Source organism: Spermophilus citellus (assembly GCF_964194105.1).
Source record: "Spermophilus citellus genome assembly, chromosome: 4".
In the NCBI taxonomy this organism is placed as follows: Eukaryota; Metazoa; Chordata; class Mammalia; order Rodentia; family Sciuridae; genus Spermophilus; species Spermophilus citellus.
In genome coordinates this window covers 99938833-100083011 of record NC_138185.1, presented here as the reverse complement: position 1 = coordinate 100083011, position 144179 = coordinate 99938833, and the positions used below count along the sequence as shown (strand labels likewise).

Sequence of the window (144179 nt, the reverse complement as noted above, 5' to 3'; positions counted from 1 at the left end):
AAATTCAGGATTTCCCCCAGGATATATGTCTACATACTGGTTTTATTAATACCATCTGGAATTTAGAGGGCTCTTTTGGTATGTAGATTCAGGCAAATTTTCTTTTGTGATGTCTTGACATCTTCTGTTGGATTTCACCTGCCTCCTCTCAGAACCATCAAGTATTTCTACACTGATATCTGTTATCTGGCTTTTATTGTTGTCATTTCCTCACTGGTTATTTTTGTCTTTCTGTTACCATCAGGAAATGTTTCCCAAGCTTTTCTTCCACATCATGAATTTAGTTCTCTCTCTTCCGCTCATTGGTCCATCTAATCTCATTTTTACAACCAAGCTTGTATCTTTCATTCTTTTCTTAACTTTACCAGCTCTTTTCACACTGTTGCCTCATCTTGGCTTCCCTCTTGTTTCATAGACTCCTATAGCAGTTAAATGGTATCTAATGCTTGGTTTTCTACAGCAAGATTACAACAGGGAGTGGTAGACACTGTGGTCAGTTGGAGGGCCCATGGCCATCTGAAGGGCAAATCGGGCCAACCAATACCTGCCACAGGAGCCTGGTATCACCTGATCTGCTCCAGAAATACAGGGGTTTTTTAATGTAAATGCTATTTATTTATAATAGCTGACAATATTTACTTTTTCAAGAACTCTCTATGGGCCATTTCTGTGACCCAGATGAAATGCACAGACTACTGGTTTGCAAACTCTAATGTTTGAGATTGTAAAGCTCTAAAGAATTCTAGGCTAGGACTATTAAATTTTAAATTAAATATTAACTTAACTTTGGACGTTTTCAGTTAGAAACAAACTGGTGAAATCTTCTGACCAGCAATCGGAAATATGCGCCTAGAAAATGTATTTGCATTGTTCCAAAAAGCTAAAACACCCCCTGAGGAAATCCAGAGCTAACACCTGATGTCTCTGATGATTTTCAACACTGTTGATATCCTTCCTCCTGATAGCAGCCCTGCATATCTCTGTCAGGGGATTTACATGCATTATCTCATTGAAGCTCATATATTCCAAACTTAGGACTGAAGAACCATTACTATACCTATTTAGGAAGAGTAAAATGAACAATAACAGATATTAGTATGTTCAAAGTCAATTCATATTTTAGAAATGTGTGGAATAAATTGAGGAAATAGGATTATGCCCAATCATGAATTAGAAAGCATACATGCATCCACACATGTGTGCACACGTATGTACACACACACATGCACACATACATTTGCTGGCTTGTTCAAGGACCAACAGCTTATAATATCTGGCATTGTTTTCACAACAGGGCATAGTAGAGTTTCCATAAAGACAAGATAGCGCACCATCTAGAACAGGACAGGCCTCCCACCTTGAGAGGAAACGGGGGTACAGATCTCATGGACATGGATAACAGCACTGTGAGGTTCCCCAGATAAGATGCTAACAGGGGAAACTAAAGATCATAATGAGAAAGAACAAAAGAAGGAGGGAATTGTGATCTTATATATAAATGCCAATCCAATAGGACTTGCTTAGAACTTGTAGGTATCGTGGGTTCATCATGGGTAATAAACAGGTGGGTGCAGAGTCAAGGTGCCTCCCTGTTCATTAAGCGGCATCGTGATAAGAAGAAAAGTTAAGGCAAGAAACAGGAGTTAGAGTTAAGGATTCCTTTGAAGCCTCTGCTCTAAGGTGATTCTGAACAGCTTGTGGTTTGCATTGCTCCCCTGACTCTCAAATTCAACCAGGTATTTGAGATCTATGGTCCAGAAGAGAGGGTCAATAATTATCAGACTAGTACACAGAAGCTCACAGAGGTTATATAACGTATCTAACTGCACAGCTCATTAGCAGAGGCCTGGGATTTTCCCATAATTCCTGACCTCCACTCCTCTACATCCCTTGGTTTCCTGAAGCTGAATGTTCTGGACCTCCATGTACCACCCCTGCCCCATCATCTGACAGGTAGATCTGTTTGACATTTTGGAGTTATGGAAGGAAATCTCATGCAGGAAGTCTCCAGAGTCTGTGCCCTTCAGTGAAATGAATCCATATGGGTTAAGATGGGAAGTGATATGTCCTGAAAGTCAACACACAGGGAGCTCAGAACAAGCACTTGTCAGACTGTCTCCCTGGAGACTTGAAGCCATAAAGGAAGCAGATCCAAGTACCTTCTAGGAAAGGAAGATGTTTAAAGGGCACACACATCCTTTTCTTTCTTTACTTCTTGTCAAACATCATTTGCTAAACTGTGATTTTTAGCAAAGGCTGGTATTTTATACCCAAAGTCTCTTTTCATATTAAATATATCCCTGGTTCATATATTTCTAGTCTGGGATGAATTTGACATGGTATTGAAATTGTCAAGGGAAATCAGTGGAGGAGACAATGTTAGAAACAGATTGTCTGAGCTGATAGCTTGAAAAAGTTATTTTAAAACAAAACAGCAGCAAGAAAGAGGAGATGGACAGCTGTGTGTTTGAGGAAGGGGGAGACAGGGGAGGAGACACGACATTTCCTTGCAGCAGGGTACAAATGCATCACACAGAGGTGTCAGACAGTCCACACTGAAGGATTCTGAGCTTCAGACCATCAGACATCACCAGATTCCACATCAAGTGAGATCATTTGTCTATAAGCCTTTTGAAGGTATAAAGCATTCAGGAGCCATAAGGTCTCATAATTATTACTACTATCGTTACTTAATCGGTTGTGCTCGTTGTCTGTTTTGAGAGGACACTTCCAGACAAGAGGTGAATGAGAAATGTCTGTAATACACAGTTGACCTCTTTCCTGTATATTTGTCATCCCCAGTCCATGAGTCAGACTGAGACGGAGCAAGACTGATTTCTCTATATTAACAATGCACAGTGCTCTATTTTAATAATCACTATCCATCAGGTGTGCACAGTGATTCATGGTTTGCAAAACATTTTCACCCCCATACTTTCACATTGCCCAGGGAGTTGGAGTTGAGACTGATCAGCACCAGGGGCAGCCAATCAAGTACCACACCAAGAGTCTTGGCCTTTCTGCTTCTGCTGCTCCAACCGGAGAACTCTACTCTCTGTGTTGCTTTGAGATGATTCATCTTTAGAAAGCAGAAGACAAAGCACTTTGGAGTGGTCAAGTTCAGACTCTTTGTGCTCCTGGAGGGCCTTTTAGCAATCTGAGAAGAAAGTGTGAGCAGGTGATTTCCTCCTTCTTCCCACTTTGTCATATGCATGGTCATCTTACGTCTTAAAAACAACAAAACGATCCTCCTGTCTGCCCCACCACTCTGTAAGCAGCTTGAAGGAGCCCATTTACTGCAGTTATCATAGTCCCTGGCCTTAAGAAGTAGTTAATAAAATATATTTAGGGAGGTTGGGAGTGATTGAAGGGCCTTTGGCATTCATTAGCTGTTCTACTACTCTTCAGTGGATTCCAGTATGTGGGTCATTGACCTTTTAAATATTCCTACAGAGGGTACTATTTTTGACAGTCCACCTTCTTCCTTCCTAGAAAAGGGAAATTATTTCTGATTTTATTCTGGTATCTCCCTATCCATAATGCTCTGTGCTTGTGTGTCTGTCACCAGAAGACATCTGAGAAATTTCAAAAGGGGACCTCAATTCAGGACAAGCAGGGTCCTTGACAAGTGATGGAATAGAATTTCAGCATGTGCCAGTCAGAGAGAGAGACAGAGGGAAAGAGATTGATTGATTCAGGAAAGCAGATACACATTTAAAGAAAAATGTGGACCATCTCAAGAAAGAGACGCCTTTGGGGGATAAAGCAAGAAACACACACTCAAGGGAGGATGTGGGCATCTCAACAGATGGGTACCTGGGAATAAAGCAAGGAACATGCACTCAAAGGAGAATGCAGGCCATATTCAGCATGACAGACACACTTTGGTGGCTCCTAGCTCCTTTTTTAAAGGAAACTTGTTGAAGGGGGATAGGGAAAACATATGGGGATGACGTCAACCTCATGATCACAAGATGGTTTGTGGTGGTCTAGCCATTCTCAGGATCCTGTTGTGGTCTACATTGTCTGATCATCCAATAATGCTGGAAAGTACCCTAAATTATAGGTTTCTTAAAATTTCAAATCTCTCTTTGCTTATTCTATTTATTAGTGGGATAACTGACAGTTCACAATTAATTTTTGTAAGTAGATAATTTTATGGTAATCCTATGGGAAATCTCTATGACTTAGAGATTTTTCTAGAAATTTTGGAGCCACAGGCCTGGGAGAGGGACTGACTGGGGAAATGACAGGCCTGGAAAAGTCTGAGGAACTTTTGACTCAAATTAGAGTTCCTGTCCTTCTTTTTATCTCCTTTCTACGTTCTTTTTATTTATTCTAGCCTACCTCAGATCAACCTCAGGCCTAATATTTCCCCTTCATCTTCATCCCCTTTATTACCCAGAGCTCATTGAAATGGATAAGCCTAGATTCATCCCTATCAAATCAGGTCCCCTGGTATCCACCTGTGAACCATGCTCTCTGCTCACAGGCCTTTCAACAGAAGGTGTTCAAGGAGTTCCTGGAGATGGGGAGTGTTTTAGTGTTTTAGTCAGCTTTTCATTGCAGTGGTCAAAATACCTGACAAGAGCAACTTAGAGGAGGAAAAGTTTATTTTGACTCATAGATTCCGAGGTCCTATCCATGGTCAGCCAACTCCATAGCTCTGGGTCCAACGTGAGGACTCAGATCATGATGAAAAGGTACGACAGAGGAAAGTAGCTCAGGAGATGGCAACCAGGGAGAAGAAAGAGAGCCCTGCTCACCAGAGACAAAATATAAACCCCGAAGTCATGTCCCCTTGGCCTACTGCCTCCAGCCACATCCTACCTGTCTATGGTCAGCACCCAGTTGATTCATGTCAGTGGTTTACACCACTGATTAGGTTACAACTCTCATAATTTAATCATCTTACCCCTGAAACATTCCTGCATTTTCTTACACATGAGCCTTTGAGGGAATCTCATATCTAACATAACAGGAACCTCACTCAACTCAGGACAGGTTGAAAAAAACTGAATTTTATAAGTTCTACAGGCAATTCTTTTTTAAATTATTTATTTATTCTAATTTGTTATACATGATGGCAGAATGCAATTCATTTCATATTACACGTATAGAGCACGATTTTCAAGTCACTGATTGTATACAAAGTATTTTCACACTTTTCGTGTCTTCATACATGTACTTAGGGTAATGATGTCTAATTCATTCCACCATCATTCCTACCCCTTTCTCCTCCCTTTCCCTCCTTCCCCTTTGCCCTACCTAAAGTTCCTCCAATCCTCCCATTACCGATCCCCGCCTCTGATTGCCATTATGAGTCAGCATCCTCATATCAAAGAAAAGATCTGACCTTTGTTTTGGGGGGATTGGCTAATTTCACTTAGCATTATCTTCTCCAACCTCATTCATTTACCTGCAAATGCCATGATTTTATTCTCTTTTAATGCTGAGTCATGTTCCAATGTGCATATATACCAAAATTTCCCTATCCATTCATCTACTGAAGGGCATCTGGGTTGGTTCCACAATTTAGCTATTGTGAATTGTGCTGCTATAAACATTGAAATAGCTGTGTCCCTGTAGTATGCTGTTTTTAAGTTGCAGGCAGTTCTTATATTTGGGCAACTTTGAGATTCTTGCATTAAGTGATGTATCATCCCCTGAGAAGTTGTTAGTGGTTCAGGGTAACACCCAGCCTTGGCTGATCTCATTACACTGAAAGGAAATCATAGCATTCCAAGGTCCAGGGAGTCAGCTTCACTCAAACTCTCTAGCTAGATGTGACCAAAGAAGAATATATATTTCCTGAATGCTATTGGCCACCATCTTGCAACCATGAGGGGAACCAGCCTGAAGACCAAGCCAACACCTCACGTTGGTGCAGAAGAGAGACAGAGAGCCTGTGTCCTAGATAACACACTAGGACACCAAATGATCCAACCCTGGAGCCTGTCCTAAATTAAACTTCTCATTATGTGAAATAATAAATGCCTTTACTGTGTAAGTCACTGCTGTGAGTCAAGTTTTCTGTTACTTACTAAAAGCATCTGATTAATTCCACTCCTGGCAGCAGCAGCTGTAGCACATCTAGACCTCCACTTAAGCAGCCAAAATCCAAAAAGTAATCAAAACAGTTATCACTTACTGAGTGTTTGCTATGCCAGGCACTGTGCTAAGTGGTTTGTATTGATTATTTCAGTTATTCTCCACAGCCATCCAGCAGGTGGAAACTTATAGGGTGCCCTCATTTATAGATAAGGAAACTGAGGAAAAGAGACTTTAAAACAAATTCTCCAAAGCAAGTGGCAGAGCCAGAATTTGAATCCAGGGGATTTGACTCCATCACTTACCCTATTAACCACTGAGCCCAAACTGAGTCTCTGCCCATTGAAGCCCACTATTGAAGTCCTACAAGAAAGGCAGGGCTGAATGGTGTCAATAGGATTTCACCATCCAGGATGGTTTGCCAAGCTCCACATCTCTAAAGAGGTGTTCATCCATCTGCAGCATCAACCAAGGGAGAATGTGCCAGTTTCCCATTGGAAAAATTATTGGCAGGGCTAGGAACATGAGGTCAGACTTCAAATTAGTGTCAGAGAGTTTAAGTATGTCCAATCTTCAGGCACCCGAGGAGGAGCAATTAGAGATCTTTTCTTTCCAGGTCCTCATTTTAAGTCAGTAAATCCCACCTGCAAATTGATACTTTCCTTTAGATCTTAAGTTCACTTAATGTGGATGCATGAGAGTAGGGAAATCACATAATAAATAAGCTGGCTCTAATCACTGTAGGAGGCTCACTTCTGGCTTGAGGACTAACTTAGAATCAATTTTAAAGGGGAATTCCCTTTAAAAGTTGGACAGAGATGAAATGCTAGTGTTCAAACTTCTACCAATATATCCAAATAAACACCAGTTTCCAGGGTCAAAGTATAAAGCCAATTTAATCAGCTAATGGAAAAGGGAAAAAAGCCAGCCAAGCTGTTTATGTTTTCTATTTTTGTTGTGATTTTTGTAGTCTTCTATTTGTTTGGATGGTTCCTTGTATTTTGTTGTTCTTGTTCTTGTTTTTAAATCCATATAGATCCAGTCTGTTTCTTACTTTTCAGCTATTCTAGTAGCCAAAATGTAATCGTATGTTCTATTAAAAAACAGTAGCTACATATGCTCCTAATATTTTAATGAATGTGTTATAGCTCTCAAAGAGGTTTGAGATTTGACACTGTACTTGATCCTAGACCACTTGTGCTCTGACATCTACTTTATCCTGAGCAACATTAAGCATTCATACTTGATTACCCAGTGTGTGATTCCTGGACCAGCAGCTTCAGCATCCCTTGGGAGTATCACCTGCCAAATCAGACTCTGCATTTAAACCAGACCCTCTGATAATTGCTTTGCACATTATAGTTTGAGATGTAAAAAATAATAATAAAGTGACAAATAAGAGATGGAGCTTTTCCTCTAAGAGGAAGACAGGAACACAAAACTAGGTAAACACAATACACTGGGTTTGATGCTGTAGTGGCATAAAGCTCAGAGGATCCTGGGAGCCCAGAATTGGGGCATGCTGACTCCTGGGAAGTCAAGAAGGTTTCCAGCAAAAAGTAATCGTGTGCTAACCCCAGCAGAGTAGGAGGCCCCCTCCTAGAAGGTGCAGGAGACAATTCACACAGAAGACAGTTTCTTGCTGTGAGAATCTGCATGCCTGGGCAGGTTTTCCATGTCTAAAACTCTATCACTATCAGTGCTCTTTAGGTACACATGGCTTTAACATGCCACAGATTTTGTATCTCAAAATCTGGGAAGCATGGAAGGGTAGCTGAAAAGAAAACGAGGAAATGGGAGATGGGCGAGCAAGAAATGAAAGATGGAGACCAGGCAGAGATACATGCAAGAGTTTATTTGTCAGAGCTGACAAATAAAGGCACATCTCTCCATAGACAGAGAGAGGCAAGACAGGCTTGGATTTGGGGGCTTTTATGATCAGGCTCAGGGACAGAACTGATGGGTCCTAATGCAGTTTAAGGGTGAGGTTAGTATGAAGGAGTGGTGATATGCCCTTGGGCAGGAAAGAATGCGGGAGGTAAAGGGTTGGGTTGGTCTGAGGGAATAGTGAGCCTTTCACAGAAAAATCACTGGGCAGGAAAATGACAGCTGTCACTTAAGATGGTCACCCACATGCTAAGCAAGGACTTTACAGTAGCAAAAGAAAATAAAGCATTTTATATAGCAATAATTATGTGATCCCTATTATATAAATTTCAATGCATTTAAATTTTATTTATTTAATAATGATTTCCCCATGCTTCTTGGATAGTTCATAATAGATTGTAGGGATATATGCTTTGCCTATAGAAGAATCTAACTAAGTTAAAATGCCTCTCTCCTTGCCTGCTTCATGAAGGAGATCACTGACACCAAACTGTTTTAATTTCTGTTACTTTCCAATAAAACATCAAAGCCCAAAGTCAGACCTTCTTGATGGACTCAGCCTAGGATTCCATAGCCTCTGAGGGAACTGTGGAGGTGACACAGCACTAGTTATAATGTAGGAGTTGAGAGAAGGTGAGGTACTACCACAGGGAGGGCCTGCTGAATGCTAAGAGCTATGTGAGACAATTTTCAGAATGATTTTCTTTGATCCCCAAAGTGGCTTCACATCTCTTGATAAATACCAACACAGAGGTGAGAGATACTTCTAGTGGTGAGGTAATCAGAATCCAAATTCTCCTTCTTATTTCACCTCTGATTACTTTTCATACAAGGCACAACCACCACCTCCCAAGAGACTTCTCTTTTCTGTGCCACCCTTTCCATCTCCTTCTCTCCCCTCCTTCTGCCAATCTTCAGCTGCATCATACTCTGTGTTTCAGGCTTTTACTAGCAGCTCTCATCACTGTATGTCCACAGGTTCTGCCAACATCCCATTAGTGTGTGATAGAAAATGCACCAAATCTGCATTTATGCTCCTGATTATTTCCTGCCTTTTAAAAGCATTGATCCTGGACTTCAGCTCTCTTCCATCTTGCAACCCCCATTCTAAGTGATTGATATTAAACTTTCAACTATAATATTCTATATATTATACTCTATCAGTTTTCATGTTCCACCTGTTAAGCATCATGGGAGTTGATATTGTGAGGGCAGTGATGTTGATGTAGGACCAAGGTAGAGGAGAAACAAGCAGAGTGCTCAACAATGTGGCTGAAGGTGGGGGGTCAGGGGGGAAGCCAACAAGAGTTTGAACTCTGGTGAAGGAGGGAGCCAATTGAATGCCTAACATCCGATCCGAAGAGCAATGTTACAACGTAAATAAAACAAGTAGCTTACATTTAGAAGTTGGAAGAATCCTGAATAGAGGCAATGAGTAGCTGAGATAAGACATTCAAGAATCATCCTTTCATGTAACTCTTCATGCAATTTCTCTATGTGGTTTTGGTGACATAAAGGAACCTGCAGATCTAGTCACATGTGGCCTTAAAAGCTCTTTATTCAAGTCCTGAAGGCTGGATGACCTACATGATTAGGCAACTTTGTTTGAAACTTATTTATTTTTTTGTCAAATTCCTTTTTGGGTGGTTTGCTCAAAATAACAAAAGTAGAATTTTGCTCTTCTTCCATGGGTCCAGGTAACTATTTTATGAACTTTCCTTGGGTTTATGTAGTTGATAAAAGGAAACATATTTGAACTTTTGGCTCACAGCAGGATGATCTATTTTTATTTTCAACCACAAACTAAGGAAGAATGCCTGTCTTCCTACACACACACACACACACACACACACACACACACACACACACATGCAATGACACAGATAACTATTGTCAAGTCAAGGACAGGAGTAAGACATTATTTGAAATGGGGCCAGTAAATTTTTATGTAAAGAGCCAGAGAGTAAATATTTTAAGCTTATGGACCACTCAGTCCTTGTCATAGTCACTTAATTCTATTGTTGTAGCACAAAAGCAGTCATGGTACATAAATAGATGAATGTGGCTGTGCTTTAATATAATCTTATTTATAAACTCTAAAACTTGAATTTCATGTAATTTTTTGTGTTACTAAGGACTGAACCCAGGAGTGAGCCACCCCTGAGCCACATCCACAGTTCTTTCTATTTTTTATTTTGAGACAGGATCTCATTGACAGTCTTCCTGCTTTACCCTCCTGAGTAATTGGGATAACAGGGAGTTTCATATAATTTTAATACATCATGAAGTTTTATTCCTTTTTTGCTTTTTTTTGGAACTGAGAATTGAGCCCAGGGGTGTTCAACCACTGAACCACATCCCCACCCCTTTTTTTATTTAGAGACCAGGTCTCACTGAGTTGCTAAGTGCCTCAATATATTGCTGAGGCTGGCTTTGAACTCGCAGTCCTCCTGCCTCAGCCTCCAGAGCTGCTGGGATTACAGGCCTGAGCCACCATGCCTAGCCCTTTTTTGCTTTTTTGAAACCATTTCAAACCATAAAATATCTTCTTAGCTTGTATGTCAACAAAAACAGGCAGATTAACTTGACATATGGTCATGTGAAGTGGAGTTTGACAATCCCTAATTTAGAAGGTCCTTTTATAAGGTGTGATCCTGGGGTGAGAATTAATCTACTTTTTAGAATATTTGATTTTTTTATATATATGGGCATGTTATTTCAGTGTTATCTTTATTTTTATTTATTTATTTTTTTATTAGTTACATGACAGTACAATGATCTTGACATATCATACATTTGAATCAAATGGGGTGTAATTTCTAATTTTTCTGAGTGTACAGATTGCAAAATCACATTGGTTAGAAAGAGAGAAAGATTGAAACCCACGGATGACATCTTAAATAAAGATGGTTGCTATGGTTTGTATAAGCGTATCACAAAGGCCCATGTATTAAAGGCTTGGTCCACAGTCTGTGGTGCTATTGGGAGGTTGTGGCGCCTTTGGAAGGAGCCTCTGGAACCTAGTGGTAGAAAGTTAGGTCATTGACGTAGTGCCCTTGAAAAGAATTATGGTATTATGGTATTCTGGTCTCTTCTTCATGTCTCTTTGCCTTCTGTCCACCATGAGATGAGTGGCTTGCTCAACCACATGTTCTCCACCATGATGTTCTGCCTCTCCAAAGGCCCAAAGGCAAAGGGATCAAGCATCTATCAACAAAAATCACTGAAACTATGAATTACTAAAATCACTAAAATCAACCTTTCCTCCTTTTTAAATGAATTATCTCAAGTAATTGTTACAGTAATAGAAATCTGACTAGCTAATAAAATATTCCTAAGAACCTCAGAATATAGGCAGGTAGGTCCAAACCAACAGCATCAACATGAGTGTGAGTGGTGTGAAAGCAACCCAGGACAAACAAGGACATCTGGTGACTCTGCAAGCTAAGAAATCTAGCAATCACCCCCAAAAGGAGAGGATCTTCTCAGACCTGAGGATCTTTAGCCACAGTGCAAACAATGGTCAAACTGAATGGGGCCTCTCAGGTTCTGACTTGTAGGTGAGCTGTCAGGGTTCATGATGGAAGTTCTCAAAGGATAAGGGTGGTTCAAAATGTTAGAATAAGGACAGACTCTGCAGTGAGGAGAAACTGATAGAAATGGCACACAAATTGATCAAGATAGAAATGCTTGGAGTAAAGGGGAAGAAGGTTCAGCTATAACCAGGCTAAGAGGAACAGAGAAGATAAATCTCAGGAAAAGGAGTTCAGTATCAGGAAACCCATTAATACAATTATCATATTAATAAAGCTAATGAGAAAAATTGTGTCATCTCCATAGATACCAAAGAGAAAGTTCAATATCCATCTTAAAAATAGTCAGCAAAATAAAAATTGGGAGATATTTTTCTGAACAGGATAGAATACACATACCACAGGCCCAAACTGGCAGCTTTCTTAAGGGGAAATCATTAGCAAAAATTTCTTAATTATCTTATGAATCCATTTATTAGATAGGCTAAAAAGCTACATTTTTATTTTCACTAAACTCCAACAGAAATTTAGCTTTTTCCATCAATTATGAATAAATCACAGTAGTAGTAAAAATTATTTATGGCTCTTTCACTAATAGAAATCACAGATACTTTCATATCACATTACAGTTGTCGCAGTTATTTCAAAATGTTGTTTACACTACTCATTTTTTTTAAAATTTGCAAACCCCCAAGGTATTTAATAGACCTGAAACTATATTTGGTATTTGATGAATAATGATATTTCAATACTATTTCAGTACTTGGTTTTCTCTATAATCCCATGTATTTTACTTTATGCCTTTAAAATCTCAATTCAGAGAAGCAGTCTATAATCTTTAGCTGACTGACAGAAGGATCTGGGGCACAAAAAGAGATTATGGACTCTTACATTCATCATTTTCCAATAAAATGAGGAACAGAGATTTCCACTCTCTCCAATTGTGTGAAGTATACTCAGACTAGAAGCTGAGCCAGTCTAAAAATGATAATGAAGTCTATGGCTAACCTGCTATACCTGATCTTTCCTCGTTATGTGCACATAGACACAGTCAATTTTGGTTCTTTACTAAATGAAGAGATAAGGGAAGAAAGATACAAAGTAGGAAAGGAAAACATTAATCCACAGCACAATGCAGCCTGTTTCTAACATTTGCAAACCTCCAAGTCTCTCAACAGAGGTTACAGCATTCTGATTCCCAAGAATAATCCAGACCAGGCCTAACAAGAGGTAGCAGGTCAACTCCAGCAGCAGGAGACACTTTCAAGAAGAATATAGCCCAAGTCCATGCCCAGTGTGTCCAGGGGCTGGGTGTGGGTCCTCAAAAATGGCACCAATGCTTACTCTCACCTCATGGCTCCTTCCAGCTGTTCAGGTTTCCTTGACTTCCTGGACTTACTCTGGTCCCTCCGCAAATATTACAGTCCTGCCTGGACATCTGTCCATTCAGTTGGAGCCCTGATTCCTTATCTGACTTTAACAAAATCTTCCCCCTCAAAGAATGGCAGGAAAGGGAGCTATATGATCCGCCCTGGCTTGCAGCAGCTCATTGGAACTAAAGGAGCCATGATGTTGTGTTTGACCTGGCAATGAAGACCATCATTATTTTGTGAATGTGGCAAATCCAAATTTTTAGACGGCCAAGCAGATATACATCACATATTAGAAATTTAGTATAAAGACAGGAACTAAAGCAGAACAAGCATCTTCACTTAAAGATATTCAAATAATATATTAAAAGACACACATACACAGCTGGGTGTGGTGGCACACGCCTATAATCTCAGCAGCTCGGGAGGCTGAGGCGAGAGGATGGAGAGTTCAAAGCCAGCCTCAGCAACTTAGTGAAGCACTAAGCAACTCAGTGAGACCCTGTCTCTAAATAAAATACAAAATCAGCCTGGGAATGTGGCACAGTGTTTGAGTGCCCTGAGTTCAATCCTCGGTACCCATCCCCACCAAAAAAAAAAAAAAAAAAGAAAAGAAAAGTACATACACACCATGAAGTGAGCCGAACAAAGCAAGTCTGCAGGCTTTCCTCAGCCCCAAAAGTCACCAGTTTGCAACCTCCATCAATCCCTGCCCTCTCTACAAATTACTCAGTCCTGTGGGGAGAGGCTGTACCATAAATTAAGACTACATATATGACATTTCTTTGTACCCCATAATCTGGGCTATTTGTTTCTCCATCCCCTGGGGAAACTTGGAGCTCTCCACTGCCATATCAGATTCCCTGTTTCTTATACTCACCAGTTAAGCTCCTGAGCAGCCAGCATGCCTGGCGTCTGAGTAATGACCCAGGTCAGCACACCCTCCTGTGAGTCCTCACAGACTCTCTTCCTGAATGCATGCACAAAATTGCTCCTAGAACCAAATAGAACAGTTGACTAAAGAAGGAGGCATCGAGAATCTAAATATAGTTATAAGTCAGGTGCAATTTCTTCACTGAGCAGAGAATATATAAACTGAATTATTTTTAACTCTTGGAGTAAAATATATTATTGTGGGCTTCATTCATGAACCAATTATTTTACATAATCCATGCTTATTTTAAAATATCCTTGTCATTTGACAGTCCACAGAAAGGTAGGTTGACTAGAAAATTAGCATTAGCGCTGCTTGGAAATTGCAGGTTTTAATAGCTCTAGTCACAGTCACAGAAATAACCAAGGAAAATCAAATTAAGAAACTAAAGCAATCCAAAAGGCTCAAAGGAAAGGAAGAAATGGAAATTCTAAGATTCGCACAGCAGTCTGCAGCTTATAAAGGGCTTACGTGTATATTATTCACTGAAATCTTCATAAGCCATGTGCAGAGGGGTTATTATCCCTGTTCCATAGAGGAGGAAACTGAAATCCAGAGTGGTTCCCTTAATATTCTAGCTGGAGAGTGCCCGAGCCAGAACTGAAGTTAGTTGTGCTGGCTCCGACCCAGCATTGCCCTACTACATGGATCAGAAAATTTTGTCTGTAAAAGGTCATATAGTAAATATTTTAGGCTTTGAAGTCTGTAGGGTCTCTATTAGAACTACCCAACTCTGCCATGGTAGAACCAGAGCAGACATAGACAATATGTAAACAAATATGGCTGTGTTCCAATAAAATTTTGTTTATAGAAACAGGTAGAGGGCTAGATTTGGTCCACATACTAAATCCAGGGTGAGCAGCCTTTGCTTGTTCTCACTGGGTCACCTTTGCATATTTCCAAAGAACCAGAGATTCAACATGGTAGTAGTCTCCATGTGTTATAGTTTGGATCTAGAATCTTCCTGAAAAGCTCATGTATAGAAAGCATAGTCCCCAATGTAGAAGGGTTCAGAGGTACAATTTTTAGGCAATGATTGTATCACAAAGAATGTGATCTCATAGTGGATTAATCTATTTGATGGTGGAATAATCTATTAATCTACTGATAGCTGAATAAACTACTGGGAGGTTGGACATCATTAGAGAAAGTAGGTCACTGGGGGTGTTCCAGGAAGGGTTTATTTTTCTCCTCAGCCCCTTTCTCTTTCTTCTTCTGTCTCTTGGCTGCCAGGAGGTGAGCAGTTTTCCTCCACCACACCCTTCTGCCATGATGTTCTGCCCCACTTCAGGCCCAGAGCAGTAGAGTCTGCCCCCCACCAACTGAGACCTCTGAAATGGTGAGCCCCAAATAAATTGTTCTTGTCAGGCATTTTTGTGAGGGCAATACAACGCTGACCAACACAACACGATAGTATCTCATGGGAATAACACAAGATACTAGGTTGGGAAGTATTTAAAATGAGGGGCCTGATAAGGAAACTGTGACTGAGATAGATGAGCAACAAGACCACTCAGGCCTCAACTGAGGTGATGGGTGAGGACAGGTAAAGAAAGGGTGGATGTAGGCACAGTCTAAAGAAAAAATGGCAAATCTGAGGTGGAATCAAAGCAGATAGAGAGGTCAATGAGGTTGAGGATATTGAGGGGGACTCAAGATGTCAAGCTGGGTCAGCTCAGAGACCCCGAGACTGAGTCATAACCACAAGATATTAGAACAGGGAGTAGGTTCTGGGGAGAAGGGCTGAACCACAGATGCTGAAGGAACCTTCTCCTCACCGTGAGGGGAGAGCTGGAGGTAAACCCAGGACCCAGCATCTGATACTACACCACACACATCACATGAACAAAGATGAGACACAGCACAAAGTCTGACACCATTGAATGTGACCTTCCCTAGGAGGCGCTGTCTGCTTCTAGGCTGTTTGGGTTAATGTCACCAATGAACATCACCAAAGAGAGACAACTGAATGAGGTTTAATACTGAGGGAATCCAGAACATGCCAGCCCAAAATATGTCACTTTGGCATATTGACTATTTTGAGATAAAGGCACTCTCAAAACAGCCACTACAAAAAGAACACTTGACCTTCCTTCTTTTTTAAAGCAAGAGATGAAATTCCCATGGGAAATCCTTCTTAGACTAGAAGAACAACCTTAGAGTGCCATTCTTACCATCAAGGATGGAAGCTCAGGCCAAGAGAAATCTGTACAGACAAACCTTGCTGAACTCACCCTTAACTTCTCCATCCACAAAACCACCCTGGACAAAGCTCCTTTGCCTCATTACGATTTCATCATTTTCTACTCTTTATCTAGTTCTGTACATAAGTATTCAACTTTAACTGTATTTTGGGGTCTTTGTTTTCTTACGAAGGCTCCTGTGCCACATAAATGTGTATCTCCTGTCTATCTGTCTTATGTTCATTCTCCAGCCCAACCAGAAAATCATAAGAGAGTAGAGGTTAAATGTTGCTCCCACTAAAATACCAACTATAGAGTGACCCCATCCTGTGAGCTGGAACCATGGAATAAAAACTAGTCATTTCTTGGGCCTTTTTTTCTTCCTAAATGCCCCCATCATCCCTTTCTTTGGCATTATTGATGTCTTGGAAATGACTGGGTGTGCCCCTGGGTGTGAAGCTCTTGATAACAAGTGTGCAGAATTCATTCATTGAGTCATCTCCATTGAATTCACCCTTAAAAAGCCTTAGGGGGCCAAGTATAATTAAACAACATTAATTAAAATACTGAAGATCAGAAAAGGGCAACCACAGGAGGGACAATGGAATAGCATCAAAGAGATGGAAAATAACAAAAATAGCAGCAATCACTGTGCATGAAAGCCTGGGAGGTTGACAGCTCAGCTGGAGGGCCTTCAGAGGAAAATTTCACAGACACCCAGCCCGACGAGAAATGAGGGGACAGGGCAGTGGAAAGGAGGAGCCCCAGTGGGTGCACAGAGGGTCTCCTTTCACTCTCCACAGAAGTCCAAGAGGTCCGTGGTCTTTGTAGATCATAATTAAACATTTTGATAGGACTTGCCTTCAGAAATTTCTGACCATGCACAACAGACCCCCGCTTTCTGTGGTCTAATATGCTGCCGCAGAGCCTCAGTGTTGGGTTTTTAATTAAAAGGAGAGAATTCTAGCATCTTGCTAAATTGCAGAGTGATTTTTCTCACACCTATTTCTCTAGCTTAACCTCCATTAGATTTAAAAATAAAGTTCTTATAGCCAGAGTCAGTGGTGGTATGGTTCCAGTTTAAGGAGCTGGAGTACACTGTACGATGAATAACCTCCCCTGCAATCTGGAGGTGTGGGGACTGCATCATCAGAACAAAGTGGTTTGACCCAAGGCAATTTGAACCCAAGTTCCTCTCCCCAAAGGTAACAAGTGCTGTCCGCTTCTCATATGTGCTCCCAGACATAATCTATGCATAAATAAGCACATATATGCCCCAATATATTACTTTTCACACAAATAGTAATATATTATGCACATTGTCTATACAACTTGGTTGCTTTTTTCCCCCCCACTTAAAAATACATCTTAGGGGCTAGGGTTGTGGCTCAGCAGTAGAGCGCTTGCTTAGCACATGTAAGACGCTGGGTTCCATCCTCAGCACCACATAAAAATAAATAAATAAAATAAAGTTATTGTGTCCAACTACAACTAAGAAAAAAAATTTTTGAATACATCTTAGAAAACCTTCCATACCAGATCACACAGAGTTGTTTAATTCTTTCCAATAGCCACAGGAGTGTTCCATTGTGTAAATTTTCCATAGTTTGTTAAGCCAGTCCCCTAGTTCAGCTTCCACACTTTATTCCAATCAGTGCTGGAATGAACAATCTTGTATATGGGCCAGTTTCATATGCACAAATCTATTTATAGGATGAATTCTTATAGATGAATTGCTCGGTCAGAATACGCAAAGTGGAGATAAAAATAGCACCTATTTCTTGAGTCGTTTTGAAGAGTACATGAGCTTTTGCATGTTAAAATCACACTAGAAGGCTCAATAAATAGGTTTTTTTTTTAAGGCAAAGTCCTGAGCACTGGAAGAAGGGGGGCTGTGAGGGGAACACAAATACATCAACAGAGGTGAATTCACAGTCCCTTCCACAAAATATTTCAAGTTTAGTAGCATAGCAAATTAGTAGATGCTATCTTGGGCATAGACACCAAATTCTAATGGTATAGAGAAGAAATAAGTAAATTTCACATGGAAAAGTTCTTTTTAAAAAAATGGAGCTTATGTGCTGGGTTTTGAGCATGGCCATAATCTAAAGAGACAGAGGACAGAGCACATTCCATCAGGCTGGGAATCAGAGGCACAAAGTCCAGACAGGCAGAACCGACCCTTGAAAGCACTGTGGAATACTAGGAAATCACGTTAGTCAAGAAAACCAATATCTCTCTGGATAAACTTACACATGTGCTTCAGGAAAAAAAAAGTCAGATAAGAACTGGCCAGAAGAGACTCAAATGTGGGGAATTTTGGTGCAAAGCCTTGGTTGATTTCTCACCTTGCAAGGGTGCTCTAACAACTTAGGGACTCTGGGAGCTGGGAGGTTCTCCTTAAAGCTTCCAGACAGAACACACACTGCACCATGCCTAGTTCCTTGGGAAATTAGAGCAGAATCCAACCACCAGAATCATTCCAAAATCAAAAGGAATAGCCCTTTAGAATTCATCAATATTTCATCTAAATGTTGCAACCACCACATCTGTTTTTACTGACAGCTGTTTCTTCCTAAGGAATAGAGGAATAGAGACTGACAGCTCACATTTCACAACTTTGCTTTAAAAATGTATGGGCAATGCATGGTTTAGCTAAATCTCAATGGTATTACTGAAAAAGTTTGCCAAAGAAACCTGCAACTTGCAAGTTTCTCTGAATGTCTGATAGGATTGTGAGACCTGCCCCTGATGTTCTGTGAATGTTTTCCAATGACCATTCTGTGGATGTTTTCCATCTCTCTTCATTGGACCTGTGGGGTAGCACTTGGTACAAGACCACATTGCCTGGGCACAGCTATCTAGGACATGCTCCTAGCCTGGTTTCCTATCTGCATGTTAGAAGTAACAAGTTTCAAAAAAGCAAAACTTTGTCCTGCCCTGCCCCAGTGATGCATGTCTGTAATCCTAGCAGCTTGGGAGGCTGAGACAGGAGGATCACAAATTCAAAGCCAGCCTCAGCCAGCCTTAGAACTTAACATGGCTTGAAGCAACTTAGACTCTGTCTCAAAACAAAATAAAAAAGGCTGAAAATGGTCAAAAAATACATGAAAAAAATGTTCAGCACTTCTAGCCATTAGAGAAATGCATATTAAAACTACACTGAGATTTCATCTCACTCCAGTCAGAATGACAATTATCAAGAATACAAGTAACAATAAATGTTGGTGAGGATGTGGGGAAAAAGGTACACTCACACACTGGTGGGACTGTAAATTGGTGCAACCAGTCTGGAAAGCAGTATGGAGATTCCTTGGGAAATTTGGAATGGAATCACCATTTGACCCAGTTATCCCATTCCGAGGTTTACACCCAAAGGACTTAAAATCAGCATACTATGGTAACACAGCCACATTAGTGTTCATAACTCAAAGTAGCTAATTCAGTTCAATTCACAATAGCTAAGCTGTGAAACCAACCTATATGCCCTTCAACAGATGAATGGATTAAGAAAATGTGGTATAAATACACAATGAAATGTTACTCAGCCATAAAGAAGAATGAAATAATGGCATTTGCCTTAAACGGATGCAACTGGAGACTATCATGCTAAGTGATAGAAGCCAATCCCAAAAAACCAAAGGCCAAATGTTCTCTCTGATATGCAGATGCTGACACACAATAAGTGCGGGAGGCAGTAGAGAAGTTCATTGGGTTGGACAAAGGGGAATGAAGGGAAGTGATGGAGATAAGAATAGGAAAGACAGTAGAATGAGTCTGATATAACTTTCCTGTGTACGTATATGAAAGCAGGACCAGAGGCATTTGCTTTATTCCACGTGTAATGAGAAGCTTTTGGATAATGAGAAAGGGAGTGGCATTACCCGGTTCACATCTGGGAAAGACTGCTTTAACTGACATGTGAGAAATTCCATATCATTACAACAGCAAGAATGGGAGCCTAATTAGGATGAGTTATACTCCATGTATGTATAATATGTCAAATTACACTCTAATGTCATGTATACCTAAAAAGAAAAAAAATTAAAAAGGAGGGATGGAGATGTGGTTCAGTGCCCCTGCGTTCAATACCCAGTACCAAAAAAAAAAAAAAAGTGATACTTTTAAGCAAAAGAAAAAAATATTTTAGGAACAAGGAATTCATTCCATGTATAATAACTGTAGGTTTGTTTTATTTCATAAAATCCTTAGGTGAGCCCTGCCGACCTATCATTCAAGTTAGAGCCACTTTTTGATTCCTTCTTCTTTAATGTCTCCCAGTTGCTGCCATACTGAATTAGTCACCAGCCCCAGTCGTTTCTATGTCTCCACTCCTACACATCTTCCATTCTCCCTGCCATGCCCTAAGCTCTGCTCCGCTACATCACTACAGCAGCTCCCAAGCAAGCTTGACCTGCGTCTGGTCTCTCCCTGTCCTGACTTCTCCACGCAGACACCATGGGTATCTTGCAGAAATGCAGAGCTTCCATCATTCTCTTTGGGATATGCTCATAGCCTCCAGAATAAAACCTAAAGTCTTGTTTGACATTTGCTCCCTCCATCTACCCAACTTCCTCTCCTTTTGCTTTCTCCCATTTCCCACACTGTCCAGCCATTATGTGGCGCTCTACAAGCTGGTATAAATTCAGGTTTTCATCTTCACAACTACCCTCGTCTAAAATTTCCTTCTCCCTCTCCTCTCCTCATTCTTCAAAACCCAATTCCTGCTGAAGCTTCCCAACAATGGCCAAGTACAGGCAGTCAACTTCCACACTCTCCAAGAGCACTCCGTCACTCTCAAATGATCTCCCCAGGAGGAGAGCACATCGGAGACAAATACACATCGGATCTATCTATAGTGGGAACAGAGTCCCAAAAGGGAAATTTGAAGTGTTTTTGAAAACACAAGGAGATTCAAATTCACAGAGCTCGAGGAAGTTTTCTTAGTGGGATTTCATGAAAATAGAAGGGAAACAAGTGGAGTGGAAGAAAAGCACAGAGGAGGGAGGAGGGACGATACTGGGGAATTCAATTGACACCAGTTATACTATGTCGTGTACAAACATGTCACAATGAGTCCCACTATTACATATTATTATAATGCACCAGTAAAAAATAAAGGGGCAGAAGGAAAGTTTTTTCCATTTCTTAATGCTCTACTCTATACACTGAATAGCTAAAAAATAGTCACAATTTGCATTACTATAAAATACTGATCTGAGTGAGCGAAGTAATTTCTGATCCTCTTGCATCCTGTGAAATTAAACCATCACTTAACTTTTCTTCTTAAGACTGCAGGTGCTTCTATTAGCTTGTGTCAAGCATAAACCTTTCTTTTTTTAATATCTTGACTTTGCAATATTCTGTCATTAAAACCATGTATGAGGGCTGGGGATGTGGCTCAAGCGGTAGCGCGCTCCCTGGCATGCGTGCGGCCCGGGTTCGATCCTCAGCACCACATACCAACAAAGATGTTGTGTCCGCCGAGAACTAAAAAAATAAATATTAAAAAATTCTCTCTCTCTCTCCTCTCTCTCTCTCTCTCTTTAAAAAAAAATTTAAAAAAAATTTTAAAAAACCATGTATGAGAGGTTTTTTAAAAAAAGAATAATGATGACATCATAATAATATAATTATAAACATTCAAATGATATTTAAAATTATTTGGGGGGGTACTGGGAATTGAGCTCAGGGGCACTTGACCCAGCCCTATTCTGTATTTTATTTAAAGACAGGGTCTCATTGAATTGCTTAGTGCCTCACTTTTGCTGAGGCTGGCTTGAACTCACAATCCTCCTGCCTCAGCCTCAATCCTCCACCAGGATTACAGGCATGCACCACCAAACCTGGCTTAAAATTAATTTTTTAAAAACAAAAAGTAATATCACCCAAATTTAACTCCTCATGTAAATCATCATTCATGTTGGACAAACACCATCACTATAGACACTGTTCTTTACATTGATACAGAAACCAGGATGGTGCCACTTTCATTATTTTAATATAATTAATTTAATATCACTTGTGTGTAACAGAAGAAAGAGCAGTTGACAAGAAACTGAAGAAATTGCTAAAGTTCAGATAAATGTTTCTTTGCCAGAGATATTCATGCCTAAAATTCCCCTCTAAAATTAGAAAAACTTTAATTAAAAATGGAAGATGTAGGACTGGTATTTTTTTAGCTTTACATTTTAATGTTGGCATAATTCTGGAATTCATTTATTCATTCATGAGTAGCTACCATGCACAAGACTCTATACAGAACTAGAAAATCAATAAATATAATATCAGATGGAGATGTGGACTAGGAAGAGAAATAAACCAGAATACAAAGTCAGAGGGGCCAATTATGATCAAAGAGTCACAGAGGGTTTCTCTGGGGATGAGAAAGGATTTGAATAAGATGAAGAAGTGAGGCCTAAATACATGTAGGAAGAGAACATTCCAGGGAGAAAGAATTTCAAATACAGATGCCCCAAGGCTGAACCATTTTGTAATGTTATAGCAACAGCAAAAAGGTCAATGTGACCTTGTAGTGGCACCACCTCCTCCACAGAAATTCTTAATTAAGCTTCTCCAGAGATTCCACCATAACTGTTCTGAGACTGTCAGCAAGAATTTCTGCAACAGAGTTTTCAGGTGGGAAGTGTATTGCGGAAGCAGGATGTGATAAGAAAGACTAACCCAAGGCCTTCTCAGAGGCTTTGGCATTTCCATAGATAATAGTCAGGTCCTATCGAGTTAGCAGGCAGGAGAGAAGAGGAGGAGAGCTCTTCCTGTCCTGGATGCCGGTTCTTGAAGAGAGCATTCTTGATTTTTGTATCCAGGCCTGGGTTCCACTTTTCTGGGAAAAGCTGCTTTTGTGTGGACTCTGCAGATCGTGAGCCTCTGAGCCCCTCCCCTACACACTGGGTATAAAGTTCTGAAACTTTCTAAACTCAGGGTTCAGAGGGATTGATGAACAGAGGCAAAAGCCCCACTTCTGAGCCTGGCTGCAACCAATAAACCTGCTTCCTGCTTATCCTGGGTGTCCAGCCTCCTCTGTCTCACAACAACCTGAGTGATCAACAAAAAAAGGGGGTGGGTAGTGAGGGGGAGCTGTAGCCCAGGCTGCACAGAGCCTTATAAGCCTGGGTAAGGCATTTGCTTTATTCCACATGTAATGAGAAGCTTTTGGATAATGAGAAAGGGAGTGGCTGACCCAGTTCACATCTGGGAAAGACTGCTTTAACTGATGTGTGAGAAATTACCTCTGGTGGGCTTGGGCAAGAGAAGAAGCAGAGACCCTAGTCAATAGGTTATTGCCATCTTTTGGAAGAAGATAAGAAGACTGGCCGGTGAGTGGAAGAGGAGGTGTGTGTTAGTTTCCTAGGGATGTAACCAAGTGCTAGAAGCCAAGTGGCTTAAAACAATAGAATTGTCTTGTCTCACAGTACTGGAGGCTTGATGTCTGGAATTATGGTGTCACCATATGGGCCATGTTCCCTCTGAAACCTGTGGAGGACTCCTTCCTTACCTCTTCCTAACTTCTGGTGCTCTGATGGCAGTCTTGGGCACTCTGTGGCTTGCAACCACATGACTTCCATCTCCGCTTTGTTGTCACATGGCATTCTCTGTGTCCTGTGATCACAAGGTGTCTTCCCATAAGGACTACAGCCACATTGATTAGGAGCCCACCCTACTCTAACATGTCCTTCCCCTAACCAATGACATTTGCTAACCCATATCAAAATATGGTCACATTCTGAAGTGCTGGTAGTTAGGACATCTATGTACTTTTTTTGTGGTTGTGGGTGACAGAAACACAATGACATCCATATCAGGGAGTGAAAGAAAGAAGAGAGCTGAGAATGATATCTCAGGTTTTGACCTAAGCAATGGAGTGAACGGTGGTGCCATTTTTGAAATGAGAGAGAATGGATGGGGAAGTGTGTGATCAGATTCATGAGAGTCAATAAATAAATAGATAGATAAATGAATGCTTTTAAAATGCTATGTTTGAGTTGGCTCAAAGTGGAATTATGGGTATAGGAAAAAAACAACCTTATTTTCTCAACTGTGAAAATCTGAACAGAGGAATGGGACAGAGAGGTAATTTGGAAATGATCAGGGTACAGAAGGTATTAACGGCCAGAGAAGTAAATGACATTACCTAGGAAGTAAATGCAGGCAGAAGAGAACAAAGATGCAACTGCATTTTGGGACACGCCAACATTTAGAGCTGACAAAGAAGAAAGGGATGAAGCCAAGACAGCGACAGAGTTGGCAATGAGGCTGGAGGAAAACCAGAAGCCAGAAGAATCTCAGGAATCAATTAAGTGCTTCAAGAAGGACGGAGTCAACTAGTACATGGGATGCACTGAGGGATCTTGTACATGGACAACACCTATGACTTCCACAAAGGTGGTTTCCGGTGAGTGGTGGTATTAAGATCTGTTTCAGAGAACGTGGGAAGTGAAGGACTTAAAGTAGAAAACACATTAAAGATGCTGTTGTCTTTAGGGGAGCAGATAAATAAGGTGATAATTGAAGAGGATCTGGGGCTCAGGAGATAGGGGAGATATTGTGGTTCATTTCAATGGTGATGAGAATGGCTCAGAAGAGGGGAAAACGGTGGGTGAAGAAGAGAAGATGATTATAGCAGCAAAGAACATGAGAAGGACAGAGGAACTGGGATCAGGACAAAATAAGAAAATTAGCCTTAGGCAGAAGCAGGAAGAATTTGTCCTTTAGAAGAGAGATGAATTCTTCTTTATAAAAGAAGTCAAAGTATGTAAGTATAGATGTTACTAGCCATGCAAGCCTTGTAGAGGAAAATTAGGGTATTCTAGTCTGATGATTTCCATTTTCTTATTTTTTTAAAGGGCCAGATCATCATTTTAGAATGAAAAAGTGCTGGGGTAGGTGGGAGACTGAAGTAGTTATTCGGGAGAATGAGTAAAGAAACTGACTGAAAAAAACGGACAAGACTTGCTGAATAGGACAAGATTTGCTGAAGACTTGCTGAATAGGGTGGTCCCGTCAGTTAGAACAAGACCATTGAGCATGGCTGTATTGTCCTCCAATCACATTTAAGCTTATAGTTACAGGTGAAAAGTAAGCAGAGAACTGCTTTTAAACAGATTGGTGAGTAAGATAGGACAGAGCTGAGTAGTTAAGTGGTTATAATGATGAACCATGGAATTCATAAGAGATGAAAATGGAAGGAAAGGAAAGAAGCAGCCTCAACTTGGTGGCTAGAGGTCCTTACAGGATCCAAGAGTTGGTGAAATTTAAACCTGATAGATAAGGGGTGGTGGTAGAATGGGAAACTTGAGTCAAGATTGGGTGGCATGATTCCCAGTAATTATGCAACAGAGGAAAAATATAGGAAGAGAGATCAAAAAACTGAGAGCTTAGACGTGTGGGTGAGTCGACTAACTGGATGTTGGAAGAATATCCGACATGGATGCTGATGTCACCAAGCATGACAACTAGAGAGATAGACATGGGCTCTAAATCAATTGCTAACACTACAATGAATGAATGATTATAAGGAATGGCCCCAAAGATTGTACATAAATGTTACAAGGAAAATTAATGGGCAGTATAACATTTTCTTAAAAGGCTAGAAAGTTTCAGGGAGAAGGAAAGAAAAATGAAAATGGTCAGGTAGCATCAATGAAAAACCAAGGACATCTACTCCTTAGGACCATGCTTCTCAGGTTAATGGGGAAGGGGGTTTTTCTTTCCGTGCTAGTGCTGCTCTACCCCTCTCCCTCAGCTCACTCATCTTCCTAGCGGACCTGTCCATGGCTAGGCACAGGAAGAAAGGGAATTTAAGGAAAATTCTTACTTGAATGGTTCTTTTGCAAAACCTAGAGACACTTTTATGGGTTTCTTGGAATTTGGGGATCTGGGAAACTCCAATTAAAATTCTCACGAAGCCAGGTGCAGTGGTGCACACCTGTAATCCCAGCAACTCAGGAGGCTGAGGCAGGAGGATCTCAAGTTTAAAGCCAGCCTTAGCAACAGTGAGGCACTACGCAGCAACTCAGACCTGAGACCCTGTTTCTAAATAAAATACATAAAAAGGGGGGTTGTGAATGTGACGGTGATTGAGTGCCCCTGAGTTCAATCCCCAGTGCTCCCCCACCTTTTTTTCCCACAATGTGAGTGATGCCTTTGCTCTGGTCTGGCCTTAAATGAACTCTGACCACTAAAACATGGAATGCAAGAAAGGGCCTTATAAATATTCTTATTGGAGACTCACTGTACTCTTGGTGGCCTCCTTAGACATAGTCTGTTGAGCAGCATCTACATTCCAGTCTGGCTGTCCCACATGGTCCACATCTGCTCTGGAAAACGGGTTTGAGAGCTTGTGCTGCTCTGGGTGGAATGACCGCCTTCCCCAATGCAGGGCTCCTTCTCCCTGTCTTTCTTCGTTGGGCTGAGAAGCTGCTGCAACCTGCCCTTAGAAGTTCCAGGCCCACTCCCAGCCCACCGTGACCCCTCAACCCTGGAACACACAACAAGCTCTAATGAGAAAGACCTTCTCACTAACCATGGGGCAGTCTCAGAGCATGGTCCTTCTCTGTAACCCTCCTTAGTTGACAGAGGGAAAATCGGCAACACTGCAACCACTTCCTCCAAAGACATTTTTTCTTCCTCCTTCAACATTCATCCTTTTTATTATTTCTTATTTGTTCTTTTAAATATACACCCTTATATTCAGGAGAGTGATCGGCTAAGAGACAAAATAAAAAGTCCTGGCTTAGGCCATTCCCTCCAAAAGCCCTGCAAAAGGAGTCCAGCACCAAACTTTTGAAACAGGGCACCTGTGATTTTATTTTTAGCTTTAGAGACCTCTCCCAGTACCAAGACAGAACCAGTCCCATTTTAATTATCTGCTACCCCAGTAATTACTATTCTCAGCCTTCTTCATTCATTTCCAACTCAAACTTCAGGTCTCATTAAAATTATTTTTGCTTTTCCAAGGTTTATAAATCTTATATTTGGTCTGTAGTTATAATTCCCACCATCAAAACATATTTTTAATTCAGCTTTTTCTTTTTCTTTTTTTTTTAAGAGAGAGTGAGAGAGGAGAGAGAGAGAGAGAGAGAGAGAATTTTTAATATTTATTTTTTAGTTCTCGGCGGACACAACATCTTTGTTGGTATGTGGTGCTGAGGATCGAACCCGGGCCGCACACACGCCGGGCGAGCGCGCTACCGCTTGAGCCACATCCCCAGCCCATAATTCAGCTTTTTCATTCCTCAGATTTTTAAAAATTTCTCCTTTGGCTATATTTCATTGCCATTTAGGTTTCTTGTTGAATGTAGACCTTTATCCATGTAGACCTAAGATTTTTGCTAAGGTATTGGAAAGACCACTTTACTACCTTTAACATTCATGCCACATTTTCTTTTGCTCAATGCTGTATCTCTTGTTCTACTGGCTTCCAACCCAAAATGATGCTATAGTCCTTTGATTAAGGTCTCTCCTTTTATAAATTGGTTGCCTTTATTGGTAGCTGAATTGTTTGATTGGTGCTATTTTTTTTTTTCAAGAAAAGCTCATGTGTGCTACAATTCTTACTTGAGAATTTTCCAAACATACTTAAAGAATGATTTGACTGCTATAAATTACTAGGCCAAACCATTTTTTCTTGAACTTTAAGCATTGTTCTATTTGGTTCTGGCATTGAATGCTGCTATGGGAAAGCCTAAGGCAAAGCAGATTTTTTTTGGTTCGATATCTTGCTTTTTCTACCTAGATACCTAAAGAAATCTTCTACCTCTTCATAAACTTTATAAATTGGTGCAAATTCAAACATTCTATATCATTGTATATCAGTTTTCCTGAAATACAATCTGTATATTAGGTTTATATTTATTTCGGAAAAAAACAATTTTATTACAATTTTGTCTATATTTTGTGTCGTTTGTTTCCATGTTATTTATTCTATACAGATGATTTCCCAATTAGCAATAGTTTGACTTGTGCTTTTAAACTTAGTGCAAAAGAAGTACACATTCAGGAGAAACTGTACTTTGAATTTTGGTGTTTTCTGAGGCTGGAAATAAACAGAATGATACGCTCTTCTCTTTTTGATCAGCAGTAGCAAACCATATCTCCCACTTGTCACACAAGCAAGAGCTAACAACCAGTACTTTATACCACTGTCCTGCTAAACTGGGGTGTTTGGAAGTATTTTTTTATTTAAGTCAAGAAGCATCTGTACTTTTCTGATTATAATTTATGTTGGATATTGTTATTGATCATTTATATTAATTAGTCTTTGTTGAACTGCTTTTCTTTTTTGGAGGGGAGGTCCAGGGGACTGAACCAGAGTTGCTTAATGCTGAGCCACATGCCCAGACCCCTTGTGTGTGTGCATGTCAGGTCTCACTAAATAGCTGAGGATGGCTTTGAACTTGTGATCCTCCTGCTTCAACCTCCATACCACTGGTATTACACTGGTATTACATGGTGCACCACCGTGCCTGGCTGCTTTTATCTTTTGATTCTTGCTGCAGTCACTCCATTCTCTGTTCTATGTTGGCAGTTCAATATTCAGCCATGTCTAATCTAACCTTTGATCACTCCAATTTAGTTACTAATTAGATAATGAGATTGTTTTGGTTCTCTACATTCCTCTTTTTCTTCTTATGCTGCTTTTCTTCTAAATCTGCTGGCAAGCACTGTGTGTCTGAATAGTTGCTGGGACATTTCTTTTCATCTTGCTCATGATCTTCGGGAAGTCTCCACCACTCCTTTTCCTTGCCCAGTTTAGTATGGACACCTTCTCTTTGGCACCACGTTTGCATTGATATGACATCTGTCTATACAGCTATGGTTTAGGGCTAAAGGAACATGCCCTGTCATTCTTTCTATAACCGGAGGGTTTGACAAGAGAGGGACAAAGAGAGGGCTATCCTTTCAAAGAATTTTTTTTAATGTCCAGGGTTCATTATTCTTCATTGAAAAGGTTCTCTTAGATTCCCAAATTCAGCAGAGAACTCTGAAAAATGGATGTTCCTGGATTTTTCTCTACATTAAATGCCATCCTGGGATGCTGCAAGACTGAGGACTGGGGCTCATTCTCTTAAGGATTTTCCTTATGATTCCTCCAAGTAGCTCCCTCATCTCCATTATGTATTTCTTTTAAATTTGGGGGTCAGAAGGAAAATTCTCAAGATGTTTTTAACCACTTGATCTTTCCCCAAATCAACTTTGAAATGTTGGGGTAGGGTGCAGGTGGTATTAAGACCATCCAGAATCTTGCCAATATCTTTGATTCTTTGTTGTGATCACATGTTTAAAGTTAGGGCATGACAGGCTGCCACTTGAAATGGTATCACTTTATACTTTCCTTTTTTTTTACTTTATATAATCAGAACTTTCCATAACATTGCTTCATTTTGCCATCTTCACCTAAAGCCTGTTATTTTATGATTTTAAATCACTACGTCTTGTAAACAATGTTTATTTTCCTCCAGAATGGAACATTTCCATTTTATCATGAAAGCCATATAAAGCATAGCATCAAAATACTGAGACTCAATTACAAGAGAGGTCTTATGTTTTGTTTTGTTTTTAATGTATTTATTCCATGGAGTGAATGCCAACTAGAAAAAGCACAATCTTCACAAGCTTCTAGCACTGATTCAGACCTGAAGAACTCTTTTCTTCCTTTCTTTGCAGGTAGTCTATTCATATGGCCAATTTTTTGCAAAAAAAAAAAAAGAGAGAGAGAGAGAGAGAGAGAGAAACATTTATATATTTTAGTCACAATGTAGGTTCTGGACATTGTCTATAATCTGATGCTTTAAATTTTGACTTAAAATTAAATCAATAAAAATAATAAAATCAGGGCTAGAGTTGTAGCTCAGCAGTAGAACACTTGCCTCGTATGTGTGAGACACTGGGTTTGATTCCCAGCACCACATATAAATAAATAAATAAAATAAAGGTCCATCAACAACTAAAAAATTATTTTAAAAAAATAATAAAATCAGACTGAGAAACTTTAACTTGATCAGAAGTATAAATAAATAAATAAATAAATGATAACAACAAACTCTCAAAAAGAAATGCTTCCATTACTTACTTATGTTTTGGATGAGTTTCTTCCTTTGGAAGCCTATTCTATGGAGGAATTTTTAAAATGCATTGAAAGAGTAAATTTTAATGTTTTTCCCTATTGCTAAGTTGAGACTTGATTCATGCTTCTGATTTTGTTCTTTGGGATTAGAGAAGGGGGAACAGAAATGAGGGCTAATTGCAAAAGAACCTCTTCCATAACGCTGTCACAGTGGGAGGGAAAAGCACAGATGCCTTCTGATTCACTTGAAGGAGAGATTTGCTCATTTTCCTTATTTGGCTTGTTTCAGGCTTGTGTCATTTGGCCCCAAGTGGGATGTCTTTCATATTCACTTTGAGTTAGGAAAAATGCAAACCATCAAAAAGTTTAATCTGGTCCTCACATTAATGAAGCTGATAAAGACAGAAAAGGAAAAGCCAGTGTCTTAGTCTGTTCTATGCTGCTATAACAAAATACCAAAGACTAATTTATAAAGAACAGAAATTTATCCTCTCACAGTTCTGGAGGTGGGAAGTCCAAGATTATGATGGCTTTAGAAGTGCCTTCTGACTGCATCATCATGTGGTAGAAGGCAGGACAAGAGAGCATCAAGCCCCTTTATAAAGGCCCCTAATCCCATTCATGAGGGCAGAGCCCTCATGACCTAATCACCTCTTAGAGACTCCACTCTTAATAGGATCATATTGGCAACACCTGGATTTTGAAGGGGACATAGCATCTGGATGTCAGACTCATCCATTCCTCTGGCGTCAACTCTAGTGACTTGTGTTGTTAAGCTTATATCACACTCTGAGTTCCAGTGCCTACCTGACTTCTCATGTAGAGGGCTCCTGAACTCAGCAGGTCACAAACCAACCTCCATTGTTGCCAAGTCCACACTCATGAAACTGCCCAGGCCTCTCCTTTCCTCATGGCTGGCTCTGCTTATGCTGAGAGGACATTGGAAGTCTTCCTTAACTGCTTTCCTCTTTGTGGCTCAAATCCAGATAAGACAAGGTCATCTGAAACACCTCCTGGGGACGTTCTTGTCTATCACTATGGCCACCACCAGGCTTCAGACCTTATCTGTCCTGACTCATCCCTATGGTAGATGGAGCTTAACAACGTAAACTGCACCAATGTCTCCACCCTGACATCTTATACAGTATGACCCCATCACTCCTCCACCAGAGAATGGGGTGTCCCTTCTTGAATCTGGGCTTCCCTGTGACCTGTTTCAACCCAGGAAGGCAACATGGTTGTAACTTGGAAATAATTTCTAACACTGGGACTTAAGAAATCTACAGATTGAGCCTTCGCCAATTGGAATGCTCCTTCCTGGAAGTCTACGTCCATGTTAGAAGGTCAACTACCCTGAAATCGTTTTCCCATAAAGAATCCCAGGAAGCCCCTCCCCACAGGAGAGAGGCCACATAGAGGAGCACTGGGCTGCCAGGCAGCAGAACGAAGCCTTCTCGGACCTTCCAGCCAGCCCACCCCTCAGGACCACAGTCAATACCACATGCAAGAGGGCAGCCTAGCCCTACCCTGCTGGATTCCTGGACCACAGTAAGGGAGGAGTAAAGGAAACACTCCTCTGTTAAGGCACTAGTCTGGGGATAGTTGCTACAGAGCAGCAGATAACTAAGGCACTCCCTCTGCATCTAGTCCCCCCACCATGGACCTTTGCCATTTTGCCGTCAGTGCTTTGTTCTGAAGTCTGGTGGGACCACAACACTGCAGAATCAACACCAAACCCCTTGGTCCCTTGCCAAGTAACCTTCCCTGTCAGCTTCCCACTCACCTGCCCAACTTTAGCTTTTGTCCCACCTTCCTCCACCCCTGTCTCTCCCAGATCCCTCAGACATGCATCCCAGACATACATCTCTTCCTGCATTGTACCCCCATGATCCTATGTCACTGGGATGTTCTTTCTTCATCAAACCATCTCTGGTACAAAACCCAATTGCTCTGTGAGACCTCAGAACACTCAGAGCTCTCACTTACCCAGTGCTACCGTCAGCACTCTTTCACAGGCCTTTTCCCAGATCTGACTGCACATGGAATCATCAGGGCAGATCATTAAAAATATTTTTCAACTTCTCTCTACCCTATGGAATAGGACCTGGGAGTGATGCCTACAAATCTGGATTTTTGAAGCACCCTAGGAGTTACAGACAGAGCCAAGCAGAACCCATATTCAGGACTGAGTTTGAATTGGAATTACTTGCCAAGTTGCCTGCCTTTGCTCTAGGCTGACATCCCCTGGAGGACAAGAATCACCTAGTCATCTCTGTGTCCTTGAGTCTAGCTTCCTCCCACAATGAACATAGGAACAGAGAATGGCTTTCAGGAGATCTGTAAGACAGTAAGAAGGCCAAAAGATTCAAGTCTTTCTTAAAGGAAGAAGGAAGCCAAAGAGCAAGAAACCTCAGCCCTCATGCCTGTCACCTGCTGCTCAGCAGAGAATTTCCCACAATGCAACTCCTTTGTTTCCAGACTTAACTGCCTAATTTAGCTCTATCCTAGGGCCTGGTCTAGTACCTGGAAAACAATAATTACTCATAGAAATTAATGAGATGAATGAATAACTATAAACCAAGAGGAAACAGAACAGTTGTGACTGAGGCCTCTCCAATTGCTTGGTTTTGACCACACTGCTCAGGCCGGGGCTTGGTACTTTTGACCTTAACTGTCCACGGATGTTATCATTGGACATTACCTCTCTCAGCTCTGATAGTGCAGGATGCCAGGTGGGTGTCACCCTGCATTAAAGATCTGTCTATAGCTACCCATGGATTCTTGTTCCATTTACACTCACAAGATGCTGCTTGGCATCTCTGTATCTGAGGATGACGTGTCATTATATTAAATCCCGTGACTGCGCCCAGAAAGGTTATGCTTCTTTCTGCTGCAGGATTCCACGCTGAGTAGGCAACCTTTAGCTAAGTGCCCAAGAGAATAATTACTGATTTATTAAGGGTAGAATGATACAGATAGAAACAATGATAAAAGTGAGCTAAAAGTGTAGTCAAATGATAGCATGTTGCCTAAGATATACTTGTTGGCACTAAATATCCAAGAGACAGTTAAATTAGAATCAATTGTCTATAGCCATTTATTCTTTCAAAGCCGATTTTCTCTACTCTTATTCATCTTTATATATTTTCTCTTAGAAAAAAATGTTTTTCTAAGAAATTTTTTTTCTGAAGAACAATGAGAATAATAGAGCTTTCAGTGAGGCATTATCACCTTCATATTTCAACAAAGCAGATCCAGCTTTTAAATTGGAGTCAGCCCTAGAGAGAGCTAAGTCAACAATCAAAGTAGCCCCTGATGCCTTTAAGGACCCTGGGAACATTTTATGCATTGACCCATGAGCAAAGAGCAGCACCCCTTCTTCTTTAATTGAAAGCTGTTTATTTGCTGGTGTTTGATATTTGTGCTGATAGTAAATGGACAGCCTGCCAGCCTGTACTGCTCATTAACTCAGCACTCCCCCAGGGCCTCCTTCCTGCTGCTCTGTAACCTGGGCTGTCAAGATTTCCTGCCAAATGGGACAGCCTTGTCCTCACATCTGCCTGTACTGCCTGTTCTCCTAGGTGCCTGTTTTCCCCACCTCAAACAACCAGCCTGACTTTAGCACCATGAACCTTGACCACTTAAAGCCTGTATTTTTCTAGAGTCAGAGGCTTAACTCTCAAGGTTAGTGCCTGCATGGAATAGCTTTGCAGAAAAGCAGCTGATGTGAATACCATGCACTAAGTTTCTATCAAATTGCATTTATTTAAAATATATTTTTGAGACCCTGTCACATGCCAGACACCGTTCTAAGTATGGGATGTAGTAAGTAAGCAAGGCAAGCCACATGCTGCCTTCACACAGCTTGCACTCTTCGCAGAGAGAGACCGTATGCAAGTCAACAGAAATAACTTCAGACGGCAAACTCTGCAGTGAAGGTACAACAGGATGAAGTGATGGAGAGAGGAAAGCTTCTCAAAGAGATGTTTTTGATTTCTAACCTGAATGTTGAAAAGAAGCCAGATATTCATGAATTGAGGAAAACTACTCCCTGCAGAGGGCGGGGAAGTGCAAAGATCCTGTGGCCAGAGCAAGCTTGGAGAGTCTAAGTGTTTGGGAAACAAGAAAATTTAAAAAATTTTTAAAATATATGTATGTGTGTGCATATGTATTACATTATATATTATTGTACATATTATAAAATATATTATGTAGACTTACAGCTTATACATATAATAACAGCAGTGCAACATTATGGGGGTGAGAAGTACAGTGGGGGTGTTCACACTGGAGAGGGCAATGAATCATATACTGATTAGCCATTCAACATCGTTATCTTGCCCACCTTTGGAATCTTCAATACATACGTATTACTCAGGGTGCCGAGTATAAGACAGGCATCCTACACTTATTCAGGCATTTGACATTTATTAAACTTCCTTTTGCCAAAGAGTAGGCTAGAGCAGGGATGAACACACTTTTTCCATGGATTTCAGTGAATGTGTGGCTTGCAGGCCACATACAGTCTCTCTCTCATACTGTTTTGCTGGGCTTTTTACCACCCTAAAAATGTAGAGACCCCTCAACATGAGGGCTGCCACAGGTAGACCACAGGTTAGATTGAACCTGTGGGCTACAGTATGCCTGGACTTAAGTGAACAAGACACACATCCCTGCCTCAAAAAGACAAGAAATCCTAGTACAGAGTGACAGGGATGACTTCCCAGCAGATGAGGAGACTTAGGAAGGGCCGTTAGCCCCAGGCAGGAAAACCAAGCCATGCCTTCGAAAAACTCTCTGTTAATCCTAGAATCAAGGACTGTGGCTGCAATTGTAGACAGAGGCCAGCGAGGGACCCGGAGCCAAGCAGGCTGTGGAAGGAGCTGAGCATGACACCTCTTGGTGTCAGTGTCAGGGTGCAGCAGGGGTCAGGGCACACAGGCCTGGTTAATGGGGCAGCTGGCACTTAGCTCCAATGTGGGCAAATGTGATTTTTGTTTTCAAAAGACAGATTTTTAAAAATATTTTATTTGTTCTTTTAGTTACACATGACAGTAGAATCATTTTGACACATCATATATACACGGAGTATAACTTCCTATTTTTGTGATATGGAGTTACACTGGCCATGTATTCATACGTGAACATAGGAAAAGTTATGTCCAGTTCGTTTTATTGTCTTTCCTAGTCCCATCTACAATCCCCCCTCTTCATTCCCCTTTGTCTAATCCAGTGAACTTCTATTCTTCCTCCCCACCAACCCCCCACCCCACAACTTATTGTGAGTTAGCATCCATATATCAGAGAGAACATTCAGCCATTGGTTTGGGGGGATTGGCTGATTTCATTTAGGATCACAGCCTCTAGTTCCATCCATTTACCAGCAAATGCCATCATTTCATTCTTCTTTATGGCTGAGTAACATTCCATTGTATATATGTACCACATTTTTAATCCATTCATTGAAGGGCACCTACGTTGGTTCCATAGCTTAGCTATTGTGAATTGAGCTGCTATGAACATTGATGTGGCCACGTCACTACACTGTGCTGATTTTAAGTCCTTTGGGCATATGCTGAGAAGTGGGATAAGTGAGTCAAATGGTGGTTCCATTCCAAGTTTTCTGAGGACTCCCCATCCTGAAAAGACAGAAGGTTTGATCTGTATTTTCAAAGACTGTTGAGGTGGCTTTAATAATTTTAAAGACTGTGAGGGTAAATATTTTGTGAGTCTAGTACGACATATCTACAGGACAACTTTGGCACCCTGGCCTCAGTTTCTTAGACATTGGGATGCATCATAAACGGACAGAGATGGGACTAAAGAAGCCAGTCAAGGCCATGTATACTGACTGATTAAAAAATAATAACCATGTGGAACAGGAGATGAGAGAAGAAAGACAAGAAGAAGGAAAAAGGAAACCCGGTCCCTTAGAGCCCAGGTATAATTTGTTGCTATGAAGCCCTGTGCCTTTTTTTTTTTTTAAAGAGATCATGTGGGTCAGTTCCAGCCTTGAAAGGCAAGTTGGTTTCTCTGTCTAATGAGCCTGCTCATTCATTCATTTGACAAATATTTAAACACCTACCATGTGCCAGGCTCCCTTCTAGGCCTTTGGTACGTGTCCGTGAATATCACAGGTGGTTACTCTTGCCCCCAAATATCTTACATTCTGAGGAGTGAGAAGTGGTAAAGAAACAAAAACTTTAAATGTAATAAATATGTAAATATGTAAACTCGATAGTGTTTCAGGAGATGATAAGTTCTACAGGGAAAAACAAGGCAGAACTGAGGCTGGACAGGAGTTAAAGAAGAAATAGTTGGACTTTGAAATAGGACCCTGAAACCAGGCCTCTGGAGAAGAGGCTTGAAGGAAAGGAGAGGCATCTGAGAAGCATTCCAGCAGAGGGGTACTCAGTGCAAAGGCCCTGGGGCCTGAGTGTACCTAGTGTGTGGAAGACAGGGCAAGGAGGACCTGCGGCCACAGCAGGGTGACCGGTGTAGGGGAGTTGTATTAGCAGCAGTTCGAGTTGAAGGTCAAAAGGATCAAATTAATCAGTTTCTGTGACTCTGTTCTCAGATCAGTGTAGAGAAAATTCCTCCATCCCCAGAAAAATCCACATGCAAGCAGCTATCTCTGGCAACAATTCTAAGCAGAGTACCAGCTTCCAGGCTGAGAGCCCTGGGGACTCAGTCTGAGTGTGACACCTCAGCATCTTAGATTTCCAGACCAGTCAGTGGCTTCAAGGCAAGGAAGGCACATGACTAGGGCTACGTGGAATTGTCTAAGAGGCACCCAGACATGGATGAATTAAGGGAATTATGATCCAGGGGCTCAAGCTCCGCGTGCTTCATCCTGAAGTTGATCTGCCACAGACCATCCTCTGCTCACCCAGTCTGCAACCACTAGACAAAAGAAAAGCAAAAGTCCCCCATTCTGTTCCATTATCTCTGTGTGGCATTGTGCGGGGGGCGGGGGGGCAGGAAGGTTGGTGTGAAAATCTCAAAGCACCCTCAAGGGGAAGCCCCTTCGGTGAGTCATTGGGCACTCAGATCCCGAGGGTCCCGGCTTCTCTTGCTTCCTTCTCCTGCTGGGGGCCTGTGTCAAATGCTCTGAATTAGATATGGAGAGAGGAGTCGTGGGAGTAATAACAGTTTTTGTTTAACAACCTGGCCTCCTCCATCCCCCACCTAATACAAAAGAACGCCTTGCTCTTAAGGGAGAGTCACATAAGAGCAAAGCAGACAACAGACTGCAGGCCAGAAGCTGCCTCTTGCATGGATTTAAACACAGGCAACTGCTGGCGAGGTGGAGGCTTGGTGGCTACAACTCCAGCTGCCAGGAGCCACATTCTGGGTGAACTCCACAGTGTCATGTGGCAGGGATGAGGAATAGGCTTTTGTGGCCATGCTGTTAGGAGAAGAAAGGCACTGGTCCCCATGCTTCCTCTCCTCTTTCTTGGCACATCAGGTTTTGTAAGATTTCCCCTTCTCTAACAAATTCTTAAGCCCCCAGTAAGGGGCACTGTGGAATTTGTTCAAGTTCCTGTGCCTAAGAGATGGTGAGCCCTAAAGGACCCAACAGTCTTTTCAGGTAAACAATACAGAGAGAACTTTTGCTTGATGAGTTTGTAGCCCTTGGGGGACATAAAGGGTCAAATGGACTACCCTGGGCATGAGTCAAGCTACCTGGAGAGCCAGCAGCCATGCTTTGTTGGGCCACTCTAAGCAGAGTAGGTCACTGGGAGAAGACTGATCAAGTGGCTTTAGTGACTGAAAGTCAACACAGTCCCAGAGAGGCTGTGTACTCTGTCTGAAGGCACTAGCTCCTCCCACCCTACTGAAGTTCTTGGGTCACTAGCAACGTCCTCTGAGATTGCTGACTGGGTTGAAGCAACCCAAAAACCATAGAAACCACTCAGGGATCTGGTGAGGTCTGATGTGTGGGAGGACATGACAACACCTTAAAGAACAGGGTTTCTTGTCCCTCTACCACACTAGCACTCCAGGAGGAATTGCTGGACCCAGACATAAGTTTACATCAGTTAGGCTGAGAATCCACAGCAGGCAGGCAGAAGGAAGGGTTAATCCAGCCTGCCCCAGAGCACGTAGCTGGACTGATCCCAGGAGGTGGGGAGGGAACACTCTTGCCTTCTAGAGATGAGTGTCCAGTGGCAGAGAGGCCTCCAAGACTAACCCCTCTGAAGGACAGCCTGCTGGGTGAGCTGATTCCTCCCTGGCATGTAGGCTGGAAGGGAGAAGAATGGGCTCTGGGCTCTAGGCCAAGTTCACAGGAAGTTGGCCAGCCACTGAGGCTGCAGGGTGCATAGAAAAACCCAGACTGATTCACAAAGCCCAGTGGGAGGTGAGCAGGGTTAAATGAGGGCAGGAAAATTAGCACAACTGTTAATAACAGAAAATATTCAGAAGATAATCAAGAAGGAAGGGGAAAGGCAGAGAATTGAATGAGTTTGGGTTTGGGGAGGAGCCCCTTTCATTAGGGATGTCATCTCCCAGGCCTTCAACTGGGAAGCTCTGCAGTCCTCTCCCTGGTTGAGTCCATTCAGACCATGAGGCCCCAGGCCTGGGTTCCAGGCATCCCCACCCAAGGAAGGTACCACGTCAGCCACCGGGGACTGCAGATATTCAAATGTCTAGTATTTCCCAGCTCTTATTAACATAAAGAAAACTTTTCCATCCCTTCCTGACACATGAGTCTTTACCGGTTGGATAGCTTTCTTTTTCACTGATCACATAAGGAAAGTTTAATCATGCTGTGTCATGAAATTAATGGAGTTGTTTCTCATCTTTATATTTGACTCATTTAATTATTCTCCAAAACAGAAAGCCAATGTTTGATACATGCATGCATCACATTTACCAGATTTGTTTTATAAATGTCCTTTGACATACATATAACCTTGCCCAATTACAAATTCAGTAAAGAGAAACTGCATAGTGATTTATGACCTTATTTTTATAACATTATAAAATGGATAAATTACATTAGTGATGCATCATTTTAATCCTAACTGGACTGATTTTATTATCTATCCAACAAAATGGGCCCCATAATTTTTTTTTTCCAGTGGCATTTATAAGAGTGTTAGAAATGCTTATTAACGTGTTTGGTTGAATTGAAAAAAACAAGGTTAGTTTTTTTATGTTTGTTTTGTTTTGATTTTTTTTTTATCAGGAAGTAAGAATGATTTGGCTAATTGATTTTAAAGAGAGGACTAACTTTGCCAATTAGATTTTATAGTAGGTGTTTTACAAACTCATATTCCAAGGTTTTGATGAAAATATATTCAAAGCACATGATTTTAAAAAAAAACTATTGTATAAAAAATGTCTCAGCAAGCCTACTGTGGTGGTGCATGCCTGTAAGAAAGACTGAGGCAGGAGGATCACAAATCAAAGGCAGCCTCAGCAACTTAGGGAGGCCATAAGCAATTCAGTGAGACCTTGTTTCTAAATAAAATATTAAAAAAGGGCTTGGGACATTAAAAGAGAATAAAATTATGGAATTTGCAGGTAAATGGATGGAGTTAGAGAATATCATGCTAAGTGAAGTAGGCCAACCCCCCAAAACCAAAGGTCAAATGTTCTCATAATGGGGGGGGGAGGGTATGGAAAGAATGGAGGAACTTTGGATTAGGCAAAGGAGAGGGGGTAGGAAAGGGGTATGGGGGCCAGAAAGATGGTGGAATGAGATGGACATCATTACCCTAGGTACATGTATGACTGCACAAATGGTGCCATTCTACATCAGAGAAGTGCAAAGTTGGGCTCCTTTGTGTACAATGAAATGAAACGCATTCTATCTCATGTATAACTAATTAGAAAAAAATGTTAATATAAAAAAAAGAATGTCATTGACTGGTAAATGGATGAAAATGAGAACATCATACTGAATTAAACAGCCAGATGCAGAAAGTCAAGGGTTGAATGTTTTATACGCAGAAGCTAGAGAGAAATGAGGAAGTTTTGAGGTGTTTTCTTTTTTAAAGATGGGGGTGGATCTCATGAAAATAAAGAGGAGAACAGTGGAATAGAGGAAGGGAGAGAAAGAAAAGATGGGGAAGGGGAGGAACAGCAGAATGAAATTAACCAAACTATGTCACAAGCATGCACGAACATATCACAATGAATTTCACTTTTGTAGTATAACTGTAATGCACCAACTAAGAAAATAAATCAAACATAAAAAATCAAGTAAGGAAAAACCAATTTTAAATGTATAAATATAAAAGTAAATTAAATGTAAATTAAAATCCAATCAATTGAAGAAAAAAATAAAGGGCTGGGTGTGTTGATCAGTGATTAAGCATCCCTGGTACCAAAAAAAAAAAAAAAAAGTATCAGCAAAAGTTTTAGGAAATACCATTATGCAATTTTCCCAAATTTTAAAAAAATATGTCTGGCTAAACAAGGTGCCTCTAAGTGAAAGAATACCTGGGATTACGAATAGGTAGTTGATAATATTACAAAAGCCTCTCCAATAAACTTCCCGGTAATTGGAAAGTTGAATGACCCTCTAACAGTGGATAACACATCCTTTTCCAAGTGGTATATTTTTCAATTCCCTGCTTTTAACAAAATTAAAAATTATTTTAATGATAAATCATTGTGTGAGTTTTGGCAAATAACTTGAAAGGCATTCAAATATACAAGTGACAGTGACATAGCAAAGTTCCATTTCTTGCACTTGTTTATATGAACACATTTTTTTCAGTGTTTATGTCTCTAAAAAGAAAAATAGCATGAAAAAAGGTCCTTGATTCTGTGTCATTGAATAATAGTCATATCATAGAGAAATGAATTAATTAGAAAAAAGCCTCACTCATTAGTGTATTTCCAATAAAAATACTTGTCTTTATTATAATTAAAATTTAATATAATTGCTATTTTGAATGCTTATGTACTACTAATCATTTTAATTATAACTTAGCATATAATTGTTTAAACACTTAGAGCTTTATAGTCAAAAAGAAAGTAAATTTTAAAATTTAAGTTTAGAAGACATAATCTTAATGAGATAAATATGACAGGAGGACCAATGAAAAACTTTCAAGCATGAAATAGAGATATATTAATTAAAAAAATTCTAGGCAAATCACATAAAACAAACATTAAAAAGATAGTGCATCACGATCAAGTGGGGTTCATCCCAGGGATGTAAGGTTGGTTCAACATCCAGAAATCAATAAACATAACTCATCACATGAATAGACTTAAAGACAAGAATTATATGATCATCTCAATAGCATTTGACAATATACAGCACCACTTCATGTTCAAAACACTAGAAAAACTAGGTATAGTAGGAACATACCTCAACATTGTAAAAGCTATCTATGCTAAACACAAGGCCAACATCATTCTAAATGGAGGAAAATTGAAAGCATTCCCTCTAAAAACTGGAACAAGACAAAGATGCCCTTTTTGACATTTCTATTCAACATAATCCTTGAAACTCTAGCCATAGCAATTAGAGAGGAGAAAGAAATTAAAGAAATATGAATAGGAAAAGAAGAACTAAACTAGTTCTAAACTATTTACCAATGGGATGATTCTATGTTTAAAAGATCCAAAAAATTCCACTAGAAAATTTCTAAAAACTCATAAGTGAATTCAGCAAAATAGCATAACATAAAATCAGCACCCATAAATCAAATGCATTTCTATACATCAGTGATGAATCCTCTGAAAGAGAAATTAGGAAAACTACCCCATTCACAGTAACCTCAAAAAATAAAATAAAATACTTGGGGCTCAATCTAACAAAAGAGGTAAAAGACCTCTTTTATAAGTGACAGAACATGAAAGAAAGAAATTGAAGAAGTCCTTAGAAGATAGAAAGATCTCCCATGATCTTGGATAGGCAGAATTAATATTGTCAAAATGGCCATACTACCAAAAGCACTGTACAGATTTAATGCAATTTCTATTAAAATCCCAATGACATTCTTCATAGAAATTTTAAAAAGCAATCATGAAATTCATTTGGAAAAAATAAGAGATGTAGAATAGCCAAAGCAATCCTTAGCAAGAAGAGTGAATCACGAGGCATCACACAATACCAGACCTTAAACTATACTACAGAGCCATAATAACAAAAACAGCATGATATTGGCACCTAAACAGACACACAGACCAATGGTACATGATAGAAGATAAAGAGACAAACCCACATAAATATAGTTATCTCATACAAGACAAAGGTGCCAAAAACATTCACTGGAGAAAAGATAGCCTATTCAACAAATGGTGCTGGGAAAAATGGAAATCCATATATAACAAAATGAAATTAAACCCCGATCATTCACCCTGCATAAAATTCAACTCAAGTAGATGAAAGACTTAGGCACTAGAACAGAGACCCTGCCCCTAATAGAAGCCCAAATCTCCACCATGTTGGCTTAGGACTTGACTTGCTTAACAAGATTGCTAAAGTGCAAGAGGTAAAATCAAGAATCAATAAGTGGGATGGAATCAAACTAAAAAAGCTGCTTCACAGCAAAGGAAACAATCAATACTGTGAAGAGAGAACCTATAGAATGGGAAAAAATCTTTACCACATGCACCTCAGATACAGCATTAATCTACAGGATATATAAAGAACTCAAAAAACTTAACACCAAAAAAAAAATAATAACCCAATCAATAAATGGGCTAAGGAACTGAATAGACATTTCACAAACAAAGAAATAAATTTGATCAACAAATATATGAAAAAATATTCAACATCTCCAGCAATTAGAGAAATGCAAATCAAAACTTCTCTAAGATATCATCTCACTCTAATCAGAATAGCAATCATCAAGAATATAAGCACCAATAAATGTTGGCAAGGATGTGGGGGAAAAGGTACACTTATGCATTGTTGGTGGGACTGTAAATTGTTGCAACCATTATAGAAAGCAGTATGGAGATTCCTCAGAAAACATGGAATGGAACCACCATTGAACTCAGCTATCTCACTTCTCAGTTTATCCCCAAAGGACTTAAATCAGCACAGCCACATCAATGTTTATAACAGCTCAACTTACAACAGTTAAACTATGGGACCAACCTAGGTGTCTTTGTGTCTTTCAACAGATAAATGGCTAAATAAATTGTGGAATATATATATATATATATATATATACACGCACACACATATACATACATACATACATACACATACACACACACACACACACACACACACACACACACATACACACACACAATGGAATATTACTCAGCCTTAAAAAAGAATGAAATCATGGCATTTGCCAGTATATTGATGGAACTGGAGAATATTATGCTAAGTGAAATAAACCAGTTCCAAAACACCAAAGGCTGAATATTTTCTCTGATATGCAAATGTTAATTCACAATAAGTGGGGGGGGGTTTGGTAGGGAAGAACAGAGTTACTTTGGATTAGACAGAGGGGAATGAAGGGAAGGGAGGGGTATGGGCATAGGAAAGATAGTAGAATGAATTGGACATTATTACCCTTTGTGCATATTTGACTACATGACCAATGTGATTCTACATCATGTATAACCAGAAGAATGAGAAGTTATACTCCATTTATGTGTGATGTGTCAAAAGTGCATTCTACTGTCATGTATAACTAATTACAACAAATAAAATAAAATATTTTTAAATTCTAGGAGAAATGGATGGAAAGGAAATATAAAACTTCAAAGTGTTGAAAAACAGTTTGTTTATACATTTATTTAAGTGAAGGAAGGGGTCTCATATCATCGTGACATTTAGATTCCATTGGCCACATCTTTAAATATTTAAATTTTCTTTTCAAAACTGTCAATTTTTACAGCATATTGAAACTCACATCCTTTCCAACTCTTTAGGGAGAAGATGAGATATTTTAGACACCAGCTTTATAATGTGCATAGATTTTTTCCACAAAGGTGTCTGGAGGCACATGAGGAAAACTGTCAGAACACTGTGCTAGACCAGGAGAGCCGGAAAGACCGTAAGGATCAACTAATCCAGCCCCTCCACACTAGCTCCTGCACCACTTTACAGAACAGAAAACTGAGCCCAGAGAGAAACAGTGAGCCTCTGGCTCCCTAAACCTTTGGCTATGGCCCTGGGCACAAAGTCAGAGTCAGTGCCACTGGAAAAGACCCCCCCCATGCTCAACGGTGGTGCTCACCTCTTGTACCAGTGGTCAGTGTGTTGACATCAAGTAAATGTCACACTTGCCAAGCTGCACTGCCCCCACCCTCTTCTTAATTTCCTCAGCATTTCGTTCATCTCCCCATCCAACTGTCCCCAAGGATTTGACAACTTTCTGCTGTTGCTAACATTATCGAAATCACAGGGTTCACTGTGACAGAAATGACAGCCAGGAGCCTAGACAGACAATAGAGACCCACAGGGAGGAAAGCAAGCCACTATAGAAGGGGCACCAAGTGAACAGACAACCAAACAGGAACCAAGAGGAAGACGTTGACTACACGTGCCCCACACCTGTCGCAGCCAGGGCTGGATCACAGCACAGCCAAGCATGGGACTGGAGGCTCCTGGCCTCTCCTTAGTTTTTCAGTCTCTTTCACACTTGATACTAGTTATTTGGGCTTAAGAATAGCCAGGGATTAACCAAGAATCAACAAATAGGATGGATTTAAACTAAAAAGTTTTTTTCTCAGCAAAAGAAACAATCTGTGAGGTGAACAGAGAGCCTACATCCTGGGAACAAATTTTTACCCCTCACACATCAGATAGAGCTCTAATCTCTAGGGTATATAAAGAGCTGAACAAGATAAGCACCAAAAAAAAGATAATAATCCAATCAATAGTTGGGCCAAGGACCTGAACAGACACTTCTCAGAAAATATACAACAAATATACGAAAAATGCTCATCATCTCTAGCAATCAGAGAGATGCAAATGCAAAACTACTCTAAGATACCATCTCACTCCAGTAAGAATGGCAGCCATTATGAAGACAAACAACAATAAGTGTTGGCAAGGATGTGGGGAAAAGGTACACTCATACACTGCTGGTGGGACTGCAAATTGGTACAGCCAATTTGGAAAGCAGTATGGAGATTCCTTGGAAAGCTGGGAATGGAACCACCATTTGACCCAGATATTCCTCTTCTTGGACTATACCCAAAGGACCTAAAAACAGCATACTACAGGAACACAGTCACATCAATGTTTATAGCAGCACAATTCACAATAGCTAAACTGTGGAGCCAACCTAGATGTCTTTCAGAGGATGAATGGATTAAAAAAGTGGCATTTGTACACAAAGGAATATTACTCAGCAATAAAAAGAATAAGATCATGGCATTTGCAGGGAAATGGATGGCATTACAGAAGATTATGCTAAGTGAAGCTAGCCAATCCCCCCAAAATAAATGCCAAATGTCTTCTCTAAGGACGGAGACTCAAAATGGGGTTGGGAGGGAGAGCAAGGGAGAAAGATTACCTCTAGATAGGGAATAGGGGTGGGAGGGAAAGGGAGGGAGAAGGGGAATAGTATGGATGGTGAAAGGAGACTCTCATCACTATACAAAATACATGTATGAAGATGTGAATTTGGTGTCAACATACCTTATATACAAACAGAGATATGATAAATGGTGGTATAAAGGTGTATTAAGAATTGTAATGCAAAAATAATAAGAGAGCTCATGTATAATGGCATAATTTGGCATGAACATACTTTATATAAAGTTATGAAAAATTGTGCTGTGAATGGATAATTATTAATGTAATTCATTCCACTATTGTCATGTATATAAGAAATAAAATAAATAAATAAAAATAAATTTTTTAAAAAAGAATAGCCAGGGAACCAACCGTTAGATTATCATGACACTTGGATCTACAAATACAGTAAGGCAGGCAGAAGATTTACAAGTCCGAATAACTAAAGTTGAATACTTTCAAACTTGCAAAGGACCCTAAATGGCATGCATCGACTGCCAAGTTTTTGTGGTTCTGTCATTTCTGAACTTGATTTTGAAATCCCAGGTAAAAGACTAAGCTGGCTTGTGACTATGAAAGGTATGCTACCCTCAGATGCTAATAACATGCTACATCTTACTTTGAATTTGAAGGCTTAAAGTCTTAAGTTGATAAGGAGATTAATTCACTTGGAATTTTTTTAAGTCAAAAACAATATAAAGTTTTTCATTCAAAACTTTTTTAACTCAAGTTAAAAAGAACATGATATTTTGAAATAATATTTTGCTATTATTTCATTTAAAACATTTACATTCATCAAAGAGGAATACAAAGAAGCAAAAATGGCATTAACCAAGTAAATTTTGCTGGCATTTGAAACATAAAAGTAATATAGATAAGAGAATAAAAAGACAAGGTAGAAACTAGAAGGGATTTGCAAATAATACATCTGATATGAGACTTCTACCCAGAGTACATTTAAAAATCTTGTCAAGAGTTTTACAAAACCTTTAAAGAGGAACTAATACCAATACTTTTCAAGCTATTTCAGGAAATAGAAAAAGAGGGAGAACTTCCAAATTCATTCTACGAGGCCAACATCACCCTGATTCCTAAACCAGACAAAGACACTTCAAAGAAAGAAAACTACAGACCAATATCTCTAATGAACCTAGATGCAAAAATCCTCAATAAAATTCTGGCGAATCGGATTCAAAAATATATCAAAAAAATTGTGCATCATGATCAAGTAGGATTCATCCCTGGGATGCAAGGCTGGTTCAATATACGGAAATCAATAAATGTTATTCACCACATCAATAGACTTAAAATTAAGAACCATATGATCATCTCGATAGATGCGGAAAAAGCATTCGACAAAGTACAGCATCCCTTTATGTTCAAAACTCTAGAAAAACTAGGGATAACAGGAACATACCTCAACATTGTAAAAGCAATCTATGCTAAGCCTCAGGCTAGCATCATTCTGAATGGAGAAAAATTGAAGGCATTCCCTCTAAAATCTGGAACAAGACAGGGATGCCTCCTATCACCACTTCTATTCAATATAGTTCTCGAAACACTGGCCAGAGCAATTAGACAGACGAAAGAAATTAAAGGCATAAAAATAGGAAAAGAAGAACTTAAATTATCACTATTTGCAGATGACATGATTCTATACCTAACAGACCCAAAAGGGTCTACAAAGAAACTATTAGAGCTAATAAATGAATTTAGCAAAGTGGCAGGATATAAAATCAACACGCATAAATCAAAGGCATTCCTGTATATCAGCAACAAACCCTCTGAAATGGAAATGAGGAAAAACACTCCATTCACAATATCCTCAAAAATAATAAAATACTTGGGAATCAACCTAACAAAAGAGGTGAAAGACTTATACAATGAAAACTACAGAACCCTAAAGAGAGAAATAGAAGAAGATCTTAGAAGATGGAAAAATATACCCTGTTCATGGATAGGCAGAACTAACATCATCAAAATGGCGATATTACCAAAAGTTCTCTATAGGTTTAATGCAATGCCAATCAAAATCCCAATGGCATTTCTTGTAGAAATAGATAAAGCAATCATGAAATTCATATGGAAAAACAAAAGACCCAGAATAGCAAAAACAATGCTAAGCAGGAAGTGTGAATCAGGCGGTATAGCAATACCAGACTTCAAACTATACTACAGAGCAATAGTAACAAAAACAGCATGGTACTGGTACCAAAACAGGCAGGTGGACCAATGGTACAAAATAGAGGACACAGAAACCAATCCACAAAACTACAACTATCTTATATTTGATAAAGGGGCTAAAAGCATGCAATGGAGGAAGGATAGCATCTTCAACAAATGTTGCTGGGAAAACTGGAAATCCATATGCATCAAAATGAAACTGAATCCCTTTCTCTCGCCATGCACAAAAGTTAACTCAAAATGGATCAAGGAGCTTGATATCAAATCAGAGACACAGCGTCTGATAGAAGAAAAAGTTGGCTACGATCTATATACTGTGGGGTTGGGCCCCAAATTCCTCAATAGGACACCCATAGCACAAGAGATAATAACTAGAATCAACAAATGGGACTTACTCAAACTACAAAGTTTTTTCTCAGCAAAAGAAACAATAAGAGAGGTAAATAGGGAGCCTACATCCTGGGAACAAATCTTTACTCCTCACACTTCAGATAGAGCCCTAATATCCAGAGTATACAAAGAACTCAAAAAATTAGACAATAAGATAACAAATAACCCAATCAACAAATGGGCCAAGGACCTGAACAGACACTTCTCAGAGGAGGACATACTATCAATCAACAAGCACATGAAAAAATGCTCAGCATCGCTAGCAGTCAGAGAAATGCAAATCAAAACCACCCTAAGATACCATCTCACTCCAGTAAGATTGGCAGCCATTAGGAAGTCAAACAACAACAAGTGCTGGCGAGGATGTGGGGAAAAGGGTACACTTGCTCATTGTTGGTGGGACTGCAAATTGGTGCAGCCAATTTGGAAAGCAGAATGGAGATTTCTTGGAAAGCTGGGAATGGAACCACCATTTGACCCAGCTATTCCCCTTCTCAGTTTATTCCCTAAAGACCTAAAAACAGCATGCTACAGGGACACTGCTACATCGATGTTCATAGCAGCACAATTCATAATAGCAAGACTGTGGAACCAACCTAGATGCCCTTCAATAGATGAATGGATAAAAAAAAATGTGGCATCTATACACAATGGAGTATTACTCTGCATTAAAAAATGATAAAATCATAGAATTTGGAGGGAAATGGATGGCATTAGAGCAGATTATGCTAAGTGAAGCCAGCCAATCCCTAAAAAACAAATGCCAAATGTCTTCTTTGATATAAGGAGAGTAACTAAGAACAGAGTAAGGATGAAGAGCATGAGAAGAAGATTAACATTAAACAGGGATGAGAGGTGGGAGGGAAAGCGAGAGGGAAGGGAAATTGCATGGAAATGGAAGGAGACCCTCAGGGTTATACAAAATTACATACAAGAGGAAGTGAGGGGAAAGGGAAAAATAATACAAGGGGGAGAAATGAATTACAGTAGAGGGGGTAGAGAGAGAAGAGGGGAGGGGAGAGGAGGGGAGGGGGATAGTAGAGGATAGGAAAGGCAGCAGAATACAACAGACACTAGTATGGCAATATGTAAATCAATGGAAGTGTAACTGATGTGATTCTGCAATCTGTATACGGGGTAAAAATGGGAGTTCATAACCCACTTGAATCAAAATGTGAAATATGATATGTCAAGAACTATGTAATGTTTTGAACAACCAACAATAAAAAAAAATAAATAAAGGGCAAAAAAAATCCTGTCAAAACTCATCATTAAGAAATCTATACAAAGTCTGGAGTTTTGTTAATCATAATGTGCTAAAGCAGATTTCCTAAATTTTGATTTATATACTATATGATAAAACATGTCAACTCTAGGAGAAAATGGTAACAGTTACACAGCAACCCTACCATTTCTATAACTTTTCTGTAAATTTAAAGCTGTTCCAAGCAGGGCAAAGTGGCACATGCCTGTAATCCCAGCGACTAAGGAGGATGAGGCAAGGGGATCGTAAATTCAAAGCCAGCCTCAGCAACTTGGTGAGGCCTTAAGCTACTTAGTGAAACCTTATTTCTAAATTTAAAATAAAAATTTTAAAGGGCTAGTGATGTGGCTCAGTGGTTAAGCAACGCTGGATTCAATTCCTAGTCCCCCCATTCCCCCACCCCCCCAAAAAAAACTGTTCCAAAACAAGGTTCATTGAAAAAAAAAACTTGACAAAAAAGAAAATAAAACAACCATATTCAAAAATAGACAAAATACGTGAATCAACACTTCACAAAGAGGATATGTGGATGGCAAGCACATGGAAAGATGTGACAGTGCTCAGTGACGATGGCAGGGTAAGGACCTCTGACAATTCTCTTCTCCATAAAAGCCACAGGGCACTGGCAGAAATTGCCTACATTGTTTTCTGCTTATTAACTAAAGGCTTTCAGCAATCTGAAGAGCATTCATTAAAAAAAATAAAAGGCAGGATCTCATAAGAACAGTGAGCCCCTATATACAACCTCCACTTCTATCCAATTTCCACCTCCCGCCTAGGTCCACAGTACCCTGAAAACCAATAGCCTGCAACCAACCACAGCTTTGGGGATTAAACAACACACTCCTAAATAAAACATGAGTCAAAGAAGCAGTCTCAAGAGAAATTTTAAAATATTTTGAGCAAAATTAAAATGCAACTGCAACCAGCCAAACTTTTCTGATAAAGTGAAAGTGGTGCTTGAGGGACATTGAGAGCACTTAATGCAGATACTAGAAAAGAACCATCTAAATTCAGTAACATGAATATCTATCTACCTTAGTTTACTGAGGGGAAACCTAATAAACCCTCTAGCTTCACTGTATCTTGGTGGAGTTACAAATCACTAATCTTGGAGGTCACACAACTGGGCAGTACCTATTAGTCTCCCACTAGTTTTGCTTAGATAACACCTCTGATGTGTGTGACTCATGCTGATAACAGTTGCCTAGGTTACTTTTCAGGGACCTGAAGGCCACTTTTGTCAAAAAATGACTCTTCACTTTGGCCTGCAGATGTCCCATGGGTGACTGAAACAGAAGTAAAAGGCTTGGCATATTTGCCTTCATATTGTGTCTGTCCCCTTTGCTGCCTTAACCTTTGGGTCAGAGTCTATGCAGCTCTGTGCATAGACATGTTGATTGATTTGAGAAAGTGTTGTTCAGAACTAGAACACAGGGTTAACCTGACCTAGACTCGCCTAGTCACTCTCTCTGCCCTCAAGCCTAAAGACCCTTACCAGCCACCATATCTGGAAACACCAGACTATAAAAGGAGGGAAAAGAGGAGGCACCTGAGTTTCTGGAAGATTTCTGCCTCTTTCCAGAAAGAACACAAATATCCTTCCTGTTTACTAGACTGAGTCTCTCCCTCATTATTCCTGTTCTATATCTGCAACCCCTCAACTCCCTGGAATTGAGAAGCTGATTTGTGAGCAAAGCTCCTACTTCTCCATTCTTTGACCACTGATACATCTCGTTCTTCTGTCACTCTGTCCCGGCCTTATCAAGCAGCAGCAGAATTGACCTTTTCCCAATTACATTAGGACTAGAGGAAGAAGAGCAATATGAGATTACAGCAAGCAGAAGAAAAACAAATAGTAACAGAGCAGGAATCAATGAAATTAAATACTGGAAATCAATTAAAAATTAATGAAAATAAGATCTAGTTTTTCAAAAGATTAATAAAATTGATAAAATTCTAGCTAAGCTAACCAACATAGAAAGAGAGAACTTACAAATTTTAATATCAGAACTGAAAGAGAGGTCATCACTTGTGATACCATGGATATTAACAGCATAATAAAGGAATATTATGAACAACTCTGTACCCATAAATTTAATAGCATGGAAGAAATTGAACAATTCCTTAAAGTAGAAAAACTACCAAAACTCACACACAAGGAAAATAAGTGATTCTAATAGTCTGACATATATTTTTAAAATGTAAGTCATAATTAACCTTTCAAAATAGGAAGTTCCAGGCCCAGACGGTTTCTGGTAAAACCTACTACATATTTAAAGAAGAATATTACTATTTCTCTATAATCACTTCTAAAAAATAGAAGCAGAAGGAACACTTCCTAAATTTTTTATGACACCACTTTACTATAATATCAAAACCAAACCAAGATATTACGAGAAAGAAAAAAACTACAATCTGATCTCCCTTATGAACGTAAATGCAAAACTCCTCAACCAAATATTAGCAAGTCAAATTTGTGATATGTAAGGAATCATTCACCATGACCAAATAGGATCTATTTGAGGTATGCAGAGCAGTTTCAACCATTCAAAAATCAATATAATCCATCACATCAGCAGACATAAGAAGGAAATTTATATGATCAAATCAATAAATGCAGACAAAGAATCTGACAAAATCCAACACCCATTCATGATTAAAAGAGAAAAAAACTCTCAGTACACTAGGAATTCCTCAACTTGATAAGAACATCCATGGAAAACCTACAGCTAACGTACTTAATGATGAGACACCAGACGTTTTCATCCAAAGTTCAGGAAGAAGACAAGCATGTCTTCTCTTGCCACTCCCATCCAAGATCACATTGGAAGGCCCAACTAATAAAATAAGACCCAAAAAGCCACAAAATATATACTGATTGGAAAATTCGTGTATGGCAATGATTGTGTAAAAAATATCAAATATATAAGAGAAGAAAAAACCCTCCTGATACTAGTAAGCAATGATCACATGGTTACAGAATATAAAGTACATTAGGAAAAAAAATTCAGTTGCTTTCCAGTTGCTAATAACAAAACTACTGGAGTCTGAAATTAAAAACACAATACCACTTACATTAGGACACACGTATGTGTGCACGCACACACACACCCACAACCCTGGGTATAAAGAGCATTCACAAAAATTCCAGAGCTAACTTCATACTTAATAGTAAAAGAATAGATGTTTTCCTGACTAAGATCAGGAAAAAGACATGGATATGTGCTCATACCTCTTCATTTTGCCATAGTACAAGAGTTTTTAGTGAGGGCAAATAAGTAAGAAAAAGAAACAATTTCCCTTTTTTGTTTTCTAGATTGAAAATTAGAAAAAATTACTTCTACTTGCATATGATATTATATAGAAAATCTTAAGGAATGTACATATGCACACCTACTAGAGCTTTAGTTATTAGGTTTAATTTTTAATAATAAATGAGTTGCAGGATGAAAGATCAATATACAAAGTGTTTTTCTATACACTTGCAACAAACAATGAAAATGAAATGATTTTTGCAGTGAACTATGCAAAAACAGTTAAGAAAACAACCCTATTTAAAAATAGCTTCAAAAAGAATAAAATAGAGACTGGGATTGTGGCTCAGCGGTAGAGCCTCACCTAGCTTGGGCGGGGCCTGGATTCGATCCTCAGCACCACATAAAAATAAAGGTATTGTGTTGTGTCCATCTACACCTAAAAAATAAATATTAAAAAAAAGAATACATGCTACTGGGACATGTATTTTTTAAAAAAGAATAAAAGAGGAATAAATTTAACAAAAAGAAGTAAAAAATTAATACTCTAAAACTAGAGAACATCATTGAAAGAAGTTAAAAAAGGTTTAAAGAAATGGAAAGATGTCCCATATAACACTGTTAAAACTGATCTGCAGATTCAAAGAAATCCCTCTCAGAATCCCTGCTATCTTTTTTGTAGAGATTACAAGCTCATTTCTTATGGAATTAGAAAGTCACCCAGAAATAACCATAACAATTTTGAAAAGGAAGAACAATATAGGAAGACTCATACTTCCCAACTTCAAAACTTACTACAAAGAACAATGACCAAGAGAATGCAGTTCTGGGACATGGATAGACATACAGGACAGAAGAATAGGATTGTCACACATTCTATTGTCAACTAACACTTGACCAGGTTTCCAGGAGCAATCATCAGAGAAACTTCGGTCTTTCCAAATTTGTGTGTCAGAAGGAGAAGGGGCCGTGCCCACATAGTGGCTCTTTTGCTTTTATGCTATGAAACCCATCCTGACAATTGAGAATGTTAGACATTTTTCTTCCTTCTCTCTTCTCCTATTTTTTTTTCTGCTTAACAGTGTATAACTTCATTCCCTTTATGAGAAAATGAAGCAATGCAAAATCACAGAGCATAAAATATAAATATCCCTTTCCAAACACTCCTACTGCCCTTAGAGATAACAAGCATTCGGAGATTCGGAATTGGGTAGATTGTCCTATTGCCCAATCTTTTTCTGTTTTCATACATTCATATTAAACATGAACATGTTTTATTAAAATGCAGTTGTGCTCTACCCATTGTCCTGAAACCTGTTTTCTTAATAACATGCCTGAGACTGTACTGAATCACCGCACATTAACCTACCTGGTTCTGTCCTAAGTGCTACATTATGGCGATATCTAATACTTACAAAGAGGCGACTGTGTTAAGAATCTATTCAAAGCACTTCAGACTCCTAATTCACTTAACCTCACCATAACCCTATCAGAGAAATTAAATCATTACATCTAGAGATCAGGAAATTGAGGAAGTTAGCTGATTTTTCCAAAGTGATGGGGAAGAAACCAAACCCCAGGTAGTCTCAGCAGCAGCAGGCAAGCTTTTTAACTCCTAGGCTTCATTACTCCTTGGTGATGTAAAGGCCAGGTAATGTATCTGAACGGTTCCCTATCGAAGAAGCTTTAGTTTCTAATTTTTCACCATTATAAACAGGCTGTAATTAGCGTCCTTGTGCCTGTAATCAAATCTATCAATCTTTTCCTTTACAGCTTGTGCGTTTCAATCTTGTGTGGGAAGGCCTCTCTACCCCTAAGTTATAAATAATCTTTCTTCATTTTCTTCTATAACTTTTATGGTTTGGTTTTATTCATTTAGCACTTGCGTCCCTCTGGAATTTACTTTGATGTATGGCATTATTTAGATGTCTAATTGGATTGTCTTCCATATGGATAGCCAATTGTTCCAATGTCATTTCTGAATAGTCTCTGTCTTTTTTCTTGGTTGCAGAAATATTTCCCAAGAAAATCTTGTAAGACTGAAAAACAGCTTACATCATCACATTAAAATCTACCCATGCTTAATCAACTGTTGAGAAATATAAACACAAAGTGGTTTGTTAAACATACAGGAAAAATCCAGTGTGCAGAATAGGGAAAACAAGGAGAGAAAACAGGAATTTTTTCCCCATATCAAATGCACTGAATAAATATTTCTAATGGGAATATTTTGGACTTAGTTCAGATCCTGGCTCTGCCCCTTAACCATAATTTGTCTTGAATAAATCCCCTAACTTGTGTGTCTCTGTTTCCTCATCTGTAAGAAGGGGACAGTAGTAATAGAGGTCTTAGGAAGTTGCTGTAAGGCTTAGAGCACCTGGCACACAGTAGGTGTATCGCTCAGTACAGAAGGACCGACTTCCCATTTTTTTCTGAGAGAACTAAAGTATCTCCATAGACAGCTCAGTTCTTATACCCACGAGTCTCTAGATGACATAATGGTGCTTACTATTAAGAACATTTGCTTTTGTAGAACATTGTGCAATGTTCTCAATTGGACCTTGGCTTCCAGGAACAGATTTCCAGAAGTAGATGTAAAGGTTATTGGTGATTTCTTGGAAAAAAAATGAAGAGAATTCAATTTCTTTGATATGTTTTATGGGCTCAAAAATACCAGGGATAAAAAATAGAGAAATAGTTGAAAAACAAATAATGTCTCCCTTTTTGTCTTATCTTCTTTCCCACAACACTTATTCCAAATCTTATTCTTTCTTGGTCTTTCTACTCGGTCACTTCATTTGACAACTCATCTCACTTCACTTCCTACATCAGAGAAAATAAAGCCCCTCACCCCTCAAATTCCTGCTGCCAAACTCACTGGTGCCCACAGCTGTGTTCACCCATTCTCCTTCCCACCAGCCTCTCCCTCTCCATGTTGCCTTCCTTTTATCAAGTCTGTAGCACTCTGAATCCTAACAACCGCCACCACTGCATATCCTCCCTCAGCCCCACATGGCCCCCCAGCTATTGCTCTCTTCCCTTTACATTCAAATTCTTTTATAAGAAGGTACCCTCTTGCTATGTTAGCTTCCTCTCTTCCCTCAAAATCTCATTCTACTGTAATATGGCTGTTGCCCCCACCTCCAAATCTGCCTCACCAAGATCAATAAGAACATCTTTGTGCTAATTACAGTGGTCACTCCTCAGTCCCCATCCAGAGTGCCCTCTGAGCAGCCTGGTCCCCTTGACTATTTCCTCCTTCTTAAAATAGCCTCTTGTCTTGGATTTCATGATACTGTAATTTTTCATTTTTCTCCAACCACTGTTCAATTCTTGCTAGTCTTGCTCCTGACCCTCTCATTCTCTGCTCATATCTTACATGTTGGCTTCTTTGGAATTCTGGTCTAGGCCCTCTTCTATTTTTCTTTATATATATTCCCTGAGTGCTCTAATTGACATTCATATGATCTTGGCTTCCAAAACCATAAATCCACCCTTGGCCAGCAGACCCATAACCCAGCTTCCTCATAGACAGCACCGTTTGACTGCCCCCTTTAAGTTCCTTAAGCACAATATAATCCAGCTAAAGGGTCACATCTCTTCCATTCCCATCTTTATCATCTATAAAGAGGACCAGGGTCCAAAGTCACCTCTCTCTCCTTCTTCTCCCTTGTGCCAAGTGCTGTCCATCCTGCCCCTGAACAGCTCTTGAAACAAACTACTTCTCTCCAACTGCACAGGCACCATCCAGGTTCAGTCACCATCCCCTCTCAACTGGATTTCCATGTCTACCTCCCAACTGGTCTACCTTCCTCCATCCTGTCCAGTGTGACACTGCAGTTGGGATCATTTTTATATGTCAAATCTGATCTTTTTATTTCTTAACCCCATCCAGTATCTTCTTTCTCTTATGATAAACTTCAGAGTTTTTTATATGGCTTACAATCCCATATATCTTACCCCCTCACCTCTCTTCAGCATTATCTCCTACTGTCCATACTTCTTTCTACACACACACATGAACGTACACGTGCACATGCACATACACACACACACACACACACACACACACACACGTATCTTATACCGAATATGTTTTACTTCCCCCAAATACACTTTTTGACTTGTACACTGTTATTCCCTCTTCCTGGAACAGGAGCTCCAACATGACCCCAATCACTTTCTACCCAACTGATACTTCAGAGTATAATTCACTTCTGCTGGGAAGGTCCCTCTGAATTCTCTCTCATGAGCAGCTCCTGTAGCCTTGTAGGCCACTCTTTATCAGACTAACTCCATTGTAGTAAGTTACAAGTTCTGCTCATCTGCAGGGATCCCTCATGGTAGGTGAGCACAAGGATTTCCTATTTCTGGGTTATTTTTCACCACCTAACACAGTGCTGGAGCAGAACAGACACTCAGGGCACTTCTGAATGAATGAGTAAGACCTGCTGTGGTACTTGCTACTTTATCAAGAAACATTATGCTTACAACCATAGAATCCCAACCAGTTTAGTCAAAGTGAAGAGAAACATAACTAAAATGGTTTCTTTGATTTGGAAAAAAAAATCATTAATGGCATTTACCAAAATAAGTTCTGTTTAAAGTTACAATAGATGAAATGTTATTTGTAGCAATTTTTATCTTTAAAAAAAATCTCTAGCACTTGGAAAAGCATTTCAACTTCTACTACGTCACAGATGAGCATTTCCAGTCTAATTTCACCTAGGTCTCTTGCTATACCTATCATCCTCACTCACAGAGCCCAAGAGCCTAATCACGTCCTTACCCAATGTGGGCCATTCTGCTTCAATGATTAGGCCAACGGCATCAGGATAACTAGAAAAGGGACCTCTTCAAGCCTTGAATCCTCTGTTTTTCAGCTACAACATTGGACATCCCATTTATTTATGCACTGGCAATTTTCTTTGACATACTAAAGAGCAAAATCATATTTTCCTAATGGGATTCACTGGGCTGAGACTAAAGGTTAAATGACAAGCATCTGTACGGCGGTTCCTTTCCGTACCCATCAGGGACAATCCACCATTCATCACAGTGACTTTCAATGCTTCCTCCTACCTAGAAGCAGCCTAAAGAGTTACTTTACAGTGAGATGATGAGTACATTTATCTTTCCATTGTCCCCTCAAAAATCTCTGGAAATGTACAATTTCCACATCCAACTTGTATGTATCAAGCACCAAAAAAGGCATCATTGTGAAGAGAACAAGGAACTGCAGTTGTATAGCCCTAGCTTTGGTCTTTTGACAATTAGTCTTTCTGGGATTTGGTTTTCTTATCTGAAAAAATAGGAACAGTTTATCAACTTCATATGAGGATTAAATGAGGCTAGGTGTGAGCACCTGGTCATCAATAAGTATCAGCACCAGCCTTACTTTCCATCATATACTCAGCATTCAGTCAGGCCAGGTTCCAAGAGAGGAACTCAAACTCAAGTGCAAATTAACAGGAGATGCCTCCTGATTAAAAAGTCTCAAAGTCTTTACAACAACTGTGAGAAAATTCATTTTTACAGCAATTGAACAACATAGGGGCCTTGGATAAGGTCAGAATTCCAAATGGGCATAAACCAAAAACTGAATTTCAAAGCTAGAGTCATGGCAGTATCATTCTTATCTAGAAGACCCAAAACAGGTTATGATGATCCACCAGCAAGACAAACAACTCCTCCTAGTTCCCTGGGACTCTGAGTTTTGGTTCTAAAAATCCCATATCCCGGGATGCCTCTCAGTCCTGGGAAAACCAAGATAGTTGGTCACCCTACTACACAAGACAGTGAAATGCCTGGTTGGCATGTATCCAAGGACAGTTTCTATTATAAGAAAGCAATGGTGAGGATGTGAAGGAAAGGGAACTTTGCACACTGTTGTAGGAATGTAAATTACATCTGGAATGGATAACAATATCAAGCTTCCTCAAAAAATTAAAAATAGAAGAATCATATGATCCAACAATCCCACTTCTGAGTATATACCCAAAGGAGGTGAAATCCATGTGTTGAAGAGACATCTGTACTCCCATCTTCATTGCTGCCCTTTCATGATAGCCAAAGTATAGAATCAAACTAAGGATCCATCCACAAATTAAGAGATTTTACATATATACACAATGAATATTATTTGGCCTTAAAAAAAGAAGGAATCCTGTCATTTGTGATGATATAAATAAGCTAAAGAACACTTTATTAAGTAAAATAAGCCATACACAGAGAGACAAATGCTGTGTAATCACACTTATATATACAATCTAAAAAGTTGGAACTCTTAGAAGCAGAGTAGAATGGTGGTGACCACCACTGGGGTTGGGGGGCGGTTAGGGAGGGGTGTTATGGAGAGGTTGGTTATACAGAATATAAAATTTCACCAGATAGAAGAAACAAATTAAAGAGTTCTGTCAAACAATATAATTAGTTAATAACATGATATTGTGTTCTTGAAAATTACTAAGAGAGTAGACTCAAGGGTTCTCACTACAAATAAATGATGGTATGTGAAGTAATGCATATGTTAATTAGCTCAATTTACCTATTCCACAATGTATTTCAAAACAGCATGGTAAAGCTTCATGACAGAGTTTATGCTTAGTATGTGCAAGGACCTGGGTTCAATCTCCAGCAAAGAAAGAGGGAGGGATGGAGGGAATAGAAAAGAAAAGGAAAGAGAGAAAAAGAAAAGAAAGAGAAAGGAAGGAGAGGGAGGGAGAGAGAAACAGGTAGAAAAGAAGAAAGGAAAGAAGAAAATAAAATGACTGTTTACACAATAAATATATATTTTTTTGATTTTTCGATTTTAAAAAATTGACTATTTACTATTTATCAAAAAAGAAAAAAGCAATGAGACAACCAGGTTTTCATGGCTTTTGAATTATTCCCTCTAAGGCCTAGAAGAGATAACCTCAGTTTTTATAAAGGTTTTATACTTCAGTGGTTCACATCCTTGGGTGCCATTGGAATCACCTGGGGAACCACCATCAGAAATTCTGACTTAATTGTTCTGGGGTGGGAATCAGACAGATATTTTTAAAACATCTCTCTTGGTGATTTTAATGCATAACTAGGGTTGAGAACCACTGTATAAGTTCTCAGAAGCATTGTCTCTGTGTTCACCCTTCAAAAACTTTAAAATGGCTTTTGAATATTAAAAGGAGATTTAAGAATATAAAGCAATCTTTTTCACATGTGTAAGCAAAACTGGAATATATGCTTAGGAATGAAAATGTTAGTATTCATAGTAAAACTGTCCAATAATTGAGTTAAGAATACATACACAGAAAAGAGCTTTTGAGGAAAACCTTGTCTTCAACAAAGATCCCAGGAGTTATACATCTGAATTATTATGTCCCTTAAAAGTTGTTACTACATGAAAATAAGCTATAAACTTATTTTAATGATGCTGCCACTGTGGAAAAATAAATTTATTAGAGAGAAATTGCCTTTTGAGGCTGAGATAGATTCATTAAAATGTCTTGAATTGTGGAAAATTTTGATCCTTGGTTATGGTTTAACCTCTGGAAGAAATAAGTTATCACCCAGACCCAGGTATGTGAGTTGACAGTTAATCCCGCTGGGTGATCTCATGGTACCATCAGGCCCAAGGTCTCTGACGGGGTCTTGTTTAATACCATAGCCCTCAGGAAGTAACATTTTTCCTAGCATGACGCACAAGCTCGGTGATTGAACTTAAATGAAACAATAGGACAGGCTACCATTCTTGGCCTTGAGGGTCATTTCCAAAGAAGAGATGAGAAATGTTTGGAGCAATAATGCCTAACTGAAGTAAGGGCAGACTTTCCCAGGTGTGCCGCGTTCTCACAGTATATTTGTGACAAAGACCACTTTAGTACTTCCTAAAGATATTTGAATCAAAAAAGGAAGTGACCCATGAAAAAGTCATGATGGTTCCAAAAGAAGATGGTGGCTGTGTCTGGAAATTTCACTAGTGGACATCCATTACTGTACATGACCCAAAAGGTAGGTCTGCCCCATGGATGTGCAGGTCAAATCCATAATTACCAGCACACAGAGAATGGGTCTGACGTTCAAAGCTGGAGTCTCACTGGACTCAGAATGATGGACAACACTGGAATTCCAATTAGTTACATTACAAAGATAAGTAGAATAGGAGCTGTAGGAGCCAGAGGCCTCTGGAAATTATGACAGGAACACTTTCTCCCAGAAAAGCACATCCAAGGGGGGAGTTGAGTCACCATCAGTAGGCTGTTTGGTGGACAGAAACTCAAGATCAGGTGACTAAATTAAAGCCTCAGCAGCATTCAGTCAGGAGATCCCGAAGACTATTTCTCACAACAGTTGAGCCCTTCAGTGGGAATACAGCACTCAAGTTCAATGGTGGGGATGGCTCTGCCCCTGTTTCAGCCTGCCTACCTGTATTTTAATTTTTGTGTCCATAACTGACCAATTCTTTTCCAATTGGTGTATTCTTTCCTTGTCTAGGTTAATGGAACTGATTTAAAGAATGTGAATGCTGAAGCTCTGCATGTCTTCACCAAGGAAGGAGAACTGGAATATATGGAAGTGTTTGTTATCATGTTACATTGTCTTTCAAGCCTTTAAACCAGTCTTTCTGGAGTACAATAGAGGAAGGGGATCGAGGGGTAGGGCAGAGAATTGGGTAAGGGGAGCAACTGCAGAATTTAATTTACAAAATTATGCTCTGAGCATGAATGAATACCTCAAATCAATTCCATTTTTATGTATATGAATAATGTACCAATATAAAAAGCAATATGAAGACCAGTAGATAGAAGAAAGGGATGGGGAGAGCAGAGAAAGGAGAGAAAGGGAAAGTTCTGGGAAATGAGAATAAGCAAACTATGCTATATGCATTGATGATAATGTCAAAGAACATTAAACAATAATTCTAAAAGACAAAAAAGGCTTTATTTTTAAAGACAATTTTGTGCTTCTTGCTCTGGTTAATTATGAATTGACTTTAATGCTTAACTCTTATTTCTCTGTTTTCTAAGTTTATGAACTTCTGGAAATGTACCTAGCCCATTATGTACAACACTTTGTGGTAGCAACAGAATCCCCATATTTTTTAAAAAATCATAATAAAAATCCATCCATTTATTTCCACTCATTCAACAAATATTGATTGTTCCAGATACTTTTCCCAATGCTGGCAACTCAGTGGTAAACAAAACAAAGTCCCAGTCTTTATGGGCCTTACATTTCTGTTGAAGGACAGAAACTAAATGAGGAAAAAAATACCTATATCAAATAAGTTCATAGAGCTACAAAGAGAAAAGAAGTAACATTTAAAAAGTTCACTTCCGAATAAGAGAAAAATTATCACCTCAGGGAAATTTTAAACCATATCATATGTGGCCCCAAAATGACTAAAAGTATCATTGTCAATGTAGAGAAAATGACAAGGAAGGTCCCACTCAAAAGAAGACAGAGAAATCTGAGACCAGGGGCTGGAAATCCACATATCCATGACAATGGGCCTAGGACCTGTGTGGTTCTGCAGTCCCAGGAATCTATGCCAGTGAATTTTCTACCTTCCAGTGCTGCTTGTATTTTTGACAGTTTCCTCAGGATCTATGGCCTTAAATGATGCATGGAGAAAGGGAAAATGAAATTACTTTTTTGTGCCTACCTGAATTTAATGTCTAGCAGCAATGCCCCAGATTCTTACTTTGGGCCTTGCAAAAGAAATATCTCACCATCAGGCATGGGCAAGAATGGAGGCAAGAAGTGTCTAAGTACCTGAAAAAAGACCCTCATGTTAGCCTAAAAATAGGGAAGCAGGAGCCACAGTAATTATGATCATTATAGCATATATCATTTATTGAGTACCACTATGGCTTATGTTCTAAAGAGACATTTTGCATATTCTACCCAAATAAATTCTTAGACCCCTTGTGACCTGATCTCCAGGCAAAGTTATATGCAAAGAAATACAATCCACTAGTAAAAAAACTAATAATTTTTTAAATAATTCTGGTTTTATTACTTGCATTTATAAATAAAGGCTGTAAGACCCTCTTTCTTCTCCTTTCTATTCTCACATACCTTTGGCAGTTCTAGAACCTTTCACCTGCTCCCCACCCTCTATTTCTACCCAGGATGCACGGAAAACTGGCCACCACCATTGAAAAGGACCCTGGTCTCTTCTTTTGCTTCCCCCTTTCCTCCCATTTTTCTCATCCTCTTTTTCTCTAACTATTCTTCTAATTCTAAATCTCAAACAGCCAGAGAGTGAGGCAAGCAAACCAGAAGTCATCTGTTGAGATGGGGGATGGAAACAGTTCGAAAGACAAAAACAATATTATCTTTACAGGTTTGGAACAAAAGGAGCAGGAAAGAGAAAGGCTGAGAACATGTTGTTAACAGGCATGAGAGATGATTGTAACAATGGCCCCAAGAAATCCCCTTCCCTGTTTCCAGCCTTTTTGAAATAGGACATGCCTGACCTTGAGTCTGGACTGGCCTTTGTGTTCTGTTTGGAACAAAGATTGCAGCAGAGGTAAAATTCTACAGTTGTGTTCTGGAACCTTGTCTTGAGGAAACTTTGAAGCATCTGTTTTTGCTCTTTGAACCCTGAGATCATCATGCTGCAAACAAACCCAGTTCAGCCTGCTGGAGGATGAGAGACCATGTGGAAGACCAACACACCTCAACCATCCCTATGATTGACATGTGAGCGAGGCCATCTGGGATTCTCTGGCACCAGCTGAGACACTGGTGGATGCTGCATCAGATGACACGGTCACATGAGGGATTCCAGACAAGAACTAAAGAGCTGAGCAGATCACCAAACCACAAAATTATAAAGGAATAATAAATGATTGGGGGTGGATCATAACAGAACAAAGCTCTCCCATATATAAATCATAAGCTCATGTAATTCTTGCAATACAAAGTAGGTTGTCTTTATTATATCTGTAAATGCGAAACTAAAGTTTCATAAAACCAACTATCTTGTTTAAGGTCACATAACTTTCAAGTGGTAAAACCAGTATTAACATCCTGGTCTAATTTCAAACCTCATTTATACATGATTTGTTGGCTCCACCTCTTTGAAATCTGAGTAATGTCTACTGAGAATCATTCCTCTGTTAACCTCATAGAAACTATTCATTCAAAGCAACCTCATCCTTCACATCTCCACTTACCAACAGATTTAGGATTCATGCATGCACCTCCTTACTATTGGAAGCATGTTTAATTTGTGTTCTAGTGAGTGTCTCCATGGCATTTCATACATAGTTAAGGACATTGTTTAACTTGAACTTTAAAGGCATTTTATTGGTAGTTTTGTTTGTTCTTTCATTTATTTTCATTTATCAACTGTGATGATCACTATAAATTGTTGAATACTTACTGTGGTTCAGGCTCTCTACTCAGCACTTTATATGCATTATCTCATTTAATCCTCATGAAAATGTAATTGTGTTGCTATCTTCATTTTGCCATGAGAAGACTGAGGCTCAAAGAATGATATAGCTATTAATGATAAAGCTGAAATGAAAACCCAGGCCTGTCTGATAATAAAGCCTGTGCCCTTAACTAGTAGATTGTATTCGTGCTGTTCTAGTAAGAGAATACAAATACCTCTCTAAGGGGGGCGGGGGGGAGCCATGATTTGTAGACCTTGCTGATTGCCATGGTGTAAATAATCTTCAGTATCAAGTTAACAAAGTGAATTTGAGGTAGAATAGAAAAAAATAAGGACAGTTGGGAGAAAAGAGGAAAAGAGGAACTGTACTTTTAAATCTAAAAACTCCAAGAACAACCGCACCTTAACCCCCAGGCCTGTTTTTCTCCAGAAGGAAACCTCCTTGGACCCCATCCAGTGACAACATCACTAAAGGTAGAGTTGGGAAAAGATGCACACAGTTGATTTTGGGATCCTGTAGACCTGACCCTGGCACACCACTGGTTCTACTGCCCTATTCTCTGAGCTAGGGCCTGAGCTAAGCTCTGAGAATACAGAGTCAAATGTCCCCATGTGGAAGAGCTTAGAGAAGAGGAACCACGAGGCTTTAACCTCCTTGTGGTCTGTTGTGTGTGCTCTGAGGCCAAGATGAGGCAGGACATCATGGCAGAAGAGCATGGCTGAGGAAAGCTCTCCACTCACTGTAGTTAGGAAGCAGGAAGAGAGAGGAAAGTGCAAGAAAGACACCCCCAATAACCTACTGCCTCCAATAGGCCCCACATCCCAGTAGTTCATTCAGCCATCAATAGATTGATTTATCCACTTAGGAGATCAGATCAGAGTCCCCACCATCCAATCACTTCCCCAAAGTTCCCCCTCTGAACACATGAGACTTTGGGAGACATTCCAGACCCAAACCATATAGAATTGTTGTAAGAGACCTCGTCCGTCCCCTTGTGCATCACACTGCCCTAACAAGGAGCCATTCTTCCACGTACTTGTACTACCTGGCACATTTTCATACTCCCTGCCACTCTTCTGAATGCTCATAAGAATCCACAGACCATGCTTAACTTTGCATGGGCTCTGCTTGGAAGCTCTGGTTCAAAGAGGCAGGGCTGATTTACAGGTGTTCAAGGAAAACATACTCTACCACAGAAAAGAGGTCCTGGGGACACCATCCCTTATAAGAACAGAGGACACAGGGTACATTGTGGAAAAAGAAAATCTTATAAAGCGCCTACCACACTTGCATCTGTTCCATGAACCAGATGTAGCCTATGACATAGGAGGTCCAGAGACTTGGCTGACAGCACAAATTGCTGCCCACCATCTTGGGGCAAGTTCAGGATGCACTTCTCAAACCAGAAGATTGAACTGATATTAGATGTCCCAAAAGATGTTCCCACCTTCCTATGATGTCCTGGTTATTCACTAGCCACTGTTATGGCAGCCCACCTTCCAAGGAGGCATCACAAATTGCCTCATCCTGGAGAGACCTCAGGGGGTCTCCAGTTCAATTTCCTTTTCTAAATAAGCCTTTCTCCTCATCGCCAGCAGAGGGCGACCTGAACAGAATATTGGCCTTGGGTGTTTCAAAGGAGCTCCAATTAGGATACAGATTTCTATCTGGGTCAGAAGTGTCAGGGACATCCAGGAAGGGCAAGTCAGATAAGAACAAGAAACACGTGGCCCATGGATAAGGATGTGGACTGTAGAATCAGATACACTTGGAAATGATCCCAGACCCATCCAATACTAGACATGGACCTTGGACATTTTACTTAACCACTCCATGCCTCCATTTCTTCTTCTGCAGAATAGAGATAGTAATAATATCCTCTCAAAGTTAGAAGTAATGCATACTCTCATGTATGTAAAGGCTGGCACCCAAAAAAATTGTGCAATAAACTCTTAGCATTCATTATTAGTTACTACACTCAGGAAATCCGGAAGTCTGGACAGAAAGATGAAATATGAATCCTGACACTAAACAGCAAGAGAATAATGGGGTGTCAGGATAGTGAAATCTATAATAGATTTCCAGCGAAGAACTGATTTCAGCTTTGTAGCAAGATATAAGAGTAGACTAACCCAGAAAAATGGAGACCCACCAAACCCAACTGAGCAGTCATGAAGGCTTGCAGCAAGAGTAGAGACAGCAGGAGAGCTTAGAAAGGAATGCAAGAGATGGGTGAGCCTGGGGATGTTAACAGGAGGGAGGTGAGGATGAAGGAATTCCAGACTGAGACTGTGGGATGCTCAGGAGGGATGAGGTGAGTCTGTCCAGGACCATTCTGGATATTGAAGGTGTAGATACACAGCAGGAAGTTGGGAAGGTGTGTAGAGCACTGGAGGCAGTATGAGGATGGGGGGGGTTCAACCTATAACCAACCACCTGTGTTGCCTCCTCCAGGAGCCAAAGCTCCACCAACATCGATCTAACTGGGCAGAAGAGTTTGACAGAGCAAATAAGGAGGTGACAAACAGCAGCTGCTGGAAAGATAACAGCTTTATGCAGCAGCAAATGGAATCTTGCAGAAATTAAAAAGCAGGGAAGTATTTTAGAACCACAGCAGGACTTCTCAAGATAGCAACACTTATAATAGACAGTCAAAGAAATTAGAAAACCAAGATTCCATTTTAGGATGAAAGATTTTTTTTTTGGCCTGTAAAATAAATTAGTTTTCTATTATTGCTTATATGAGATTTTGAAAATGAATGAAAAATGGGAAAACGGAAAAAATTATAAAGCATGGCTTCATAGAAACACTATAGTTATTAGTATTTTAGACTTTTTTCTTCTAGTCTATATTTACTCTATGTGTATATATGCTTTGTACTTTGCTCTTCCATTTAATATTATTTAAAAAAAGAATTTTTGCAAGATCATACAATATAACCCACTCTACAGAAAAACTGGACTATTTCATAGAGTACCAATTATCAAATTACAAAAGAAGTATTTTAAAAACAATGAGGGGCTGGGGATATAGCTCAGTTGATAGAGTGCTTGCTTCAAATGCACAAGGCCCTGGGTTCAATCCCCAGCACCAAAAAACACACAAACAAACAAAAAACAATGAGAAAAGGAGGTTTATCAATAAGTGGTATTGGCATCAATGTTTATAGCAGCACAATTCACAATAGTCAAGTTATGGAACCAGCCCAGGTGCCTGTCAACAGATGAATGAATTTTTATAAATGTGGTATATATACACAGTTTTACTCAGCTATGAAGAAAAATGAAATTATGGCATTTGCCAGTTAATGGATGGAACTGGAGAACATCACACTAAGTGAAATAAGTCAAGCTCAGAAAATCAAGAGTCAAATGTTTTCTCTCATATGTGGAAGTTAGAGCAAAATAAGGGGGGGAAAGGGAAAGGGGGTCAAATCTCACAAAAATAGAGGAAAAATCAGTGCAGTGGACAAAGGAGATTGGGAGAGGGAATGCAGAATGAATTTGACAAAAATTACACTATGCACATGTATAAATACACCACAGTGAGTTCCACCTTTATGTATATCTATAAAGCACCAATTTTTTAAAAAATAAAATAAATAAATAGAAGGAACACTGGTAGATGGAGGAAGGAGAGGGAAAGAGGAAGCACTGGGGACTGAGAATGTAGTAAATTAAATTCCATGCATGTATGATTATGTCAAAACAAACCCAACTATTATGTATAACTATAATGCACTAATAAAAGCATTTTAAAATCTAATGTTATGTAAGAGGGTGCTAATTATATGTGGCCTCGAGCATTTCTCCCTTGTGAATCTCAGAAATCATTTCTTGCTTATTTCCAACAAAGGAGAGAAAATGTATGATTATGTATGATTATGGGATGCAAGTAGCAAATAAAAGATATGTATGCATCTAAAAACAAAACAAAACAACAAAAAAAGTGGTGTTGGTTCGAATTGGTTAGCAATTTGAAAACACAGTATTCATTTGAAAACACAGTATTCATTTTCCTTTGGAGTAAAACAAATTCCTGTTGGGTTAAAACATTTCTTAAAAAAAATAAAACATGAAAGCTAAAGAGGATATAATTAAATATTTATTAAATTTCTGGAGGGAAAGGACTATTTGTCTCCTTTCTAAGCTAAGATGTGGTAAAATAAATCAAATATAAACTACAAAAAGACTAACATTCTTTCTCCTTTAAGAACTGAATCAGGGCTGGAGATGTAGATCATCAGTAGCTCCATGGTAGAGTGTTTGCCTGGCATGCACAAGACCCTGGGTTCTGTCCCCAACACCACCAAACAAACAAACAAACAACAACAAAAAACACTGAATCAAATCAATACAAAAATCACTAATGAAAAAATGGCAAAGGACACAAACAGACAAAAGAGAAATATGAGAAAAATAACCAGTCAACAAATAAAAACTGTGTGATATGTGACTCCAGTAATAATTAAAGAAATATAAACTCAAAACAATGTTACTTTGAGTTTGTTGTTGTTATCTGTTAAACTAGTGAGCTTTCCGCATCATCCTCAGTTAAGCAATCAGGAGAGCCAGGTCATGCAATGATAACAATCAAGCACAAAGATCCAGTGGCAGAAAACATAAGTGGACAAACTTTCTGTAAAGGGACAAATAAGAATATTTTAGTCTTTGTAAGCCCTGTTGCAGCTACTCAACTCTGCCACTGTAGCAAAAAGGCAACAATGGATAAATTATAAAGGAATGGAAATTTTATGTGAAAACAGGAGGTGGGCTGGCTTGGCCTGCAGGTCACAGCTTGTGAACCCCTGGCTTAAAGTAAGTTTTATTTTTCTCTCATGGTCCATGTCCTTTGCAGGACAGCAGGAGCATTCTGATCACTATAGACACTTAGGGATCCATGCTAATGGAGTCTCCATATTGACTTTTGCTTCTATAGCTACCTTAGCATGGGAATTTTATAAAATCTCACAAAGGCAGTTCAATGCCCCAACCACTCACTTCCGTGCATGTCATTGACCAGTCACATGACTGTGTCCCACCATAGGGGACAGGAAATTCAGTTTTCCCTGTTCTCAAACCAGATTTCCATGAATAGCACTGATCTGAAAACCACACTTGGTACAAGTGAAGAGGAGGAATATAGGCATTCTTGCTTGCAGCTGACTTTTGATGTTCATGCATATATGGTTGGACTGATAAATACAGAAAATGAAAATACAAGGCAGCCCATAAAATCTGAATTTCAAATAAACCACAAATAAGGTTTTGGTGTAAGTATGTCCCAATCACTCCTGCCTGCCAGTCCGCATTGTGTGCCCTTGTGTTACCCTGGTTGTGACCATGAGTTGGCAGGTCATCATGCCATCCAGGTCTTTAAAGCTATTTATACTGAGTACATCATGTCTGAGACAAATTGTTGTCATTTTACAGATAACTGAAGCTAAAAGAGTTTAGGTAACTTATCCAACATCAAAAAAATGTGGCAAATGGCGAAGCAGGGATTGGAGATGCTGTGCTGCCCCTATTGTGCTATGAAAGGGACAGTCAGAAAGATGCAGCATCCTCCTCCCTCAGTTTCCCATCAGTACAATGAAAGGGTTGGTCCAGAAGGCCTCTGAGGACCCCTGGTTCTGGGACTCTCTGAATCAAGAATGCTCTGAAATTAGTCTTTTTTCTTTTTCTTTTTTCTTTTTCTTTTTTTTTTTTTTTTTTTAGCATTGCAAGACTAGGGACATACATTTGAGAACTGCTCCAGTTTTATCAATATCATCAGCGGGTATGATTATTTCGTATGATCAACAGTGCCAAACCCGTGACCTATTCCAAGGAATGTGCCTGCTAGGTGGATAAGGTGAAGAATTTCAACTTGGAAGCCTAAAGAAAAAGCTCAGGTCCATAACTTGGGAACCAGAATACCTGGGGCTGAAGTGAATTCAACCCCTTACTAATCATGAACACTCAAACAAGTTACTTTTCCCTTCTGTGTCTCAATTTCCTTATCAGCAAAATGGAGGTAATAATAAACAAAGACCCTTGAGCCTTTCATAAGGAGTAAATGAGATAATGCACTTAAAACATTGCCTGGCACACAGATAACTATCAACAAGAACTAAATGCTATGTTTTATTATTATCTTCCTCCTAATTTCAGTTTCTGTTCATTCTTTTCAGCATTTGGCCCCAAAATGATCTGGTAGATTTGAACATCATACTTGCCTTGCTGAGATTTTTGGCATCTATTGTTGAATTACTTCCATCTTGATCCTGGTCCCATCTCCATCCCTCCTGTTAGTATAAGACATAAAGCAGACTTACAAGGGTCGCCCCAAAACCTGACTTTGGCTTCATACCTCTATCCTGGTCCCAATATACCATATATACTTCCCTTCCCTAAGGTACTTCACATCTTGATCTTGTAAATGAAGATCCCTGTCCTTCCAAAAATTATTTTCATTTATTTACTCATTTACTCATTTGACAAATATTTATCAATGGCCTCCCCTGAGGCAGGGAGTGGAGATCACATCAGTGAGCACAACAAACCAAACTCCTATCCCAGACAGAAAACAATGCAGCACAGGAGACAGACCAACAAAATAATGCATGCCAGGGGACCCTGAGGGCAGATGACTGTGCCATTCGGACACTGTGGTCAGGGTTGGCTGAGATATTTCATGTTGGTCTATGAAGAAATTGAGGAGGCAGCTCTTGGCTGTGACTTTGAAGAAGACAGCTGCCTGGGGCACACAGGGGAGGACAAGGAACATTCTATGTTACTGGAAGGCTTTCAAGGAAGTCACTGGCCAAATGGGAGCCACTTGGCTTTTCCAGTGGGGATTCCTGGCCCAGGGCGGTTCCAGCTCTCCTCAGTATCAGGGTTCAAATTCTAATAAAAGTCTAACTGCTGCTAAAGCTGCAGGTTTCCATGGGTCCAGGTGTCTCTGGTTCCTGGGTCAACCATCTGTGACTCTAAGGTCATATCACAAGAAAGAGCCCAGGTATCTAGGCCTAAGAAGGGACCTCAAGGTTCTGAGGCCATCTCCCCATGCAACATGGGCCTCATCTTCCCAGCCTTGGAGAATCTGAGCAGCACCCTCTGGATTATCAGAGGACTTTTGCAGGGAGTTCCTGTGACACAAACCACAGGGAGGATGCTTCCCTTCCTCTAGTGTACCTCCAGTAAATTCTTTGGATCTCCTTAGGTCAGGGTGAGAAGCTTCCAGAGTTTCCTTACAGGAGAGTTTCATAGATAAGACCCGAGTTTTATAAATCTCACTCTTCCTCCCCCCTCCTCTTCTCTGCAGGTCTTCACCTTCCCCACGCACTCAGAGAACCCGAGAGGCAGAACACTCAGGGAAAAGAAGCCTGGTCTCCAAGAACCTTGGGGGAAAGGATAATTTCTGATGACCTACTGGGAGCTCTTCACCTTCCCTGAGAGAAATTACCAGGCATCACCTCCAGTCTCAGCCCATTGGCCCCCACCCACCAGACTACGGAAGGTGATACCTGCTCCCTGAGGAGAGGCCGGGGGATAGTCCTCCTGGAGGATCCTTGTCCATAAAGCCCAAGAACTTCCACCTTAACAGCTCCCATGGCTTTTCTCTAACTCACATGGACCCATTTTCTTCAAGACCAACTATATAAGAAGCATCTTATTATGCCTCATCTTATTCTAAGCAAAGTGCTTTCCTTTTGGCTTATTTAAAAAAAAAAACAGATTTGTGGGGGAAAGTCAGGCACAGCTGAGGTTACATAAGATGCCAAGGGCTTACTCTCATGGGCTTGGCAATGATTTCAGAACAAGGTATGAGAAGTCACACATTTAAAATAGATGAAAATGCATTTCATTCATAACCAAATTAAAAATCTTCAAGCTCTATGAGTAATCTTGGGCTGGTCTCTTTTTTTATTCTCAGTCGCCTAATATAACCATCTGGAATTCTTTTTAAAGTGCCATCCTATTCAGCATTTAGAAATAAAGGACTTGACTTTAAATGGAAAATCTACATCTCATTGTAAGGGGGAAACTCAACACTCATGGCCCATTCTGCACAAATCACAAATACATATGCTTAGCGGATGGGAAAAGATAGTTCCAGAAAATTCATTTCACACATGACAGGAGACATGAAAATGTATGAATGGACTGAAACTCATGAGTAGGCAAACCTAAAAAGTGCACCCCTGTCCTGTGTCTCCAGGATCCCGTGATATGTTTTCTAAGTATCTGGAATGCTGTGGAATATATGCTCACATCATATCTAGGCACAGAATAGTGTGTGGCATGCATTGTAATCCTCATCTAATTTGAAATTATGGACTGCCAACATAGTTCAAAATCAGCCTTGATTACTTGATCTCTAAAATGGGACTGAAAACCAACTTCACACTGATTTACAACATTCAAAATTGTAAATAAAAGAATGTGTGTCAGTTCTTGAGAAATCCTAAAACATTATATAAGTGTTAATTTACAAATAAGAGGAACTGTAGGGTATAAGAGCTGACAGATCCCAAAGGATTGTGATGGTGGGATAGGGTTAGGGTTAGGTCCTTACTGTCAGCCCAGCTGTCATTTGGCAAGAGCAAAACCTGAGGAGTCCAGTGTAGCATTCCTCCAATAAATAGTTTGGATCTCCTTAGGTCAGGGTGAGAAGTTTCCAGAGGTTTCCATACAGCTTCATAGATAAGACCCGAGTTTTATAAATCTCACTCTTACAAGCGTTAGTTCGGAGAGAGATGGGGAGCAGAAGAACATGCTTGAGGATGCTGTAATATGCAGGAAGAGAGAATGTCAAAGAGGCCTAATCTGGAGCAGAGGCAGAAGAAATAAACTGAGGGAAAAAACTCAGGTGTATTGAGAAGGTTCTACTGATAGTTGGCCAGAGTGGGGTGGGATGAAAAAGAGGAAGGAACCTGGAATGACAAAATGAAATGGAAGGTGCTACTATTGATTGAAATCATAAATCCACAAGAAAGTCAGGATTTTCAGGGATTAACAATACAGTCCATCTTGGGAAGGTTATGTGTGAGGTGCCTGAAGATGGCCAGGTGGGCCCAGATAGTCAACAGGCAACTGGATACGAAGGTCCTGAGTTCAAGACAAAGGAGTCCAATTTTGGAATTATGGGCACGTGTTGCTAATAACTGAAGTCGTAAATCCATATGAGACCGTCAGGGGTGCTGGACATTTTGCTTTACCTTCTATGGGGGTCTCACATGCAGCCTGTTGGAATGTGCATCATAAAGCCTCCCTACAGCACCCGGGCCAGGATGGCCAGTCACAGCACTCCAGGGCCCTGCAGTCACTAGTCCAGGGACAGGCACTTGACCCAGGAAGACCAATTCAAAATCTCCTCTGGGACTGTCACCTAGAGCTGGGGAGACTGTGCAGAATGAAGCCCTTACAGGGAAGGCGAGAGAACAAGAGATGGAAAAAAATGACAGAGTCCAAACAATGACATTTGAACCCTTATTTAGCAAGGCTCAAAACTTGATTCCACCCCCTTGATTTGTCAACTCTGAACCAATTAATTTCCTCTTATTATAATTGTTGTTAATGTTGATTTAATTTGAGTTTCTTGCAAACCACTAGTCCTCACGAACACAGAAATTGGTACCAGAAGTAAGGTGCTACTAATAAAGCAACCTGAAGGACAGAACTGGCTGAATCAAGGAAAAACAACAGAAATCCCTCCACTTTCTGACCCAATAGTTGGCAATGCATATTGTGTGGTAACAGTGCAACTGGCTGGACCCTTGTCGACCTCAGGACTCAGATCATGTACCTTCCAAGCCTTTAAGAAGTTGACTTAACTTCAAGATACATAAAGAACTCAAAAACTTAACACCAAAAGAACAAATAACCCAATCAATAAATGGGCTAAGGAACTGAACAGATACTTTACAGAAGAAGAAATACATTCGATCAAAAAGTATGTGAAAAATGTTCAACCTCTCTGCAATTAGAAAAAACCACACTTATATTCATCTCACTCCAGTCAGAATGGCAATTATCAAGAATACAAGTAACAATAAATGTTGGTGAGGAGGTGAGGAAAAAGGTACACTGATATATTGCTGGTGGGACTGTAAACTGGTGCAACCACTATGGAAAGCAATATGGAGATTTCTCAGAAAACATGGAATGGAACCACCATTTGACCCAGTTATCTGACTCTTTGGCATACACCCAAAGAACTTGAAATCAGCATGCTACAGTGATGCAGCCACATTAATATATATAGAAGCTCAATTTACAATAGCTAGGCTATGGAACCAACCTAGGTGTCCTTCAATAGATAAATGGATAAAAAAAATATGGTATATATACTCAATGGAATATTACTCAGCCTTAAAGAAGAATGAACTTATGGCATTTGCAGGTAAAAGAACGGAAGCTGGAGAATATTATGCTAAGTGGAAGAAGCCAGTCCCAAAAAACCAAAGACCAAATGTTTTCTCTGATGTGGACACTAATTCACAATAAGGGTGGAGGGAAGAACAGAGGTACTTTAGATACCTATCTAGAGGGCAGTGAAAAGAGGGGTGGGGATATGGGAGTAGGAAGGATAGTAGAATTAATTGGACATTATTACCCTATGTGCATATATAATTACATGACCTGTGTAACTCTACATCATGTACAACCAGAAGAATGAGAAGTTAAATTCCATTTACGCATGATGTGTCAAGATGCATCAACTGTCATGTATAACTAATAAGAACAAATAAAAATTTTTAAAAAAGAAGTTGACTTAAATCCATGCAGGAGAAGGGCTGTGGGCAGTGGAACTCATCTATTGCAGGTGCCATTTGCAACAGGGCCAGATCTGGGAGACTGGCTACATGAAAGAGATTGAATAAATAAGCAATTATATTTCAGGTGATTGGAGTCGGATTGCTCACTGTCAGAGAAGAAAGGTAAAGTAAGGAAAGTGAAAAAGACTAGAAGAGCTAGGAAATATGTGCATGTAATGTATATACAAACCTGCAGACATTCATATGTATTTATATCTATTTCTTTGTTTCTCTATTTAAAAACCATGAACTCACACTGACATCTCTAATTCTAATCCATCACCCAGGGACTTAGTCTTGTACTTTCTCTACGTAGATGTAGAAACTGTGACCTCCCAGAAACACACAAGGTCTTCCAGATCTAGGCTATTCCATACCATTCTTCACTAAAAAGAGCAGGACTCCATGAAGAAATGGCAGATGTAGAGAAAGGACAAGATGATTCTGGAATATTTTGATATGCAATAAAATAAGGAAGCACTCAAGGAATAATGGAAGCCTATCAAAAGGACACTGAAGCCAGCAGGCAAGGCCTCCTACTGGCCAAAAACAGAAATATTTGGGCATCAAGAATGTTTTCTCTGATATAAGGGGATTGGGAGGGGGAGCATGGGAGGAATAGATGAATTCTAGATAGGGCAGAGGGGAGGGAGGGGAAGGGAGGGGGCAGGGGATTAGCAAGGATGGTGGAATGTGATGGACATCATTATACAAAGTACATGCATGAAGACACGAATTGGGTGTCAGCATACTTTATATACAGAGATATGAAAAATTGTGGTATACATGTGTAACAAGAATTGTAATGCAAAAAAACTATATGGATAAAGACGTGAATTGGCATGAACATACTTTATATATAAAGATATGAAAAACTGTGCTCTATATGTGTAATAAGAATTGTAATGCATTCCGCTGTCATGTATTTAAAAAAATAAAATCAATTAAAAAAGAAAGAAAAAAAGAAATATTTGGGCATCAAAATGATAATAGTGAGTTATAATCCATTGAAAAAATAAGAATCTATGAATCTATATTAATATAAATAAATAAATGTATGCAATTCAATAAATAAATACATTATACTGTGTAGTAGAATGCTAATTAATAAATGTGGAAGAAATGGTGGAATTAGAAAAATCACTAATTGATCGACATGGCAGTAAGAATAGATTCAAGCAAGAATCCTTGGTAGATATAAAAACCAGTGAATGAAGTTTTGATGAGGAAGAAGATAATTACAAATTCTCAAGAGTCTCCACATTTTAATCACCAAGCACAAAGTGCTTATTCATTACCATTACAATGAATACACTGGTAGATGCCATCCTAACCAGTGATAAAAGTTAACACTTAAGTTATGAAATAAATTGACATGTGCCTCCTTGTATGAAGAACTGAGAACACAGGATCCTATATGTTGTTTCTGCAAAAACAAAAAACACACAACCCAAATATAATCATGAGAAAGCCTCAAACAAATCAAATTGAGACTATCATTCAAAGTTACAAGCCTAAACCTTCTAAAATATCAGGGTTGTAAAGACAAATCATTTACACACACACACAAAAAAAGATATCTACATATGTACACAGATAGTCATATATGGGGCAAGTCATTTAGAGAGAGAATAAGACAAATGTGGTAAGAGATTAATAATGGGAGAATATGGGCCAAGGGGGTTTATGAATATTCTTCCTTCTATTCTTGCAACACTTCTGTTAATTAAAAACTTAAAATAAGTTAATTTAACAAAATGAATTCTCATTCTCTCTCTCTCTCTCTCTCTCTCTCTCTCTCTCTCTCTCTCTCACACACACACACACACACACACTCTCTCTCACACACACACACACACACACACACACACTGCTTGGAATGGTATATTGTCATGTACTGGCCCCTTCACCTCTTCAAGAAAAGGTCAAGTTTCAATTCCTGCTGCTTTGTCTGAAAGTGGAATAAGAAAGACTCATCTTTTTCCAGAAAGATCATTTTGCCTGGGGTCATTAATAAGACACCATCAGTTATCAGATAATAACTTGTCTTTGGAAGCAAAAAGGCCAAATTCCCCACTTCAAGATAAATGTAGCAGGGCCTCCTGGGAGGAAAGCAAGGAGCCTGATGGAGAATGAGACCAAGATGCAGGTGGAGCCATAGAAATGAGAATCCTCTCCAGCGCCTCCTGCTGGCACATGTAGGTGGGTGCACCATCCATGGTTGTGCTGCCCGGGTGAAGGCTTACATCTAGGTCTGTTGCTTTTTCAAAGACAGCCATATCTGGGGGGGAAAAAAGCAAAATCTGTTGTTAAGACAAAGTGAAACCTAGATTTAATATTTTTCTTGTGTGATAAGAAGGCTGGAGATAGGTAGTCACTGATATTGATCCAGTAGATTTAAGAGGTTAGGGCTGAAATCTCTTGAGATTTACTTAGCCTTTCCTTCATAGTCTCCCACTGTAAAAAAAAAAAAAAAAAAAAAAAAAAAAAAAAAAAAAAAATCTGCTACAATTACACTTGCATTCTGGGCAAAAATGAAAAGGACTGATGAATCACTCCACTGACAGAGCGGGGGACTGCTGCTTTCCCCACACAGCAGGACCAGGGACCGCAGCATTTTGTTTCTCCTTCTCTCTTTTGGAGGGGAGGTTTCATTGTGGTAATCCAGCATAACAACTATCATGTATTTCTTGTAAGGGGCAACGTATAACAGAGGCTTAAGCACCAAAGACATGTAATTATCATATATTGCAAGACGTCTGGAAGAAGTGAGGCCTGGTTTGGGCAAGTAGTTCAAGCATATCACCAAGAACAAAGCTCTCTCTATCTGCTTCTCTGATATTCTCAGTAGGTTAGCTTCTTGGTGATATAGGACTGACATACAGTTTTAGGAGTAATAGTCTCCATCTATGCTGGAAATCCCCATAGATGGAGAATCTGAGGCCTGCATAAGTCCATTTCTCCTTCATATGCAAAGATTATTTCTGCAGAATAAGTCAGCATGCAGAGGAAAGAGTTGAGGCTCCAAAAGAGAAACATACCGTGACAGCACCATCCGAGGTCCTGGGTACAACTGACCTGACTTCCACCTCCACATTTCCCAGTTACTGTGTCCACAGCACTCCTTTTTTTATTCTTCCTGCTTCTCTTCCTCTTCTTTTTTGGTTTAAAAATCAGGTGGTCCAGCGATTTCACTTCTGATTATGTATCCAAAGAATTGAAAGCAGGATCTCAAAGAGTTATTGGTATGCATACTCATGTTCATAGCAGTGTCATTCACAGTAGCCAAAAGATGGAAGCAAGTTTCCAATGACAGATGAACAGATAAACAAAATGTAGTGTGTGTGTGTGTGTGTGTGTGTGTGTGTGTGTGTGTGAGTGAAGATGAAGAAGAGAGCACTGGAGAACCCCAACATGGAAAGGGGAGCTGGAAAAAGAGCAGCCAGTGAACATGACTGGGATGAAGCTCCCCAGCAGCACAGGCAATGAGCCATGAGAAAATGATTTCAAGGAAGCCAGCACAGAAGTGACAAACTCCAGCGGGCTCCAGGAGGTCAAATGGTGTAAATATTGAAAAGTGCCTATTAGATTTAACAAGTAGAAAGCTTTTCCCGTGCTGAATCATTAGAACCAAAAGAGAAATTACAGTGGGCTAAAGGATTAATGAGAAGAGAGAGAGAAAAGAGAAAGAAAACAAAAACTGACTTTTAACGACCTTAGAAGACTATCACTTCAGATTAATTCCAGAATTTACAAGCCATAGTGATAGGAAAGAGCAGGAAGGCCCATCTCTGGGCCATCCAGTAGCCGGTCTAGTGGCCTTTCTGCTGGCAGCCTGCTCTGGAAACAGACAGGCCTGCTCCCTAACTTAGTCTCTCTCCTCCCTTAGAAAGGTCTGTGGACCCCAGTCCTTGGCTCATGCTCTGCCATGGCACCACCCTGAGTCTGACCTTGGGCAAGAAGGATCCCAGAAAAATGTGCTTCCCACATGACACTAAAATCCAAACCTCTCAGCTGGTGAATTGACACTGCCCTGGGGCCTGTTTCTTTTTACTATGGAATTATCTCTTCATTCTCAAGAACAGTGGTCCCCTCATATGCCAGTCTGGTCTTGAGGGTTTGGCCTTGCTCCTTCTGTTTCCTCTAAGTTCACCTGTCCCCTCTCCAACGGGTATCAAGAGACGTGCCCCATTCTCAGCAGTCCCTATATTTCCTATACTCCTTCCCTGTAGCTAGGCCCCTCAAACCACAGTGACAACCTATAGGGCAGAACCATCTTTGGCACATAAGAAGTCATTTAATACAAAATCCAGTAATGATTGAACTAGGGTGTAAACTCATGCCCAGAGACACTAACTAAACCAGTCTAGGTTAAACAGCTATTACTGAGCTGTCCCAGAAATCAAACCCAAGTCCATCTGACTCCAGAGCCTGGGTTCTTTCCACACCACATCAGTCCCCCTAACAGAATCCCATTCAGGCAAACCACACTGGGTGTCTCTAGCTAAATGTCATCTGCCTCTTCCCCCTGCTGCTATTCTCCACCACCTGTGCAAACACCCCTATCACCCCTTTTACTCTCTGACAACTGTTTTTGTTTTGGGGGGTTTTTTTTGCCTGAATGCGTCCATATCTACAGCCACACTTTGAACATAGTATTTCCTCACTATCCAGAATACAGTCCATTAACCAATAGCAACAGACGTCATGTGGGAACTTGTCAGAAATACAGAATTTTGAGCCTTGCCCTAGATCTACAGAATCAAAAACCATGTTGTAACAAGATCCCCAGGTACACTCACACTGACAAGGGAAGGGCGGCTGTGTTTCACGTGCTAACACTATTCCTCCACTGCCTGTGGCTGGGTAGACCCTCCACCCTCCCTGCCATCACCTAATGCAGGCTGTTCCCCTCCCAGGTCCAAGTTCCTATAGAGGCTCTGTCCACACAGCAGGGTGGCCATGCCTGGAAAGATCCAGAAATACAACAGATTTCATCCATGACTCCCATGAATGAGACACATTTTAAGTCCTTTAGGAAGAATCTCCTCCATAAACTGGATTGTTCTGCTTCCTTCCTTGGGTTCTTTAGTAGGAGTGTGAACATTTGCATCTGGAAGGGATTTTCATTTTTAGTCCTCTATAAATAAGTCGACACATGACGTCCTTTGTCACATTCTGCCCTCCACTCATTCATCAGCCCCCACAGCTGGAACAGCTCAACGCTGCCCCCATCCTCCCCAGCTTGCAGAGTCAATGTCAATGTGTCTGCCTAAACCACCACCTGAGGACCCTGTGGCGTCACCAGCCCTGCCTGCCTTACCTGGACGCAATGCCATCCCTTGTCGGTGGCCTCTGCTTGGATTCTCAACCCCACCTGCGTGTCTTGAATTGTCCTTGTGGCTTGAGGCTTTGTCTCTGAGTTTTAGTTTTGTCACCTGCCCATATCCTAGCCTCCTCTGAAACCCTACCCTTTACTTAACAGGCTCTTCTCACTACAGTGCCTGGGTCTGTAGATCTAGAGCGAGGCTCAACGTCCGCCTTTATCCTCCTGCCAGAACATGCACTGATTCATCTTGTCAGTTGTTTACCAGGATCATCCAGAATCTGCCATAACCTTGGAAACTTGCACTGATTTTCAGTCTCACATTGATAGATGCTAGAAGAGAGGGCATTCTTGGCCAGGGATCTGGGAGGAACTTCAAGTGGACATGGCTAGTTAATTTTTCTTTAGATGAACAGAATGGATTTTATGTCACTGTAGTTTTCACATGAATTCCTTACACACTACAAATTGTCCTGCCTAATTTTACTTTCTTTACAATGCTGTCTGGGTGCCCGAGAGAGTAGACTGTTCAGGTTTCTGGCTAGGGATGGCATCCCTAGGACAGGGAAAGGGTCAAAACAGGAAGGGGTTCACCCTGAACTGGGGCATGGTGTAAATTTGGGTTAAAAGAGTACCAAGATCCAGAATCCCAGTCCCCAAAATTCTGATGGAAAAGGGAGGCAGGCAAAGAAGGAAAAGTCAAGTCCAAGTAAAGGATCTACTATTCATGTCAGTCAGACAGGACGAGAGCAGAAGGTGGAGTCTAGAGAGAGTCTGGGGGTACAGGGACTGGGAGAATGAGAGAGGACTGGGAGCTCATAAATTTGGTGTAGGTGTGGAGAGAGAGAATGAAACTGGTTCAGACAAAATAAATCAGACACGGAGAGGATAATGATATAACAGGACATAAGCCCTGTCCTAACTAAATCACCTTACTAGAAAAAAGTGAATTCAAATCATTCTGTCAATGTGACATAGCAGAGAAATATCCAGGTCACAACACAGCCAACAGACACATGAAAAATGCTCACCATCATTAGTCATTTGGGAAAATGCAAAGTAAAACTAGAATGAGATGCTACTACCTGCCTATTAGAATGGCTAAAATTTTTTGAATCAACAATACCAAGTGTTGATGAGTATGTGAAGTAACTGGAACTCTCATAAACTGCTGAGGCTGTAAATGGTACAACCACTTTGGAAAACCTTCACTCCTAGGAATTTATCCAAGGTTAATAAAAGCATGTGTCTACACAAAAACTTACACCCAAAAGTTCTTATCAGCTTTATTTGTGATAACCAAAAACTAGAAGCAAACCAAATTTCCATCTGCAAATGAATCAAAACATAATTGTGGAATAGCCACATGATGGAATACTATACGGCAATAAAAAGGAAGGGACCATCAATACACACACAACAAGGTGATTCTCTAAATCATTATGCTAAATAAAGAAGCCAATAGAAAAAAGAGTTACTGCTATATGCTTTCATATGTTAAAAATTCTAGAACATGCAAAATAACCTAAAGTAGTAGTAAGCAAGTCAATGGTAGCCTGAAGACAGGGTTGGAGGAAGGCATGGAATGCCAAGGGGATCAGGGAAGTTTTTTGGGGTGTTGGAAATCTTCATCTTCTTAATTGTGGTGATAATGTCAAATTTGTATGCACATGTCAAAATGCGTCAAATTTTACACTTTGAATAGATGCAGTTTATGATGCTTCAATTATAACCAAATGAAGATAAATTAAAAAAAGACAAAATAAAGCAAATAACTTCAGCATTCAATTCATCATGTTCCCTTTCTTCCTCCTGATATGATGACCAGTGACAGATAGATGGTAAGGTCCCTATCAACCTCCATTTCTGAAGGAGAGATGAAAAAAATTTCCCAACCAAGCTGGGATGAACATGTAGCACAAGGAAAAAAATAAACCTTGAATTTTTTAAGCAAGTGAGATGCACATGTTATTTATTACTGCAGCATAACCTTACCCAACCTGACTGACATAATTCCCAAACTCAGTGTATTATCCCAAAATCTCATTGGGGAAAAAAAAAGTTAAAAGTCCAAATCATAACAAAATGTGAAACACAATGGCAGGTAAAATCTACCCCCAAGGAATTTGTGAAACACAAATTAGATTTCTATTTGTTCAAGTGACAGAACCATCGTGGCCTTTGTTTTGAGATACAAACACTTGAAGAGATTGATCCTGCCCATCTCAACATATGAGGTAATGATTAAGGCTAGACTATTACAAAGGAGCAATGGGAAGACTGGATATGCCACAAGCCATCCCATCTCACACCAAGGTATCATCTACAGCAGACTGAAGAACACAGAATACATCCCGAAGAAAGAAAAAGTAATATGAAGATGATCACTTTAGTGAGATAAACTGAACTATCGATCTGTTCTTTCAGGGGGAAAAAATGAGGTTACACAGAATCTATTTGAGGATGGCACCAGCCATACTGGATCATTTGGACAAATCTTTCTCAATTAATATAAGAGTTCCTTGGGATGTCAGCAGACCCAGAAAGAAGATCTGGATTTATACTAATTAAGTTGAGTTGAAGTAATGCTAAGGAATGCAAATTCCTTTTTCAGTCTTTGGGGTAAAATTGGGTTTTTTAAATTTTTTTAGTTATAGATAGACACAATACATTTATTTATTCATTTATCTATCTATCTATTTATTTAATGTGGTTCTGAGGCTTGGATTCAGTGCCTCACCTGTGCTAGGTGAGCACTCTGCCACTGTGCCACAACCCCAGTCCCCAGGGAAAAAAATTATTGAAATGATCAAGTATTAAATATTGGGCTTTTCAAGAAGAATTTCAGTGTCATCATCACTAGAGAGGTGAGACCAGAATGTAGGTCCAAGCCAGGACCTGTTAGGTGAAACACTAGGATAGGTCCTCATTCTTAAAGGAACGTCATCTCCAGATGAGGTGAAGAAGAGTCACCAGTTTTGCTGCCAGGACTGAGAGAAGATGTCTTCGTGGTGGAATGTTAGAACATCATGGAACCCACGGAGAATGTGAATCAATTCTTCAAAATAGATTTGTGATTGGATACTTTTGTGCTGTATTTGTTTATAAAACATAGACTAAAACTTCACAACCCTACTTTAGTTTTCTTTCCTTTTTTTTATTTAAAAAATGGTTATCAGAAAAAAAGAATGTCAGGCTGGGGTTGTGGCCCAGCGGTAGAACACTCACCTAGCATGTGCAAGGCCCTGGGTTCCATCCTCAGCACCACATAAAAATAAATAAATAAAATAAAGGTATTGCATCAACTACAACTAAAAAATAAATATGTAAAAAAAAAATGAGAATGTCCTGGATCTTGCAGTCACTGAGAAACTCCAGTTAAAGCATTCACACTCACATCCAATCCTGCCAACCCACAAGGCCAGAGAGGATTGCACTCACTTCAGAGTCAAGAAAATCTTAGACCAAGGCTAAATATGAGGTGATGGACACAAGAAGGCACATGGCCCTAGGGAAGGAAAGCAATGTACTCTGGAGGAAAACTCAGCCATCAGATGATGAAGCACTTGCCATTGGGAGTTGCAGGAGAAACAAGAAGGCGAGGATGTACAATTAATAAAATAAGGAAGTGGTAACTATGTAGGACACTCTCTGAAGTTCTCAGTCATCAGGTTTAATCCTTCTCTTAATCCCACGAATGGTTCAAGGAGATGAGTTGTCCATAGAAACCTACTAATGTGGTGCTACTGTAAGATGCTCACTGGACACTTTTGTAAAATGAATTATCTAAACACCCTCCAGAACTCAGTGGGCCTCCAGTCTATGGAAAAGCCAGATAAGCCTAACAGGTGCCCCTCTCAGTATCCTCACAGCAAGAGTCTCTGAATGGCTCTGGTCACATGGCTAACCATTGGCAAAGCTGGAATGCACTTGATTTCTAGCTCCATGTACTTTTCACAATGCCAGAGAAGATAAATAGATTTCATGTCTGTGTTAGTTTTCTGTTGCCATAACAAACACCTAAGAAGTCAGCTTATCAAGACAAAAGGGTTATTTGGGGCATATAGTTTTAGAGGTTTCAGTCCACAGTTGGTTGGTCCCATTGATTTTGGGCCTGTGGCAAGGCAACACATCATGGCAGAGAGCACATCGTAGAGCAACGCTGCTCACCTCATAATGAGTGGGAAGCAAAAAAGAGAGGAAAGAAGAGACAGAGGGTCCCACAATTCCCTTCCAGGGCATGACCCAAAACCTCCCACTAACTCCCACCTCTTACAGGTTTCCACCACCTTCCAATAGGACAAACTAGGAACTACTCCTTTAATACACAGAACTTTCGGTGATATTCCAGATCCAAACTATAGCAACGCCACATGTTAACTATGATTGATTTTTAGTGGGCACCTGAAGACAGTGTTAAGAAAGAGTCTGAGGTTGTACCTAAGCTTCGTACCCAGCATCTGTTATTCCTTCACTTCTTTAGCCTGAGTCTGGACTCAGTTCTATATTAGGACAAATTCTTAATTAGAATTTTCACTACCTCTATCTCTAACCCACACAACTCTTTCAGGAAGTTCGCAGGATGTAACTCTTAAATAATAGGATCAAAAAAATATACATGTGCAATTAAAATAGTAAGATTATTAAGGAAAAAATTCTTGCAGAAGTAGGAGGTATTCCCCTAGAGACATGTAATCCATGCCCCCATTGGGAGAACAAATCTCCCTTCACCTGGAAGCAGTACTCTTTCTGCAAAAATGAAACCGAAGGGAGGAAAAATTAACCCCAGACTAATTCTAAATCTGGGTGTGTTACAGGGGTGAGTAAGGAAGTAGCTGTATCAAAGACAGTCACTGATTCTCATTTTCAGAAATCAATTATGACCCCACAGCCATTAAAAAGTAAAATTATAACTATTTCACAAGAAGCACAGAATGTGCCAATACAAATGATGACTGTCCTATGATTAAATTTTGTATGCACAAAGGTAAGAGCTTGAACAAAGCATGAATAAATATGAACAGCTTGATTTGTGGCACCGGTCAGAGCATGGGTTAATTTCTTTCAGTTTGGTTTCCATTAATGTTGTTCGTACAACAAATAATTTGTAAAAAGCCATTAAGGTGCCTCGGTGACAATTGGAAAACCAATTATAAATTCCTGCATCTCTAAAATGAGACTGAACCAATGGTGCAGAGCCACAGCATGGAGAAACAAAGCCTCTGCACTCTTTTTTTTTTTTTCCTGAATAGAAGGAAGTCTTCACTTAAAGAGAAAAGGTACTTTTATCTGAGTGTCATTTATCTGTTTCACTCTAAGAATATAGCCTCTTTATAAAGACTGTTCAAATCATATCTGAGATTCATCCCATATATTCACTGCCACAGGGATTCGTTGGAGACGCTGGCCTACTGCCACCCTGCCCTATGTTTCAGCATTAGTCAGTACCCAGGGGCAAGCCATGCCTCTCAACAAGGCCCTTTGCATATACTACTCTGATACCTGAAGAAGTCACACAACATAAATGTTCCATTCTTAGTGTCGTAGCAAATTTGGATCAATTACTTGTCCATGGGCAAAGACCTAAGTTTCCTGAGATGAGAGGACAAGACTTAAAGCCCAAGTGGACTTTCTAGGCATCTCCACCCCTACCCTGACATAGCAGCTTAGAGGTGCATCCTGATTGGTTAAAACATTCATGGTGCTCTCATTCCCCCTACCAAGGAATAGGTTAAGTTTCCAAGATGACATTGATAAAATCAGGTTTTCCTATGGCCTCAGGATTGACCCAGCTGAGGCTAATGAGATTCAGGGGGTTCTTTGATTGGATGTTGCTATATCCACATTAGGTCCAAATTTTGGGCACTTCTCTGTTGTCACCCTGAGAAAAACTGAGCCAAGAGAATTGCTGGAAAATACAAAGTGTGCCACTGGATTAAGTCGATCTCAAGCTCACTCTACTTCTGATTTCTAGCCATAAGGCCTTTATCATTTATGCAAATTTGAGTTTCATGGTCCATTAGATACCAATTGATGCTAGACTACATCTCTGACATCCCTATCAATCAAGATGGAGGAATCCATATGACACTATAAGGTGAGGTAGATACAATTTCCAGAATTATCTAGCCCTCTTGATCCCCACCCATCTTCACTGCCATTTCCTACAAATTCACATGCATTTGCCTGAAATTGTACATTCAAATGACAATAGAAGCAAAATGGAGCATGCTTGAGAGGTTATTCTAGAAATTCTTTTAAAGGAGATCATCTTCTTTAAACTGCTCACAATACTCGTGAGGAAATTGAGATCTTTGGAGGAAACTGTACTTCTCAAATGCAATTCAGAGAGACAGAATTTAGTAACCAGCTAAAATATCAACTTTTTAGCACATTTTTCCCCAAGAATAACCTCCCCCAACATTGCCCAAAGCAAATTGGTTATCCCTTTTTCAGTGCCACCAATATATTTTGTAACCACCTCTATTATAAACAGCCCCCTTAACATTGCATAATCACTGGCCACACTAGACTATGTACTTCTTGAAAGCAGGGACCACTATATTCAGTGTCTGATACTGTAGGTACTTGATTGTTAAACAAATGGACCAATATCTTTGATTCCGTAGAAATACATTATGTCTAATTGATTAATTTCAACTTTGTTCACATAGAATTTGTGATATTTCTGAATGAGGTTATAGTAGGAAGAAGTTCTAAAATAACCTCCAAAACACATTCCAGCCTAGTCCTCTGGAATCCATAAACATGATGAAATACCACTACCATGATTATGTTATATTATATGGCACATGGACCCCAGAAAAGGGAGTTGACCAGATGCCATAATATAATGGTACGTGTACACTTAGCAGTAGAGAACCTTCTGTGACTGAGTGCAGAAGTGGAGGGCAGAAAATATTTGAAGTCAGAAATATTTGAAGCATGAGAAACATTTGATACACTATTGCAGGCTTTGAAGATAGAGGAAGCCATGAGCCAGGGAATTCAGGAATACTTTAATGGCTGAGAAAACCCTTGGATGACAGTCCACAGGGAAACAGAAATTTCAGACTTACAGACACACACAACTGAATTCTACCAACAGACTGAAGGAGTTTAAAATCAAATTTGGTCCCAGAGCCAGGCCAACAGACACCTTGTTTCCAGCCTAATAAAAGTCTGAACACCCAGCCAAGACTACCTTTTGTTCCAACATACAAAACTACAGAATAGTGGACAGGAACATTGAAGGGAGAGTAAATATTGTTTTAAGCTGATAAATTTTGGATAATTTGTTATGCAGAAAAGAAAACTAATACAGAGGGTTATTTGTGGTTGAAGTGAGGGGAAGATAAGATAACATAGTTAATAAGAAGCAGAACTAGGAATCCAAGCCTCCTAGGACCCAAATCTAGTTTTCTTTACACTAGGCAGAGTTTACTAACCTCAGTGGAGTTAAAATATTGATTCCATTCTAATTCACACTTCAAGACTCTCCAGGCCCTGGCAGCATCACAGGGCTTACATCATGAGCACGGAAGTCTGTCTGAGGACACATGGCCAGGCCCACCCTGAGGAGTCTCCAATCCTGTGACCTACCCTCTTTGCTCAAAGCTGGCCAGTAGAAGGAGGCCATTCCTTCCTTCTCCTCTCCTTCTCTTCCCCCAAGAAGGTGGAAGCAATCCACAACCCAAGGATACAGTTAGAAGGGTGAGAACTAGGAGACCCTGAAACATCAGGTCACCAAAAGGAAATTAGAGCTACAAAGCAGAAGTCAATGGGGGAAACATAGAGGAAGCAATCAAACTGCAGACTGCATGAACTCCCCAGGCCACCATGTTTGTTGCTCCATGTACCTTGGCAGGCCCCACCTGAGCAAATGAAAGCTCTTTCTGGGCTCTACTCAGGGCTAGGCACAGACCATTTCTTACTCAGTCAGTTGTCTGATATTGGGTTTCTTCTGGAAATTCTGTGAGTGTAACTGAGCAAACTCAACAGCAGCCCCTGCGAAGATCTGTCCAAATTCTTAGTCTCTTTCCAAGTACAGGTTTCTGAACATTGATTCCAGACCCATCTGTCAGCTCTAGGAGCCTGCTGCCTCTTCTTGGCTTCTTTGGGCTCTGCCTGATGGACTTCTGATCATCACTGTCCCAGGGTGAGCCCAACTTATCCACTAGGAAAGGAAATCAGCAGGGAACACTCACCTCATGATGCATAGAGAATGAACTGCTTGCTGGAAATGCAAATTCTGAAGGATGAAAATCTCACTTCTGAATATATAAGGGTCCCTAATTAGCTCACAAGTAATTAGAGCAATTACCAGGGGCCAGCACACACTTGGAGGTTGTGTACCTAAGTTTTCTGTCTCTAGGGAACATATAGCCAAATGGTTAAAATTCCTTTTCAACAAAGATGATATTTTTCCATACATTATCATTGAACCAACTTTGATTGTATAAATGTAGTCATAAATGTTCCTATTTACAGCCTTTTCTATGAGTCACTGCCAACATGACCTTAGCTTCACCCTCAGCTGGGTAATGAGGGGGCCTGTCTGCCTCAAAGTCATACAGATAGTCTCCTATGAGAGGAGCTAAAGGGGAGGGGTGCATAGATTTGAAATTTGTTCTAATGTTCTCAAAGCCATAGAACTATTATGCTTTTTACCTCAGTAATCTCACAGTAGGAACCGTTTTAGACACAGTAAATCACTCTAAATAATGAAAAAATTGCACTGTTTTAGCCTGGTTTGCCCAGAAATCTGACTTGAAATTACAAACACGTGCTACAACTTTAGTAGAGAATTTAATATCAGGGAAATGGGATCAAGGAGGAAAGAGGGCAATGAAGCAGAAAAGAAGGAAGAACCAACATAAGGGGGTCTTTTCCTGAGCTGACCATTGTTTGATATTAAGAGAGACTGATTGCTTGATCTCTTCCAGGCCATGACTGCCATGATTAAAGCACAGAGTCCAGCAGGGGGTCAGGAAGAAGGGCAAAAAATCTATCCTGTGGCTTTCATCTCCCATTGGTCAAAGTTTTGTCCCAGGAGATATTAATTCCCTCATACCTCCAAAGTGTGTGGATGCTGAGAGGGTCCCTGGTGTCTCACACCTCATTCTCAACAGGGAAACCCAGAGTGTGAGGTGCAGTGGGTAGGATGTACCTACGTGGAGTTGACAGACTGGCTCCAGAGATGGCTGTCAAGGTGGCAGTTGAGGAATGTAAGTCACCACACCTTTAAGATGGGGAAGCTGAGAGTCTCTAAAGAAGTTTTAAATGTGCAGAATGTCCATCTCAGTGTGGTTTCCGATGAAAAGCCCAAGTTAGATAGTTAAATCATCTTCTATATGTATCCTGACTCTGCCACTTACTAGCTGTAGGTCATAGGTCAAACTAATTTTTCTGCACCTAGATTTCCACATTCGTTAAATGAGAATAATACCTACCCCACAGAATGTGTGAATGGGAACATCTATGTAGCATATGTGACCCAGAACATGAGCTTAACAAAGCTAAATTCCCTTTTCAAATAATAACAATAATTTGAAACAACATAAATATCCAATAATAGAGGAATAGTAAATAAACCACTATGCAACCAGTTAACAAATTCCTGTGTCTCCTTTAAGAGTGATGGTAACTGGACAAGGTGGCATATGCATTATCGTCCCAGCTACTCAGGACAGAGTGAGGGAGGATGGCTTGAGCCCAGGAATTCAGGGCCCAACCCTGGCAACATAGCAAGACCTTACTCTTAGGAAAAATAATTGATGATAAGTGGCAAAATGGAAAATTGTTTATGATATCTTTAAAAGCACAACACCAAAAGGAGGTGTCATGGACAACACAAATACTATATGCAAATGCTTGACATGAGCATTCATGGCATTTGGGGAGGAAAGAGTGAAAAACACTAGTAATTGCTACTCAGTGCTATTCTTCTTTCTTGTTAGCACAACTACAAATTTGTTTATGGTAGCAATGCACTCTTCCCCAAGTGACAAGTCTTAATGTGTCTCAAACAATCTGGAAAAATCTTTTTCCCCAAAAGCAAACCCCCTGGCAATTGGAGAAGACCATGAAATAAACCTCTGTACAGAATGATCTAATGAGAAGTTTCCTAGTTTCCTTCCAAGATCTAGGAGAGCTTTGCTTTCCTGATAGCAGGCACCATCCCTTTTCCTTTCTTTCCACCTTGCATGTGGATGTGAAGTAGGGGACTGCAGTAGCCATCTGTGACCACAAGGTGAGCAGCATGAGGGAAAGTTCAAGAAATTCAGCCCTGTCATTTTTGAGTCACTGAATCAACATCAAAAACTACTTAAAATCTCTTATTATACACTTACTTGTTTAAGCCTCTATAGTCAGGTTTTCTGTTACTTATAAATAAATACCCACAACTGGTAAAGGATGGTATACTGATCAGTTTTGGTTTTTTATAAAAATTTTTTATTTATTTATTATTATGTTTTATGTATTAGTTTTACTCAATTATACATGACAGTAGAAAGCTCTTCAATTAATTGTACACAAATGGAGCAGAATTTTTTACTTCTCTGGTTGCACGTGAAGTAGAGTCACACCATTCGTATAATCATACATGTACCTAGGGTAATGGGGTCCATCTCATTCCACCATCTTTCCTGAGTAGTTTGTAGTTCTTAACTCATTGGATTTTTACAGTAGTTGTTTAAAGAATATGTCACAATTCCCATTTTACAAATAACTGAGAACCTAAGTGACTTACCCAAGGTCACCTCACTATCAAGGCTCTGAAGCAGAGTTATACCCAATCTTTAGTCTTTCTACCATTTTTATAGCACATAGTTCAGAACATAATGCAAGAGACTGGGAGGCAGAGAACAGAGGCTGATGAGAAGAGACTGTGAGGCTGATGAGAAGAACTAAGTCCAGGCTATGAATGGTGTTGTATGCCATGCTAAGGGGCTCTGACTCTTCTGAATTGGGGTAGGGAGCAGCAATGTGCTAAAGACCTGCACTTCATCACACATTGCTGCCATGTTCCCAAGGCCTCATGCATGACAGGGCTCAATAAACACAGTGTAAAGGCATGAATGAATGAATGAATGAATGAACCGAGAAACGATTAGATAAAATTCCCTAGGTGTATATGGATAATGAATCAAAGCAATCAAGATTAGAGGCAAGGAGATCATTCAGGAGACTATTGCATGAGATCTTTGAAAGTATGAATCATGGCAGTATTTATAGAATTAGAAAGGAGGGAACAAATTCAAGAGCAGTTCAGAAAACCAAACTGACAGAGTCATGGTCTTTGCATGCTGCCAGCTTAACCTCCTAAAAGGGCATTTTTTATTAGGCCATTTGGCTAATCTGAAACCCTCACTGGTTTCTCACTGCTTGTAGACTGCATCTTAAAATTTACCACCTGGCATTTATGGTACTTCCTTGCTTCCAGCTCTAGATCTGTCCCACTGACTATTCATCAAATGCCATTGAATATATATGCAAATAAGTAATTCATTAATTTGCATAACACTTAATCATTAACAAATGTCTCCATCTACATTATTTATTCACTTGGATCTTCCTTCATTGGCTATTTATTGTTTCTCAACAACCACGAGTTAAGCAGGATGGCATGTGAGCAGTAACAAGTAGCAGTCTTATTGATGAAGAAACCAAGAGTCAGAAAGACCAATTGTTAAATTGACCCCCTGATCAGACCCTCCCCATCTGCTGCCCCCAGAACTCACAGCTCATTCTGCCCTGCAAGTTGCTGGCTCTCTCCTTGCCCCAGGCTCATACTTACCTCTTTCAGCTTCTGGCCCCAGAATTATGGGCATGCTTGGTATCCGTCCTATTCTATCTAAACCTCAGATGAACCCTCCATCAAATCCCACACCCAGACAGCTCTGTTAGCAAGAAAATTGAAGTCATCACTCTTAACCCAGAAATTGGTTTACAGATCTTTGTCCCACACAGATGGATCATAAACTGCTCTGTTGAACACTATTAAATATGAAACTTCTGAAAGCTTTTTAATGGACAAAGATGATTCTAAATCTTTCACAAAACTTCTCATAATAAATGACTCTTGCAAATAGTTCCCCCCTGGCTAGAATGTGTGTCAATATCTGGAGTTTCTAGTCAACTATAATTCATCCTTCAAAACCCCACATTAAGTCTACCTCCTCCAGGAAGTCCTCTGGCACAGAGTTGGCCACCAAAGATCCATGCTCCCTTTCTCATAGGTTAGAGCTGGGTTTGGAGAAAACATGCCTAACCAGGGGTTTCATTCCAACCATTTAAAGCCAAGATAGGGCCATGTGACTTGTTCTACTTAATAAAATGTGAGGGAAAGGGATATAATGTCAATTCTGGACCAATATGATTAAAATCTAGATGTGTCTTCCCTAATTGCTCTTCTCCCAGCACCTGGCCAGAGTTCAGAAACCATAGCATGTTGGAGACGTAGGGTCTCCATCAGGGTGTATCTCTAGGCACATGAAGCAGAACTTCTCAATCTCCCTGAGCCCTCACCCCAATCCTGATCCCACCAACCAGTAACACCTGCAATCCACTATTAGATAATACCAAGACACTGAAATCTTGGATTTTTTTATTGTTGTTGCTATAGCTAATGTTAGCATAACAGATATACCCTTCACATCCCTCCAATATAGTTTAACATTCCTTTTTTCAAATTCTGTACTAAATTTGTCAAACAGTTATACTAGAAGAATCCATGGCTGTTCTCGTTGCATTATAATATACCACAGTCAACTTATTTGTCCATCTTCCCTACCAGCTTGTGTCTGATAGAAAGAAATATTGGGTGCTGGGGTTGTGGCTCAGTGGTACAGTGCTTGCCTAGACGTGTGAGACACTGGGTTCCATCCTCAGCACCACATAAAAATAAATAAAATAAAGATATTGTGTCAATCTACAACTAAAAAAAAAAAAAAAGAGGAAGGTTCTGGGTGTTCTCTAACTCTACATTTCCAGCTACTGGAACACAGTGGTTAGCTATTATTGTGTGCTGAATCAATTTTTGAAAAAATAAATGAAATTCTGAAAAACTTACCAGTTTACAACATTCTTTATACTGGCCCATTAGGGAACTGGCTCTTTGTGGCCAAATATGTGCAAACAGAAAACAGCTTTGAATAGGAAGTGTAAGGGCAGTTCTTGAAATATACACTTAATACACATATTTGATTTCAGTTTTGATCCTCGCTCAATTCAGGATATATTTACTAAAATTGTTATGTTCTCTGAGTGGGGAGACCATGGTGATAAATTCCTATCATCCCAGTATTGCCAAAGGAAACCGTGAGACTCTCATAGTTTCAGTTGTTAAGGTGACATGCTGAGTACGTGATGGGTACTATGTGGCCAGTAATAATATGTCAACTGATTCTCACTTAGATATGTGTTCAGGGTGTTCTAGTTAATAAATTGTCTCCAAAAACTGTAATGTTTTCTGCTTTCATCCTAAGACCTGCCTCAGCACAGTGTGGGCAGACAACTTCACAGAAACCTGGTTTGCCATAAAATATACAGAAATACTGTGTCAATTCTAGAGGGAATAGCCAGTGAGCTGGCATCTAACGTCATGCCTGCTGGGTTTAGTGTAGTTTGCTTTATCCTGGAATCTGCAATGGGTTTTAGTCCAGAAAACTGAAATGCAATACTAGATGCCCAAGGTCTGCAACCATGCACTGGACCTTCGCCTATAGCAGACCACTGGTTGACTATCAAATGAGCATTTGCCTCTTCTTCCTGGCTAACAAAACCTCATTTTGTCCAAAGAATGCAACCTCCCCACAAAGTCAAGGGATCTTGCATTAGGGTTGGGCATGTGATGGTCAATGAGGAGTCTGACAGGGACCTTCTGTGAGAGACAAAAAGACGTGGGAAAAAGTGATCCTTCTTCTTCAAGTGCATGGAACTAGGTTTGAATGATGTCTAGAACTGATGCAGCTGACTCAAAGATAAAAGTTGGACTCTAAGAAGGGCAAGGTGACACCCAGGAAGGACAGCTGGAACCCTGAAGGACATCTGGAGCCCTGAAGCACCATACTCCCAGTCTGTCCTAATAACAGGCTTCTTGTTGTATGAAATGAGAAATTCTCTGGTCCATTAAGCCATTTTGACTTTACTTACCTTTGAATGTATCCTACAATAAGCTACCATTTTGGTTAGTAATTGAATCTGGATTAATATAACAGAAAATTCAATTAAGAGAAGACTAAGATAGGCTATTATTTCTGTCCCATAATGGTAAGCCTAGAAATAGGTTTTGTTGGTTGGGACTGGGGGTGTAGCTCAACAGCAGAGTAGTTGCCTAACATGTTCATGGCCCTAAGTTTAATCCCAAACACCACACACGCACACACAAAAAAGTCAGGGTCAAGACCTTTAAAATTCTCCTGGCTTTTCCTTAATATTTTTAAGGTGGATTCTTTGGTTCCAGCCATCAGATCTGAGTTCCAAGAATGAGAAAGGTCCACAGGGAGTAAGGCACAGTGTCTATATGGGAAACAAAACATCCTAGGTAATCCCCAGGTTTTTACTTATAATTACTAGCTTCAAGGATAGTCGAGAAGAATAGTTTTTCATCTGAGAACAATGTCATCCTCAACAAAATTGGGGGTTTTTTTAAAAGGAAAAAAGGACAATAGTCAGTGAGTAGGAAAAAAATTAGTTTCTACCAAATCAGTCTGTAATGTATAGACCTAAAAATCCACTGAAATCAGAGTCAATAAAAATTGCTTACTGGAATATCTAGAACACAGTCAAAGCAGGGAGGAAGAAGTTAAAAACTACCAAGCATGCATGCTTTCTTACACCATGAAATGCCCAAGAAAGGAGAAATTTTGCAGCCAAAGGAGACATAAGCAAGGTATCTGGACAACAAAGCAGAAAGTTTAAACAATGGTCTGAGCATGTACCACAAGACATTTCCTTATGACAAGGAAATAGTGCTTTGCCACTACCCAGGACCTGTCTGGACACAATCCAGGGGCAAGCATAGTTATCCAAGGTTTGCTAAGATGGCAAGTAGAAACCCTGTCTGGTATGGAAGGAGGGTGCAAAAAGGCAGCCCCACAAATCCTATCTAGTATCACTCTCCTATACAAGACCTTGACTGGCCCGTTCCCAGATGGAATGGAACGCAAACACTCATCTTCTCACTCTCTTCTAATATCATCAAAAAATAGGAAAGTTTGTACCAGTGCAATGGAGAGTGACATAAAAGTCTAGAAATTTTGTAAAATATTTGTAGAATGGAATTGGTTGGGGAAATTTCTAATCATATCCTAACTGAGAGCATCTAAGAAAGTTCATCCAGAAAGCAAAAGGGCAGTACCCATAATGGAACCACAAAGCACACCTAACTGGCCATGGTACCATTAGAGAGAAGTGGGAGTGAACAGAGGCAAAACTTGTTTCTATAAATTACTTAAGGACATGCCCCTGTGTTTGACACCATGTGGTTGGCTCTGTTTCTCACCTCCAGCCTTCATATGGAATTAATTGCATATTTTAAAAAGTGAAGGTATAGCTACAGGGGACACCATTTTCAGCATTGGTGAACAAGTAGTGTGCAGCTAAATGCACATGTACATATGCACACTTTCCCAACCAACACAGAAAAGAAATCATTTTGTCCAGGTCTTCTCTATGGCATAGTCAATGCCGTCTCACTCTCCTTAGTAGCTACCAGCAGCTGGAACTCTAGCTTGACAAACCATCTCCTAAACTGCAGCAGCAGTTTCCTCCTTTTCTGGGGCTAAAAAGATGTGAAAGGGATCTATACAATTTTTAATAGAAGATTCATAATGGAAGTCTGTATTCCCCCCTGCCCAAATGAGAAAACAAACAAATCCTTGAACATATGAAAAGATTAAGATATTAAGAAAAATGGAATCATTTCAGAAATCAGAGAAATGAAGTATAATTAATCCAAATACATATGAAAATAACATTGTTTTATGCAAAGATAAAATTCTGTAATCATAAAATGTTTCATTCTAGTGGAAAACATTATTATCACTTATTAAAGTATTACAACAAGAATACTACTAATTAAAAATAACAGAAGGTTCTATGATTGAGCCCTCACTACATGCCAAGCACTATTCTAAGTTAGGTATGTATATAAACTCATTCATTTCTCACAACACACTGTAGGATAGGTGCTGTCAATTTACCCATTTTAAAGATAATGATACTAAGAGTTAAATAACATGTCATGGTTACACATCTGTAACAGAAGAAGTAACAACCAACAGGACTCTGTGAAACATTGAATCCAATAATTAGAAAAAGAAATTCTCTCAGACTCAAAATAAAATAGAAAAAAAATATTTTAATTTAAAGCTCAGAAAAGTGGAGGCAATAGTTTCTTTTCATTTGCAAAACTATTGATTTTTAAGAAGATCAGTTTATCTTTTTTTTCTTGTTGGGCCATAATTTTCATATTATCTCTAATATATCTTAGCCTAAGTCAAAGATTTTTCTCCTTTGCTTTATTATAAAAGTTTACTGTTTTTGCTCTTACATTTAACTTTCTAATTTATTTTGATTTAGTTTTTGCATATGACAGGAGATTACAGTCTAACTTCATCTTTTAGCATGTGGATATCCAATTGTCCCTGCTCCATTTTTTGAATACACTATACCTTCCACCAAAGAAGTGTCTGGGCACCTTTGTTAAAATAAATTTAATTTATCTATAAAAATTTATCTCTAGATTCTTAGATCTGTTTCCTTGATCTTCATGTCTATCTCTATACCAGTACCACTGACCTGATAACTGTGACTTTATTGTAATCAGGAAATAAAAGTTTTACAACTTTGTTCTTTTTCAAAATTGTTTTGACTATGTAAGTATTTTGCCTTTCCATATAAACTTTAGAATATGTCAATTTCTGCAAAAAAAAAAAAGTGTGCTATTATTTTGATGAAGATTGCATTGGATCTATGATCAATTTAGGGAAAATTTACACCTTAACAATATTGAATCTTCCAGTCCATGAACATGGAATGTCTCTCCCTTTCTTAGATCTTCAATCTCACTTAGCAAAGCTTTGCTATTTTCAGTGTACAAGACTTGCACTTCTTTTGTTAAATTCATTCCAAAATTACATCATTTTTAATTTTAAAAGATATAATTTATATAATTATGTAAATTATATGTTCCTAAATTATTAATTTATTTCTAAATTTATTCTTTGGGGATGTTATTATAAATAGAAATTTACTCTTAAATATTTTTATGATCCTATCATACTGGTTAAAATTGACAGTGTTTTGTGATAGTATGGAAGAGATCATTTTGAATTGGAGGTATACCATGGCTATGACTTATGCAGCTTGATCTCAGAAGTGGGACTGGTGCAAGACACAGGATCAGTTCTGCTGCCTTATATGAAGACATAGGGAGATAACTCTGGCAACTCTCTAGATGTGGAATATATACTACCTATTTTCCTCAATGTAGGATTTAGCAGCAATTCTAGACCAACATGAAAAGCCTTGGCTAATATTCTATTTGAGCAATCTTCCCCCTCTCTAGTACAGCATTGACACCTAAAGAGAGAATCCATAACCAATAATGGTGAGTGGTTATCTGTCGGTAGCTCCCCATCACTATAAGGGCAATGTTAAAACCCTTAATAAAGGAACACACATAAGGGAAAGGCAAAGAGCTGACATTTGCTAAGTCTACTATAAAGTTGTTGGCACTTAGTTTTATTTAAATCTTAAAAGCCTCTTGAAAATAAGTATTATTATTCTAATTTTTCAATGAGGAAACTTAAACACAGAAAGATTAAGAAATTCACCCATGGTACATAAATATCTGCATATACCTGGGTTTTGAACCTAATTCGAAATCTAAAATTTAAACCCAATCTTTAGCTTCCAAGGCCCGTTGGGTCCCACAATTACCCCATGCTATCTTCCTTCAGGATGTGAACTCTCTGTCATCAGGCTGGGGGGAGGCAGGGGCAAGGTCCTAACCTGACTGCACACTGGAAGCGCCTGGGAGGTTGTTTGCAAATATTAATAGGGGGCGGGTATAGAGAAGGGATCTTTTTGAGACCCAGGGGTTTCAATGTGCGACCAAGGCTAAGAATCCCTACCCTAAAGCTCACTCCCTCTTTTCCCCAGGCCCTTTGTGCTAACCTTGCTACAGTGCTTGGGGTCTCTCCCACGGGGGCACCTGTGCTCCCAGCTCTGGGTCTTTGCACTTATTCTTCTCCCTGAATATCAATTCTCCCACATGATTTCTCTGTCTACCCACTCTATAAGATTTAGTCCCAGTGTCACCTTCTCTGGGAATCTTTTCCCAGAGCCCTGGGTGCAGTTTGTTTCTCCTTCTCCCATAAGGCACAGTATAGGTAAATCTACTGTTGCCATTTATGCCCAGTTATATTAATTGCTACTGACAAATAATTCTTTCCTTTTAGAATCTGAGCTCTTTGAAGCCACAGATAAGCAGTCCCTCCTATATCTCTGTCTCATAAGATAATCCATGACTGATAACAGGCCCTCAAAATATTTGTTAAGTTAATGAATTTGGCAAGGAAGGCTCCACTCATTCTCTAATTCTGGTATTTTCACCTATTGTCAGCATGACCTTGAAACCACATGGGTTGAGGCTTCGCTTACCGGGTGACCGACCGCCATCTAGATTTTAGTCTCAACATACAAAGATGGATAAAGTAGCCTTGGGAGAAAGCTGGCTCTGCAAACTCAGCCCCTTAAAGTGACAGATTAGGCAGCAGCTGGTGTTCTGCTTCCCTGGCCAAGCCTGGCTCTCAGCTGGGCCCTCCCCGCTTACCTGCTGTCCTGTTCCCTGGGCTCTGTCTGCAGGGCAAGATAATTCGTGTTGTCCTTTTCCTTCACTCCAAGGAATATCTGATTATGGATTTAGCCTGGAGCTCCAAATTCCAGAAAAACTCAGATTTAAAACTGTGGGTAACTACTCTCAGGAGTGGGAGCAAGGCTGACATTTAGCACATCCCTTCAGAACCTGTGAGCTGCTCTCCTACACACCGGCTCTCTGAAGATCCAAACTACTCTTTAAGATAGACATTATTTTACAGATAAGGAAAACAAAGAGGGAATAAGAACATGCCCCATCAGCTCATCAGAGACAGAGCTGGAATCCCATGCCAGGTATCCAACTTTGGAGCTCCCCCACTCAGGGCTGTCTGACCTCACTGGGGACACTTCCCAGGAGCTAAAGCAGGTACTATTCACCTCAGTACATTTGGGGCCAGATAATTCTGTTGTAGGAGGGCAGTGGCATCTGTGGCCTCTATCCTTAGATACCAGCAGCACTTTCAAGTTTTAAAAAACAAAACTCTAGAAATTACCAAATAACTCCTGGAGGCAAAATCATCCCCCAGTTGTTGCAAGTTAAAGGATCCCATTGTATTCTTAGATCTTGCTTGTGAACAACTGAAATTGATTAAAGGGAATAAAAAGATTGTATTGGAATGGTATTCAATGACTCACATACGTCTATAAGGAAACTGTAGAATAAGATTTGGGGTGGGAGGGAACAGGGGCAGATAGGCTACCAAAATCAACCCATGGAAAGATTTCACTCATTCTTCCAGCAAATACTTAATCTAACAAGTATTGCTTGAGTACTTTCTATGTGCCAGTACTTGGGATACAATAGCAAACAAAGTCCCCACCTCCATGGAGCTTGTATTCTATCAGGGAAAAGCATAAGGAATAAACTAAAAAATAAGTAAATGACATGTTAGAAGATGGAAAATGCAATCGTTTTTAAAAACTGAAGATAAGGGGTTAAGAGTGCTGGGTACAGGTGGTGACAAGTCTTATGACACAAAGAGTTAACTTAAACATCTCTGGCATATGTAGATCACTCCTCCAGGCCCTATGCCCTGGAGACTACTAGGATTACTGCTCCCCCATGATGGTAGGTGTCATTTGTTAGAAGAACAAATTCTTTATTCCCTGCTTCTTTGCTAAGTAGCACCAGCTGCATGAATGAACCAGCCTAGATCACCTGAGTGCATCCCAGCTCCAAGGACAAGGGACAGCAAGAGTCTGGTCATTTTGGCATCTGGGGTAGGAAACAGGCTTCCTCAACCACATAAGAGGCCAGGTGAAAAAATAAAAAATAAAAGAATGCACAACAGTTTGGACATGAACCCAGAAATTAGGCCAGCAGGCAGAGCAGATGAAAGGAACGAGGTAAAGATATCAGAGCACATTAGCAGAGGGTTTATGAGATGAGACCAACATAAAGGATTCCGGTTTCAGAGACCCGCTCAGTTGAGCCCATTATGTGTCTTCTTATAAACAGGTTCTTTTTTTAAAAAGCCAACAAACTGTAAATAATTCTGTACAAACTAGATTTCCACTCCAATGAATCCGTGTTAAACAAAGTCTGATGAAGAAAAATTGAGGCATTTAAATTGCTGTTTCCATAACCAGTGTTGAGTGTCAAATTTAAATTTGTAGGAATGGTGATTAGGGCACTGGGGGTCATCATATCAAATGCAGCATCTTTCTCCTGTGTTGTATTAAACTGCTCTTCTGGCTGTTTGCCTGAAAATGGGGCCTTGACTCATCCTCTAATTGTTGTCAAGATGTAGCTCAGTCATGAAGGTTAAAAAAAAATGTCTAAATCGGCAGAGAAATGAACACTGGCACTCCTTCCCTTTTAGTTAATCTGCTTACACCCATTTTGCTTTTATTGTTTACGAGATTCTCATACTGGTTGGTGGATTTGCAGCTCATGTTCACAGTATGCATTGCCATGGCCAAGCGCTAACAAGATTAGCAGGTAGCCATGCCATACCAGACATTAAAGATTTTAACACCTCTCCAGTGGAGCCTGAGGGGCAACTGGTGGGTCTTTTATGTAAGTCATGAAAGAGCTATAAGTGATCTTACAGGTCATGGGATTCACCCTCATTTCCCAGTGAAAAATAGAGACCAAACAAAGGCAAGAATTTTTTCAAATATACACAGTCAGCCCATGCCTTCCTTGCTCCCTCTCTAGTCCATAATGGGAAGAGATACAGAGAATTAAGATAAGCAGCACCTAGATCAGCTCTGGCCAATGGAACATCACGCCAGCCACAATGAAAGCCTCATATGACAATCTAAATTTTCTAGTAGTCACATATTCAAGAAGTTAAAAAAAAAAAGGGAAGGGAAGATAGTCCGATATGATTGGTGTCCTTATGAGAAGAATGAACTTTAGACACTGAATCAGGAAGAATACCATGTGACGGCAGAAGCAGAGAGGCATCTTCTGGGATCACTAGGCAATGCTGAGCTGACGTGGATCTGGGGCGAACAGTCTGGGCCTCTCAGAACACACACTGAGCCCTGATCGGCTGAATTCAAGCTCCCGTTCACCTGTTTCCCGCAGACAAACAGCTGTGACTCAGCACTAATCCATCCGGCTGAAACAACTGGTCGGCCCTTCTGTTCCTACTGAGGTAAATGCCAACCGAGCCTTCATAGGTAGTGGCCACAGGTTTGAAACGGGGCTTGGGAGAGACAGTAAGGACCCACCCGTTGCATTGGTCGCCCGGCAAAGGGAAACGAACTGTCGCCATTTGCAAGAGATACCACCATGGCAGAGAACTGACGTCATCAGACTGCGGCGGAGGAGATAACTTCATTGAAACCTGCGGCTACAGGTGTGTAATTCCCTAGCCTTCCCTCTCCACACATTGGGGAAACCTTAAGGGCCCCTCCCAGCTCTCCCGTAAGGGCCCCTCCCAGCTGTCCCGTGAGCGATAGCCAGCCCGAGGGAATCAGACATGGCGCGGAACTACCGCTCCCACCAGTGCTGACAGCTGAGGTCTCTTGCACCAGCTACTGGGGGCATGGCTACCGGAGGGCAAGTAAAATTCGCTGAGGATTCTCAGCCCCAAGCTCTACAAACTTAGGGTCTGAGGGAATGGCAAACTGGAAGAGTGTGCCCAGTCGTTCATGAAAACAGGGCTCCCGGGAGCAGCAGACCTGGCGTGTAGCCAGTATTGTGGTGAGAGGGGCCTGGCTAGAGGAAAAGTGGGAAGTGACTAGACACAAGAGGAGGCCCTAGGCACTCAGGATTGGAGACTCGCCCAGTCTGGGAGGAGCTGCTGCACAGTGATTGGTTCCCGCATATTGACAGGAGAAATTTGGCCTGGTGGCACAGCGCCACCTACTGGAAGAGAAGTTAATCAAACACTAAGACTGCATTTATTAGTTTTTTTTTTCTTTTTTTCTTTTCTCTTTTTTTTTGATGTGGGGTTTTCTTTCATTTTCAGTTTTCTTTCTTGTTGTTTTTTTAAATTTTTTTTTACAATTTTTTTAAATTTTTTTTCTTCTAATTTTAATTTTATTTTTTTTATTATTTTTTGAAATTTTTTCTTTTTTTATTTCCTATTTTTTTATTCTTTTGTCTTTTCATTTCTTTTCAATTATCTTATCCCCCCTTCCTTGAATTCTACCTGCTTACTCTCATTCTCTTTAGTGACTTCTTCCCTTCCCTTCAAATACCTTTCCTCCCAAGCATCTAATAAATTTATAGGAGTAAACAGTAACTCATCAGTCAAACAGAACAAGAAGTAACATGAGCAGCTTCAAAAAGTAAGGAAGAAAAGGGGTACAAACAATGCAGGACAGCCTAAATATTCAGGAGGACCTAGAATCATCAGAAAAATGGTCATATAAAGAACTCAAGGAACACCTTAGACAGATGGAATGGAACCTTAAAGAGGATACAAGACAGCAAATTCAAGCAGCGAAAGAACACATTGAGAATGAATTACATAAACAGGTAAAAGAAGAAGTTAAGCATATTTATCAGGATAGAGATTATAAAAAATAATCAAACAATAATTCTAGAAATGAAGGAAACGATAAGCCAAATTAAAAACTCAATTGAGAGTATCACTAACAGAGTGGAGCAAGTAGAAGCCAGAATGTCAGATAATGAAGACAAAATATAACATCTTGAAAAGAGTCTAGCCAACTCAGAAAGGCTGGTAAAAAATCACGAGAAAAACATCCAAGAGTTATGGGATAACATAAAAAAACCAAACGTACGAGTCATCGGGATAGAAGAAGGTACAGAGATTCAAACCAAGGGAATGAGTAACCTGCTGAATGAAATAATTACAGAAAACTTTCCAGAAATAAAAAAGGAAACAGATATACAAATTGAAGATGCATACAGGACACCGAGCACACAAAATCACACTAGACCAACGCCAAGACACATTGTTATGAAGATATCCAATATACAGAACAAAGAGAAAATATTAAAAGCTACAAGAGAAAGGAGACAGATTACATTCAGGGGTAAACCAATAGGGTTAACAACGGATTTTTCATCACAGACACTGAAAGCAACAAGGTCATGGAACAATGTATTTCAAACACTGAAAGACAATGGATGCCAACCAAGAATTCTGTATCCAGCAAAATTAAGCTTCAGGTATGACAACGAAATAAAAATCTTTCATGATAAACAAAAGTTAAAAGAATTTGCAGCCAGAAAACCATCATTGCAAAGCATTTTGAGCAAAACACTACACGAGGAAGAAATGAAAAACAATAACCAAAACCATCAGTAGGAAGTGCCTCAGTAAAGACAGAGGGCGAGGGGAAAGATAATCATGGAGAAACAAACTAAATTTTTTTAAAAAGGATAAATAATCAAACATGGCAGGAAGTACAAACCATATATCAATAGTAACTCTGAATGTTAATGGCTTAAACTCTCCAATAAAGCGACATAGGCTGGTATCATGGATTAAAAAAACAAATCCAACAATATGCTGCCTCCAGGAGACACATCTGATTGGAAAAGACATACACAGGCTGAAGGTGAAAGGATGGGAAAAAATATACCACGCACACGGTCCTCGTAAGCAAGCAGGGGTGGCCATCCTCATATCGAATAAAATCGACTTCAAGACTAAGTTAATCAAAAGGGATAAAGAAGGACATTATATACTGTTAAAAGGAACTATTCACCAACAAGACATAACAATTATCAATTTTTATGCACCAAATAATGGTGCTACGACATTCATAAAACAAATTCTCCTCAAGTTCAAGAATCAAATAGACCACAACACAATAATTATGGGTGACTTCAACACACCTCTCTCACCATTGGACAGATCCTCCAAACAAAAGTTGAATAAAGAAACTATAGAACTCAATATCACAATCAATAACCTAGACTTAACTGACATATATAGAATATATCAACCATCATCAAATGGATATACTTTTTTCTCAGCAGCACATGGATCCTTCTCAAAAATAGACCATATATTATGCCATAGGGCAACCCTCAGTAAATATAAAGGGGTGGAGATAATACCTTGCATTTTATCTGATCATAATGAAATGAAACTGGAAATCAATGATAAAAGAAGGAAGGAAAAATCCTACATCACATGGAAAATGAACAATATGTTACTGAATGATCAATGGGTTACAGAAGACATAAAGGAGGAAATCAAAAAATTCTTAGAGATAAATGAAAATACAGACACAACATATCGGAATCTATGGGACACAATGAAAGCAGTTTTAAGAGGAAAATTCATCGCCTGGTGGTCATTCCTCAAAAAAGGAAAAAACCAACAAATAAATGAGCTCACACTTCATCTCAAAGCCCTAGAAAAGGAAGAGCAAAACAACAGCAAATGTAGCAGAAGGCAAGAAATAATTAAAATCAGAGCGGAAATCAATGAAATTGAAACAAAAGAAACTATTGAAAAAATTAACAAAACTAAAAGTTGGTTCTTCGAAAAAATAAATAAGATCGACAGACCTTTAGCCATGCTAACGAAGAGAAGAAGAGAGAGAACTCAAATTACTAACATACGGGATGAAAAAGGCAATATCACAACAGATGCTACAGAAATACAGAAGACAATTAGAAATTATTTTGAAAACCTATATTCCAATAAAATAGAAGATAGTGAAGACATCGATAAATTTCTTAAGTCATATGATTTGCCCAGACTGAGTCAGGAGGATACACACAATTTGAACAGACCAATATCAATGGATGAAATTGAAGAAGCCATCAAAAGACTACCAACCAAGAAAAGCCCAGGACCGGATGGGTATACAGCGGAGTTTTACAAAACCTTTAAAGAAGAATTAATACCAATACTTTTCAAGTTATTTCAGGAAATAGAAAAAGAGAGAGCTCTTCCAAATTCATTCTATGAGGCCAACATCACCCTGATTCCAAAACCAGACAAAGACACCTCAAAGAAAGAAAACTACAGACCAATATCTCTAATGAACCTAGATGCAAAAATCCTCAATAAAATTCTGGCGAATCGGATTCAAAAACATATCAAAAAAATTGTGCACCATGATCAAGTAGGATTCATCCCTGGGATGCAAGAATGGTTCAATATATGGAAATCAATAAATGTTATTCACCACATCAATAGACTTAAAGATAAGAACCATATGATCATCTCGATAGACGCAGAGAAAGCATTCGACAAAGTACAGCATCCCTTTATGTTCAAAACATTAGAAAAACTAGGGATAACAGGAACTTACCTTGACATTGTAAAAGCTATCTATGCTAAGCCTCAGGCTAGCATCATTCTGAATGGACAAAAGTTAAAGGAATTCCCTCTAAAATCTGGAACAAGACAGGGATGCCCTCTATCACCACTTCTATTCAATATAGTTCTCGAAACACTGGCCAGAGCAATTAGACAGACGAAAGAAATTAAAGGCATAAAAATTGGAAAAGAAGAACTTAAATTATTACTATTTGCAGATGACATGATTCTATACCTAGAAGACCCAAAAGGGTCTACAAAGAAACTACTAGAACTAATAAATGAATTCAGCAAAGTGGCAGGATATAAAATCAACATGCATAAATCAAAGGCATTTCTGTATATCAGCGACAAAACTTCTGAAACAGAAATGAGGAAAAACACTCCATTCACAATATCCTCAAAAAAAATAAAATACTTGGGAATCAACCTAACAAAAGAGGTGAAAGATTTATACAATGAAAACTACAGAACCCTAAAGAGAGAAGTAGAAGAAGATCTTCGAAGATGGAAAAATGTACCCTGTTCATGGATAGGCAGAACTAACATCATCAAAATGGTGATATTACCAAAAGTTCTCTATAGGTTTAATGCAATGCCAATCAAAATCCCAATGGCATTTCTTGTAGAAATAGATAAAGCAATCATGAAATTCATATGGAAAAATAAAAGACCCAGAATAGCAAAAGCAATTCTAAACAGGAAGTGTGAATCAGGCGGTATAGCGATACCAGATTTCAAACTATATTACAGAGCAATAGTGACAAAAACAGCATGGTACTGGTACCAAAACAGGCGGGTGGACCAATGGTATAGAATAGAGGACACAGAGACTAATCCACAAAGTTACAACTATCTTATATTTGATAAAGGGGCTAAAAGCATGCAATGGAGGAAGGATAGCATCTTCAACAAATGGTGTTGGGAAAACTGGAAATCCATATGCAACAAAATGAAACTGAATCCCTTTCTCTCTCCATGCACAAAAGTTAACTCAAAATGGATCAAGGAGCTTGATATCAAATCAGAGACTCTGCGTCTGATAGAAGAAAAAGTTGGCTCCGATCTACATATTGTGGGGTCGGGCTCCAAATTCCTTAATAGGACACCCATAGCACAAGAGTTAATAACAAGAATCAACAAATGGGACTTACTTAAACTAAAAAGTTTTTTCTCAGCAAGAGAAACAATAAGAGAGGTAAATAGGGAGCCTACATCCTGGGAACAAATTTTTACTCCTCACACTTCAGATAGAGCCCTAATATCCAGAGTATACAAAGAACTCAAAAAATTAGACAATAAGATAACAAATAACCCAATCAACAAATGGGCCAAGGACCTGAACAGACACTTCTCAGAGGAGGATATACAATCAATCAACAAGTACATGAAAAAATGCTCACCATCTCTAGCAGTCAGAGAAATGCAAATCAAAACCACACTAAGATACCATCTCACCCCAGTAAGATTGGCAGCCACTATGAAGTCAAACAACAACAAGTGCTGGCGAGGATGTGGAGAAAAGGGTACACTTGTACATTGCTGGTGGGACTGCAAATTGGTGCGGCCAATTTGGAAAGCAGTTTGGTGATTCCTGGGAAAGATGGGAATGGAACCACCATTTGACCCTGCTATTGCCCTTCTCGGACTATTCCCTGAAGACCTTAAAAGAGCATGCTACAGGGATACTGCCATATCGATGTTCATAGCAGCACAATTCACAATAGCTAGACTTTGGAACCAACCCAGATGCCCTTCAATAGATGAATGGATAAAAAAAATGTGGCATCTATACACAATGGAGTACTATGCAGCAATAAAAAATGACAAAATCATAGAATTTGCAGGGAAATGGATGGCACTAGAGCAGATTATGCTTAGTGAAGCTAGCCAATCCCTAAAAAACAAATACCAAATGTCTTCTTTGATATAATGAGAGCAACTATGAACAGAGCAGGGAGGAAGAGTAGGAAGAAAAGATTAACATTAAACAGAGACATGAGATGGGAGGGAAAGGGAGAGAAAAGGGAAATTGCATGGAAATGAAGGGGGACCCTCATTGCTATACAAAATTACATATAAGAGGTTGGGAGGGGAATGGAAAAATAAACAAGGAGAGAAATGAATTACAGTAGATGGGGTAGAGAGAGAAGATGGGAGGGGAGGGGAGGGGGGATAGTAGGGGATAGGAAAGGTAGCAGAATACAACAATTACTAATAGGGCATTATGTAAAATTGTGGATGTGTAACCGACGTGATTCTGCAATCTGCATTTGGGGTAAAATTGGGGGTTCATAACCCACTTCAATGTTATGTATGAAATATATGGTATGTCAAGAGCTTTGTAATGTTGTGAAGAACCAATAAAAAAAATAAAATTTAAAAAAAAAAGAAAAAAAAACAGGTAAGAGAAGCAGAATAATATACATTATTTTACTCAGTATACCTAAAGTCATATCACTTCAACATATAATCAACAGAAGAAAAATTATTAATGAGATGTTTTACATTCTTTATACTAAGTCTTCAAACTCCCATGTGCTTTTTATGTTTACTATGTAACTCCATCAGCAGCAGCTATATGCAGCTAGTGGCCCAGCACTAGACAGTACTAGAGCTCATTTTATGTTTGCATCTGGGAAGTTCCTTCTCTAATTAGCCAATCAGTTCTCAAAAAATCTTGAAGAGTTGGCAGAATGTGAAAAAAAGAAAATCAAATCATTAGAAATTTCAAGTTAGGCATTTGGAAGAATTTCAGTGCCTTGTAATGCATTTCCAGGGAAGATGAAGTACATTTCCCTGTCTGGCAATTTTAAAGAAAAATGCAAGTTTAAGAACAGTCGTTGAATGCCAACCATGAGCCAGGCGCTATGTGAGGCTCTGCAGATGCCCCATCAACAAGTTAGACCTCCTACCCTCAAAGCTCCTGGCCCTCTGCTAGGAGAAGGATGCCAGAGGCTGTGGAGGGGTGAGCACCACACCTGCAGCCATGTGGCCCTAGCACCACCCGAAGAGAACAGAATGAAGTGTTGGAACATAGAGTGCAACTAGGGCATTCCTCTTCTTCCCAGGGTTTTGATCAACTGAAAGATGCCACAGAATTCAGATGGGGGTCAATGAGTCAGCTTGATAGCTGCTAGATAGAGCAAGGATAGAACAGGCATCTTTCTTCTTCCCTGCAAACTAAATGTCCTCCTCATTATAGATTCAACAGTTGGATACCTGCTTCTTTCTCCACCAAGGGGTCCAGCTTGCCCCGTGCAAGCAGGCTGAAGCCTGCCTGAAAAAGAGAGCCAATGAGGGTAGAAACTGGGTTCTGCAAAGTCATGTCCTTGCCTGTCTCACCATCACTCAGGTCATCCCACCTTGGAGGTTCCTAGGGACAAGCTGGTCAGAGGAACCTGTTGGTTCCTCTCACAGGCAGGGCCTTCTGTACTGTGGCTTTTACATTGAAGCCCATGGTCAACCAGGGGCACTAGCATCCCCAGTGAAGGGAGGCAAGAGAGGGGCAGGCTTTCATCAGCACTGGCCTCTTCTTTCTCCTGTGCAGACGCCATGCTTTCCTTCAGGACCAGTGGTGGGCTGTTCAGCTCCTGCCCACAAAAGGACCCTGGAATGGATCCAAGCAACATATCATCTAAAGGACTCACTAAACTCTAGGACAAAGAGGCACTCATTAATTTTTTCCTAATTTTGAATTGTGCACAGCTCCACGTTCTAGAACAGCCCACTCACAGAATAGGCAACAAGTATAGATGATAACCCAAAATGTCTCCAACAATTGTAACACCAGCCACACAAATAATCAATGCTCTTGTTCGGAACCTAAATATTCTGAATCTCCTCCCATTCCTAATATCCCAAGAAAAAAACAAAGGCCCCAAAATAAAAGTTCCCTTCCCTTATAACTTAAAGTTCATGCAAATTCTCATGTTTTTTCTCTCTTTCTGATTCCCCAATCTTTCACTTCAAGCCATAGAGGTTCCACCTGGAGTGTGGGTGGAGAGAAGCTTCTTTTGGCAGCTCACAGTCTAGGAAGGCTTTTTCTGGAGTGGTTGAAGTTCTTCCTGGCTCTTTGTGTCCACAGCACACAGAAAGTCACCACAGCACCAGCCTCAACCACAGTCATCCTTAGATCCTAGAGCAGTTATCCCAGGAACAGTTTGCAGGATGCAGTGCCCAGAAACACCCAGACCTACATTGCTATTGTTAGCAAAGTCTAGTAGAGAGTTAGTGGCCTCTTGAATAAATAGAAAAATCTCAAGAGAGAAGAGAAATGCTCCTTTGTCTTGCAGGATGCTGGCTGTCTATGTGGGTCATCTTCGGTTCTTGACCAATGAGCTTCCACTCAAGTGGAAGAAACTCTTCATCAAGTGTGCAATTGTGCTCCTGAGTCCTCCTCCACCCAGTCCAGGCAGAAGGCCAGTGTGCTGTCAGCCTGGGCTTCCCTTAGATGCTGAATACAGGCAAGGTCCTCTGCCTTGTGCTTTTCCCTGGAATCTTGCCTTTTCAGCTTTTAATTTTCCCATGCTTTAGTTAACCTTCTCAGCTTCAATTGGGAATATAAAAATCCCTTTCCCCCCCACTCTTTTCCTGCTTCAGCAGGATTTAACGTTGCAGAGCTAAGAAAGGGGAAGAAGGCAGGGCAAAAGTTAAAAAAAAAAAAAAAGTATTTGCCTTTTAACCCCAGTGCTCAGCAGTGCACAAACTGTAAATGTTAAAAATCAGCAAGTGTGCACTTGAACCTCGTGGCTCAGGAACTGGAAAACACCAAGAAGCATCTTTACACATCTTATACAATCTAAGAGGAAGTGAAGGCCTTGCCCTCTCCATGTGAGACTCTGAAGTTCCCAAGGAGCAAAGTGCATCTTTGGGGCCAGTTCCCTGTGAAAGATCTCCCTAAGACCCAGAGGGGAAATTCACTCATACTAAAGAAGTCTGTTCATTCAGCACCTATTTAAGCCAAGAACCCACCTACGACAAACATCGATCATGATACAAACCATTGCAGACCACAAGCACTAACTGGTCTAATTAAACTTCCCAAAGCTTCTGCCAGTCAAGTCTTGCTATGTAGAATTTGGGCCACCACATCATTGACTGCTTCTCATTAGGGTTTCCCAGTTGGCACAACATATGTTGAAGATTCAAAATGATAGTTAGTTGTCCCCCCTCTCCATTTCATAATGTAAGAAACACAAATCTCATGGTGATTAAAATATCTACTACTGATAAGCTAGAACAATTTAGAAAATAAAATTCGAACCCAAAGGCAAAGTGCTTTTTCTTCACCCAGTTGAAAGCAGAGGATCTGGACAGTTGTAGGCTTCCCCCTGGGACTTCCCCATGCCCACCTCCACCATGCTCCTGTGAGCACAGAGCTTGCCCCAGCTTGTCCATCATGTGCAGAAGGCAAAGAAGAGGAGAGAAGGCAGTGACAGCAAGATTCCAAGACAGAGCCATGGAGAACAGTGACATACCTGTGTGATGGCCCTCTTCCCAACCTCACCCATGAAAGAGGTCATCACAGCCCATGAGAGGAGCAAAGAAAAGGTAAAAGGAAAAGCAGAAACCATTCCCCAGTGCTCTCAGGGTACAAACTCTCATTTTTCTGGCTGGCGATAATGTGTGGAAAGGAAAGATTGTTCCCCCTGCAAAAATATGTGAAGAATTAATTTTGATAAAAATTATTCAATAGCTAGTGGAAAGTTAGTCCTAGAAAGGATCATAAGACCATAAGAGAAGCTGACTTGCTCAAGGAAATACAACAATGCCAATCTGAAATCCCAGACCTCTCAATGCCCCAGCATGTGTTCTCTTCTGAGACCACCTATGTGTATTTACTCATTTATTTTTAAGTTAACAATTAGTGAGCACTTGCCATACACAAAGCAAGCAGTGTCACACTTAATCTACATTAGATTTTATGAAGAGAGGACTACCATTACGCCCATATTATTGATAAAGAAAGGCTTAAGTGATTGTTAAAAACTTATCCAAAGTCATACAGCTAGTAAAATAAATAGAAGTGGGCTTCAAACTCAGAGAGTCTGGCTCCTGAGTGTATATACTAGTTACACAGCCTATAATTAGGTAGCCATCTACTCCCGAAATCTAGGCCCTTTGTCTCAATTACTACTCTTTCTTGGCTTGTGAGAGATCCCCATTCAGGGATAATATAGGTCTAGCAGGATTGTGTGGGAACTCTCTCCCACCTGCCCAGGAAGAAATTGATGTTCTTGTCAACTTCTACATTCATAAAGACACTGCCAGACAGTTCCTTGGTTTATAGCAAGACATTGTCCCTGACCTATGGGATCCACAGTCCTCTCTTTACTTCACTGAAAAGTAAATAAATCACCGCAAAAAATAAATAAAACGTGAGCTGGGAATGGTGGCACATGCCTGTAATCACAGGACTTGGGAGGCTGAGGCAAGTCAGCCTAAGCAAAAGTGAGACCCTGTTTCTAAACAAAATACAAAATAGGGCTGGGGATGTGGCTCAGTGGTTGAGTGCCCCTGAGTTCAATCCCTGATACACCCCCTCAACAAAAAATGTGATATGCACTGAGGCAGGGATACAGAGATGTGTACAAGATGTTATATGGGGATGGATTCATTCTCATATCAGGCAGAGTCCTGCGTCATTTGAAGAGAGACTCATAAAGGAACTATCTACAAAGGCGAAAGTAGGGATTAGGTGCAAAAACTTGGATTTGCAACATTCAGAAGCCATCACCACCCAGGTCTGTGAGGCAGTCCTCCACGTATATCTCCCCTTTCCAGATTCCAGATTCTAGTAACTTCCTGAGTGGATCTTAAGAACTACTCATGTGGGTTACTAACAGATTCTTGTTAATACCCACTAAGAGAAGCACCCTGGCAATCTTCTCAGTGCTCTTGTTGCTGGATGTATTTTGCTGCATGAAACATTGACTTACCCTGGTCTGCTTGGAGCTCCAGCTCTTATGTGGGTTACATGTTTACAGAGGTTCATAAAATCATGTACTCAGTAGGAAGCATGGTGGAGGAAGAAGATATAGAGAATGGAGCTTGCTGAAAATGTAGTTCAGAGCCAGGTTGAAAGTGCTCTTACAATCCATGAAATGCCTACTAGAGAAATCCAGAGAGAAAGAGAGAGGAGGGAGGGCGAGAGACAGAGACAGTCCTAGGTCAATCCAACAAATGAGAGCTGGACCAGGAAGGGAAGGAAGAAAACAAAATCCTCACTGAGGAGAAATGCAGGAAGGTCAGTTGATCAGCCCAAGCACAACTACAAGGACTGCGGTGCTCGAAAGCTGGTGGTCCGAGTGAAGGCTGCATCAGGAGAGTGGAATCAAAGGAAGGAGTATGCTGCTGATTTACCTTACTGACCTGGTATCACCTCTGAGAGGAGAGCCCCTAACTGGCATGTGTTTCCATGCTACTCCTGCAGTTAAGGACCCGTCACAATCCTGAGCAAGCTAGAAGTCAAATAACCAACGTGCTGGCTGATGGCAAGCCATTAGAGTTTGACTTGGAAGGCTGTGTTTCTTTCCATTTGGAGGCGTCCTTTCCTGGAGTGGAAGAGAGTTATCAAAGGCAGCAGCAGTGGAAAGAATAGAGATTACATCAACAACAGCAGGGGTCCACTGTTTGGATCTTTCTTTGCAGGCCAAGGAAATAAGATATAAAGCAGACAACCAACTGCCCAAGAAGTCAATGGCAAATCCAACAAAGTAGGAAATCTCAGGAGGGTCTTATGGGAGAATAAACATGTGGCCCTATTTATTCTCCATCCCAAACCTTCTTCATGCACATATCTGTACATTTGTGCAAAGGGCATGAGTGGATCTGGAGACCCATCTCTTGGCTGGATGGGCACTCAGGGTCAAATGTTAATATATTAGTCACCCTTGCCACAGATAATCTGTATATTTGGATCTGGCCAGACTTGTGAAGAGAAAGTCAAATATGAACATTTGAGGTTGAAATGGATATATTTTTGACTAAACCAAGTACCTGAGTATGAAGCATTGGAAAGGTGGCTGGGCTGACTGGAGGGTTTTTTGTCCATCCAGAATTTCCTGAGCCCTGTCTGAAATAACATCACTGAGAATTCTTCTTTCCCCAGGGTGAGCAGCTGCACTTTGAGTACACCTCACTTAGAGATTAGCACAGTGCGTTGAGAATAATTGAACATCCTTACTGTCCCACATGATGAGAAAAATAACCTTATACATAATTGTCCAGACATCTAAAACCAGTGAATTCCCAGTCTAAAAGGGAGATGGATGATGGACTTAGAGAGGGTGTTATATTGGTTTTGTTTTCCTATACAGATTTGCTTTGAAGCCCCATGGTGGTGGTTTTCACAGTTGTAGTGTTTTGTTTTCAACTAAGAATAGAAAGTTTACCTGTTGACCAGAGATATCCATAGTCCCTCTTTAATATTCTCATCTGTCTTATTGCAAAGTCAATGTTTATTGGTACCAACTAAGACTCTTGTTGAAGCCCTAAGAACCCAGATAGTCAGTACTCCTGGCCTTCATCACTCAAAAAACACACACATACACACACACACTCATGCACATACACACACAACAGACACACTCTAAGGGATAGAGCAAGGAAGCACTATTTACATTATAAACTAGATAAGTCTTTGTTGGGAGAGCTATCCTGTGCATTGTGGGGTATTTAGCAGCATGCCTGGCTTCTATACCCTGGATGTCAATAATACCCTTCCCCTGTAGTAACAATGTATTTCATACATTACCAAATGGCCCCTGTGAGTCAATGTGGCCCCTGGTTGAACCCTAGACAACGAAAGTTTACATGGAAGCCCTTTCTCTTTTTCCAGGTAAATGTGGTGTCCAGGTACTAGACCCAAGAGAATTTCTTGCAGGCATTTTCCCTGATCTCTGCAATGACCCCCCCACACACACACTCTGGATGGCAGCTAACAACCTAAGCAACTGGCACAAGGAAATTGCTGAGCTGGTTTCAAAGCTACCTTGCTTTGTTCCATTGTGACTGAACTGTTCAGAGAAAGTCTGGCCCCAATACAAGATGTCCAACAGAAAGCCAGATGTAAAACAGCTAAAGAAAGCAAATAATTCTTCAACATAAAGCAGTCATTGATTTTTTAAAGTGAGAACTTAAAATAATTAGTAGCTTTACTGAAGGTTCGTCGATTGGTTGATAGTGATATACATCCCTGTCTGATTCCCAAAAGTTTTGGAGACCACTAATGTGGTTCTTTTGAGACATTTCCTGACTCAGGAGAAACACAGCAAGTCTGTCCAGGAAAAGAGCAATTTGAGTTCTTTCTCTCTGTTCTCTTCTCCCTCTCTGTTTTTTTGGTGGGGAAGAGAAAAATGAATGAAGAGTGAGGTACCCCATAGCACTTTAAGGGCTTTTCCCGGTAGAGAGAAGGGGGGAAGGAGAAGGAACACTTGCTTGTGCCTGCTCTATGCTGAGAATTCCACCTGCATGTGTAACCCTGTTCCAGAGTATGAGGCAGGCTCGCTGTGCACTGCTCATCAATTTGCCTAAGTTTAGTGAGACGGAAACACTTAGAGCAATGAGTTGCTTTAAGTGGATTGATTACTTACAGAGAGGCAGCAAGAAACAGCAGAAGTCTACAAGTCATTTTGAGCCAGACCCACCAGGGCTCAGGAAAGCTGCCCCAATAAATGGTGTCTCATCTTCATGGGCCTCACTTGTGCCACAGCTAGAAACCCCATAAAGCAGCCCATCCTGGACTGGACAGCTCAGGGTTACGAGACCCACTGGGCTAACATGTTGAGGAACATCCTATCTAGGAGCCCGGGCTGATCAGCCAACTTCCCTGTGACTCACAACATCACACTGCACGTGAGTTCTACAGTTAGTCTCCAGAACTATGAGTGAGAAAGGGGAAAACCAGGTTCCCTAGAGCACTGTCCTATGAAGGTTACTTTGACCTTGGAGTTAGAGAAAATTGGTTCACTCCCTCTTTGGGGCCCTAAGGGGACTCTAACCCTTCTTTAGGATTTCTGTGGATTCCTTCAGTCTCAGCATCCCAAGGGTCGTCTTTACTAAAATGTCCTGCTCCTGTGTCTCTGTCTTACTCACATCTCATTCCATTTACTTTTCCCTCAACTATGGAACATATTCTCTTTCTTTGACTTTCCAAAAATGAATTAATTTCTCTTTCTTTGACTTTCCAAATGAATTAATTTCTTTTTATTTGACTTTCCAAAAATAAATTGATTTCTCTTTCTTTCTCCTTCCTTTCTTAATCTCTTTCTTCATTCCTTCTTTTCTTTTCAGTTATCTGTTTTGAATATTTTTTGGCCATTTATCATGCTCTGGACACTTGAGCTATGTACTGGGGATAAACCAATGAGTAAAATCAGACATACTGTCATTAGGCCTAAAGTAAGGAAAGTGGACAAGAATCAAATAATGATTCAAAAATGTGTTATTTTTATGGTTTTATATTGTCTATGAAGCTTGAGAACATCTTATAGCCTAGAGAGTCACAGAAGACTTCCTGGGTCAATGACATCCCTGCTTCTGATGGAAGGATAGAAACTGACTCAGAAAAGAAGTGGAAGAAGGGAATACCAAGCAGAGGGAATAGCATATTCTAAGGCCCTGTGGCAGGAGGGACCAAGGAAACAAAAGGATGCCATGTGAACATTATACAGAAAGATAGGGTAAATGTAATGAGATGGGAAGGAGATGTAGATCATCCAGGACAGACAGGATGGGTCTCTAACCTAATAGAACAGAGAAGGCATTAGTGGAAAGGAGAGCCTGGTGTGGTATTGGGGAGTGCTGAAAGGTATGGACTTCTTTTAATGCTTCTTTATACTCACACAAATAAATGCACGTACAGACACATGAGTATTTTAAATGTAACACCTGTATAACCCACACTGAAATAAGATATGCAACAGTTCACATCCCCAGAAAATCCCCTCTGAATCCTTTCCAAACAACCTCTAGCACCTCATGCACAAATACTATTGTTCTGATACCCCTCACCACAAACTATTTTTGTTCATTCTTAGACTTCAAATGGAATCACATGGTATAGACTCTTTTCTTGTATATGTGGCTGTGAGGTAAACAGCAGACTGCAGAGAAATAATAGGGGATGTGAGAAGACATGATGAGAGATAAAGACAACAATCCAGTGATGGTGAGATGGGGAGCAAGTGGACAGACTGAAGAGGGAACTAGTTTTTTTTTTCATGTTAAAAATCTCAGTTTTATTTTATTTATTTATGAATTAAAAATAAAACTTAACGATATATATTCTGCTTGACAATCTCACCACAACTTCACCTCTTCTCATTTTTCTTTATTATATTCCCTCTGCCCTGATTCCTGTCATCATTTCTTTTTCTTAAATATTATTGGGTATGATATGTCAAGATCATTGTATTGTCATGTGCAACTAATAAAAAAATGTAAAAAAATGTTATTGGTTCTTTTTAGTTATACATGACAGTAGAATCCATTTTGATATAATTATACAAGCATGAAATATATCTTATTCTAATTCAGACCCCAATACCTCTCTTTCCCCTTCCTTTTTTCCACCCCTATTCCCTTCCCTATATTGATCTTTCTGCCATTTACCCATAATTATTTTTTAATTGATTTCTTATGGATGTATATGATGATGAGATTCACTGTGGTATATTTAAATATATACATAAGAAAATTACATCAGAATCATTTCACTGTCTTTCCTTTTCCCTTCCTCCCTCCATTCCCCTTTGTCTAATCCACTGAACTATTCCTCCCCACCACTTACTGTGGGTTAGCTTCCACATATGAGAAAACATTCAACCTTTGGTTTGGGGGGATTTACTTATTTCACCAACATGATAGTCTCCAGATCCAACCATTTACCTGAAAATGTCATAAATTCATTCTTCTTATGACTGAGTAATACTCAACTGTGCATATATACCACATTTTCTTTATCCATTCATCTGTTAAAGGGCACCTAGGTTGGTTCTATAGCTTAGCTATTGTAAATTAAGCTACTATAAATATTGATGTGACTCTGTCACTGTAGTATGCTGATTTTAAATTCTTTGGATATATATACCCAGGAATGCAATAACTGGGTCAAATGGTGGTTCCATTCCTAGGTTTTTGAGGAATCTCCATACTGCTTTCCAGAGTGGTTGCACCAGTTTGCAGGCCCACCAACAATGTGAGTACACCCTTTTCCCCACACAGAGGGAGCTATTTCTAAGGGAAACAGAACAGTGAAGGATTGGATATGGAGGTTAAGACAGAGAAAGAAAGAGATGTTATGGATGACATAGGCATTAGAGTGTTTAAAGGTTTCAAGTCTTGGAAAATGTAAGAACCAACAACTTAAATGTTGCATGTAAGTATGGTTATTCTTCAAAATATTAAACATAGAATTACTCTATCATTCAGCAACTTCACTTCTGGATACATCCCTGAAAGTATTGAAAGCAAGGGCTTGAGCAGATTTTGTACACAAATGTTCACAGTAGCATTATTCAGTGTAACCACAAGTTGGAAACAATCCAAATGTTCATTGACAGACGACAGATGAATGGATAAATAAAATGTTGCATATACACTCAATGGAATATCATTTAGCCTTAAAAAAAAAAAGGAAGGAAACCCTGACACATGCTACAACATGAATGAAACTCAAGAACATCATGCTAAGTGAAATAAGCCAGATGCAAAAAGAAAAATATTGGATGATTGCACTTATATCTCAAAACCTAGAATAGCCACATTCATAGAGATGGAAAGTACAACCATAGCTACCTGAGGTGGCAGGTGGGGAATGAGGAATTACTGCTTAGCAAGTACAGAGATTCAGTTTGGAGTGATGAAGTGATGAAAAAGTTCTGAGATGGATGGTGGTGAAGTTTGAACAACAGTGTAAGTTGCTAAATGTCACTGAACCGTACACTTAAAATGACTAACATGATAAATTTTATGTCATGTATATTTTGTCACAATAAAAATCTATTTTTAAAAGTGCAAGGAGAAATTAATTGATTTTTCTCTGTTAATTAGAAGATTACTTACAACAGACACTAGTATGGCAGTATGTATAAATACGGATGTGTAACCAATGTGATCCTGCAATCTGTACACGTGGTAAAAATGGGAGTACATAACCCACTTGAATCAAATGTATGAAATATGTCAAGAGCATTGTAATGTTTTGAGCAACCAATAAAAAAAGAAAAAGAAATTGCACAAGAAACAGCCTTCTTAAAACTTCCTAGGCATTTCTTAATAGTTTTAAAGCTCTCATGACAGTTTTCCACAAGTGCCCACACTCCCACAATGAGTCCCAACTGCTCTCTGAGCAATCCCTCCACCATTTCTTCTCCCCAGCCCTCCCCAAGTCTCTGTAATCTACTTTTTTCAATCTACTGCCCTGGTTTTTAGTTCTACCTTACATTCCATGAGCTCTCCCAGTGATCCTCCAAAAGTCCTACATTTTTTGCTTAAGCTGATCTGTATTAGTTTTTGATAGTTGGAAGCCAAAGAGTAAAGGACTATATGTGTTTATAGTAAGTGTAACATAAAACAATATGACAACTGAAATCAAAATTATCACTAATATCAATAAATATAAATAGACCAAATGCATCCATTCAAAAATATATTTTAGATTGTCAATAAATACAACTCTCATGTTTTCTTGGGAAACATACGAAAAACCAAAAATCAGAAAATTTGAAATAAAAAGAAAAATGAAAATGAAAAAAAGACAAATATAGAATGAAAACAAGTGTCATGATTCTGATGTCAAATATTCTACAATTGGGGGCTAAAAACATTGAACAACACATAGAAAGAGACTTTATGATGCTAAAGGCCATAATGCATCATGGTGATGGTATTATTGCTTTTAATTTCTGTCCCTAAAACAATATGGCAGCAACTTTCACAAAACAGAACTATGAAGACAAAAGGAAAAATAGACAAAAATCATACTGATAATAAGAAAATTTAAAACACTTCCTCAGATCTAGACAAATTAAGGGGAAAATAATTATCAAGGATATAGAAAATATAAATAAGCAATCAAAGAATGAATATTAAAGCTATATATCCAAGCCTATGCTCTGATACTATAAACAGTCATTCTTTAAAAAAGCAATATATATCAATTATAAAAACAGACCCCATTTTAAGTCACAAGAAAAATCTAAATTAATTTCAAAAATAGAAATAACATTGAAAACATCCTGACCAGAATACAGTAAAGCTGTAAATTTCTGTCTCAAAATACCTGAGGGAATTAACTCATAAAGAGAAAATGGTTATTTCACTCATGGTTTTGGAGTTTCCAGTTCATGATTGAGTGGCCATTGCTTTAGGGTCATGGTAAAGCAGTATATCATGGCAGGAGTGTATGGCAAAGCAAACCACACACCTCATAAGCCTGAAAGCAAGAGTCCCACATCTCCATCTGAGGCATGCCCACATGACCTAAGGACCTTTCACAAGGTCCCACCCTGTAAAAGTCCACAGCATTCCTACAGGTGCCACTACGAGAACCATGCCTCTATCACCTGGGCCTTTGGGGGTAACTCATGAAAATCATCCAAACCATAGAAATTCCTCCCAAATTTTTTAACATATGCCATTTCACCTGGCAAATGTTTTAAAAATCATTGTTAAAAAAAACTCTCAGGTCAGAGGATATGCAAAATAAAATCATAAGGTTTCTAGAAAGTATCCATAATGAAAGCACCTCTGGAAATACAACAAAAGTAACTCTCATGGGAAAAACATAGATATCCTTAAATAACCTTATCAATAAGGATAAAAATGAAAATAAATTGCCTAATATCCAACTCAACCAATTTGAAAAAAAAAAACATAAGGAAGAAATGTTAAAAAGGTAACAGCAGAAAATAATTACTAAGGAAAAAACTGTAGAAGTAATGTCTAATGTTTTTTATTCAGCAGTTGAAAGAGAGGAGAGGAAAATGTGAATACACAAAATAAGAAATGTTGGGCTGGGGATGTGGCTCAAGTGGTAGCGCACTCGGCATGCGTGCGGCCCGGGTTCGATCCTCAGCACCACATACAAACAAAGATGTTGTGTCTGCCGAAAACTAAAAAATAAATATTAAAAAATTCTCTCTCTCTCTCTCTCTCTCTCTCTCTCTCTCTCTCTCTCTCTCTTCTCTCTCTCTCTCTCTCTTTAAAAAAAAAGAAATGTCAAACAGAACATATTGACAGTGGAAATTCTGAAATCATCAGATGTTACTTCTTAAATAAATAAAAAAATTTTCTTCACGGTGGGGGACCAGGGATTGAACCTAGGGGCGCTTGACCACTGAGCCACATCCTCAACCCTTTTTTTATATTTTATTTAAAGACAGCGGCTTACTGAGTTGCTTAGGGGCTTGCTAAGTTGCTGAGGCTGACTTTGAACTCATGATCTTCCTGTCTCAGTCTTCTGAGCTGCTGGGATTACAGGTATGCACCCCTGCACCTGGCTACAAATACTTTTTAAAAGCTAAAATTAACAACTTCCTGGGAAAATATAATTTACCAAAACCTACTACAGTGAAGACATTAAGTCCAGGAGCTGGTGTGTAGCTCAGTGATGGAGAGCTTGCCTAGCAGACAGGAGCCCTGGAATCTCTCCAGCATGGCAAAAGAAAAAGAAAGGAAAAAAAAAAGATACAAGACCAAAAAGGACACATTCCTGAAGGGAAAAAAAAGTTACCTATATGCACTCTCCTGACTCTTAAAATGATCACTAACTGCAAATGGTTTCACAGGGAAGTTCTATCCAAAGTTCTAAAAATAAGACTATTTGCAAATGATAGTATTCAAAAGCATAGATAAAGGATAAAAACTTTTTCATACCAATAACTGACACATATTTCACAAAAAGAAAAAGACAACCCAATCTCACTTAACAACAACAAGGCAAAATGGAACAAGTCCAGAGCTCTAAGGTACAACATCAGAACTACAGGTAATAAAAGCATATTAAAAGGGGATTCATGCTAAATGGGAAAATCTTAGCTACTCTTGCCACCAAAATATATTTATACACACACACATACACACACACATACATATCTTTGAAGTAATGAATATGTTAATTTGCTTCACTGTACTAACCTTTTTATTATTTATATGCATCCTATACCATCACATTTTATACCTTAAATATTCATTGTAAAATTTATTTTTAAAAATATCAGCAAATAGGATTCAACATCACCAGCAAAGACACATCATGACTAAGTGTGACTCATTTGGGAATGCAAGAATGACTCCATATTAAGTCGTCCTGTTATTATAAGTCCCCATGCTGATAGTGTTGGGGAAAATCATATAACCATTTTCATAAATGCTAAGTTAAAAGAGTATTGGGGACCTCTGGAATTTCTCTTCTGATTGTCCTTCATTTCTCAGTAAAACTGAATTAAGTATATCTGCTGAGAGTGAGAATTGGAAAACAAGGGAAAATATAAAATGTAAAATTGTCATGTAGGAAATTGCTTACCTTAATCAAATTGAATAAAACTGTGTCACCATAGATTATTTCTGCAATGTTCCTGTGGGAAAGGTTATTGTGGTTCTAACTTCATGCTAGCCAAATCAATTTCCTTTTCTCCAATTCAAAGCATCATTTCTGTTCTGTCACCTACAGGACGTGAAGTCTTCTGCCCCCCAAAATGACAGCCTGGGGTGGAACTATTTAGGTCTGTCCCTTCTCCTAGGCAACCTCCAATTTCCCTCCCTGCTCCCATTGTTACCTTCCTCCAGTTCATCTTTCACATCAGACATCCAGTATAAACTTACTCATCTTCCAGATAACATAGATGTCATCACCTCAATTCCTCTTCCAAGAATTTACTCTAAAAATATGTTGGCCCATATATTTAATGGTATGTGTACATGCATGCTCATTGCAGAATTATCTGTATAGAAATCAGCTAAGACAACCACCAACAAAGGACTGAGGAAACTGTGTTACTCCATTACAATAGAAAACAATGCAGCCCTTAAAAAGTAAATGCAGACTGAATTGGGAGGTATTGAGCATGGGGTGGAAGTCCAGTGTCAGAGAAAAAGCTGCCAGTAGTCTTGGTCTCCTAGAGGAGGATAAGTTCAAGCAGTTCCCTGGCCGAAACTGACTGGTTTTGATAAAAATGAAGATGCATCTGTCTTGGAGGATCACTGAAATGATGACAATGTGGAGGATGACTTTGCTGATCAGTCACAAGATGGACATGAGAAATACAGTTATAACATGGAGACTTCACAGCATCCAGGAAAGATGCTGAAGTGCCCAACCTTAACTGTATGCTAAATCTAGGACAGACTCAGTAGCAGATACTTTAAAAATATGTTTATTTCATTATCTGCTTGAATTTATATTTGTTTCTGTAACAAAAAATAAATGTTCTGTGTTGGTTTTTTTTAAGGAAATTTAGTAGATCTCTATAGGACACTCTACATCCCCCAGCCATTGTTTTTTTCAGTCTGGCTAAATTGCTGAGGTTGAACTTGAAATTCTCCTGTCTCAGCCTCCCAAGTAGCTGGGATTATAGGCATGTGCCACTGTGCCAGACTATAGATTTATTCTATATACATTGATTTTGAAAACTTTCCAGGATACATTATGAAGTGATGGGTTGGGGAAAGTCTTAGAAGCAATATTAATACAATCTCATCTCTTTCTAAAATTGCATACACACATAGGAATTCATCATTATCTGTGAAGTGAACAAATCAGTCGACTGGTTATGGAGAAGTCAGAAATCCTTTTTATTAAAAAAAAATATATTAACAATGAACTAATTACCTCTAAAATTAGTCCCCAAACATGTGCCACCGGCTCCACTGGAATCAATTTCCACCAGCCTGATTAGCCTATTCTTTGGGTGGCCTCTGGTCCACAGGAAACTCTAGGAGAGGTACTCACTATCTTCGCACAATTTGCAGAAGCACTGGGTTTTTCTGATGCTCCTGTGCCACAATCTACAGGAGCAATCACTAGGGAATCTTAAAAAGCCTCAGGAAATTGGGTCTCTTACTTGCCAAGTGACTCATTAAAGGTCTGTTAATGGCAAAGTTAAATCTTGAACATGCTTTTGTTCCCATGGTTTTGCCACTATTTAAATCATTCAACTGTCTCATCTAATCCATACTCATGAAGTGTTCCAGGATTCCTTTAGCAGGACACAATGCCCCCTTTCTCTGAACCCCAGCAACACAGAACATGAATCACCCCTGTGGACTTTGTTGATGTCTGTTTTGGCTGGAGCTGCTGATATATGGAGTTATCTGCCCACTCCTCCATGATCTCCTTGAGGGAAATTCATTCATGCATTGGGTTTGCAAATACCCAGAGTCAGGATTGGGGTGAGGCAAGTGAAGGACCTAGGGTGCAAAATTAAACACAGCACTCACTCTCAGTCTTGCAATCACAGGGTCACTAGTCTCAGCTCTGGCAAAAATTGATAGAAATAAAGGTCTACCATATCCTGAGACTATGTTGCCACACACAGCTTTAGATGGACGGGTGAACCATCCAAAGTCAGAGTAATGGTTGATGGCTCAGAAATTCCAGTGTTCCTAGCCTTCCAACTTTGAAGATTATTCAAAGGCCAAACCCATCATATTGGGTTCCAGGGAAAACTAGAAGGAGAGGAGTTTGCAAAGATGAGTGAGACATGGTGCCACCTCCTGATGCTCACATACAAGAAGGAGCCCAGGGTAGCTACTCTCAGGTTCCAAGGTAGATTATATATGAAGGCAAGATCTCTTTGCCAAATTGCATTTTCTGTCATTTACAAAACAATGATTTATTAATAAAATGTGCATTCTCTATGAAATAATTTGAAATTAGATGAAAAACTAAAAAGAAATTGGATAAATTAAATGAGCCTATTTATCATTTTCTTTGTCCTAGGGTCTAAAGCACTTCCTTTCATTTTTATTCAAAATTTCTAGGCTGAGCTGGCCAGCAGATGAATGAGGCCAGTCAGACAGCTCCCATCAGATCCTCTGGGCTATATAGAGGGGCCCGGTGCTCTGGCTTCATTCCAACCACCTGCCAAATCACTCCTCAGAGAGAACAGCGGGAATTGAGCTTGACATCTATTTGCTGTATTGAGAAAAAAACCTGAGGGTCCCATTGAGATGGCTGAATGGTTGTCCAACTTTGAAGAAGCTTCTGAGTCCAGGATAATTCCCTGGGCCCCAGGTGAATGCAGGATCTGAAAGTAATCTCCCTTGACTTGGTATTTCTTAAAACAGCAACCAAACCGGTTAGGTCAGTAACCGAACAGCATCCAGGGATGACGCCTATATCTATTCTACCAAGACAGGTCATGTCAGGTCAGCTTGATTGCTGACAGATTCCTGGCCTTTCTTCTCTGTACCTAGGACATCCTTCAGTCAATGGGCAGGAAGTGTTTGGAGGAGTGGCACATTCCAATTGAAGTGGCTTCTCTGCCTTCCAGCAGGGAGCTTCCCTCATCCTTCAGATGTTTTGGTTAGTCGAGGGATATCTTGGGGACAAGCACACTGTAGACAAGTGGAGAGTCCATATGTGAGATGGTTCTGCCAGCATTTATCCATTTCCCTTTCCCATAGTTATCTGCTCCCAGATGAACACCATCTTTCAGAATCACTGAATCCATCCCAACTGCCCCTGACAGAACTCAGTCTGGGATCTTTCCATCTTCTAAGGTCTTCTTTGATTTCTTTCTTTAGGGTTCTGTAGTTTTCATTGTACAGATCTTTCACCTCTTTTGTTAAGTTGATGGAAAGTTCTACCTTGCTCTTGGATAAGCAGAATTAATATTACCAAAATGACCTTACTCCCAAAAGCACTATGCAGATTTAATGCAATTATGATCAAAATCCCAATGACATTCCTCATAGAAATAGAAAAAGCAATCATGAAATTCATCTGGAAAAACAAGAGACCCAGAATAGCTGAAGTAATCCTTAGCAGGAAGAGTGAAGCAGGTGGCATCACTATACCAGAACTTAAACTATACTACAGAACAATAGTAACAAAAACAGCATGGATTTGGCACCAAAACAGACTGGTAGACCAATGGTACAGAATAGAGGACACAGAGACTAACCTGCAAAATTACAATTATCTTATATTAGACAAAGGTGCCAAAAATATGCTTTGGAGAAAAGATAGCCTCTTCAACAAATGGTGCTGGGAAAACTGGAAATCCATATACAACAAAATGAAATTAAACCCCTATCTCTCACCATGAACAAAACTCAACTCAAGTGGATCAAGGACCTAGGAATTAAACCAGAGACTCTGCATCCAACAGAAGAAAAAGTAGGCCCTAATATTCATCATGTGGGATTAGACCCCCACTTCCTTAATAAGACTCCTATAGTGCAAGAATTAAAACCAAGAATCAGTAAATGGGATGGAATCAAACTAAAAAGTTTCTCCTCAGCAAAAGAAACAATCTGCAAGGTGAACAGAGAGCCTACATCCTGGGAGCAAATTTTTTACTCCTCACACATCAGATAGAGCACTATCTCTAGGGTATATAAAGAACTCAAAAAGCTAAGCACCAAAAAAACCAAATAACCCAATCAACAAATGGACCAAGGACCTGAACAGACACGTCTCAGAAGAGGATATACAGTCAATCAACAAATATATGAAAAAATGTTCATCATCACTAGCAATTAGAGAAATGCAAATCAAAACTACTCTAAGATATCATTTCATTTCAGTCAGAATGGCAGTTATTATGAAGACAAACAACAATAAGTATTGGCGAGGATGTGGGGGGGGGGGAAGGCACACTCATATGTTGCTGGTGGGACTGTAAATTGGTATAGCCAATATGGAAAGGAGTATGCAGATTCCTTTGAAAACTGGGAATGGAACCACCATTTGACCCAGCTGTCCCACTCTTTGGTATACCCAAAAGACTTAAAAACAGCATACTACAGGGACACAGCCACATCAATGTTTATAGCAGCACAATTCACAATAGCTAAACTGTGGAGTCAACCTAGATGCCCTTCAGTGAATGAATGGATTAAAAAATGTGGCATATATACACAATGGAATTTTACTCAACAATAAAAGAGAATAAAATCATGGCGTTTGCAGGTAAATGGATGGCACTGGAGAAGATAATGCTAAGTGAAGTTAGCCAATCCCAAAAAAAACAAATGCTGAATGTTTTCTTTGATATAAGGAGGCTGACTCATAGTGGGGTAGGGAGGGGGAGCATGAGAGGAATAGATGAACTCTAGATAGGGCAGAGGGGTGGGAGGGAAAGGAAGGGGGCAGGGGGTTAGCAAGGAGGTGGAATGTGATAGACATCATTATCCAAAGTACATGTATGAAGACATGAATTGGTGTCAACATACTTTATATACAACCAGAGATATGGAAAATTGTGCTGTATATGTGTAATAAGAATTGTAATGCATTCCGCTGTCATTTATTTTTTTAAAAAATCAACTAAATTTTTTTTTAAATTAAAAATAAAAGAATTCAGTCTGGGAAACCAAACTGTCCAGACGGAAGAACAAGGACCATCTCAAGTCCATTCCTGAAATGTCAACTCTGACCAACCGGTCAAAAACACATCTCCAAATTTACACCAGATCTTCAGTAGTTCTCGATCTTTTCCCCTCAAGAGCAGTCAGGGCATGCTTCCCAAGCGGACTGCCTACATTCCTAGGAATAAAAACGTCTGACCAAAAGAGTCAGAGAAGGTTTTGATCACAGCCTAATAATTATATTTATATAACATAAACCAGACTTGATACCATTTATACTGTTATTTCTGACAGAAGAGATGACGTGGAGGCGGGGAATAAATGCAAGGAGCTTTTGCTGTCTATTTTTTTCAATGTTTGTCAACAGTTTTATTAAGATAATAATTTGCATACTGTTTTAGTCAGATATTTCATCACTGTGATCAAAGACCTGACAAGAACAATGTAGTTAAGGGAAAGTTTATTTTGACTCACAAGTTTCAGAAGTTCAGTCCACAGTTGGCCAACTCCGGGTCCAAGATGAGGCAGGATATCAGGGCAGAGGGCAGGGCCAGGAGATAGGATGCGGCAGCAGAAAGCAAGCAGAGGGAGCTTTGCTCACCAGCACAACATATAGACCTCAAAGATTCACCCCTAGGGATCTACATCATCCAGCCTAACCTACCAGCCTGCAGTTACCACCCAGTTAATCCTTATCAGTGGATTAATTCACTGATTTGGCTAAAGATATCATTATCTAATTATTTCACCTCTGAAAAATTCTTGCATTGCCTCACACAAGAGTTTTTGGGGGACACCTCATCTAAACTATAACATGAACCACATAATTAATTAGTTAATTTAAAGTAAGTGTACAATTATTAGTTTATTCACAGATTTGTGCAACCATCACCACAGCAATTTTAGAACATGTTTACCACTCTAAAAAGAAATACCACATCCATTAACAGTCATTCTTCTTTCTTTTCAATGAGCCAACCCTAAACAGCCTCTGTAGATGTATCTATTCTGAACCTCTCCTATAAATTAAATCATGTAATGCATTATGATCTTTTGTGTCTGGCTTCTTTCACTTAGGTTCACCCAAGCTGTAGCACTTTTCATGGCTGACTAATTGTCCTTTGTATGGATATACAATATTTTGTTTATCCACAGACATTGATGGATATAAGGATTGTTTCCAAATTTGGGCTATTCACATTTACATATTTGGCTATGTATATTCATAGACAAATTTTTGTGTAGATGTATATTTTCATATCTTTTATTTGCTGGGTCAAAGGATAATTCTTTGTTAACATTTTGAAGAACTGCCAATTACTTTTGCAAAGTTGCTATATTTTACACCACCTCTACCAGTATAGGAGAGTTACAATTTCTGTACCTCTTCAACATTTATTGTCTTTTTTTTTTTTAATTTAGTCATGCTAGTGATTATGAAGTGGCATCATCTCATTGTCATGGATCTGCATTTCCCTGATGATTGATGGGTAGAACATCTTTTCTTATGCCTATTGGCCAATTGTATATGTGTTATTTGAAGAAATGTTTATTCAGATTCTTGGCCCATTTTAATTAGGTTATTTATCTATACTACTGAGTTGTTAGAATTCTGAATTCTAGTCCCTAATCAGATAAATGACCTGCAAATATTTTTCTTCATCACATAATTTATCTTTTCACGTTCTTAGTGATATCCTCTGAAACGCAAATTTAGTTTCAATAAAATTCAATATGCATATTGGACTTTTATTTCTTTTGTCACATTTGCTTTTGATTTAATATCTAAGAAACCATTGCCTAACACAAGGTCAGGAAGATCTAATCCTGTTTTATTCTAAGAGTTTTGTCATTTTAGCCCCTTTAGGAATTTTATTTTTTTTAAGTAAATTTTTGCATATGCTATGAGGTAGGAGTCCAACCTCACTCTTTTGCATATGGATATACAATTGTCCCAGCACAGTGCTAAAAGATAATTCTTTCTACATTTAATTGTCTTTGCATCCTTATCAAAAATCAATTGACTATAAATATAAGGCTTCATTTTTGAAGTTTATAGTATGTTTTAAAGTTAGAAAGTAGAAATTTTCCAATCTGTTAGAAAATAAAAATTTTCAAATCTATCTATCTCTCTCTCTCTCTCTCTCTCTCTCTCTCTCATTTTATTCTTTATTGTTTACATTTCTATGCAAACTTTAGAATCAGTTTATCATTTATCAATTTCTGAAAAAACGGTGGTTGGAATTTTGAAAAGAATCACCTTTTTTTCCCCTACTTTTTATACATCCTTGTTTTTCTTTATTTGGGTTTTTTTTCCTTCACCCATTTATTTATTTGTTCTCTTTTTTAATACATGACAGTAGAATGGCATTTTGACATATTACACATATATGGAATACAACTTCTAGTTGTACATGATGTGCAATTACACTGGTTGTGCATTCACTGTATGAATATAGAAAATTAATATCTGATTCATTGTACTAACTCTCCTACTCCCAATCCCTTCCCTTCCCTTCATTCCCCTTTGTCTAATACAAATTACTTCTATTTTTCCCTATCCCCCTTATTGATTTCAGTGATGGGATTTGGATTTATGAGCACCTCTATCCAAATGTACTCCATTTAACTGAAGACATTGTGTTGTTTGCTCCTGCAAAGCCAATAGATGCCCTGAAATCCATAAAGTGCTGGATTGCCCAAGCCAGTGTGATTCCTGTGTCACCCCATGAGCTCACAAGCTACCACTACTAAGGAGCAGAAGGCCTGGAAGCAGACACAAAAATCATCTCCTGACTCCCACTCCAAATAGTCTTAGAAACGAGAAACCCTATCTGAGTATTGCAATCAATATTCTGGGGCCAGACACAGACATAAATCAGCCCTGTCACTAAGTTATAAACTTTGGATATGTTTCTTCTCTCTCTCTCTCTTCCCCCTCCCTCCCCCCGCCCACTCAACACACAAGACATCTTCCAAATTGCCTTGCAAAGAATTTAAACTTCTTGATAAGCCCAATCATGTATTTTTTTTTAAGTATCTTTTCCTTCTTTTGATAATAGTTTTCATGAGGAGCCTGGCAAAAAAAAAAAATGAATGCTCAGCTGTAGGCTTCTTTTAAATGCAAAGATTGGCTTCTGATTGTACAGAAACTATTATGAACTAGGAATACATACTATATAGGCAAGATTTGCATATGCAAATTAGACTATCATCCCTTAACTTCTTTCCCCCCAGCAAATACATGATAGAGTATGCCTAATCTGATTAAATTTAAACACAAAAATCTCAGCTGTTTCTTGGTGAATTAATAGACAGTATATTCAAATGCATCGGATAGAAAACTATTCTCCCATCAGTGTCCTAATAATGGAATAACTTTACCTTAAATAAACTTATTTTTCCTTTCTGATGAACTTCCCATGGAAGTTGTCTCTATGAATAGTCAAAATCCAGGTTCAACCATGAAAATAAATGTAATCTTTATGGATTCATCCTTCAGGGACTAGATCTAAGCTTTGCATATTCCATACATAGTAATCAAGTAAAATTAAGAACGTAGTGCTGAGTTTGCAGACTCTTATCTCTACAGGTTCATTTGTGGTGCTGCAAGTAAGAAAGAAAGTAAATGAAATAAGGTAATTTACATAAATGATGCTTTGTAAGCTGTCATAGAAAGAAAATGCTAGTTACTACTATAATAGTGATGATGATGATGATGATGATGATGATGATGATTATTATTATTATTATTAGAGTTGGAATTGGGAGGCCTTTATTCTATTTTCTGTTTTTGTTAGTTTCCTGATACTTTGTGGGTCTTTGGCCAGATGGGACTGGGAACAACCTTTTGCTTTGTGGTACCAAACAGGCAGAGCAGGATCTCTATCCCACAAGAGAGAAATGAAAAAGGCTCTCTTCTGAGTTAAATAAAGTAGGACCTTGAACTTGGGGCTAACCTTTGGAACTCAATTCCAAGCTCTCAGTATCTCCATCCCTTCAACCCCTTTCCCTCCCACCCCTACCACACTCCATGGTTTTCTTTCCTGTACAATCTGCATGCCTCTGACCATTCACATTCAAAAAAAAAAAAAGTGACAGAGAATAAAGAATAGAAAGGGGACATGTTTAATGTGGAGGGGATCTATTTTTAAAAAATACAGCTTGACAGAAACATCAGCTGAAGAGCTGTCTATAGATGACGTTGACTGTCATAGGAGCAGGGAGGTCCCTGTCACTGGAGCATTGAGTCAGGGGATTAAAGCTTCTCCACAGAGATTTGCATCACATGATATGCAGGTGGTACTGAACTTGGTAACCTGTAAAATCTAGGATTCTAGAAGTCATTCATTTCAACACAAACACAGGCCTGGACACTTCAATATCTTAGAGTTAGAACAATACTGAGTCCTGCCTCTAAAATGTCCATTTTAATTCTATGAAAATGGTGAGTGTATCTCAACTGTTACTTGGATTCCTCCTATTCTAGACCTTGAAAGATGCCCTGGGTGACCAGCTAGACCCCAGTTCTGTCCTTTCCAGGGGTATTGGCTGTGGAACTGGACACTGGCCATCTTTATGAGATAACACTAGTGCTGAGCTGCCTTCAGAGCCCTTGGTTTCCCATGCTCCCCAAGTGCATCTGTGCTCAAGACTAAGGCTGCTGTTCCTAGCACCAGCAGAGTGTTGTCACAGTGCTAGAAAAGGGGGCACAGGGCAGTATGGAGGTTTGGGACACACAAAATACTGGGGATGCCACAAAAGCTGGCACCCCATATCCCCTGGGAATTCAGAAGAGTCACTGGTTTGACACTGAGGGGAACAGCAAGTAGGAAAGGAGGCGATCTGTGCTCAGAGTGAAAGCCCATCCCTGTGTCCTACGGAGCTTGCTCTTGGCCTTTCATCAGCATCTGGTGGTACCAGCCACTCCATCCACTCTCCTTCTTTGCCTTCTCTCAAGTCTTCTTTTGTTTTTAATCCTTTTGCATCCTTTCTTCAATCAATATTTGTTGACCTACCCTGTCCCAGGCAGGCACTGACTGAAGCACTGGGGATACAGTGGTGAGCAGAGCAGGCCCATTTCCAGTCCTGATGGAAGCTGCTATCTATTGGGAAAGTCACATGTTCTCCAAATAGTCATCAACTCTCAGCTGTACATACCTGATTCACTGGAGAGGGATGTGGCACAGCCAAAGAAGTCTGTCTGAAGGAATTTGACACAGTTAAGGAAGTCAAGGAAGCCGGCCCTGGGGAAGCAGTGGTTGCTGTGATGGGTGGATATTCACCTGATGGTCAGTATGAAGAAGAGAAGTGTGATTTCAGGAAGAAGGAAGAGCAAAGGTGTCTTAGGTCCCTCCCCAGACACAGAGCCTGAGATAGGGATTCCAGTACATGTGATTTATTGAGAGAATGCTTTCAGAAGAAGGGGGTTAGAGAAAAGCTAAATCACTTTGTAGTCTCAGCTGGAGGCTCGCTTCAACCTGACCCTGTGGCCAGCTTGGGAAGGCAATTACACCAGAGTTGGTGCCCCTTGAAATGGGAGCATTGGCCTTTTGTACTGGCTCCTACATAAGCCAGTCATTGGCTGTGGATTAAGGGACACATAACTGCCAAGGAAAGTACTTCATATTGACAAAGGGCAGCTCTCCAGAGAGGGGGCAGCTATGACCCCTTAGCAAACGACACTCCCAACTGCTGAAGTATGGGCACACCAGCCCTGTAAGGAGATCTGAGCAAGACACCAAAAGCCCCTATTCCAGGAGCCAACATGGTGTGAATCCTGAGTGAATGGAAACTGGATTCTAGACCCTCAGCTAAATGCCTTCCCCTCCCTCTCAACCTGAGTTTTCTTTCCTGTACAATCTTTGCATGCCTCTGATCATTCACATTCCATGATTCTGTTTCCATCTTTTGGCTTCCAGGCTGTGTTCACTTTAGGATACAACTCCCATCTGCCCAGATGAAGAGCTTAGGGACTGGGTATCAGCATCATCTCCAGCCCTCCAACAAAGAACTACAGAAGAAGCCAAATTTGGAGAATATAGTACATGTGAGAGCTCACGCAAGAGATTTCTGAGCTAAGAGGTCAGAATAAGGTTGGTGACCCAGGCAGGTGGTAAGTCAGGCTCCACAGAAGTGAGTAACAGAAGTGAGAACACTAAGGCAAAGGGAAGGCCCAGGAAGAGAGTAGACCTAGTCTAGGCACGAGCAGGACAGAGGAGCCTGGCACATTACAGAGTATGGCTAAGGAAGGAACACACATGGACGCTGGATTCCCCTGGGGAGCCATCAAGCTCCCCATGGTGGCTCCCATTACACCAGGCTTGTAGGTTGCAGCTGGGCAAGTGGTAGCTTTAAATCTTCCCTTATGACTTTTCACAGTAACTTCTATTGAGCTAACACTCAGATTCTGCATAACAGGTTAAAACCAAAAGCAGCAAATGGATCAGGCATCAGAAGAGCAGGGGAACAAAGAAGTGTTAAGATGAGAATACTGAATTTCAGAGGTCACCAAGCTGGCACATCCAGAATCTGAATATAAACTCATATCTTTCTTCTGACCACAAAAAACACTATGTATACACATTTGTGGTATGATAAATTTTACCATTCTGCATATGGTAATCCATGCACTAAAACATAGAGCTTTAACAACTCAACTCCATTCCCAGTTCCATGTGACTTTCACAAACCAATTTCAGATCTCTGTATATAGAGAACAAAATAAGTATATCAATCCTTTATTGAACAACTGTGCTAAGCTTTGCATACTTTATTTACATAATGCTAGGTTTTACATAAATCATCTTTTTAATCCTTTCAACAATCCCTAGAAATGTATTATTATCTCCATTCTACAGATGAGAATACTGAATTTCAGAGAGGTCACCAAGCTAGCATATGCAGAATCTGAATATAAACTCAGATCTTTCTTCTAACCACAAAAGTACATTTACAACAGAAATATCAGATCTGACCTATGCAAGTGAGTTTGCTCCACTCAAATATGCCCCCTAGAGACCACCTTAGAAAGTTTGCTAACCTCAAGCACAATTGTCTGAACATTCTCGTTGCAGTCAAGGCTTTGCCCTCAAAGGATGGAATTGATTTGGAGCAGTCATTTGGAGCAAAAGCTTGTTAGGCCTGGGGACCAGGGATGGGTAGAGAGCACATCTGTCTTCTTGAAGTTTAGTCATCCTTCTCTGTAGAGGAACATATTCTCCACATCCCTACCATGTGCACCTCTTCCAATTCCTGAGTTCAGGTGGACATTCTTGCTACCTTATCCTCCTGCCTGTGTATTTGGCCCCAGAAGTGGACATATAGCCAAAGTAAGGCAAATCAGAAAATCTCTATAGAATCTAGGGTGAGAAAATAGTATAAACAATATAAACACTACAATCCCCATCTAAATACCAATGATTTTCTTCACAGAACTAGAAAAACACAGTCTTAAAATTCATATGGAAGAACATAAGAATCAGAATAGCCAAAGCCATCCTGAGCAAAAAGAGCAAGTCCAGAGCTATCACAATACCTGATCTCAAATTTACTATAGAGCTATAGTAACGAACAACATGGTGTTGATATCAAAACAGACATGAAGACCAATGGAATAGAAGACCCAGGGACAAATCCACATAGATACAGTCATCTGATCCTTGAAAAAGGAGCCAAAAACATATGTTGGAGAAAAGAGAGTCTTTTAAACAAATGGTGCTGGGAAATCTGGACATCCACATGTATAAGAATGAAACTAGATCCCTGCTTCTCTAACCCTGCCCAAAAATCAACTCAAAGTAAATCAAAGACCTAGGAATGAGAATAGAAACAGTGAAACTACTAGAAGAAAACATAGGGGCAATACTCCAACATATTGGTACAAGCACCAACCTCCTCAATGTTTCCTAAAGCCCAAGAAATAAAACCAAGAATCAATAAGTGGGATGGTATCAAATTAAAAAACTTTGCACAAATTAAGGAAATTAAATCAAAACTACACAGAGATTTCATCTCACTCTAGTTAGAATGTCAACCATCAAGAACACAAACAATAATAAATGCTGAAAAGGATATGAGGGGAAAGGAACACTTTGACACTGTTGGTTGGATTGTAAATTAGTATGACCACTATGGAAATCAGTATGGAAGTTCCTCGAAAAACTAAGAATTGAACTGCCACAAGCCTCAGCTGTACCACTCCTCAGTATTTATCTTAAAGACTTAAAGTCAGCATACTCCTGTTATACACGCATAATTCTATCAATAGCAGCCCAAATCACAAAAGCCAAATTATGGAATCAGCCTAGGTGTATGTCAGTAGATAAACTGATAAAGAAAATGTAGTATGGATACACAATAATACACAATGGAATTTTATTCAGCTGTAAAGAAGAGTGAAATTATGTCATTTACAGGAAAATGGTTGGAACTTGAGAGCATGACATTAAAATGAAATAAACCAAATGCAGAAAGTCAAAGGTCACACTTTTCCCTCTCACATGTGGAAGTTACAGAGAAAAAAAAGGGGGTTGGGAGTGGGTTAGCTCTCATGAACATAGAATGGAGACCAGTAGAATAGAGTAAAGGGACAAGGGGGATGGAGAAGGAGAGGAAAAGAGGAAATACTGGGGGAAAATATCAACCAAATTACACTGTTATATTGTGTGCACATACAAATATGTAACAATGAATCCCACCATTATATATGGTTATAAAATGGAACAATAAAAGTATGGGGAGAATAAATTGGCTTCTTCACACCAAAGGAAACAAGAATGTGAGAAAAATCTTGGCCAGCTACTCTTGTAACAGGGGATTAATATCCAGAACATATAAAGAACTCAAAAAGCTTGACACCAAAATAATAATAATAATAAACCAATCAATAAATGAACAAATGAGATAGCAGACATTTCTCAAAAGAAGTACAAATGGCCAACAAATTTATGAAGAAATGGTCAGCATTCTTAACAATCAGGAAAATGCAAAACTACACTGAGATTTCATCTTACTCCAGTTAGAAGGACAATCATCAAGACTACAAATACTAATAATTTATGGCAAGGATATGGGGAAAAGTTACACTTAATGCATTGTTGGTGGACCTGCAAATTATTACAATCACTTTGGAAAGCAGTATGGAGATTCCTTAAAAGACCAGGAATAGAACCACCACATAACCCAGCTATCCCCCTGCCCCACTGCTTGGTATTTATCCAAAAGAACTAAAATCATCATACCAATGTCTCCATGAGCATGAGCACAATCCACAAGTTCTGGAATCAGTCTACATACCCATCAATAGACAAATGGATAAAGAAAATGTGATGTGTGTGTGTGTGTGTAATATATAATGGAGTTTTACTCACTCATAAAGGAGAATGAAATTGTGCCATTTGCTAGTAAGTGAATGGAAGAGGAGAACATCATGCTTAATGAAATAAGTGGGACTCAGAAAGCCAAGGGTTATGTTTTCTTTCATATGTGGAAGCTAGAAAGTGAATAAAAAGGAATCTCATGAAAATAGAAGGAAAACCAATAGAATAGAGAAGAAGGATTGAGAGGGAAGGTGAAGGGGAAAGCATGGGAAAGTACTAGGGAATGAAATCTATCAAGTTATGCTGTGTTCTTGTAGGAATATATCACAATGAATCATAGATGTAGCATAACATGAAAGATAAAACTCGATAGCTATATGATTAAAATGTACTAATTAAAATAATAATAATAATAGAGGGAAGATCAGTAGAATAGAGTGGGCAGAGCAGGGAGGGAGAAAGAGAGAGAAAGGGAAGTACTGGGGAATGAAATTGCTCAAATTATAGTGTGTGCATGTATGAATATCGCAAAATGAATCCTACTACTATGTACAATTACAACACAAAAATAAAATTTTTTAAATACCTCTCTGAAATTCAGGTAAGTGCAGACTAGAAGAAAATATTTTCAAAACATTTATCTGGTAAAGGATTTATATTCAAAAGTATTCAAATAACTCATGTCTAAATAATAAGTTAACCCTAATTTTTTAATGCAAAAATAATTTGAATAATCACCTCACCAAAGATAAATTTGTAAGTACGTGAAGATTCTCAATACCTTTAGTGATCCTGGAAATGTAAATTAAAATGACATTGAAATGTCCCTGCACACTCACTAGAATGACTAAAATTAAAGACTGTTAATACCAAATGTTGGTAAGTATAGGAAACAACTGAAACTCTCAAACATTGCTAAGGCAAAATGGCACATCCTCTTTAGGAAAGTTCAATAGTTCCTTATAGAATTAGACATGCATTTACTCTCTGATCCAGCAATGCTGCTCCTAGGTATTTACTCATGACATTTTTTTCAAGTTTTATATATATAAATGTGTGTGTGTGTATATTAGTTGTCAATGGACCTTTATTTTATTTATATGAAGTGCTAAGAATCAAACCCAATGCCTCACACATTCTAAGCAAGCACTCTACCCCTGAGCCACAACCCCAGCCCCTACTCTTGAGATATTGAAACATAATTTCACACAAGGCTTGTACTTTATTCAGAAATAGAGCCCCAATATCTATAAAGTGGTAAATAAATAAATAAATTGTGTCATTTCTATAGAATTGAATACTACTCAGCAATAAAAAGGAGATCTACTGATGTTTGGAAGAACATGGCTAGCTCCTGAAAGCATCATGCTATGTGAAGGAAACCAGACACCAACAGATGGACAGTGTAGAATCCATTGACATGAAATCTACACAAGCAAAACAATGACAAAAAGCAGATCAGTGACACCCAAAGCCCAACGAGGGAAGGAGACTGCTGGTAAAGGGGCATAAGGGTGTTATGGGGGGGGGTGACAGAAGTGTTCTGTACCATGGTTGTGATGGGGGTTACAGGAATGTATACTTTTTTATTTTATTTTATTTTTTACTTTTTGTAGTTGTAGTGGACACAATGCCTTTATTTTATTTGTTTATTTTTATGTGGTGCTGAGGATGGAATCCAGTGCCTCATGCATGCTAGGCAAGCGCTCTGCCACTAAGCTACAGTCCCAGCCCAGGAATGTATATTTTTTCAAAGCTCATTAGGTTGTACTTTTTGTCTTGTTTTGTTTTGTGTGTGTGTGCTCTGGGGGATTGAGCCCAGGGGTGCTCTTCCACTGAGCTACATTCTCAGCCCTTTTATTCTATTTTGAGACAGGGTCTCCCTAAATTGCCCAGGTTTCAATTTACAATCCCACTGCCTCAGTCTTCTAAGTAGCTAGGATTACAGGCATGCCTCAGGCTAAACTGTACTTTTCATTTTGATAAAATTTATCAAATGTAAATAACCAGATAAAATTATTTTAAAAAAAAAAAAATCCTCTTTTCCACTAGTGCAAAGGATATACCAGGCCTCCAAAATAGAGGAGATCTGTAGCTATAATGCACTAATAAAAATATGGAAAAAAATAAAATGGATGATATAACCTTTTGCTAGCTCTGTGAAACAAGAAAACAATTAATTTCTCTACCAGCTCATCCTGCCTCACTTAGAAAACATTGCCTTTACCTTAGTAGGTTCACCTTGATTTCTCATACCTGCAACCAAAAGAGCTCTGATGAAGATATTTTTGATTTAAGAAAAATTAAATTTCTCAAGTAACTTAGGAAGCCCAAACTACCTAGAATCATAATGTCATAAAATCTAATACTGTATTCAGATGGCCTTATCCCTTCTGGAATGCTAACTTTCATCTTGCCATCCTCTTAATATCACTGCATGCATAATGAGCACAAATCATCACCTCACTTCCACCAAGTCCATTCAAGGACTGAACTCATCTTTCTGTAATGATCCCCCAAATTAAGATGTTCCTGGCAGAATGGTCTCAACATTCATTCTTTTTACAGATAGCACAATTTAAAGTTCAATTTTCTGTGATTACTGCACAGAAAGAGCAAGTCATCCCTGAGCTGCCCTTGCTTGGACTGTAGCATCCTGACAGGTCTGTATGTTTCCAGCTAAGGAGGAGCAGCTGAGTCCCAGGAACCACCCCACTCCCAGGACTCCTGAGCCGGTGGCTCCTACCTTCTAGTAGGACAAGCTCCATGGAGGACACCACCCTTTCCAATTTCCAGGCCATGTTGTATGTGCTGAGCAGATCAGCACAGCTTGGCAGCCAGCACTGCAGAGGGGTTCCACTGGCCACGGAATAATGGCTTGTCGTGGCTTCACAATTCCATCCAACTCTGGGAGTCTCATCCAAGAAAACCAGCAGCCAAAAGTTTAAGTGCTTGTATCATGACAAACATAATTATGAGACAGAAAGAGCCTATTAGTTTTACCATGTAATTTTAAACTTCAAACTATTAAAATAAATAAATAAATAAATAAAAACTCCTCTTCTTTTCATTTTGAGAAGACTGTCATTATTCAAGGTCCACAATAGCTCACTTGTTAAGTGGCCATTTCTAGCTGGCAAGGCTTCCTTCTGTACTGGTCCAGGTGTCTGAATGGTTCAGATGCAAGAGACTAAGCCAGACAACCTGATGAAGTCCCGGTTCTCTAAGCTTGAGAATGTGATGCTGGAATAGAACACGCCTTATTTATTATTTGTTTTTAAATAGGATATTGAAAATGCCACTAACAGGTGTACGTGTTTCTGTATATGTAGGTCTGAGTGTGCACACACTGTCACTGTGGGTCTGCACAAGTCTTGGAGACATTCCTATGTATGTGCTCCACCATCTGGATGCTTTTCTGTAAGTGTAGATGATCTCGAGGCTTGAGCACAGACTTTCACTCTCAAATTGTCTGTCTGGTATAAACAGTCTTGTGGGTCCTGGCAATGTAAAGTGTCCTGGACCAAAAACTGATTAGCTGTTCTGTTTAGGCAAATTGTTTTATCTCACTATCTCCACTTCCTTCTCTGTAAAAATGAAGTTAAGAACATCTAATTCACAGGGCTCATAGAAGGATTTGATGAGCAAACATGTGCGTAGGCCTTTTGTGAGTTTGTTATATAACAATAATATTCATGGAATGGTGTAGTATAGTCACATGTCTCTTAAAGAGGGGCATATGTTCTGAGGAATGTGTCATTAGGCTATTTCACCACTGCATGAACTTAACTATAGGGCACTTGCACAGACCTTGATGGTAGAGCCTACTACACTCCTAGGCTACCCAGTGTATCTATATGGCATTATCTTAGTGCCATGTTGAATAAAACAATATGAGATTAAATCAAGCACAGGGAAAAAATATGCAATCAGGAGACATGGTAAACACAAGATGTATGAGGCTGCTGTTAGCATTACATGGCATACTGTTGTACAGTAAATTTTTTTAATAAGTAGTATAATGATAAAGAGTATAGCATAGCAAATACATAAACCAGTAACAGTCATTTATTGCCATTATCAAGCATTATGTACAGTACATAATCATATGTGCTATACCTTTTTGGGTTTTTGTTGTTGTTGTTGTTGTTGTTGTTTTGTTTTTACTGAGGATTAAACCAGGGAAACTCTACCACTGAACTATAACCCCAGCCCTTTCTACTTTTTATTTTTAGACAGGATCTCACTAAGTTACCAAGGCTGGTCTCAAACTTGCAATCCCCCCTGCCTCAGCCCTTCAAGTTGCTGTGATTACAGGTATGCACCATCATGCCCAGCCTATGCTATACTTTTATATGATGGTAGCAAAGTAAGTTTGTTTATACCAGCATCGCCACAAACAAGAGAGTAATGTTTCACACTACAACATCACTAGGTGGCAGGAATTTCTCAGCTCCGTTGCAATCTTAGGGAACCACCGTACTATATATGGTCCACTGTTCAGCACATGACTATATTATGTAGCAGTGGTGCTTGTATACGTTTGCATTCCCCCAGTAGTAGACTCTGACAAAAATTTGGGGTGTGAAGAAGAATGGGAAAGAAGACAAGGAAGAGAGCCCAGGTATTAAAGGATGCATTATCAACCAGCAACCACTGTGGATTACAAAAGCTGGACCCTGCAAGGACATTGGGAAAACGAGGTAGAATACATTGTGGGATTGCCCCACTCAGGCCTAAGGGATCTTATGAAATTACACATCAACTCTTCCAGCCTCTGGTGAGCATCTGGGGTGGGCAGTTAGATTCTCAGCCTGCTATGGACAAGGGCCAAGGATTATAGACCCTGCTGTTTAAAATGTGCCCACTCCGCACCAGGCCCAAGACCTGTGAAGTAAGAGCGGGTCCTGGCAGCATCTACTTGGGGCTAAGATTGGCAACACTGCAAAGCAGTGTTTCACAAGGAAAGGTCTACATTCTGGGCAGGCTTGGATTCCAAAATAGCGAGTGCACAAAGGGCAATTTCAGGAGGAAAGTGAGCCAAAAGGGGAGATCTCTCAGGTCTAGCTGCATTCATGTCTGTCTCTCTTCCATTTAGTTACAAAAATATTTAAGCACCTGCTCTTTGCAGACCTCATACTTAATGCTGCAGGTTTGGTGATGAACAAGACAGATTGGGCCCTGCCTGCCAGGAGCTCTAGCAGGGATGCCCAACTTAAACCATCACTGGGACAAATATGTGATTATAAACAGTAATCTGAATGTAAGTTGAAAGTGAACAAGGGCGAGAGGACAGCAGGGAAGACTTTCTGAGTGACATTCAAGCTCAGACCTCAAGGCTGAGGAGGGATGGCCAGGTGAAGGGGAGGGAAACTCCAAGCAGATGGCTTAACATGTGCAAGGGCCCTGAGGCAGGAAAGAGCTTGGCACTCTCCACACCCGAGTGAATGGGGCTGGAGCCCAGTGAGAAGAAGCATGTGGGAAAAATAAGGCTGGAGAACTAGGGAGGCGTCAGACCAGGCATCCAGAGTCCCAAGAAAAACAACAGATTTCATCCTAAGTGCTATGGGGGCTAGAGGGTCACTCAGGCTGAGCTGGTGATCAGATACCTGGGGTGTCAGCAGGAAGCCACTAGGGGCAGAGATGGGCATTGGTCAGGTGGGTGGGGGTAGGGTCCATCTTCCAGTCCAACTTACCCTGCAAACAAACAAAAACCCACCTAAGACTAGTTTTCCATTTGGGAACTTGAGCAGGGTATGCATATATGTGTTCATACACATGCACACACACACACACACACACACACACACACACACACACACGCATGTGTTGATGTAAATATACACCTGGAAATATCCATGAATGGGCTCCCATATCAGCATGCATATGAATGCCAACAGCTCACATTCCTGGGTGCTGGCATTGTGCTCTAATTTCTGGATCGCCTTATTTAATCCCCAGAGGAGCCCTAAAACATTGTCACCTCACTTTACAGACAAGGAAACTGTATGTTGGAATAGCTTCCTATCTGTGTGATGGCCACAATGGTCACCATTGTGGGGTGTGAGTTACATGCACATCTGTGTGCAGAATGCTTATTTGTTCCTAGATCACACATGGACTCCAGAGAGAGATTGTCACCTTTTCTCAAGGTCACATGGCAGAGACAAGAACTCATTTCTATCCTATAAAGCCCTTCCAAAAACTCAATGAAAATTGGCTCTGAGATAGAAGCATAACTTTTTAATGTAGTCTGTATCAGTCACAATATTAGAAAAAAGAAAAATACCCTAGCACAGTGTAGCATTCGATGATCCCTCTGCTCTCTAATAAAGCAAGTGATGAATCTGATCTCAGCAGACATCTGTTCCAAATCCACTGTCTGATTTAATAACTCTTTAAAAAACAAACAAGTAAAATTTAATTTGCTCATAAAGAATATCATTTTGGGGTTTCTAGCACATTAAAAAAGGTAAAAGACAAAGCATTCAAATCATCTTGGCTTTCCAGTCTTAAATCATTTTAGCTTCATGTCCAGCTTTTCATAATCCAAACTGACATATAAAATGCTGTGTGTGTGTGTGTGTGTGTGTGTGTGTGTGTGTGTAAAGCTGCTGGCGTTTCCTTTGTGCTGACTCCAAACAAACTCGGAAAGATTGGATAAGTGCATCTCACCCCTTATCCTTTGCCCTTCTTTCCTAAGGGGTATTATTGGAGCCCTGGGAGCAGCACCTGGCACCTAGTAAGCACCATAAAGTGTTAGCATCTGTGTGATGGCCACAATGGTCACCATTGTCATCACAACCACCACCATCGGCGCTTCTCCCCGTTTGTGCCCACAGTACGAAGAGTTCCCGAGGACCCTGTGCTCCATCTTATAAATCCACATCGTCTCATCTCTCACCCTGTCCCCTGCACCCTCCACTCCTGCCACTGTGGCTTCCCGACTTCCTCACATTTGCCATTCTCCCTCCCATGCTGGGGCCTAGCACATTCATTCCCAGCCTGGACACCCTTCCCCGCTCTCCTCCCAGTTACTCCCTGCACATCTTCAGGTGGCTGCACTGTCACCTCCCCACAAAGGAAGATTGCTTCCAGCTCCCTGACTTAGTTCCTTCTCCCCCTGTTAAACTGAAAGTTCCACATCCCCAGAGTCCCACAGTCAAGCACCTGGAATGGAGACTAACAGGCACTCAGTAATATTAGTCACATAACTTTTTAAAAAAGGGATTTGAAATAACAGTGCAAGAGGGAAGGCACTAGAAGAAGGGTGACAGCAAAGAGAGAGAGAGAATGCAACCAGATGCTTACATTGGCTCTCCTTCATCCATGCTGGGCCCCCCCCCCCAATCCCCATCCTGCATCCTTCCCCAGACAGAGATACAGACCCATGCTGGGAACTTCAGAGCCCATCTGGCTGGGGCACAGTCACTCTGCCAGGGCTTTAAGGATGCACCTGGTATGTTTCCAGTGACAAAGTGACTCCAAATAATACCCTGTCCATGTGTCCAGCCCTCCTCTCCCTGCCACAGAGGGAGCCTCTCCACATTCCAGCACCATCTGCTTGTGCACAGCATGCCAGACTCCCCTGGCTACAGGGGCCCTCT

At 39.8% G+C, this 144179-nt stretch overlaps 1 long non-coding RNA gene across 1 annotated transcript; it reads right to left on the bottom strand.

The window, feature by feature from the left end:
• Nucleotides 1–29565: 29565 nt before the first annotated feature.
• On the bottom strand, nt 29566–139512 carry LOC308648552. The gene is made up of 3 exons (XR_014021853.1): nt 139319–139512; nt 138800–138828; nt 29566–29649 (listed from the first exon to the last, which is right to left on the bottom strand). It is a non-coding gene; the product is annotated as an uncharacterized lncRNA (long non-coding RNA).
• Nucleotides 139513–144179: the final 4667 nt, after the last annotated feature.